Source organism: Cupressus sempervirens, chromosome 3, assembly GCF_028749045.1.
Source record: "Cupressus sempervirens isolate cs-2001-9-10 chromosome 3, ASM2874904v1, whole genome shotgun sequence".
Lineage (NCBI taxonomy): Eukaryota > Viridiplantae > Streptophyta > Pinopsida > Cupressales > Cupressaceae > Cupressus > Cupressus sempervirens.
In genome coordinates, this window is record NC_143120.1 from 537314721 (window position 1) to 537458899 (window position 144179).

At 35.0% G+C, this 144179-nt stretch overlaps 1 protein-coding gene across 1 annotated transcript; it reads right to left on the bottom strand.

Moving 5' to 3' along the window:
• Nucleotides 1-8473: 8473 nt before the first annotated feature.
• Nucleotides 8474-59009, bottom strand: LOC149567530 (peptidyl-prolyl cis-trans isomerase CYP38, chloroplastic-like). Its single transcript, XM_089820751.1, has 7 exons — nt 58627-59009; nt 58197-58481; nt 56540-56739; nt 10254-10489; nt 9417-9559; nt 9086-9157; nt 8474-8899 (listed from the first exon to the last, which is right to left on the bottom strand). Exons 1-7 carry the CDS (start codon nt 58852-58854, stop codon nt 8672-8674), a joined length of 1392 nt encoding a protein of 463 aa, XP_089676877.1. The 5' UTR covers nt 58855-59009; the 3' UTR covers nt 8474-8671.
• Nucleotides 59010-144179: the final 85170 nt, after the last annotated feature.

A 144179-nucleotide genomic window follows, 5' to 3' on the forward strand; every position in this document is an offset into this window, starting at 1 on the left:
GCTTCAGTTAATATATTTAATAAAAAATGTTTAAAATATAAATAAAGAACTTATTTTTTAACTATATTATCCTTTGAATAATCAAATATTTATTTTATTATAAATGAAAATTAATTTAATTATTTTAATTTAATTTTAACTTATTTAAATTTTTTAATTATTTTTTTAAATGAATAAAATCCACTTTCTTTACATAAATTTGATAAAATATAAGTATGCTAGTGAAAATGTCAATGTTCTTCTATAATATAATATAATTATAATGTATTTAAATTTTGATATTCCTATTTTCTTAAATAATTTATCAATTTAATTACAATTAAATATAAATTAAATAGATTAACATTGAAAAAAAAAATCTTATTTAAAATAAACTACTAATAAGAACCCACTAAACTCTAATAATTAAATATTAAACATTTGGAAACTACTACTTGTCTTTACTTTGCTTGTATTTTACTCAAAAATAAACTGTAAGTTAACAATGGTCGTGCACCCCTCATTTAACAAAGAGGAAACAAACTAGCAGGATTTGATTTGATGATATAGGTCTGGGATGAGCTATAAGGCCGGTGCAAATATTCGGCCAAATAACCAGTGCCCGTAGATAAATGGATTAAGACAGTTGAGCTTATGTTTAATGCCATTATTATTTTTGTTTTTTTATGTTGGTTTGGTAAATCTTGAGCTTGCTCTCTAATGTTGTACAATTATTTTGTTGAGAAGTAGCTATGCAATTAACAATCGATTTGGCCATTTTATAATATTCAATAATAAAATTATAAATAAAAAATAGTTCTCATATTATTTTTTATTTATTTAATAATTACCACTAAATGGTCAAATTATTTGTTGCATCGCAGTTGAGCAGTCAAAGTTTATTGATATAGTGCCTTATATTTTGTGTTAAATTTTATATACAAACACAATTACAATTTAAAAATATATTAAATTTTGATATTTATTTATAATTTTTTAATAATGTCATTATGATAATATATTAATATGTTGGTGAAAGAAAATTTAATAATTAATTTTTTGAGTAAATTATTTATTAATTGAGAAGAGAATTTGACAAAAAAAAATTATTTGTTTTCTATCTAGATAATTTATTAGGCCTCAAAATTCTTTTTTTGTATGCCATGAAAATTCTTGTAGTGTTTTGTTTTACTACATATATATAAATTTGTTTCCTCTGTTATTTTAGGACATATCATTTTTTTGTGTCTGATTTAATGTCTAATAAAATATAGTAATCGAAGTGTTTTGAAAGTTATTGTTTAATTCATTGAAATATATTATTTGGATATATGCCACATCCATATTTGCATATTCATATAAATGCTTAATTTTTCATACTTTGAGCTATTGATGGATGGGAATATCATCTATATTTTAAGTTTTGTCATTTAGACTCATAATATTTTGTGTAATTCTCCCTCCTTTGCTCTTGCTTCATTTTAATTTTTAGCATTGGATTGTTGGTTATAGGTTTCAACGCTGAGTTGTTGGGTAAGGATGAATGACTCCATTGGATTGTGAAAAAGCCATTAGCCATTAGTTTCCTATTTCTGAAACACCAACCTGAATTGAGAATTGCAACTGAAATGTATCATTGAGACCTCCAAGCAAGTTTAAATTTATTATAATGTTGGTCTTGGTCTCATTGTGACCTTAATATTGTCCAAATAGAGTACCCCACCTATGAAAATAGAAGAAATGTGAAAAAACACTTGATACCTATGATACAATTCCTTTTCAAAAATCCATTGAAAGATAGGTAGTCAGATGGTTCAATGTGTTATTAGCTTAAATTAAATTCTAAGTTTCTTAGAATACATAGTAATAAATGACAACAATCACATGTCTTGCATGTCTTCTAGCCCTTGCACAAGGCAGGGATTCAAGCTCTTCCAGATCTTTTGTTCAAATAGGAACATTCTTATTTTTCAAAGAATTTTTGCTTTCATTCATTTAAGAAGAAGCACTCCCCTTTTAGGCAAGAGCCTACAACACAATGGTAAATTGTGAGCCTCTTAATTGTAGGTTTGAATCTACTCAAGCTTAACTAATAATAAAAAATAATTAATCACAACAAACAGCCTTAGCTTCAACCTCTTACTAATAATAATAATAATAAAAGTACTCTCCTTTTTAATCTCTCAATGTAACATGAAGTAATAAAAGCCTCGTCCAGTAAAATAAATGGTCCTTATAATAACTTCATTAAATTAATTATATAACAATATAATTAAATTTTTAATTTAACTTTATTAACTCATAACTTAACCTTATTTAATAACTTTCCACTATATCAAATCCCGTAAAAAACATCAAATCCAACCCCACCAACATTACTAAAAGTAGCAATTGAATTTACCGTAACTCATTTAAAAAATAGAAAATGAATGTTTGAAATCTATCTCAGTTCCGATACAATACACTGATACCGCCCGCCTGGACAAACAGATCGTGAAATCATTCTACCAGTTATATCCATGAAATGTTTCTGTCACTTATATCCTTGAATACATGCTATCAATGCTTCAATATCTTAGAATTTGGAATGGAGGCGACCTTTTTATAAGTCCAATCCAGATTTGTCAAAAGGAAAAACAAAATCTCATTGTTTCAGCAGATTTTGGAGATTCGCATTAACGTTAATTGAACCGCGTGTGATAAGAAGTACTGAAGTATGCCATGGGTTCTGCCCAAAGATTACTTTTTAGAGAGATTTTTAAAAATAAAATAGCGAAAACAAATTGGAACATATGGCCTTTTTCTATATCACAGATTAGTATAATTGGAATAATTAAACATATTAACTTTGCTTCTAGATTTAGATTGTGTATATGGTTGGTGGAATATGATTTAGGAATTGGAACTATGATTCTGGAACTTGAAATCTATATTACGATTTCCAGAATTTATTTAGAGACTGTTTGATATTATTTCTTTTTAAACAATGCTCATTCTCTACAACATATTGTAAGTTTTCATCTCCTTACTGCTCTCTTACCTTGATGATGGTTTACGGAATGTGAGCCAAAACATTAGCTCAAAAAAGATATAATACACAATCTGAAATTAATATAAATTTTAAGTCGTCTCTAATATTTTTGCTTAAGCAAAAGTCTAGTCTACCGCCTCGGGCAGGATACTTGTGGAATCCTGTAGTGCCAATTTAGCAATCAATGAAAACAAAGAATTAAATTTTATTATTAGTATTAATATCATTTTAAAACTTGATTTTTCTTAATTCTCATTCGTAGAGGCAAACAGAAAAATAATTGATCCTTCAATAAAAATATGAAATTTGTGCTTTCGCGAAGCTTTTCATTTATCTAATTTGCGCTTTCATGAGGCTTCCATTTTTCCACACAGAAGCACCGGGCTCCTCCGCAAATTAAATTAGCTAATTTACTTTGTATTGCGATCCATTTTTCTAGTGCACAAGACGCGTGTAAGCTACTCTAAGACTTTCGTTCAAAGTAAATTGCAATATACATCGTTCTTCGAAAAAACAGAAAAAAATCCCAATATAGTTGCAGACTTTCGAAATTAATAAAAGATTAAAACATTTTCTAGAACATTAATATTCCTTGAACGGTTAGCTTCTATTGCAACCAGATCCGAGTCATACGAGAAAACTTCCTGGCATATTGTGTCGTAACTTCTGCAAACTACAGTAAATCCTATGTTACTGATGCTGGAGACATTGGTGTTACGTCTTTAGTGACGTAACAGCAGCGATGGAGATGGGGGTAGCATAAAAAATGGTTCATTTCAATGAAATCATTCATTTAATGCATTGGAAGAACAGTATGCCAATTTGTATACAGCATTTGTAATCTCCAATTTGATTGCAGTCTAAAATATTATTTGATCAGTACCTTCTGTTGTCAACAAAACCTAGTTTTAAGAGAATGGAAGGGTAACTAGAAAACCACAGTATCTATATACACTACATTAAAAAAGCTAATTTCAAAAGGAATGGAAGGCTAAGAAGAAAACCTCTCGCATCTTTTCCAGATTATTGATACTGTTTCACTTAATTATGGAGCAATTCCTTCCTACAGTCTCTGTAGATCTTTTCGAGGCTGATTTTTCATAATTTACCCCAATTGAATGGATTAGAACCGTACAAGCCCATTACCTTCCAACTGAAATGAAATGTTTTGGAGCTCTTCAAAATTTGCCAATTTACATTAGACTTTAACATTCATATTGAACAAGACCATTACCTTCCAACTGAAATGAAATTGTTTTGGAGCTCTTCAAAATCGCCAATTTGCATTAGACTTTTAACATTCATATTGAACAAGAAAAAAGAGTAAAATAAATCATAGACTGAAAAAAACTAATCAATCAATAGTATGTACGCAGTTCAATATCTATTATAGACGAATAGTAATCCAATTTTCCGGTAGAGTTGAGGATAGAAAGAGCAAGGCATTTGATCCAGTAGCACTAGAATACACATTGACACATCATGGAAATGCATCAGCTCTATAGGAATTGATAATGTCCTCAGATCGGCTCCCTTGTACCGAACGCCTATACCTAATGCCTATACCCAAACTTTGCATTTCGACTCAAAAGAAATTGAAGCACTCCAATAGAAGAAGAATCTAATCAAGGCCATTTGGTGGGAAAACAGAGAAATGACGAACTAAATGAACAAAGACGAAAATGACAGCCAAACAACGGTTGTTGAAGAGGAACTAAAATGACAGCCAAACAATGGTTGTTGAAGAGGAACTAAAGACATCTGTCTGTAACATGCCACAACTTTATAAAGGATTTAGAAAACACTTGTCACTAAATTTATGCACTGTACTTCATGCGTGCTCTAGCTAGCAAAGAAATAGAGAGAGAATCCATTTTTGACACACATCAAGAACCCTCAAACATTACAAATCTTTAAAAACATAAAGTATGGTCGTTGCTGAATACTGAAAGGTTAACAGTTAATCTATTAATTGATATTTGGACTTCAGAGATTTGAAAATATTATATTAAAATGCATATTCAAAAAATGTACTGTTGCTGGAATTTTATTGAATATTATTTATTTTTTACGCTTTTGCTCTTTAAAACATTTAATTAACCAAACTCATAGAGATTTTAAAACATTTAATTAACCAAACTCATAGAGATTTAGATTTTCAAACTCTTCATAACATTTAATTAACCAAACTTATAGAGATTTAGGTTTTCAAACTCTTCAAGTAATTGATATAAACATACTACAAAATATGTTGAAACATTAATATTGATTTCTTAAATTTCTCTTTATGAATATGAAAAATTATATATAATAAATATTCTTATTTACATAAATCAATATTATTATAGTTTTTCAGAAATTTAATATTATTATTTTTTTATGTGTTATTTATTTTAATTCATTCCAACAATAGAATATTAATGCTTATGAAATGAATGTTGTTTCTAAATAATATTTCAGATGATTTCTTCTCTCTTCCCATTTTAAATTATATATATCTAAGAGCAATTTATTTAGCTTAATTTATATATCTTCATATAGAATAACAATTAATTTAGTTCAATATAATAATAGTTATAGGTTAACAAATATTGAAAATATAAATCTTATAATTTGTGCTTCTGGATTTGATTGTGTCAAAAAATTTTAGCATCAACGTTTCGGATCACACTCTGTGATCCATCATCAGGATGAGAGAATGCCAGAATGAAAAAGTGAGCAGATCAAGCCAGTTCAGGGGTTAATAAAGGGAAAAAAAGAGGAGGGGTGCAGAAAGCGAGGTGGCTTGAGGAGAAAAAGAATAAAAATAAAAATGAAAAATGGGGGATAGGGGGGGGGGGGGGATTGGACCTAAGAAAGAGAAAAAAAGAAGAAAGAGAAAATAAGAAAAAGGAAAGGTAGACACTACCCCTAGGAATTACAGAACCCAAAAGAATAATTAATCAAAGAGAAAAAATTAAAAATTAAAATTAATAATTAATAATATAAAAGAACAAAGCAGGGAGAAAATGGGTGGGGGTCAAGACGCCCCAACCATTGGGAAAAAGGGGAGAATAAAAAGAAAGAAAGAAAGAATATAAAGGAGAAGCTAAAAAAAAATTTTAAAAAAAAAAAAAAAATCTTTAAACGAATCCTGGACAGAGTCTTTAAACGGGTCGCTCATTCCAAACTAGAATTAGGGAGCATAGTGCAGACATCAAACATGAAAGAGTCCAAAAATCTGCTCTAGCTGAGCACTCACCTGCCACCAAACACCATATCTGTCTGGAGAGCACCCAAATCCTTGTCAAGGAAGATAACTATTTCAAGAGGAAGTTAATGGAAGCCATCGAAATAAACCACCATCCCCTTAATCTCAATCAAGACGATGGGTGGTCCTTGAGCCAGTCTTGGCAACCATTATTATGTTCTTTGGAGAGTCGTCACCGTCCTTGAGCTTCCCCCTCCCCGTCCTTTTTTCCTCTCTCTCCTCTTCATCCTTGGTCTTGCTCGCTCCTAGGCCTCTCTTGTATCCTTTCCTTTCTTGGTTCCTTGGTTTCTTCTTCCTTTCTCGCTCTTTCTTCTTTTTTCTTCTTTGTTAGCTGTTTTCTTGATGAACAAACTTCTTTTTGCTTAGCTCTACTCCATTTTGTGTGTGTGTGTGTGTTATTTTAGTTTTTATTCTGGAGCGCTCTGTTTTTTAGTTTTTTAATTTTTAATTTTTTTAATTTTTTATTTTTTATTTATTTTTATAGCTAAGGACTATTATATATCTTTATGTATACAGACACACAGTTATATACATATATATGCCTCCGTTTTGTTTATAGAGTTCTATTTTCAAAAAATTTTACACACGCACAAATATATATATATATATATATATATATATATATATATATATATATATATATATATATATATATATATATATAACTTCGTATTCTTTCTTGGGTGTTCTTATTCTTTTTTTTTTTTTTTTTAGTGTTTTTTTTTTTTTTTTTTTCATTTTTATTATTTTTTTTTTTTTTTTTTTTTTTTTTTTTTTTAGCTTCTCCTTTATATTCTTTCTTTCTTTCTTTTTATTCTCCCCTTTTTCCCAATGGTTGGGGCGTCTTGACCCCCACCCATTTTCTCCCTGCTTTGTTCTTTTATATTATTAATTATTAATTTTCATTTTTAATTTTTTCTCCTTGATTAATTATTCTTTTGGGTTCTGTAATTCCTAAGGGTAGTGTCTACCTTTCCTTTTTCTTATTTTCTCTTTCTTCTTCTTTTTCTCTTTCTTAGGTCCAATCCCCCCCCCCCCCCCCCCATCCCCCATTTTTCATTTTTATTTTTCATTTTTATTTTTATTCTTTTTCTCCTCAAGCCACCTCGCTTTCTGCACCCCTCCTCTTTTTTTCCCTTTATTAACCCCTGAACTGGCTTGATCTGCTCACTTTTTCATTCTGGCATTCTCTCATCCTGATGATGGATCACAGAGTGTGATCCGAAACGTTGATGCTAAAAAAATTTGACACAATCAAATCCAGAAGCACAAATTATACTCCAATGGATTGTGGAAATCTAATAAGATTGATATAAATCTTAGATTATGTAAACTAAATTTAAAATAAAAGATTATTACCACTAAAATGTGTCTATGTCATGATTTCATGTAAAAAAATTCTACTTCAAAATTTTAAAGAGGATATTTTTTCACGGAAACAATTGAAACTTGAAAGCCTTTTTTTATTTTAAAGGCAACTTTGAGATTCAAGACAAACTAAGACCATTTTTCCTTATCTTGGTAGGATTGAATCTTTGGGATTGTACCTCTTGCAAATTCTCACTACACATTTATGTACCTGAGAACCAGATTTGGTTAAGCAGTACTAATCTCTTGCCAATTCTTCACAAATTAAAAGCTCTCCCCGTCATCTGACATTCCATTTCAAGTTTAAAGTTAAATGTACAACTTCACACATCTCTTATCCCAATAACCACCACACTAAAGGCAGGAACTTTGGCGCTTATGCCCCTTGATTAAATTTGTGCTTCCTTGGTACACATTATTTGTGCGTGAAGATAATTCCAGGGTTAAAGTTTGCCAGCAAGAACATTTCAAACCTAGATTCAAAAGCCTTATCCATTTTCTGAATGGAGCTCCTTCCCATGTGGTTATGAACGCTTCATATTTAATCCCTTTATAGTCAAATCTAGCCAATCTTGTGCAGAATTAATGTTACTTTCAATTATTAGAGTGCTTGCTTGCATGAAAAGTGTACGGAGACATTTTATGCTTCAAGAAAAGAAATGATAGGTAGACTCAAAGGCACTAGCTATGCCTGCCCATAAAGGCTTCTCTACCAAAACTAACCCATAAGACAAATGTTCTTCATGGTGGACTATATGATACATTTCATTTCTAGAAAGGAAATACAAGAAAATCCTGTGCATCTAGCTAGAAATACAATACACTTGAATGGCATTGGTATAATATTCTGGGGAAAAAATTTAAATCATTTGAAATTGTTATCCATATCGATCTCAACAGGAAATGTTTACCTGTTTCAGTCACCAGTCTCAATAAGACTGAACGAATAAAGTGGTGTGCATAGTTTGAGATGGGCGAGCAATTATGATATGAATCATTCAATATTCACCTAAATTTTGAAAACAAAATTGTCCCTTTTTTAATCAAACTGCAATTTTGTAGCTCGGATTAACAAGTTGATCAATGCCAGATACAACCCGTGCTGATTCGATCACATCTCCCACTTTTAGATCTGCAAGGTAATCCTGGTTCTCAGTCACGTATCCAAAGACTGCGTACCTTCCATCTAAGATATTTGCATCACTAGGTGTAAGTTCACTTTCTTTGAGAAGCCAAAATACTTGACTTGATGCAGAATCGTTATCAAATTCCTGTCTCAGAAAATTTGAGATAATTTGTCAATGCAAGGATTTTCTCCTCTGTGCAAAACAGAAAGAATATTCAGAGTGAAATATAGCCCAATTATGAAGCATTGGAATGCTTGTGTAAGGAATAATCATTAGGCAACAAGCACTCGGAGTGATAAGAAGCAATATATAAAGTTGAGGGATACATACATCTCGGGCCATTGCCATAGTACCAAAAGCATTGAAGGGAAGCTTTGTCCGAGCTTTGTACCGTCCAAGCTCCTGCCACACACGAGAAGGTAAAAGTAAATTAGCTCCATTGGGCCATTTTTAAAGCATCTTTCATATTTTGAACCTCCTCTGAGTTCTACCAGGACAGAAAACTAATACAAAATGATATTTTCCTTGCAACGGTAACACTGAAGTATAAGAAAAATGCAACCAAATTAACAAGATTAATCAAATTGAAGGATAATTCAAGAATCTTTGATAGACACTACACTTTCAGTGATTGTATTTATGAGGAAAACTTATAATCTACCTCTAATGTAGAACCATAAATTGGTGATTTGTCACCATCCACCATTATTTCTAGGGGTATTTTACGAACATTTCCTGTACTGGGATCCACAAAGCCTTCTGCAGGCCCTTCAGGATCACCCATTTGGACTACAAATCCATCAGCTGCAAGTTCAACAGTCATGAATTTATTCAGTCAAAAGAACTTTATATACTAAAACACAAATAAAAGACCGTAACTTGACCACCCAGTCTCTAAGTGAATTTTATTTCTGGAATTTTTATCTGTGATCAGAGATGCCAAATATAACCTATTAAAACTAGAGAGGGTAATGCACTGTATAGAAATTTCAATTGAGGATAAAAAAACTTCATACTAAGCTTACAAGTTAGTTTCTATCACAGGACAGGTATGTATAATGGAAGACGATTATTTGGCAGTTAAATAATTATCTATATAGTTGAATCAAGCAAATTCAAGCATAAAACGGAGAAATGTATTCCACTTCAAAGAACTAGTTGAAATACAATCAAGGTTTATGCAATGAATTCAAATTACATTCATGAGTGTCTTCTCACAAGTCCCAAGAATATAAAATTGAGCATGTGACTTTATAGCAATTTAAGAGATTAATGAAGTCTTCCTAGGCCGTAATTTTAACAAGAGAATGCATTGGATCACTCAATTTCAGAATAGTATGGGGCCTACAATTAATTCATGATCAATTTCAAGCATGTACCCCCATCTAGGGAGATACACACCAGGTGCGAGCACAGTTAGCTCTTCCCCCGGTTCTAATCTGTCATGAATTCAGACTTGTGAAAAACCATCAGAGAAAATAATTTAGGGCAATATTACCTCTTTGAATTTCCATGCCATCGTAGAAATGTCTCTCTACCAGGTCTGCAAAATTTCCTGCTGTAACTGGGGCATTGTATCCATCAAGAACCAACCGAAAAATAACATCTTCGAGATTGGGATTGTCTTTGACTTTTACTTTCATTTCCACAGTCGCCCTCCCCTTTAAAAGAGGCTTGCTGGAGTACTCATTGGGCACTTCAATCGGGAAGCCATCCACCATATCTTCTTCAACACTGCAGAAATCCAATGCCCCTCAACTGCAGTCAATAACAGAACTAAATTATTAATATGAGACTAATGCTTATTGATTATTCTATAAATTTATTGTAAGTCGAGAATAATTGGGTTATTTAAACGATCCAGGAATCCACCCATCCTCAAGTTTAAGAAAAGACAATCACCAGAATAATATGGATTTTATTTGTATGAACCAAAATTCAATCAAATTTTAACATGCTACAGGTTTTATCATACAACTAAGATCCAGATGCCAAGAGATATCTAGATGACAACCCTGAATTGTAAGAATCTAGATGTATTATATGCAGAAGTAATATTACTAATAAATCAGAATGATAAAATGAGAATATTCAAAACCACATGGTTATGGAGAAGGCGTCAAGAAGGCATCGAGGGTTTAGGCAGCATGCTGATCTGGGATACAATGGTAACGCAGGAAAATGCTGGCCGCACAGCAGGCATGCTGAGTTTATTCCCTGGCATGCCCAGAACAGGCAGTATCGAGGGTTTAAACAATTGGCTAACGACAAAATCCCTGCATTGTAGAGAACTCGAAGCCCTAAGTGGAAAGGTCAGGCGGCCAATAGAACAGCTCAAGCCCAGGTGAAAACGCGGGTTACAGCTGTTTAAACGTGGGTAATGGGTTTCAGTTTACGAATATAGCGAAGAAGTTCTGGAAACCCAAGCAAACAGCCCCACCCATTTCAGAAGTCACCGGTGAGTCCTCGTGTTGTTCACTCTACCTTTTCTTCAGTAGCTACTGAGAACAGGGAATGGATTGAACCAGTTAGATTTCTCTGTGATCATGCATTTGTCCTTAAATGGAGTGGCCTCTGGCCAACATATCCAACCCTGAAGGCTTGGTGCTCCAAAACCCTAGGACAGGAGGGCCAACTGAAACCATTGGCAAATGGTATCTTTTTGGTAATATGTGTGGCTGCCATCGATAAGGAATGGGCTTTGAAAAGTGGGCCTTTTTTGGTTGAAGGCTATTGCATAAGTGTCCTTGAGTGGACACACAACTTCAACCCGAAAATGACCAAAGTGGAAGAAATCCTGCAATGGGTAAAACTAATGGATCTTCCACAAGAACATATGGATCAGGCAAGGTAGACCTATCAGTTTATACAAAGATATTAATCAAATGTCAAAGTGTGCCCTCGATTCCACAATTTGTGGAACTGTGCTCAGGTGAAGCAAAATGGCAGCAGAGATTAGAAGTGATTAGCCAGGTAGAAACAGATGAGAGGGTGACGGGATGTGTAAACAATGGTAATGAACAGGAGAATGAGGCTGTGTTGGATCACGCATTGAGGCTTTCCACGGGGATTAGCAAAGACAGAATGACGGATATATCTGCGTCCCTCATTATCCCGGCTGAAAGCATGATGCCGAACAGAGCTGCTCTGGAGGATGGGCAACTCTCGTTTAAAGAAACCATAGATTCATCACTTTGTTCAGAAGGGATAAATCATTAGGCAGAAATTTTTGAAACCAGTGCTCACAAGCCTTTGGAGGCAAACAGAAAGGGAAGTTGTAAGAGAGACATAAGTCAAACACGGTCCTCAGAGGCACTACAGTGGAGTCCTGTAGCAGAGACTGGCTTAAAAGATTGACGAAATGAGGTAGTTGGAGCAGGTCCTGGGGGATGAGATTTTGCAAGGATTTCAAGACAGATCGGTTAACCCTACATTAGACTATGAGCAACTGTCGTTTAAAGAAACCATAGATTCATCGTTTGTTCAGAAGGGATAAATCATACAGGCAGAAATGTTTGAAACCAGTGCTCACAAGCCTTTGGAGGCAAACAGAAAGGGAAGCTGTAATAGACACATAAGTTAAACGTGGTCCTCAGAGGCACTGCAGTGGAGTCCTCTAGCAGACACTGGCTTAAAAGATGACACAATGAGGTAGTTGGTGCAGGCCCTGGGCGATGATATTCTGCAATGATTTCAAGACAGATCGAGTTAACCCTGCAACAGACTATGAGGCCTTTGATGGTAACATTCTAATGGAGAATGATGTGAACAACATGAACAGGGTTATCCTTGCAAAGGGTGGGGAGAGCTCTATAGTCCGACAATCTCTTTTAAATAGTTCACAGATTTTCAAAGACATTCCAAAATCTCCAATCTGCAATTTGGAAACTTCATTTGAAGGAGTGAGAGACAACAGCAAGGAACGGGAATCAGACAATGAGGAAGGTATATTGGAGAGTTTGGGGAACAGGACGTTCTTGGACTCTCAGAGATCCAGATATTCTTGAGGAAAGAACAATAGAACAGACCCCGGCCACAAATGTGAAACCAAATGGAGGGGAAAGGAAGAAAAGGGGACCTAAATCATCACAAGCCAAACTTGCCATGGCAGGAAGTGCTACCAATCAGGCAAAACTATTGAGATCAGGAAAGGGCTATACCCTTTCCCGGGGCCAATGAAGCTCCTGTCATAGAATGTCAGGGGCAGCAATGCCTCTGACAAAATCCACTTGATCAAGCATTATCTAGATCAAGCTAGGGTGGATGTGGTTTTATTGTAAGAAACTAAACTAAAAATGGAAGACTTGAAGGGATTTGCTGCAAGATTTCCAAGATGGCAATGTCATTTTCAAGAGGCTGTAGGGGCCTCAGGAGGACTTGGTATTCTTTGGAATGGTGGATCGGCTAACATTACTGTGTTGGGACAGGATGTCTCTTGGATATGGGTTCGCATTTCTTCTATGCAGCTACTGACAAACATCAATGCAATTAATGTGTATGGACTGACAAAGAACATGCAGAAACGTCAGTTGTGGCATAATCTTTCTTCTATCATCTCTGGGCATGAAGATGAACTCTTTATCCTTGGGGGTGACTTCAATGCTATCCTAAGTCCCGCTGAGAAAGCTAGTGGAAAGGGATGGAATAGCCAAAGCCAACAGGATTTTGTTGATTTCTGCTAGAGAAATGGCCTTGTGGAACCTACTCTTAGAAATGGACAATATACTTGGACCAATAGGCAACATGGGTTTTCCAATATTGCAGAGAAACTCAACAGGTTCCTGCTGGCTGGTGACTGAGATGCAACTGATTGGGTTTATAATGCTGAAATCCTACTCTTAACGGGCTCTGATCACTATCTGATTGGGCTCCATATTCAAGAAGATTAATCCCTGGAATCAGCCCCTTTAAGTTTGAAACAATGTGGCTAAGACATAAAGATATTGAGCATCTGATTGGTGAGTGGTGGAGGAACGCTCGAGTAAAACCTGGTAACAAAGCCTTCATGTTTTTCAAGAAGCTCCAGTTTGTCAAAGAATAGCGAAAGATTTGGAATAGGGAAACTTTCCATAACATCTTCTATGAAAAGTTCCACATTGAGGGGGAGCTGGCAGCCTTACACATTCTACAATCATCGCTTTTGGCATGGTAGAAAGCTGAGTTTCTTAAGGATGTAGCACTTAAGAAACAACATTCTGAGATTTTGACAAGGAAAGAGACTTATTGGCATCAAAAATCTTGAGAGACATGGCTGGAAGCAGGGGATAGGTACACCAAGTTTTTTCATAATTCGGTGAAGGTGAGAAGGACCTTCAATAAAATCTTTTCCATTTTCTCTCATAATGGGATGTGGCTTAGTATCCCAGATGATATTAATCAGCAAATAGCTAGACATTTTTTCAATATTTTCAATGGCTTTCCACAACCCACAGAAGAGGACCAAGAGGTGTGCAAATAATTCCAAAAGTCATTACTGACTTACAGAACAAGTTGCTATATGACCGGATCATGGAAGCTGAGGTGAAGAGTGCTGTTTTTAGCACGGGAGGGGAGAAAGCTCCTAGACCAGATGGGTTCCCTGCGATCTTTTTTCAGAAGTTTTGGAATTTATTAGGGAAATATATTGTGGAGGTGGTAGAAAAGTCAATGGCTGGTAGCTTTATCTTGCAAGATCTAAATAACACTTTCATTGCCCTCATTCCAAAAAATGATTAGAGATCTTCACTAGACCGATTTTTGCATGATCTCTCAATGCAACACTTTCTATAAAGTCATTTCGAAGGTGATTGCTAACAGGCTGAAGATGATCTTGGGGGCCATCATCTCCAAAGAGCAAAGTGGGTTTTCTCCTAATCGGTCCATTTATGAAGGGGTTATTGTTGCTCATGAAGCTATTGACACAGTTAAAACAGCAGAATTACAAAAGATGATCATCAAGCTGGACATTAGGAAAGTCTATGACAAAGTCAATAGGGGGTTTCTGATTAAGGTGCTTGAGAGGTTTGGTTTCTCGGAAGACTGGATCAGGCAGGTGAATGCTTGCATCTCTAACCCTAGTTTTTCTATTCTTGTTAATGGTTCTCCTAAGGATTTTTTTGAATCAACGAAGGGTCTTAGGCAGGGAGACCCTCTTTCTCCCTTTCTCTTCATCATCATGGCTGAAGTGTTGGGAAGACTCATTAAAAAATCTGGCTAGGATGGTAGATGGAAAGGTATTAAAATTGTTAATGGTGTAGAGGCTCTATCTCATCTGCAGTTTGCAAATGATACATATCTAGCCAGGAGGCTTCAATGCAGGAAGCAAGACATATCCGGGCTCTCCTAAACAAATAGAGTAGAGTTTCTGGACAGTGTGTGAATTGGAGGAAATCAAAAATATACTTAGCACCAGTTTACAGCTCCAACAGAACATCGGTCAAGTTTTTGGAATGAAGATTGGCCAGCTTCCTAATAAATATCTTGGGATCCCACTTTTTGATGGAGCATCAAAAACTCATCTTTGGAAAGATTTAATAGACAAATGAGTGAGAAGAATGGAAGGGTGGCAGTGTAAATGGTTAACATCTGCAGGTCTCAGCTATTCCGATGTTTTCTATGATGTGCATGAAGATTCCAAAAAAGGTTCTCAAAATAATGGAGCAAAGAATGCAGAAATCGTTTTAGATCGGGGGGAAGGATGAGAACAAGAGTCCATTGTTAGCTTGGGATCAAATTTGCAAATCAAAACAACAAGGCGAGGCTGGTCTTAGAGACTGGGATATTATGAATAAAGCTCTAGGAGCTAATTTGGGCTGGCAACTTTACAAAAATTGGGATCTGCTGTCGGTTCGAGTGCTGAGAGCTAAATATTTGGATAATCAAGCTGATAATAGGATCTTAACTATCAGGGATCCTCTGCAGGGCTATGCTAAATGGAATTTTATTTTAGAATGTAGGGAGGTTGTGACTAAGCACCTGACATGGCAGGTTGGGTGATGGACAGCAAGCTACATTTTGGGAGGATTCTTGGAATGGCTACAAAGCTGTTGGGGAGGAAAATGAATTTTTGGAGCTAAAACAGATTATGAAGACAATTTGGGGTGATTACATGGAAAAGGCGGTATCTCCCTTGGGTGAGGAGTCGAAATGGAAAGAGGTGCAAGATCTAGATATACTCAGCATAAGCAGACTTTGATCAATTTAATTAAGGCTAGACGGATGGTTAGATCAAACAAAGATGTCAAACTTATATGGTGTGTGGCTAAGAGTGGCATGTATTCAGTTAAGATAGGGTATCAAATTCAGTCTCGAGGCCTACAGGAGGAGAATTGGCCAGTAGGACGCTTTGGGGGAAGGAATGCCTACCCGAAGCAGGGTCTTTTGCGTGGCTGGCTATTGGGAGAAGGGTCCTAACTGATGATAGGAAAAGAAAAATTGGTTTTACTAGCCCGTCACAATGTCGTTTATGTGAACAGGGTGAAGAGACTGCTGATCATCTGCTATTGAATTGCAGATTTGCTATGGAGATTTGGAGGATGGTTCATGGAAAGCTGGGATGGCATGGGCCATTGCCTCACACCCTAAAAGACTTATTTTACTGTTGGCCTTCTAAAATGCCCCGATCTATATTCTCTTGCTTATGGAAAATTTTCTCTTACATTATAGTGTGGGAATTGTGGAAGGAGCAAATTGGCGTATTTTTTAAAATGCAAGGAATCTATGGAAAGAATTCAGGCTAGGGTCAATATGGCAATTGAAGAGGTGGTTAATGCTTCAACACGTTATTCATCAGCCGAGCGCCTTTCTCTAGGTGGGACCAATGGTGTCAATCACAATGGATGGGGCTGAGCTTCAGAAGGATGGATACTTGTTGCCATGGGATGCAAAAGATGGACAGATCTAGAGTGAAGTGGAAGGAACCAGCAGAAGGCTGGATCAAGGTTAATTTTGATGGGCATCTCTAAGAAATGGAGGGGCCTTGGGGTTAAGGGTTATTTTCAAAGATCATCGGGGCAACACTATGGCGATGGGAGCTATGAAACTTCCTAGAGGTTCAAACAATGTTGTGGAGGGGAGAGCAGCTCTGGTTGGGATTCAATTGCCTATCCAACTAGGCTTTAAATCCATTCATTTGGAGGGAGACTCTTTAATCATAATCAGGGCCATTCAAAAGTGGGGGATAGAAGCCTAGCACCTTCAACCGCATATAAATGATATTTCGAAGTCTTTGATGAGGTTGGATGACTACAAAATTTCTCACACATGTAGAGAAGGAAATCAAGAGGCCAAATTCTTTCCAGAATGCTAACGAATTTAAACTTGAAGATTTTTTATCAATAAAGACAGGTCATTTTTCAGGAGATCATTTAAAGATTGCATGGCGAATCTAGCATAGGAGGTTCATGTGATGATGCATTGTGACAAGTTTGTTGTGGGGTGTAGGTGTAATGTTTACAAGGAGAGAGAAAGCATGCTATGGAAGAAGCATTAAGATGACTATGAAAGCGTAATTAATCCACATTGATTATGTAGCAGATTTGGAGTTGGATTACAACTTTATCATCATTGATGCAGGGTGGGAGCTGTCTTTTTGATAGAGACAAGTGCATCATGTCAAGGATAAACCTTTAAGGCCTGAATGTTCCATGGCCTTCAAAATGTGAAGTGTGGCTATGAGCCTGCACATTCTAAACAGGTAGAAAATTCAGAAGGTGTAGATTAGGATTATGGAGGCAAATCTTTCGGTGCAGACCTGACAACAGTAAAAATGTCTTCCTAGCCTGATAAAGAGAAAGAGGTTGTGGACCCTCATCAAAACCAAGTTGCAGCAACTAGTCGACATTCTCTTGGGCCTATTGGATGAGAAATTTCAAAATCATTGGCATTGGCGGAAGCAGATTGATATTATTTCCATGATTATGTAGAGTGGAAATATCACTTAAGTTCACAAATACAGAATAACACAATTGAGATACACATTAGTACTAGTAATACCACAATACCAGTAGACAAGGAAATGATTTCTTTATTAATACCAGAAAACAATGTCAGTACATTGGCAATCATCCAAGTACTTATAGAAGGGTCGATTGGTTGGCAACCAACCGACGCATTCCCTCACCTCCTAACTACCTAACCCAACTAGCTTAAACGAGTGCTAAAAATAATAGTTACTTTATTCCAACTACATCTATCCCCCCCAAAAAAATAAGTCATCTTCCAGATGACTGTAGAACATGAAAACAACAAAAAAAACTTTGACTGCAAGAAGAGGGATGGGAGGACATCTCTGTGCTTGGCTCTGCATTCTCTATCTTCCAGGCTCCTCCATGGCCACCTTTTTTGCTTCCCATTGATGAGAGGTGGCAGCCATAACCTACCAATGCTTTCGCTGCCCTTTGCCATCTCACCCTTGCCCTTTATCATCTCCCTTATCTCTTCCTTTGCTTTCAGTGCCATCTCCCTTATCTCTTCTTCTTTAACTACTTGTATGTGCCACTTGTACCAACCATTCCTGTGACCTGTGATGTAACTGCTCGTAAGAGACTTCTTCCACATATGGCAATGTGGTACAGACTAGGTATGTATCTAGAAAGCCACTGTACGACCCTGAGCTTCCTCTTGTCTTGGAATTGATAAGTATGGTTGTTCTTCCTTTCAATGTCTCCTATACAGACGGTTGCTATTGTAGTATGCATACGCCTTGTTGTACTGACCTTTCCTCCTTTGCTGCTCATACAGATGTTTCATGCATTGTTGCTTGTCATACTGTTGCCTAGCATACTGCTTCCTGTCGTACCGTTGCCTACTGTACCCTTGCTTGCCATACGAATACCTATCATACGGTTGACTATCTTATAGGTGACTGTCGTACGGGATTGTTTCCCTACCGTACGGAACTGATCTCCAAGCACTCATGTCGTACGACCTCATGTATGAATGCCCCTACTAGTATGCTCTATAATTGTCGTACACTTGGTCTGTAGGGTGGTCCTCTCTGAGCTACTCGGCCATATGAGTTCCTTTTCTCAGATGACCGTACGAGTTTTTCTCCAATAATGAGTTTTGGTCCTCTCGGTACGGCTATTTTCCTAATTGCTCTATCCACCCTTCCCTTCTATACAGTTGTCCGTACGGCTATCACTTCCACTGCCTCTACACTTCCTTGTCTGTTACTTCCTTCTTTGGCAATTCCTTCTTTGTCACTCCGGCTAATGTTTTGTGACTCTGTCTCTTTATAAGGACTTGGTTCGATTTTTTCTATTTTTGTTTTTCATTTTTTTTCCCTCTTTTGCATTTATAAAATAGCTACTTGCCAATTTATTCCATCTCTCATACGTTTTTAACTTGGACCCATTTACGAGGTCTCAGATAGGTTTGTTATCCCTAGTAGATATCTTTACTGCCCCATTCTCTTTATACTTTGTGTACTCCTCCAGGTACCTTTCTTCTGACTGAGAGTCTTGTATTTGTAAAATATTACATTCAGCATGGAAAACTTCATAGTCTCCCATTTGCTAGTGGAATAATCCACTAAGGGAATTTGTGTCGTTGTCTGAGCATTCCCCTAGTCTAAGCACCCCTTCCTCATCTGATTCCATCCCTTCATAATTTTCTCCTTCAAAGTCTGATGCCAAGTCCTGACTTACTGACTGGTTCCTGAGATCTATGATGTACTTTCTTCCTTCAGTCTCAATAGATAGCGTGTTCCATTTCCAATTATGGGTAGCTTTTGCTGCAACCAACCATCCCCTGCCTAATAAAGCATCATACCTTTTCTTTTCTAAAGGGATAACCACAAAATCAATAAAGAATTGTTGTGCAAACGATGACTTTTTGTCCCATCAGCGTTCTGATACTCTTGATTTCATGTTGGTCTACGCCTACTAGTTGAAATGTCGGGGGCCAGAGTGTAAGTTTCCCTAATTCCTTCCATGTTTCCTCTGATAAGACATTTACACTAGAGCCTCCATCCACAATAGTATTTGAGAGTTTGTACCCTAGTATCTCCATCTCTACTACCGCTGGTGTTCTCCCCATTCCTATGGTGAACAATGTATTGTCTTTTGTGTGTACTTCTCCTTCCTTCTCTTTCTTTGAAGTTGTCTCTTCCAGTTTTGCCCTCTGTGTTAGTGCTACCTGCAATTGGGTAATGTTTCTAATAAATCAAATAACTTTACTGGGATAGCAGTTTCCAGTACTTGCCTCACAATATTTGCTACACCCCTACTGGAAGTAGGTTTTTCCAATGTTATCTTTCGTTCCTCCCCCGTGCTATCTTGAATGTCTTTCTTTGCCTCATGAAATCTTTCTATCTCCATACTAGCATCTGGGTAGGTTAATTTTTTGGCTTGCATCCTGGTGACCACACGAATTTTGTCTTCAATGTCTAGCATATTTACTCCCTTTTGTCTCGAGCAATTTACATCTTCATGATTGCCTGGCCCACACCATTTACAAAGCATCCCTCTGTTTTGTCCTCCTCCACTTTGGCAATCACATGTAAAGTGTCCCCATTCATTGCATCTCCTACACTGAATCATTGGTCTCCTTTTGGAATCATACTGAAGTGGACATCGAGACGTGTTGTTATTGCTATTGTCATTGCTATTATTGTTACTTCCTCTCCTGTTCTTTCTGTATACTCCTAGTGAGGCTTCCGTATTTGTATTCTTCTAAGGAGTGGAGGGTGGTGTGGATTGTTCCCCTTGGGTCAGGAATACTTGAGCGCTTTGCTTTTTAAATTGTAAGGACAATCTTTAATAGTGTGCCCCATTACCTGACAAATCTCGCAAAATGCTTTCTTTGGACAAGATCCTTTTGTATGGCCTGCCTTTTCACAGTCAGTACACCAGAGTTCTCTCCCTTCTTTCTTTCTTCTTTACTCCCTGCCACTTCCTTCATCAGTCATCTTAGATCTTTTCTTAAGTCTTGAATAGTTTTGGATTCTTCTTCGCTCTCTTCTGAACTTTTGTATGGCCTTCCTTTTCACAGTTAGTACACCAGAGTTCTCTCCCTTCTTTCTTTCTTCTTTACTCCCTGCCACTTCCTTCATCAATCATCTTAGATCTTTTCTTAAGGCTTGAATAGTTTTGGACTCTTCTTCACTCTCTTCCAAACTTTTGTATGGCCTTCCTTTTCACAATCAGTACACCAGAGTTCTCTCCCTTCTTTCTTTCTTCTTTACTCCCTGCCACTTCCTTCATCAATCGTCTTAGATCTTTTCTTAAGGCTTGAATAGTTTTGGATTCTTCTTTACTCTCTTCCAAACTTTTGTATGGCCTTCCTTTTCACAGTCAGTACACCAGAGTTCTCTCCCTTCTTTCTTTCTTCTTTACTCCCTGCCACTTCCTTTATCAGTCGTCTTAGATCTTTTTTTAAGGCTTGAATAGTTTTGGATTCTTCTTCGCTCTCTTCCGAACTTTCACTGGAGCTTCCATGCCTCCTCACCTTGGAGGTTTTACTCTCAATTTCTATGTCCATGTCACAAGTACTCACATCCCTAAAGGTTGATGGTGGTACTATCTTCATTTTTTTTCTAAGGGACGGTGTTAGTCCTTCAATGAACCATCGTTTCTTCAGTCCATTTGCCGACTTGCTGTCCAATTTCCCTATGAGCTCTTTCAGTCGTCTAGTATAGACTTTCACAGATTCACTCTTCCCTTGTCTTGTGTTATAAATCTCTGTTACAATTTCACCATCATCTCTCAGCAATCTAAATTCCTCTTCAAAAGCTGTGCAAATATTACTCTAGGTGTTTTTCTTTGCTACATCCAAGTCAGTATACCAATCAATGGCAATACCCCTTAGTGTGGCCGGAAAAGCTTTTAACCATTCCGCCAGGTCATTTTGTCCATTTGCTTGCCATATTGTTATACATGTTTTACAGTGGTGAGCAGGGTCCTCCAAGCCGTCCCCTGTGAACCTTGGTAATTTTTGTTTTTCTATTGCCATTATGTGAACAACTCCCGATGGAACACCTCCCGATGGAACACCTCCCAATGGAACACTTCCTCCCCCTGGAACACTTCCTCCTAATGGAACACTTCCAAATGAAACACTACTTTTCGATGGAACACTTCCCGATGGAACCCTACTTCCCAATGGAACACTACTTCCAGATGCAACACTTCCTAATGGAACACTTCCTCCCAATGGAACACTACTTCCCAATGGAATACTTCCAGATGGAACACCTCCTGATGGAACACCACTTCCCGATGGAACACCTCCCGATGGAACACCCCCTCCCAACTGCAAGTTCATTCTCAAGGAGAAACTGCTGAAAGTATCCCCTTCTTCTTGACTTTGCTCCTATTGGAAGTCTCTTCCTGCTGATGTCTCTAGATTTTTGTATCCCAACTTCCTGGTTGGTGTCTCTGAGATGACCAAATTTTCTATACCTTCAATTGTATGCTCAATCGGCCCTTCTTGGATTCTCGTGGAATCCCCTTGTCCTCCCTTCAAGTTGCGACATCTCTCTTGCTGCTACTGGAGACGTAGTACCCTCAAGGCGACTTCTTCCTCAGTTTCTTCTCCTTGTACCCGCCTGGGATATATATTTGGAATCAAGGGCATGAATCAATTTTATTGTCTTTCTCTTTTACTCGTAACAAATTGCTTGCCAATAGGCGAGGAAACTCTCCCTAGAGATCGTACACTGCTGGTGGCACTAGAAGTTCGTCGCATACCGTACCTTCAGGGACCGTTCTCTCGAGCTTCCCTTCGTACGTACTGACCGCAACTTCCCAGGTCAGCACCAGATCACGTGTCAACTAATCTTCCCTGGTTATTTCCTCCTCTTCCCGTCACCATTTGTTACTTAGTACAAAGGCCCTTCCCATTACTCCATCCTGTCGACCTCCAGGTTCAGACTTAGGCAATGGCATCAAAAATGTAGAGTGAAATATCACTCAAGTTCATAGATACAAAATAACACAATTGAGATACACAAGTAAAACATAGAATGTACCAGTAATACCACAATACCGGAAGGCAAGGAAATGATTTCTTTATTAATACCAGAAAACAACGTCAGTACATTGACAATCATCCAAGTACTTATAGAAGAGAACCAACCGACGCATTCCCTCACCTCCTAACTACCCAGCCCGACTAGCTTAAACAAGTGCTAAACATAATAGTTACTTTATTCCGACTACAGATTATAGCTTGGGGCCTAGAGTTAGGGGAAGAAACAGAGAGGGTGAGGTGGATGGCTGAATCTTTGTTCGAGAAAGAACAGATACTAGGTTTGGATTCAATCCTTGAATGGACATGGCTTGGAATAGGCACGAACATATCGAAGTGTTTCGCAGATGAGCAAGATGCTAGAACTTATGGCACCATCCCTTTCATCATGTTGTGGGGTAAGAATAATGATAAAGATGTTTATCCGGACAAATGCTGGAATGGTTGGTGGAGACTTAAAATTGAACTCTAGAAACAGGAAGAGGGTGTGGCAGAGCGTTTCTCAACTGTGGGTCCAAGAAGAGCTTGCTCAAGGCAGAACATGAGGGCTCAAAGGGCCTAAAATTCCTGAAGATGGAGCAAGTTTTTGAGTGTAGGATGGTTTTGGTGTTTTTTGGGGGTTTTGTGGTGATTAATCATGACCAACAGTAAACGAGTCCTGCTGGGTGACTGGATAGTTTTGAAAGGACTGCTTTTGATGCCTAAACCGCTATTGCATGGAAGAGCCAGAATTTGTGGTGCAGATTTTGTGATGATCGAAGAATGTTGGTGATTTTGTTGAATAGGTGAAGATGGCGCAGGTGTTACAAAGATAGTGTCTCCAAGCAACATGGGATCAGCTATGGACTGTGCGCAGATCAGGTTACACCATGGAGTTAACAGGATTCGATGTTTGGTGGAATCAATTGTATTTTGACATGTAATGTAAAGTCTTGTTGTTTTATCTGATGTAAATGGTCTTGCCTATGATAGTAAGAATATAATGAACATATTGTGGGGGATACTCTTAGTGTGTTGTAGATGGGAGGAATAGGGGATGGTGGAGTCTTTCTTATTAATGGAACTATGATGTAATCCTGCTCTTATATTAATAAAATTTCTATATTACCAACCGAAAAAAAATTCAGAGATAATAAGCAATGCACAAGAAAAATAATTGATTTCATACAAGAAAGCCTTATTATTCTGTGCATTCAGTACATGACAACCTTGAAATAGAGGTTTGGTCATCTATCTTGTACTAGCTAAAATAAAAGAACTAGAAGAGAAAATAGTTTAACTTGCTGCATTTTGTACATAGCAACAAACGGGCGCGCGCGCACGCGCACACACACAGATGTAAGGTTAGCTATCTTCTACCTATGCCTACTTATGTGCTTTCTATGGATACAAATATCTATACATGATGTTACAAAGCTGCCAGGGCTAAAGAATTTTTATGGAAGTTGAAATGGTTCAGTTTAAATGTCAAACTAATAAAAATTAAGAGGCTGTCCACAACTGTCAAGAAGAGATCCTTATCCTATGCTTTCTGGAGGAAATGTACTGACACATTCAAACATTTTTCTTTTGTAAACCAGTATTTTCAATGAGATAAGAGAAAATCTACGAGTGCTTAAATTTGTTGACATCATGTGAACTGGTATATATATTTTTAGGAGATACATGTAAATATTCATATTTTAATATCTCATTGTATTTTCATTCATCTAAATTATTTTTGATATTTAAATCTATTTGTATATTAAGAAAAAATTAATATAATTTTTTATATACATAATACCATTTTAATAACATCTCCCTACTGTCCCAAAAATCTAGACTAATATTTGCTTCTTCAAAACTTGGAGAAAAATGCTGCTTTTTTCTTTCCATGCATAATTGCATAATTGAAATCTTGACTTAAGACCTAACTCAACCCAAGATTGTATAATCCAACCTGCAACTTGAGCCATCACACTTGACAATTGCTAGGTCACTTTTTCATTAATTCAAAGTGGATTAATTTGAGTGGCAACAGCATGCTAGAACTCAACATTACTTTATTACTTTACTTGTACTCACTGCACAATTTGTCACCTTCCTAGCCTTTCACATGAGGTAAATAACATGGCAGATACTAAAGAAACAAGCACAAAAGAACCAAGTTATCAAACATTAATGGAGTAAACTGCATTGATAACAGTCTCACCTGAAGAGCACAAGAGAGCCAAGTACCCATCCAATTGCGTGACTAGAGCTAGTTGCAAGAATACTACTGATGGTAGCAAGCTTTATTGATAAATACGATATATTTTCCACAGCAAGTTAAATTGTGATATTGCTATCAGGATTTAACCATGTAATTTTTGAGTCAAGCTCATTGACCCATGTTTCATGAGTAGTGAATCACGCGAACCCACCTCGCTTGAGAATAGATGGAACACTTAGCACTCATTGGATCTAGGTGATGCTCACAGAGGTGAAGCACCGGGACTTCCCAAAAGGTCACCCATCCCAATACTACTCCACCTCAAGTGCGCGTAACTACGGAGTTTCATTGATGAAGTCAATCTAAAAAAAAACAGCAAGGGGGAAATGCACACAAAAACACATAGGAAGTTACCAATATGACATCAAACCTTCCCTGTTCAAATGGGAACAAAACACTTTCAAACAACTGACTAGATAAATCCCCTTGATTTGCCTTATATCTCCCACAATCCTCATGCTGACCTGCAAGTATAAGCGTGATACTATCAATTCCACACTCCACAATGATGAGTCTAAGTCCCTATTTGTAGGTCCACTACCAAGTGACACGCCATCTCATATCATCATTTATTCTTGTTTTGTCTTGTAGTGACACCCATCCTAGTCCACATGTATAAGTACATTACATCGAATTCCACTTTATATTATTTACATGCCAACTCTTTTTAATACATAAATATTCTATGCCAATAGACTCTCCCATCCATCAAATATATTAGTATAGTTTATTATTTTTCTACCACACCACAATTATAGGTCTCGGAACATTTATATCTTGTATTGATTAATCTATTCATGAGCTAAAAAGATATTTATGTTATACAATCCTATTACTAACTTAACAATGAGACAGATAAATGAGATATTGTTCCCTTGACACTGATTTGTATGTTAAAATCATAGTTCGCAGACTCAGACTCAAAGTACTCAACAGGCCCAAAAAAATTGATGAAAATTTGGAAAAAACTTGGCAGCTTAGAAAGTTCTACACTAAAACTTCTGTAAAAAAACATATACCTTTTGCAAAATTCATTTACAAATTCTATTAATTAAATTTCGATATCTCAAAAGAGAAATGCATAGTTTGATAGGCAAAAAAACATGTGTAGAACATGTTTTACCCAGGTTGGTGTTTCTATCCACATTTTTCCTGTGTTTCTAAGAACATGCAAATTAAACTAGTAAGAACTCATGGAGAAAAAAAATCCTGTACTTGGTGACTAGAAGACAAACCATGGTTAAATTTATGATCAATTCAATAATGAATCAATCAAGGGATGTAAATCCAAGACCCAAAACTTAACTATTTAAGATGGATTCCACATTACCCTCTGGGTCACAAAGTCACTACTAACACTACGATACCAATGTGTTACTCCATGACAATTTACATGGCATAATGTTACACCCAAGCCACACATGATAAACGGATTGACCTTCCATTATGGAGTGTCTAATGAACCTAAATGACTGATAAATCTTTGAAAATGCTGATCTCATCAATTATACATATCTTTCAGTTTGTGCCCTCAAACCCCATCCCTAGGTTTAGAATTGAAAATGATAATTACGAGACAACAAAGCCCCATTGCTCTAAAATGCAACAAAGGCTCTGGTATTCATATCAACAAAGATGGGGAATAACACTGCCTCTTTTTAATGACCATGTCACCTATGTCAAGTGTGGAAGAAGCTTAATAATCTTTAGTTGTGAACAAACTAATACAAGGTGTGCACCCTTGGTATCCTTGTGTTGTACAGTGAAGCACTCAAATTTGTGATATGGCTTAACCATCTCCTATGGATTCTATAAGTCTAGTGGTTTTATTGGGCATTGACAGGTTAATCTTCTGAGGCAAAAGCAACAACACTTGTAACAAGTGGTACTTGCACTTTGACACAGATTCAGACCCCTCGCTTGTATTATAGGGGAAGTTTGCTGCAAGGTGCGCACCCTTGGTCTCCTTGTGTTGTCTAGCGCAGTGCATGGGTTCATGACATGGCTTAACCACTTCCTATGGATTCTTTCACTCTGGCGGTTGTATCGAGCATTGACAAGTCAATCTTTTGGTGCAAAGGCAACCACACTTGTAACACAAACCTTCCAAGGAATGATTCTCATACACCTCTAAAAGATGATCATAAATATATCACCTCCTAATCTGCCCCAACTGACAAACAATTCACTTATCCCAACCATATGTCAATGAGAATGTGTTATTGAGAAAGATTGGATCCAAAATTTATGCCTAAAACACAATTATTTTGAATAATAATGTCCATGATAATTAGTTTTCCTCCATATCTGACAGCTATGAGGGATCTGAGTTTTATTACTGTAGAATCCTAGAGTTGGATCAACCATTTCCAAACAATCCTAAATTCCTAAGTCACAGGATGCGCTGAATTTCATCCATGAAGTTCAAATTCAAGCGAATCTTTACCCTCTCCGAATTTTATGATATTTAATATAATATTGTTATTCATAATATTATTATTTTATTTTAAAATAATATTGAGATTAGTTTAATTATTTAACAGTGTCAAACTATTTTGGCAATTTTGTGCATATAATACTTATATTTAAAAATAAATAAATTTATATAAGTTAAATTTAATGTCGAATTTTTTTCCAAATTTTTACCCTTGCTGATTTTCATCCGAATTTTATGATTTGACGAAATCGAATTTGAATTCAAACCTTGTGACTTAGGTCCTAACCATGAAAGAAAGATAGTTGGATTGGATCTAGTCAATTGATTATGAATGCATTCCTCTTCATTGTGGAGGATGTCATAACGAAACAATCACGTAGCCAGAAAATGCTGCCTATTGTCAAGCAGCACAAGAAGGCTTCCACAAACTCGAGAAAAGATGCATTGGTTGAACATAGGTGATAAGGAAAAACACAAGAAAAAAGTGGAGCAAAGCTCAAAACAAGTGAATTTTGTAGCTTAAGAGAAATCCATATATAAGGTGCTAAAAGCAGAATCAGGGAAAGAGCAAGAGATGAAATATGCTTATGAGATAAAGGAAGCCATAGAAAAAATATTGTTGGGTGCTAATGTTATTTTCATTCTTCACTTTCTTGCAAGAGATCAAACTCCTCACAAACGAGAGTTCCCAAATAAAGATTCCTGGATACTAAATGAGGAGAAAAGTACCACATGGAAAGAATTTTTGATTCAAAGAACAAATGCATTACAATCTTGAGGAAAGTTATCAAGCACCAAAATGGCTCCAAATGTTAGTCAAAGCAAAAAAAGTGAATCTACCAAAATCAAGATTCAGATATGGTAAGAAGCATGTTTGCCCTGAACATTTAAAAAGCTGATTCTAGTTGATGGAACCTGTGCTTTTCATTTCTCCCGAACATAATGGGATCCGTATGTGTTGTAGTATTCTCAAACAAATAGTATATAAAATGAAAATTGAGGACCGAATCCTTTAAACTAGATTTTCTTCTTACTTTATTTTATGGCTCCCATCTACAACAGCCAAGAAATTTTGCCTCCGAGATACATTAATATGGAGCTCTACAATTCAAAGAGAAATGGCTTATAGGAGAGAATTTCAATACCCCTCTTGAAGATAGGAAACATTGTAGAAGTATTTAAGATGCTGTAATTGATCCAATAGATCATCAATTTGAGGAAACAGATGCCAGTTCTTCACAGCTATCTTGTTCAGTCCTCGATAATATGGCACAATAACAATAGACAATCCACATGGAGAGATACTTGGTCTAACACACCTTCCAACAAGTTATTGACCCACAAGTGGACTTCGTGAGCTTCAAAAACATTTTGTCTATACAGCCCCTAGTGAGGGAAAGGACACTCAACTAGCTGAATCTTGTACTATATAGCTCTCTTTAGGGCCAGTCCATTAGGTTCTACAAATAATTTGGAAATTGTACTTGCCAGATCAGCCACAGCTTGCTACTCATGCTGAGCATATCTGACAGGTAGTCCTTTTGAGTCAGCCCCTATTTTGTTCCCCCGCTGCTCAACATTAACAGAGACAACTTGCATTGTTCATAAACCACCTGCCTTTTGCCATACTTAACATGGTAATTTATGTCTTCTTCTTAATTGTGCATAACCTGAATCTAAAACCAGCCTATATTAACTAATAATTAGGCCTCCTCCAATATGTGGCATCACTAAATACAAGTGTGGATTGCCAAATATCACACCACATATGTCCAAGGGAACCACATCTGCCAACAATTCATTTTTGAAACCAACACTTGCTAAAAATGTGACTCTGCATTTCTTCTTCACCTTGATTTCCACTCGATCTTCCAACAACCCACAGCATAAAGCTGTGAATGCTCCATTATGTGCAGATACAATTCATCTCCTAACATCTCAGATATTAAATTGGCCTTACCTTGTTGCTTCACTACTGTATACTCAATCCTTGATACTGCTAGAAGTAAAGTAATTGGATATCTTGGTCTTTCCAAAAAATCTTCAAGTCTTCCAGCTTCAAAATAATGGCAACTTTTCTACACATGATAGATAATGTGTAGCTCTCGTATCATTTGAGCACATGGATTGATAACTTGAATCTAAGAAGTGAAATCTGTTAGTGATGAGTAAGCTGATGAAGGCTGAAGTACACCTCCATCTAGGATATCCAATAATCTAGCTTCTCAACACTAGTCTTTTTGTCATATGGCTATATATCAATCTTTATTTGAGCCTTAAATACAATCCATGTGACTCTCCTTCTCATAGTTCAGTCTTCACTAGTTCCTCTTCTTCCTTGCATTAAACAATTCCTAACTTCTCAAGGCTTGCATAAGGTTTCAATCCACTATCTTTCCCATTGAATTAGAGATTCTAGCCACATCCTCTTTTCCTTCTTTAGCCATTGACTTACCATCATAGTCTAGTACCTTATTCCAATCTTGAGGTTGTAAGGAACTAAGCTCGTGCTGCCACTTGACCTTGTTGATAGCATAAACCATCAACAGCTCTAATAAAAAACCATAACTTCAAGCTTTGATACTGCTTGATCTATAAATCACTAGATTGTTAAACCCTTTGTCACAGGGTTCGCTGAATTTTTGGCTTCAGGTTTGAAATTCGGCAAACCCATAAAACATGAAAAAAGCTCACTTAAATTCAGTAAAAAGTTCGTATGGCAACAATGTGGTTATCGTTTTTCTGAAAACATATTTCATTAATGTGTTTTTTCAGATTTTCAGCAAAAAAAAATCTATAAATGAACCTCCATTTGCTGCGTCCATTTTCGGAAGGCATCTGGTATTTGAAATCATCTGCATCTCGCATCTTAAATGTCATTGTTCGCCATCTCTTGGTCGTCCGTGTGTTTTGGTGGCCGTTGGTCTGTCGGCTGTTGGTCATTACCAGTGGCAGTGTATCTCACCAAGTACCGATGATCTCCCAACAAGCGGCCATTACAAAGTCCCGATGACAATTTTTTCATTTCGGTTTTAGGTTTCTATAGTTTATGTTTATATTATATGTACTTACATAAAATATAAATAATAATAAGTATATTTATTATATTCAAGTTTTCTTATTATATAGTTTATGTTGGTCATTACCAATGGCAGCGTATCTCACCAAGTACCGATGATCTTGCAACAAGCGGCCATTACAAAGTCTCGATGACAATTTTTTCATTTCGGTTTTAGGTTTCTATAGTTTATGTTTATATTATATGTACTTACATAAAATATAAATAATAATAAGTATATTTATTATATTCAAGTTTTCTTAAAATATATTTGGTATGTTTATTTTTATTATTATTAATTTATTATTGATTATTATTTTAATTAAAATAATAAGTATAATAATTATTGCTCGTTCATGGGTTTGGGCGGGTTCATCCCCCCGTGTCGACCGAGATGTGGAAGTCAGTTGTGTGGAAATCTCTAGAAGTGGTATGGGTGAACGTTAACTTCGATGGGGCAATCCAGGACTATCTGGAGCAGGCTATGTTGCCAAGGACTCACAGGGAAACACATTGGCAATTGGGGCAAAGTCACTTCCTTAAGGAACAAACAATGAACGCATTAAAATTAGCAAAGCAACTTAATATTTCTAAGCTCTTCCTGGAGGGAGATTCTCAAGTTGTCATTAACGGCATCAAGAAAGGCAGTATGGAAGTGTGGTGACTCAATCGCATTATAAAGTTGATAACGAAGGAACTAGAGACATTTGAGGACTTCAAAATCGAGCACATATTTAGAGAGGTGAATAGAGAAGTTGAATCCCTATCCAAATTGGCTTCGGGAGCCATGGGCGACTCACCCATTCACTTGCTGGAGATTTACACTAATTTAGACTTAGAAGATTTCGGTTGGGGAGGAATTCACATTGATACTTGACCTTCACTTAAACACTCATCACTTATATCATAAGTGTTAGAAGGGGGCGAGGCTAGGAGTTGGATAATCTTTTTAGCCTTAACTAAACATGGTTTGTGCCCACCTTGGAAAGCTCCCTACATTGGGCGGGTGCTGCCATCATTAAGGTGAGTCGGGGTCCCCATAGGACAGGTGGGAGTATTGGGTGATGATGGCTTCATAGCAGCGAGGACTTCTCGAAAGTTCCAAAGTCTTTTAATGGAGGATAATTGAATGTTGTTTTGGATGCTCTCAACTATTTTGGGCGAGTGGAAGAGAAGCCGAGACTAAAGGAAGCCAATTTCTCCCCTTGCTCCACTTGCCAAATCCCGGGATTCACAGGACCCATCACTGAAAGAAGGTTGAAAAATGTTTTCAAGTTGGACTCCATTTGGTTTAGAGAGGCTGTGGCACTCCTTTTCGGTCATGGCTTCTACGGGGTGGAGGTGAGGCCAAGGATGAATCTAGATATCTAATCTTTGTTCCTCACTTGTGCTTTGCTAGTTGCAAAAAGCAAAGACGAGGTGTTAATGGTAGTAAAGGAGATGGTAAGGTCGGAATGGATAGTGGGCATGGAAGACATTGTTGAAAGGGCCGAGTTAAGCATTGGTATCCACATGGCAGATCACCCCTGCGGGCTAATTGGGGCAGGAAATAAGGAATTGCAACCCCTTATAATTTGGACATCTACCTGTCCAAAAGAGGCACACATGGGGCAGGCTCTGATGGGGTGGGCAAAGTTGCAAGAGCTAATGAAAGAAGGCAGGCTGAGAGCATCGACAGGAGGAAAGTGCAGAGGTAGGAGGTGGAAGAGAACACCTTACAAGTCGGGTTGGGTTGTTGCTGCTGAAGCTGGTATGGGAAGGCACCGACAATTGAAAACAAAAGGTGATTTAGAGAACATCAAAGGTGGGGAGATGCAGCCGATGATAGGATTCAACGCAGAGGCAAAGGATGGGTTCGAAGTGCATTCCTCTGGTCAGAGGGTGCCTAGTGCTCTACCTCGAGCTTGAAATCTCACAAGGTCGGAGGTGATTTGTGTTACTTAATGCATGAACAATGTAAATGATGTTTAAAGTGTTTAGGCTTTGGGTCTATTAGTAGGTTTGATACATAGTTAATTGTGTATCCTCTTTTTTTGTTCTGGTAATGTTTCTTTGAATGTATAGACCAAATGCATAAATGATGTAGTCAGTATATGGTTCAATGGGTCAAGTATGTAAATAGTATGCAAATGGTGATGAAGTCAGTATATGGTTCAATGGGTCAAATATGTGAATAGTATGTAGAAGGTAGCCAGAGGATGGGCCAAAGCAGTCATAGCCTCTAGATAACACAGAGGTTGCATTTTGTAATACTTTTGTAAAACCTTATTCTATATTAATAAAATATACTTATAATCGAGCAAAAAAAAAGTATAATAATTATGTTTATTTTTAGGAAATTTTAAATAATAACTATATTTTTTATTAGAAAAACTAGTCTTTTATGTATATTTTATTTATTATCTAGTAGTAAAATATTAATATTTGGTATGTTAATTTATAATTTTTTATTTTTTTTATTTTTTAAATTATATAAGGCAAATTTAATCGAATTTTTCCCGAATTTTTTGGACCTTGCCAAACTTCATAGGTGCCAAACTCAAACCTTGTGAATTAGGTTAAACCTATAGATACATGAGTAATGGATTTCCAATGTTACTTGTATCTACACTCTCATCAAACTACCCTATAGGCTTCTATATTACCCAAAGCTGTATTAATTTACATAAACAGCAACAAAAATAAGCTAAACAACTAATACACCCAGAGCCAAAAAAACAAGAAATGGTAACTTAACACAATACTGCATATAGAGAAAATCCAACAAGTAGAAAAACTCCACAAAGAGTATGCATGTGGCATCTCAATCACTATTTGATGCTATTACATGGAGATTCGGTTGTTAGAACTTAAAAAGGTCTTATAGGTCTTTTAAACAATAGTGTACCGTTGTGAGGTTTTCACACCATCGCCCCAAAATTTTTGGGGACCCCCTTTTAAGGTTGCCTTGACAATTTTCGCGGGTGTTGGGATTTTTTAGTTGCCTTGGCAAGATTTGGAGCTGTCCAAAGTTTTTTGAATTGGCGATTTTACACCTTGGCCGCCTTCGGGCCAGGAGGGGATTTGATTTGTTTTCACCTGGTGTGGAACTTGATTTTTCGAAACATGTAGTTTCGTCCTTGGGCCTAATAGGTTTCAACAACGACATTATTTTTAAGGTTAAAATAATATCTGGCAGGGCAAATTTGCAAATTTTGGACTTAAATGGATTTTTGAAATTTTGATATAATTGTATAAGCTTAAGCATTTTCAAAATGAATTTTTTAGATTTAGTTGCTTTGGAAAATCTTGAAAAAAATTTGGAAAACGAATTTTGATAGTGAAATTGAATTTAGAGTTTGAATTTCGACTGCAAGGAAAAAGAATTGTTTTGTTAAAAAGATTGGAAGTGTATTGCAAAGTTGAAATTGGATTAAATTGAAAAATCTCATTAATTTGGTTAAAATTTTGCCTAGAAGATTTTAGAAATGTTAAAGGAAATTGGTAATTTGGAATTGACAATTGATTTTTGGCTTGCTAGATTCAAATTTAATGATATTTTAATTGCCAAAATGTTATTAAATGAAAATTTTGACATCTCCTAGGCTTACCTTATTTCTATTTTGCAATTCTAGGTCAAACTGGCAATTAGAAGGGGCAATTTTGCCATGGGGCTTAGTTATTTTCATGTTTTATTTAAAATTGGGCCATTTTGGGGGGACTAACTTAAGTTTTTGTTTCCCTCCAGGCAGGTCAGCCCACTCTGGAGGTCAACAGGAGGATATAAGAAGGGGCTTCCCCCCTTTTATTTCCTCATTCATTTCCACTCCTCTTGCTTGGTTGAGAGATTTTTCCTCCAGCTGGGTGAATTTCTCCTTGGCAGCGGTTTTCGGGGTCTGATTTTTCTCCTAGGGCAGCGAATTTTTCCTCTAGGTATGGTGATTTTGTTAGGTGAAGAAGCAAGGTGATTTGAGGTTTGATTTTTTGCAATTGTGGGCGAATTTGGGAGGTCGAAATTCTAATTTGGAGCAGACTTTTCTGCCCTAGGGTAGCGATTTTCCTTCAAGTTGGGCAATTTTGGCAAGGGGGACTGAAATTTCTAAGATCAAATCTGAACTTGAAGAGATCTGATTGTTGGTAGAAGGCAGATTTAAGGTAAGATTCTCATTCATTTTTAGAGGTGAAGATTGTTTTTAAAGGTGGATTCTATTCCTTGTTCTTGCTTGGTTCATTTCCCTTACATTCTTCTTGCACTATTCATCCACCACTTCATCATTTCCATCAATTGGCTGAAGTTGGGAGATACTAAGTGTAGATTTCATGATAGGACATTTGGAGAGGTAGAAATAAGATAAACCACCCTAGGATTGAAGTTGGGAGATATAAGTCTAGGCCATCGTAAAATAACAAAGACGCAAAAATAAGTGGTAGTCCCCACCCGTAGGATTGAAGTTTGGAGATTGATAAATGTAGAGACCGGATTAGAGATGTAGAAATAAGCTAGATTCCATCGATAGAAAGAAGTTTGGAGATTGATAAGTGTAGTTCATATCATTTAGAACGAAGCGGTAGAAATAAGTATTTAGGATGGTGGATGTTAGTACAAGCAAGAACCCAAAAGGAACAAATACCAAAAAAAACAACGAAGATATGATGTCTAAGACCACCTTCTTCTCAAAAGTGAGGCGAATAAGTGACACCAATATTGGCATGGTGAACATGGTACAGTTAAGGGATAGATTGAAGGAAGGACAATCCCCCATGGCGAAGAAGATCTACAAGAGTGGAAATGTACATGCATCGGATTTCACTCTTACCTTGCCTTGTCTGGAATTGGTAATGGAGTGTGCATCCCGGTTTGATATTGTGACCAAGTCCATCATTTTTGATGAAGGGAAGAGAGTGTTGGCTAACATCAGCAGACAAGTGGTCGAAGAAGTATTCAATATCCCCCAGCATAAAGGCATGACAGTGGTAATGATGGATCAAACAACCAAGTTCTTTCAGAATAATCAGGAGGCCTACTTCATTCCTCTAAAGCATAATTGGTTACATGAAAGCAAGAGGGAGTTACCAAGTCGTCAAAGCTCACTCGGTTAGATTTCAAATCGAAATATGGCGATCTTATTGTGTTTCTCAGCCGAATCACGGGCATAGCTCAAGGTATGCAATTTGAGAATTGGATGTACTATTTTATTGATGAAATTGAAAATGGAAAGAGAAAATTTGATTGGGCTAGAATTATAAGTGAAAATTTAGAGTTGCAACTTAGGACAATGCAAAATCAAAAGCAATTCTACATGGGATCCTATCTTTTCTATCTAATTGCGAGACTATATGAAAATCCTAGACTTAAGGCCTTAGGAGTGATTGACAATGGGTCAGGGCAATGTTTGGTGCATGAGTGCTATTTACAGCTTCATTTGCACAACACCAAAGATTATACGATGTTTTATGATGCCTTTGCCATGAAGACAGTAAGGATATTACAAGGGACACCTACTAGGAGGCTCTCATCAGAAGCGGAAGCAAAAGTTAAGAAGTATGGGAGTTAGTTCATCCAATTTCTGCAATTCACATATATCAAAGTAGCAGGAAGTACAGTTTGTCCCAAGAGACTTCCAAGGTACCCGCCCAACAAAATAGTTTTGATGGAGTTGGCTAGGCAACTTGAGCATTATGACAAGATGATGAAACTTAAAGGTGAGACAGGGATTACCTTCTCATTTGGAATAGGCAATGATACTTGCGCCAATCTTCTCACCTTTGCAGCTGCGGAGAAGGAGTTAGAATGGTATCATCTAGGATGGTATAGAGCAAGACAAGGATTCAATCCTAATGGTCTTATCAAGGCATCTCACGAAAACACATTCAAACATATTCCTACTATAGAAGATTTTTGGGTCAATGCACAGGATGACTTTCATGTGAGGAAGCCAGTTTTCTCAAGATTGTCAATGAGCATGATGAGGACAATTAGATGGAGAGGCCTTGATATTCCCGATCAACTGGAAGATGATGAAAATGTGCTAAGGGAAGATTATGATACAGTGGATGGAACAAAATTGGGTCCAGTGGATTGGGATGATCATCAGGACCCTTCCTTAGAGGCAGTTACAAGGACCATTGATCTACACACTAAGTCATGGTACAATGAGAAGTTAAGGAAATTACAAAGTCGGAAGATACGCCTTACTTGTGACAAGATGAAACTGGAGGAAGAAGGTCTAACGGAGTCAGTGGGAGGGTAACCAGCAACAAAGAGCAGTTAAGAGCAAGAAGAGAAATTTGAAGGTTGAGAAAAGTAAATAACATCAGAAGCCTCTAGCAAAGAGACAAAATGCAGCACCGTTAAGGGAGAGCATAATTGAGGCTAGAAGCCATGGGGTTAATACAAGTGGACAAAGGGTCTCGATAAAGGTGAGCTCTGATTCGGAATCAAGTGGTTACAGTGACAATACCAAATACTCTCCTCTCTCGGAGAACCAAAATGGAGATGATATAACAATCACTAGTGAAGAGGAGGATAGGCCAATTGATATTGAGGAAGTAAGCCAGGCACCTGAGGCCGTTGGTGATGCTTTACTAGTCGCACCGAATCCAGATTTGGGGAGATGCACTGCACCACTATGGTTAAGGAAAACACTTATGCCAAGAGGTGAGGTGGTGACTGTCCGAAATAATAAATATATTCAAGGGTTAGTGGAAAAGGAAGATAGTGAGAAATAGAAACAATTTGCAAAAACGGTGCCAAAGGTAATCAGGAGTCATGATGAGGGTCACCGAAAAGTTCAGATTGCTATACCAAAGTGTAAGGCCCACCCTCATATCTTATTATAAATCTTAAGGAATGAATGTGATTAGGAGATAAATTGAGTCATGATTGACATTATCGCTATTAATAAGGATTTATGAGATTCTTTTGGAGATTGATCTAGATTTTAGATTATCATAATGTTGATACTCTATCTAATAACAATAGGTCAATACCACATGAAAATGAGATTCAAAATGTTCATCTACCAGGCAACTAGGAAAGATAAAATAACATTCATTCTACTAAGAACAACTTTGAGCATAGGTTATGATGACTATAAGACATATGGATATGGTTAGAAATTCGTTCTAACTTATTATGACATAATTATTAAAACATTCTATCAGTCTGAGGGTTAACCCTAGGAAATCACACAAATCGTTCATAAGGTGATAAAGGGATATTGCTAGGAACGTTACTATACCTAACTTGATTAAAGGGTACTAGTTACCTAGTCTGCACATGAGCAATTTTCACTTAGGACATATATGTTAAGATTCATTTTATATGTTTTCATGATTTACTAAAGAGGACCTAGAGTTTCATTGAAAGAGTTGGGAAATGATAATGAGTTATATTAAGAAAGACCATTGTTGATACACATATTTGATATTTCAATGTTTTGAATATTTTATGAGGATTATTAGATGGAAGTTGATTGTAAATGTTATGCAAATTATGTGATATTGGATTATTTTGCATTATTTGCATTTGTTGTATATTATTGAGCTACTGATGTTTAAGTTGAGTGTGCAGGAAGAGGAACCATGGAAAATTTAACGGGGAAACAAGGTATAAACACATGTTAAATGACTCTGCCAAGGTGAATCTTTGTAAGATTCGTGAACCTTGTTGTGATGTGCTTATTTCGTAAACGTGAGGTATGTGTGTGTGGTATGGTTTTCATGTATAGATTTGAATGTGTTATGGGTAACATTTTATTGCATTTTGTGTGTCGCTTGACACTTGTACTTGTTATGGGAAATGACATGTTGTTCGTCAATGGATCATGTGGCCACCTTGCTCCGTGTTATATGCCTCCATTGGGAAACTTGATTATTGCCTTAGTTAGAAGGGGACAAGGTTATTACCTTCGGAAAAGAAATTTGAAATTTGAATTGCCTAGCTTTAGGAGGGTCATAAAGTAACTCTAAGGCCAATTGTGATTAAAACTAACCTTACCCATGTTAGTACTACAGGTTAGGGGGTTATTAATGACCTCTATGGTGTCTAGTGGACCTAGGAGACCCCATGAAAATGACATTCTTCATTGAATTCGAAAATAAGAGGGTTATAAATAGAGGCATGGCAAAATTGAACCTCACTTGGCAACTCTCTACTTTTAGAGACTAATAGGGTTTGAAGAAAGAGGAGGGAGCTCTACTACAAGTACTCATTGCCTTGCTTGGAGGAAGGTTGGTAACATGATCCATGAAGCCTTTTTCATTTGCATGTAGGTTAGAAATGGTGTTCTCATTTCATGATGGGATTGTGGTGTCTTGTGGTGTGTTTGTGAATGGATCTTTGTGGTATGTTGCATGTGGGTAGAGTTGTGTGAGTCTTTCTAGATTTTGTTGTTCATGATCTATGTCTTGTGAATTGAGTGTGAGGCATCACTCACCCTTGGGAGGGAAGAGATGCCTGGGGTGAAGGGGTTAGTTGGGCTCACATATGGAGTTGAGGAACTCTCCCTTGTGTGGAGATGGTTGTATATGTTCTATGGAATGTGAATGATCTTGCTCACTTGCTTTTTGGGAGGTACAAGGAGGTATGTAGAAGGGAGAATGTTGATTGCCCCGAAAGGGCATTTTGAGAATGTTGATTGCCCCGAAAGGGCATTTTGATATTGAAAAGATGTGAATTTTGAAGGCTAAGCAATCCTCCTCATGATGAGAGCCCACCTTCACCCGTTTCTTGATTCATTTGTTGAATCTTTGTGCATAACCTTGGATGGGATGTGTTGTGATGCCTTGTGTTAAATCTGATTTTATTGTTGTGTAATTGCATGGCATGGGAATGTGAAGAATGCAACCGTTTATGTCTTGTTTTCCCGAGCTCGGTGGGTGGCCTCCTTGAGGCGTAGGTTGGGAGGTGAGCCTCCATGGTTCCCAATTTGTCTCTCTTTTGCAGGTATTCTTTTGAAGAGTTTTCGGAAGCTTGATGTTCATGAGATTCTTGTTTTGCATAGAAGAGGATCTTCATTGTTGTGTTGGAAAATAGAGAAAGGAACTTCATTTTATTATGAGTATTCATCATGTTGTAAAGTGATGCTATTGGTGCCATGTAATTGCTAAAAGAGTAACTATGAGATTCCTTGTTGGCAAGTTTTCTATCTTGTTATGTTTTGAGAAGAAACTGAACACAAACATTTGATATCCTTAATTCCTCTAGATCCAGGAAAATTGTTTAATTGTTTGATGATCAGTATTGAAATTAAACTTGTTGTAAACTGTGCATTTGATAATAATAGTTTTGGGTGATAACTTGAAGTAGGGCATTTGATGTTACTAGAAATTTACTAAATAGAGATGTTCTGATACTTTCCTTTTTAGTTGTTAATTGAGTTGCAATGGAATTCAATTTTGTATTCAATTAGTGATATTAGTCAGTAATTGGTCATGTGGATGATTAAATGATGTCATATGGAAGTTATGATGTATTTTAAATTTGATGTTCATGGGTTATGCTCATCTGGATTTCACAAAAGAACCATCTAAATTTTTGTTGAAATTGCAAAAGTAGAGGTCTATGTTGAATTTGATTAACTAGATAGTGCACATAAGAAAGTTTTTAAAAAAAAAACTACTATAATTGAAGCATTTAAATCCAAACAATCCTATGGTAGCTTCACAAAGAAAACTTAGATAATGGAATGAGTCCAAGGAAATTAAGCAATCCTGTAGGTGTAAATACACTCTCTGGAAAATGTATGCAAAATGATCAATTAGAGTTTCCAAGTTACAGACATTAAATAATACATAAATGGAATTAATCTTAGCTACCATTATGTCATCAAATATTATTTTAATAGTGATAAGATACGAATGCAAAAACATCAATTAAATTTCCTTGTTACATGGACGACCAAGACAGTAAAAAGTGTCAGGGGATATTATTGAAAAACATATTATAATAATAAAACTTAAGTGGGGATGGTCACATCCCCACCCACTCCCTATGTCGAATGGCAAAAAGCAATATTATGGTGCAGGAAGTCAACAAAGGAAAATAATTCCTTAAGTCTTTCACTCTATCTGAGCCATCTTACAACATACATATCACCTTTATTGTGATAGATAGCTGTCAAATCGACTCCATTCTCCCCTTGCATGTTATCAAGTCAAGGTAAGACCACGTGGGCAGCAAGAGTAGGGAAGAGGCGACCATGCCTAGGGGTGGGTGAAAACTTAATTCAAAAAAAAAAACAAAGTTTTTAACTTCTTTCAAAAACATGCTTCTTCCTCCCATAGGCACCTAGGTTTTGGCAAGGGAAATAATTACAAGTCTGAACTCTTTTCACTCATGCCTAGAAAAGAATGTTAGGCATGTGCAGCAAGGGAAGCATATTCAAAAAAAAATTGGGAACATAGCATAGTAAATGGGAACATAGGAAAGGTGAAAAGCATTGCAACATGTCACAATATTTGCATGGAAGAAAAACACTTGCCTAGCGCCACCACTTTCTACTCTTAGCGCATGAGCAAGTACACATGGGCTGACTTCCCCTAAAATCTTTGTGTGCTTAGGTGGTAAGGTACTAAAGGGCTAGTACTAGGATAGGACTTAGGAAACATATAGATGGTTAGATTTTAGTATTTAGATAAAGTTGGAAGAAAGAGATGCATTGTGAGTAGATTAGGATTTAAATTAACTTTAGAGTATGGCTTAATAGGCCACTTAAGGATATGACTATATACACATATATAGATATAATATTGTGCCTAATTTTAATAATTTTAAATAATCCAAAGGTAAACAAAATGGAATTGACTTAGATTGTTGTTAAAGCTTAATAGATAAGAGTCGTGCCATTAAAATGGGCTAGTCATTAGCTTTTTTTTTAAACAAATATTATGGAATAGCCATAGTTCATGATATAGATATTAATGAGTTCATACTTAAGACCCTAGTATAATTTATTTGTATAAAGGAAATTGATTATAATATAGTTCACTTGGTTACTACTTGCACAAAATAAATATAAAAATCAAGGGGAAGTAGTTAAATTTAATGTTTAGAGTATTGGTCAAGTTATAGTGATACTAACTTTAAGATTTATTTATGTTATAATGTATTTTGTTTTAGATACCTTAGGAACATTTTAGTTATATATACATATATAATTTTTTATTATTAATTGCTTAGACAGTATGGGAAGCATTGAACCTGACGATAGTATTTTAATGACAATCGAGGATTATTTACAATGTAATGACACTAGCTTATATTATGTAATAGTTAACTAATGAATTAAGAGTACATATTGAAAGTAAGTGAGGGTCGTTATTACTTTGCATATTAACAAGAATGACATTATAATAGTAACGGTATTGTAATAATCAGACGATGGGACTCTTATGCACTTCATCCTTTAAATCTTCACCTGTACCTTGATCCAAATTGGGATTACACGCGCACATCATAGTGCCTCATATTCGGGCCTATTCCCATGGCATCTCAACGTAGTAGTTTTCTAGGAGTAACAACCGTGTATTTCCTCTTGAGATCTTGAATTCATAACCCGGGGAAGACAGCTTCGTTCCTTCACCTCTCTTCATCAAATCTAAGTTACAGTAAACTAAGCCTTTATCTTACCTTGAGCCTTCGAAAAAAAAAATAGTTGTGTTTTTGCCTCGTAGTTTTGCCTCATAGAATTGTGGCATGACACAAAGGTTAGCAAGGTAGTGGATGAGATTGTAGCCCAGGAGTATGAGATAGTAGAGCATAATTTGGGAAAAATCACAAATGACATGGAGTGTGAGGAGATCAAAGAAGGCATGTTTTCAATTAGAGAAAGGTTGAGGAAGGCAAACAAGAGGATTGTAAAGTTGGAGGCCAAAAACAAGTACTGGAGAGATTGCAAGCCTATCCAACAGTTGCATTAGGGAGCCCTTCAACAAGACAGCAAGAGCAACATAGAAGAGATATCGGCTCATATACACGAAATCAAAGATTGGATTAGTAATATAATTCAAGATGGGCAAAATTTCTTGCCTTCCTTTATCTTGATATTCAAGTCATTAGTGGCTATTAGAGACAAATTCAAAACATTTGAAGGGAAGTGGAAGTATTTCCTTCTAGTCAAGGACTTAGCCATTCCCAAGATACGAGCATTTATTGGGCTACCGAAGAGATATTTGGACCAAGTTGGTGGATAAAGGAGGAATAAGTACAGTGGAGTCTTGGTATGTTGCCTTGACCATCAAAGTGAGGATACTTGAAGAGATTCAAAATGAGATTGCACAGCACAAGCCAAGCGTTGACACTTCCATTTCAACCATGATGAGAAATGTTGGGGTTGCACTTGATTTTGAAGATATCAAAGAGGAGAATGTCAATCAAACAGAGTTTGGATCAAGATTGGATGAGTTGGGGAAGGTTGCCAACAGGAAGAAGCATTTGGGCACCCTTGCCTTCCTCAATGCCTTTATCGAATATGCGAAAAAATATGAGAAAGATCATGAGAAGACACTACAAACAACGAGCAACATGATGAATTCAATTGAGCTCAAGATGAAGCACACGCCTTGCCCTCCCATGAAGGAAGTCAACGACAGACTAGCCAAGTTCATTGCCTTGGCTAAGAAAATGAAAGAAAATGGTAGAATTATATTAGAAGATCATTTGATGTAAAGCCCAAGTGGCAAATTCTCCTTCTTCTTGGGTAGGATAGGTGTTCGATTTTGATTGGCTACCATTTTGGTGCCATCTCATTGGTTGCCACTTTTCCTTTTTTTTCATTGGTCCATTGATGAGGTGGCATCTTCTCATTGGCCAATAGGGTGGCAACCCTAGTTAGGGTTTCTGGGATTTGATCTGGATCATTAATTTTGCCTCTTAGTCTCTACTGTTGGTTGTAATTTTGGCCCCTATATAAGGCCATTTGCTCTCATTTGTAAAGGGTTGAAGAAAATCATTGCTTAAGATAATACCAAAATTGCTTCTCTTATCATTGTTGTGACTTGCATGGTGATTAAGAACACTTGGTGTTATTGCATGGTTCCTACTTCCAATAGTTAGAGTTAAATTTCATTGAAGTTGTTAAACAAGAGTAAGAATAGATGGATAGTTGTATGGTGATATTAGTGGATGTTTGATAGAGATCTATAAACTAGGCCATTAGCATCCTAGCCGCTTGTTAGGAAGCCTTGAGTGGTAATCTAGTCTTTTTCCCTCAAATCATTGCATCTATGGAGGTAGAGCTGCTAGTAAGTTTTCATCAAATTTGATCCCCGTCCATTTGCTAATCTTTCCATTCATAGGAGTAGAAGTAAAGTAGCAAGTACTATAGTAGTTGGAATTTATTCAAGAAGAAAGTTAAAAAGTTTGAGCATTGCTGGTGGACATACCCTCCATCATCGCCATTAACATCATTTAGTGCTAGAAGATATGTCACAAAGCTAGATTTCATCACCATCACCAAAAAGTTCGACATCCTTGAAAGAACAAGGTAAGCACACCTACATGATTAACCAGCAAATCACATTAATATAACTGAGTTAGTATCCATAGGTGTAAGGAACCTTGGAGTTTTCATGTTCTTCATGAGTATTTAATTTCAAGAGAGGGTTGAGTGTTTGGTATTCTATATCAAGTATTCAATTGCTATATGTTATGTAGTGGTATAAAACTGACATCATGAAGTACAGCCTCCTCTGTCTCAAATCCTCCCTTTCAATCCACGAGACCCCTATTTCACACTATCTCCTTTGATAGAGCAATAAAAGTGCTTTTTGCAGCCAACTGAACCTTCACAATGGGTATTTGACTATATTTTATTCTACTATCCCTAGCATTGATTGAAATATGGATCAATTTTCCCAGAAAATGCAATGGTCATTCTTGCATAACTGCCCAATCGTCCAAATGACCCATACTCCAGGTCCAATGGCCTTGAGCAAAGAAAAAAAAAGAGTTTACCATCCAGCAACTTGACTTGAACCACCAGAGCTTCATGAAATCGAACTGTTGCAGCTGTGAAGGAATAACAGCCAGCCAAGATGATGTTTGCTACCGTAGAACTGTCAAATGCATGCATGTAAACAACAAGCTCAGCCTTTCAACAAAGTCAAAGAGCCACCAAACAAGAAAAAAATCATCTCTTTTGCATTCTTTTTCCCTAAAACAACTTTCAACAACAATAACCACCAAAAAAAGTCTGAATTTGATGAAGATATGGATAATTGGTGATATCCAAGCAATATTCCAAATCACTTATATCAATCTAGCATTCTCGTATCATTCTAGCATTCTCGATATTGCTAAAAGCAATGTTTAATGTAGTAAATTGTAACCCTCGCTCTATTTGGGCCCTTGCTTTAGTGTGTGCTCTTCTTGGTCATTTCAAGCCTGTTTGGGCCTTACCTTAGTTGTCATATCCCAAGATTGAGACTAGATCCTATCTCTTGGACTTTGATGCTCTGCCACTGCCCTTTCTAGTCCCTTTGTGAGTGGCCTAGCAACCTAGTCCTAGTGGAAGGGGCACAAATTCAAATGTTTGCAAGTGCTGATTCCCATCATTTGTGATCTGATCCAAGTATTTTCATTTGACTGTTGGGAGACAACCTAGCTTCACAAATACCTAGAGAACCCTGTATTAAGCAATGATTTATCATTCCTAAAATCTAATTCAACAAGTTATGATTCAATAACAAGTATTCCTAATCGATTTGAGAGCATATCTGAGTGCAAGAAGCAACAACAATGGCAAACTTTATTCAAGCATGATTTTGAGAGTGACCCTATTTAGACTGATCATGCTATTGCATGAACACTTTAAGGACTGGCCTAAAGAGAAATGCATCACTGCCATTATCAATCTTGAGGTATAGCATTGTTAATTCAGCATTTCAATTATGATTTAGCCTCTGCCCTACCAGAGGCAAGCTCTCTTTTTACATCATCATTGTTGTTGTGGAGATGGAAACACCAACACGAGGTTTGACTTAGGCAAGTCTCTATACATGATGACATTTTTTGCTCTTTTTGTGTGTGCATGTACAAATTTGATGACTGAGAGTTAGATAACTGCACAGAGTGGACAGCAACAAAGAGTCCCAGACATCAAACAGACAAAGCCCCTAAGACTATGCTGATTTGCACCAATTGTTTGACACTTTTTGGCATAGTGCATTTTAAACCTTTCTATCAATTTGGACACCCTCAGGACTAGGAAGCCTTTCTCGCTAGTGTGGCATTTTCAGCTCTAGATTGCAGTTACATCCTCTTGCATCGCACTTCCAGATCTGAGATTCTGCAATGTTTTACTGTTTTGGATCTTACTATTTACACTGAAAGTTATCAATTTTGAAGTTTCTATCATTTTACCTAGTTCAACTTCATTCACACACATTGCACAATCTCAAATCTGTAGCAATCAAACACTAGTCATAAACCCACTTAGTGTTCAAGTTTTCTATTAGGGCATTAGCAGAACCTCCTTTATGCTTCCAACGATATTCAATATAGATTTAAAATCTACATTTGCATTACTAGGCTAGGATCTCATTTCCTACATAGCCCAATGACAGTCACCCAATGATGATCCCAATAGCAAACCAATGTTCCAATAATCTACATGAGATTAAAAATAAAAATCATCACATGGCCTCATACCTTACAAGCGTAAAATGATGCTTAAAGGGACCTATAATCATCTGCATCAGCCTGCACTACCTCCTGTAGCAGCTTGCACAATTCCTGTAACGGCCTCAACAATGCCTATAGCAGCCTAAAAGCTGCTTGTGGCAACCTACATGTTACCCTGCAGTATAAAGTTTAAACCTTACTTTGAAACCTTCCCAGTTCAAACTACTCAACCAGTTTCAGATCAGATCATGTGCAATTCATTAAAGTTTTAAACTAACATTAAATATATAATGGTTAGTGGTTATGATCGCATTAGATAGCTAGCAATGAGCATTTACTAGCTCAATGATCCTATGCCAGCCAAATATCACAAGCACAGGAAGCAGCATTCCATGGGGACAAGTCCCAAGAGTACAATTGACATCATCCCAAGGACTTGAGAACTTGAAGGTGCCCTTCCCTTTTTTCAAGACTGTATACCCTGTTCCATTTGGTGGATGCAACTAGAAAATGTATCTTTTTAATAAATTAATCTAAAAACCCCTAAAAATACTTAAAAGAAGGGGAGTCCCCATGATTCAGGAAAAAAATTGTTATACCCAAAACTGTCCCCACACCACATCCCAGAAACTCGAGAAACATCAATAGGCACACAAAAGTTAATTGAGATTGTGCTAAATAGGGTTCTACTACAATTGTAGGAATGATAATACCAATTAGTAGTTAGTCAAGGTTGGACCATGGAGAAAAGGATGCTAGTGTGATGTCCCCTTTCTGCATGATCCTAAATCTGGCCCTAAATCGCAAGCCCAATTAAAATAAGAAGCAAGATATAGTTTAAATGATATCATTACCAAATAAAATGTTATCAAGATTATTCCTAGTTTAGATCTTCAATCATGTAAGGCAATATTTGAAAGATAATTCATAAGACCAATTATTTTTATTAGGGGTGGGGATCTAACAAGAAATATAAGTGCATATTTATCGATAATCATCGTAATCTATTTATAAAAATCATGCAATAGCTTTTGAACTTTAGAAAACAAGCCATCAAGAGTTTCATTTCCCATAATCAACCATGGTAGGCTTTGGAGAGAAAAATTCACAAAGGGTGCCCAGAGACTGTTTGGCCCAATTATGCCCAAGAGTGTACACCATCCAATCAAGAAAACTCACCCCTTGGCCCATAAATGGAAGGTATACCCAACTATGACAATTCCGTAACTTGGGGTGGCCTACTTAACTCAAGGGAACCTGGGTTGTGAGGAAGACTATTCAGCCCAATTATGCCCAAGAGTGGAGCATCGAATAGATACACAAATTGCAGGGACATCCAACAAAGATAATTTCATCCACTTGGAGTGGCCTGCTTAATTTGAAGAAACTAGTCAACTGCCTCTCCCTAACATATTTATACCATTTGGGTATGATTGCTCGTAGGAATAAAGAAAAGATAAACTTATTTATTGATAAAAGAAACACAATTAATTTGCAAAGTTTATTAACATCTTGATAAAAGGATATATTAAGGAATATAGATACATAATAACATTTCCCTAGTGCATACTGTCAATGTTTTATAGCTTTAGTTGGATAAATCTATGAATAATTATATATGAGATATAATGTGCTTATTACATATAAGGTTATATATATGCTTTAGATTTAGAGGGAGTATTGGAAATAACCTTAACAAGGAGGTCAAAAGATTAGTGTTTCTTTGTGAAGAAGAAGTTCCAAGTGAAATCCCTCATAATGCATTCTTCTCTATGAGAGATAAGTTTGAGGTGAAAACCTAATTCTCTGGTATGATCCATCGTGGATGTCATGACAACACCACATGATAGTATCCGTAGTGGCTTCATGTGTATGGGAACCCTCCTATGTACATCATGAGGAAGTGATGACTTCCAAATGATTATCACTTGTACTTGCAAAAGTTATTGGAAGGTGACGACCTTACAATAACTTATATCATGATATACATTTTGATGTAATGGGCACCCTAGAAATGGCCAAAAAAACAAACCAACTGCTGATAGTGATTTTAATGTCTTTGCATAGATTTGAAACCACATAACATGAACAAGAAGGAATTTATGCAAAACTGAAGATTGAACTACTTTTGAAATAATCTTAGTTTTCAAGCTAATAAAATCAAATACATAGCAAACTTTCCAACTCACTAATTACTCCAGCGTTATAACATGTTATTCTAGTCATGATTTCCCAACTTGCTGCAACAGTAATATGAATAGTGCCGCGCTACAGTGCTGGTACAATAAAAACTGCCTTCAATCAGTCCAAGACCCTCATAAAAACATTCCTCCACAATGGCATAAGTATTGGACAAGGAATGAGAAAGGTATGAGCAAACACCCAATCCGCCTGTAGCTGGAAATGCACCCAAGCTGCCTGTTATTTCAGATTTCATTTTTATGTTTGATCATTATCACCTTAGTCTATTATATTTGGCCCCTTAACAGAATCATTATTTTATTCCATTGCTCAAGTCTAAGAGTTGTCATTTGACTAGGATAAAGGATGCGATCCAATTGTTATATAGGTTGCTATCTACCTTGTAAGGTTCAGGACATGACTACCAGAATGTAATAATGTATGTTGTAAAACCATTTTATAAAGAGACATGTACAGAACCTTATAAAGTAGTAGGAACCAAGTCTAGAAAAGCCAGATTACATAAACACACTCTAATTGTTTGGGTGTAGTCAGTCCTCTTCTGTGTATCAGATCGAAAGTGATACCAAATATGAAATATCCTAAGCTACGAAATTTGCAGATTTCACACCCACACAAATTTCACAAACCAAAGTACAGCTCTTAGTTGAATTAGAAAGTTGCAGATAGAATATGGATATTAATTTCATGCTTGAAGAGAACTTTCCCTTACAGAGATTCACAGTAGAAAATGCCCTGCTATTTATAAGAGATTTATTACGGAAAGACAACTAAACAATAATAGCATGCGATGATCATACCAGAACCGGCCCCATCAGACAATAACAAATACCCTTGTGAAGATCATATCAATCAGATTTGTAGACTTGATGCGCTCAGAAGTTTAGATAAAATACGGCAGGTGCTGCTATTTTATTTAAAGTTGCTCCTAAACCCTTCAAACTGTTTCCTGAATAATTCTTTTGCCCTTATCTGCCTGAAATTCATTACCAGCAGTCTGCTCTGTATGTAATTCAAGGCACTTGATTGCTGTAATGAGATTGCTGAGTTTCCTAGGGTTTCGTCCAAAAGATTTTCCTTCCAAGGGTTTCGTCCTGAGAAGTTGCACACAAATTGCAGATTGTAAAATAATAATAACTTGGCCTAATGAATCCCCAAACCCATAGTCGAAGCCTTTAAATAAAATCTCCAGCCTATAGAAGATTCCTCATTGGCAACTTAGGCAAATATTATAAGTCGTATTAATTATTAAATGACCCCCACATTTAGTTGCCTAGGAGAAATGACTTAATAACTTGAAATGGCCCCAACTTAAGTTATATCTTTGAGTTATAATTTTCAATCTCCCAACATTAGCTTTTTGGGCTAAGTCATGAATTATTTAATTATCCCCTTTATTAATTGATTAATTCTAGCCTAGCGAATGAGGATGGCTAGAATTTGACTCTCAATGGCCTGTCAAAAGAATGGGGACATTACAGTCTTCCCTTCCCGGAATTGATGGTCCTCCAACAATTGCAAGCTAGGATGCTGCAATATCTCTTCTCCTTCCCAAGTAGCATCCTCAAGAGGTAGATTCTTCCACTTGATTAAATACTCTCGGACCATTTTATTTCTTAATCTCCTCTCTCTCCAGTCTACAATGCCTTCAGGGACTAAAACCAACTTCCCCTCTTCATCTAAAGGTGGCAACTCAGGAGAAACAACTGCATGTTGACCTAAAGCGTTCTTGAGGCAGGAAACATGAAATACATTATGTATTTTGCTGCCTTCTGGCAACTCCAACTCATATGCAACCTCTCCTACTCTCTTCAAAATCCTGTCGGGCCCATAAAAACGTGGCTTCAACTTTTCTGCCCCACTTATTTTCATTGTGGACTGTCTGTATGGCTGCAAGCGTAGAAAAACTAAGTCTCCCACTTCGAAAGTCCGCTCAACTCGGTGCCTATCAGCATACATCTTCTGCTGGTTTTGGGCATGTTGTATGTTATCTTTGAGTGCTTTGAGAATGTCTTGATAGCTCTGCATAGTCTTCTTAGCTCGTGGGACCTTACTGTCATCAAATGCTAAATCCATAAACGATAAAGCCTCATATCCATACAAAGCTCTGAAAGGTGACATGCCAATGGACATGTGATAGGTAGTATTGTAGCAATACTCACCAAGATAGAGCCACCTCACCCAAGTACGTTGTTGTCCTGACACATAGTTTCGCAAATACCCTTCGATCCACTTATTAACTATTTCTGTCTGCCCGTCCGTTTGAGGATGGTAGCTGGTGCTGGGTGTCAATTCAGTTCCTACCAATCTGAACAATTCTTGCCAAAACATACTCATAAATCTGCTATCTCTATCACTTACAATGGTTTTGGGTAATCCGTGCAATTTGAAGATCTCCCTGAAAAATAACTCTGCAATCTGAAATGCTGAGGAGTCAGTAGGGACAGCAAAGAAGTGTGCATACTTAGTGAGCCGGTCAACTACCACAAAGATACAATCTTTCCCTTGCACACGTGGTAGTCCTGCGATAAAATCCATTGATACGCCTTCCCATTTCTGCTCAGGAATCGGCAAGGGTTGTAGTAGACCTGTAGGAAATGTGTGTCCTGACTTATTTTGTTGGCAAATCAAGCATTCTCTAACATGTTGGAGTACATCATCCTTCAATCCTTTCCAGGTAAACCTCTCGCGAATCTGACGATAGGTTTTGAAGAAACCTAGGTGTCCTGCCATAGGTGAATCATGTAATGCCTCCAATATTTTCTTCTTCAATTTGGAACCAGGTACAAGATAGATTCTATTTTTAAAATAGATAATATCATCCATCACTGCACATCTGTCATCCTGCACCTTACCATCAACAAGTTCACAAGCAAAAGAATTCTTTGAATATTCAACCAATAACTGTGTCTTCCAGTCAGCTGCGATCTCTGTGAGGGAACAAAGGGCAGGTTTCCTAGAGAGAGCATTTGCAACAATATTTTTCTTTCCTTTTACATACTCCACATCATCATAGGCTTGAATCTTGCTTACCCATTTCTGTTGTCGCTCATTCAAATCCCTTTGTTCCAAGAAATACTTGAGACTGTTATCATCTGTACGCACTATGAAACGAGTCCCAACCAAGTACTGCCTAAACTTGGCCAGCGCATGCATGATCGCTAGCATTTCCTTATCATATGTGGAATAAAGTCTCTCATTGTTCCTCAATTTTCTGCTCTCATAAGCGATCGGATGTCGGTTCTGCATTAACACTGCACCAATTCCTTGCCCAGATGCATCACACTCTAAGACAAATGGCTGTGTGAAATCTGGTAAGGCCAACACTGGACATGAGCTCATAGCATCCTTAAGCTTATCAAAAGCTAACTGTGCACTTTTTGACCATGAGAACGCACCCTTCTTAGTCAAGTCAGTCAGTGGAGAAGCTAATTGAGAGAACCCACGCACAAACCTTCTATAATATGAGCATAGCCTCAAGTATCCTCTCAACTCAGATATGTTTTTAAGTGGCGGCCAATCTAAAATTGCTTGAATCTTCTCTTGATGCACTTTTACACCATCAGCGCCAATGATATGCCCCAGATATAAGATCTCTGTCATCCCAAATTCACACTTGGAGGCTTTTGCATAAAGTGACTGTACCTTCATAATTCCCAATACCATGTCCAAATGCTGCAAATGGTCACTCCAAGTTCTACTATAGATAAGGATATCATCAAAAAAAACCAAAACAAATTTCCTTAGTTGTTCTCGAAACACATGATTCATACAAGATTGAAATGTTGCCGGTCCATTTGTGAGTCCAAAGGGCATGACCAAGAACTCAAAATGCCCATAATGGCATCGGAAGGCAGTTTTGTGAATGTCCCCTTCTCTGACACGTATTTGATGATAACCAGAGCGTAGATCTATTTTGGAGAAGTACACGGCCCCGTGTAGTTCATCAATCAACTCATCGATCCTGGGTATAGGATACCTGTTTTTAATAGTTTTCTTATTCAATGCCCTGTAATCTATACACATGCACATCGTCCCATCTTTCTTCTTAACCAAAACTACCGATGAGGCAAATGGGCTTGAACTGGGCCTGATATGACCCATACTAAGAAGCTCTTTAATTGTCTTCTCAATCTCCTCCTTAAAGTGACGAGGGTGCCGATAAGGTGTGGTGATAATAGGTTTTGAACCTTCTTCCATCTCAATCACATGTTCAAATCCTCTGTCTGGTGGCCTACCAGGAGGTATGTCTCCAAAAACTGCACTATGTTTATCTAACACTGTTTGTATGTCCACATGGTAATCTGGCTTTCTGTTGGAGTCAAGATTAGAAGAAATGAAAAACTGTGCTGCCCAATCTACATCGCCATGCCTAAATAAGGCCTCCATCTTCCTAGCTGACACCACCCTAGGTCCACCATCTGCCATTGCCTTAAGTATTGTCTTTTTCCCATTTACCATAAACTCCAGTTGCATTTGTTTAAAGTCTTGAACATAACGTTCAAGTGATTCCAACCACTCCAATCCCAAAACAGCATCTAAATTACTGAGATTAATCACAAAGAAATCCGCTATCAAAGTGTAGTCACCAAATTGTATACTGAGCTGGGGAATTACCTTAGTGCAAGTCAACGGAAAACCATCAGCCACTATGACGTTGAATCCCAGAAACTCCTCAACCTGAAGCCCTCGCCTCATTACTAACCCTTCATCAGTGAAGTTATGTGTGGCTCCACTATCAACCAAACACACCATCCTTTGTCCCTTAAGAACCCCTTTTAGTCTAAAAGGTCTGGTACGAGGAACTCCAGACAGAGTAACAATGCGTGGAGTTTCCTTAGTTGTTGAGTCCTCCAAAACTATTTGAGGCTGATCTCCTTGACTAGAACACTCATCTGTGCTATGATCCTGTTCTTCTTGTTCTTCATCTTCAGAAATCACCTCAATCAGATGCACCTTGCCTTTACCAAGGCAACGATGACCAGGCTCCCATGGTTCTTTGCAATTAAAACATAACTTCTTCCTGCGGAGTTCATTCCTGGACTCCTGATCTGATTTTGGTGGGAAGTTCTTTTGTGGTCTGAAATTCTTTTGCTTTGACTGTGAACCGCTGAAGAATTTCCTTTGTGGTTGGAAGGGAGGTGCAGTCTCCAAATCCAATGCTAGACCTATGGCATCGTGCAATGTGCTAGGCTTGTGAGCCTTCACCAACCCACGCAATCTGTCACTCAAGCCTTCAACAAATAGCATTGTAACACGCCTTTCTGTCATGTCAGGGACCATAACAGCAATTTTCTGAAACTCATTGATGTATGTTTCAACATGACTAGTCTGCTTAAGCTGAGCCAGCTCCCTATAATAGACTTCCACATATTCTCTGTCAAACCGGGCAATCAATTTGTTAACAAATTCTTCATAAGAGTGAATCAGTGCATGATCTTGAGAGACTAGCCCATGATGCCACCAATCATACGCTACTCCTTCTAAATGCATTGTGGCAAATTGAATGGCTTTATCTTCTTCCATCGGTTTGAGAGACAAGAAGGTGTCAAGTTTGTGTATCCAAGATCTGGCACTCATTTGTCCACTACCATCAAAAGTAGGTAGAGGGATTTTGTTCAATGCATCCTTATATTCAGCTAGCTGAGTACCAAATCTACCCTATCCTCTAGGCCTTCCATCTTGTCTATTCATGTGGAATCTAGCTTTCTCCGTCCGCTGATCCATAAACTGATTCGGATTCATTAACGCTCTAACCTGTTCTGGAAGTACCATATAATCGGCATATGCAGCCAACACATCATCAGTTATATGGGTTTCTACCTCTGGTTGCTCTGGTATTGTCTCTTCTTCATTTTGTCTCGGCAAGAAGGTAGGGCGTAGGGGTCTGTCAGATCATGTAGTCATTGTTCTAACAGCATTAGACCCTGCTCTGTCCTGATTTTCATGTCTACTATTGGCCCGACTGGGTACACTACTCGATCTTCCAGACCTAGAACGACCCGTCCTCAATTGACCCATAGCAGTGATCATTCGATCTTGGAATTGTTGCATCATCTGTTGTTGCTGCTGAGCAAAGGCTGTCAAAAACTGATCCATTTGATTGTTTAAATTTCTAGGTGGTGATCCATCTCTTCTCTCACCCATTTCACCTTCAGCTGGTCTGATTTCTGATTCTTCTTGATGCCCAGATCTACTTCTAGTGTTATATCTGTGCATAGATTTCCTTTATTTTGACATGCAACCACCAAATTCACCAAGTACTAACATGCAAATGATTAGAAGTAACATACAACCATAAATTTTGACATGCAGCTGATTAGAAGCAACATGCAACCATAAATTATGACATGCAAGATTTGGGTAGTTGTCAAAATTGACATGCAAACTCACTAAACTGACATGCAGCGCTGAAATCTCAACAGGCTGGCAAGATCTCCAGCTCTGATACCACTGAAATATCCTAAGCTACGAAATTTGCAGATTTCACACCCACACAAATTTCACAAACCAAAATACAGCTCTTAGTTGAATTAGAAAGTTGCAGATAGAATATGGATATTAATTTCATGCTTGAAGAGAACTTTCCCTTACAGAGATTCACAGTAGAAAATGCCCTGCTATTTATAAGAGATTTATTACGGAAAGACAACTGAACAATAATAGCATGCGATGATCATACCAGAACCGGCCCCATCAGACAATAACAAATACCCTTGTGAAGATCGTATCAATCAGATTTGTAGACTTGATGCGCTCAGAAGTTTAGATAAAATACGGCAGGTGCTGCTATTTTATTTAAAGTTGCTCCTAAACCCTTCAAACTGTTTCCTGAATAATTCTTTTCCCCTTATCCGCCTGAAATTCATTACCAGTAGTCTGCTCTGTATGTAATTCAAGGCACTTGATTGCTGTAATGAGATTGCTGAGTCTCCTGGGGTTTCGTCCAAAAGATTTTCCTTCCAGGGGTTTCGTCCTGAGAAGTTGCACGCAAATTGCAGATTGTAAAATAATAATAACTTGGCCTAATGAATCCCCAAACCCATAGTCGAAGCCTTTAAATAAATTCTCCAGCCTATAAAAGATTCCTCATTGGCAACTTAGGCAAATATTATAAGTTGTATTAATTATTAAATGACCCCCACATTTAGTTGCCTAGGAGAAATGACTTAATAACTTGAAATGGCCCCAACTTAAGTTATATCTTTGAGTTATAATTTTCAATCTCCCAACATTAGCTTTTTGGGCTAAGTCATGCATTATTTAATTATCCCCTTTATTAATTGATTAATTCTAGCCTAGGGAATGAGGATGGCTAGAATTTGACTCTCAATGGCCTGTCAAAAGAATGGGGACATTACAAAATAAGGTTCTACTACAACTGTGAGATAGATAACTAGTGGTTTGTTAAGGTTGCAACATGGAAAAAGGATGACAGAGTGCAACGATTTATACTGTAATTGCCCACCCAATTCATATACACAGACATGAACAGACCTTTTGAAAGCAGTGAGATCCAAATCTAGGGAAGTCAGATTACTAAAGGTGATCCAATTAATTGGGTGCAGTCCGTCCCCTTCCATGTATGAGATAAAAAATGATAAATGGATACAACATAGTTTGGTTATCTGTAAATTTCAATGTAGCACTTTGAACTTTGCTTGTGGCATATTAAAGCCTTAGGGACAAAGTAATAATGGCATATAGGAGGAATCATTTTTTTTTTTTTAATCCAAACAAAACATCACAATGATGGCATGTTTTAATATAAGATAAATTGAATTTATTTAACTATGTTATAACAGGTACTTAAGGTTTGCATACCCTAATAAATTTAGATTGACCAAATGTTTCCTGGATGTTTTAATTGAAAAGCATGTTGAAGTATGTATGTGTGCTTTAACCTATAGGAATTCGAGAACATTTCTGCTCATAATAAAAGTTCCACACCAATTCAAGTTAAGGCCCAAGTTAACTTACTTTTTTTAAGAAATTTAAGGCCACTGGTCCTACTAGGTTTAGTTTCATTGAATTTTTCCTTAAGAGTTTGATTGCAAACCACAGTGCAGCATGAAAGCACGCTCCTACAAGTTTGAGAATGTCATATGCCAGTCCCAAGTGAATGTCCAAGCAAACTGACTACTTATATAGAAAGATGCATAAAAAAAACATTGAATGCAAAAGAAGAAAGCACAACCCTCTTATAAACATTATTAGTGTGATATTATGCATGTCTTCTGTTTTCTTCAGGGTCTTATGTAAGTAATTGCTTTGGACATTACCTTCCAACCAAATCAAGGAGCTCTTGCTGTTTTGGTGCAACACTATCTCTATCTCGTGCTTCCACAATCTTTTGAAAATCTTGTAAGCCAACAGTTATCTTGTCCAGCAACTCTTGTCCATGATCTTTCTTCGATTCTGCAATACCTGCTAGAATGGCCGGTTTACTTTGGTTGAAAATACGGGATGCTTGCCTTACATTCTGTTCATCATTCACACACAAAAAAGAAGTAACACAGTAAACTTGAGTTCAAAATCCTACTAGAAGAGTATTCCTAGAAAAATAATTATGTATAACAGTTACACATTTAAAAGGAATAAAATTCAGCTAAAGCTCCTCTAACCAAAAAGAGGCCAATTTCATTAAAGGCTCTGGCTCCTTTATTAGTGGATCTTCCCATTAGATGAGTTCGCAGTGTGTGTTTTAGTTTGTGCAGGAAATTATTAAAAGACATTTATGAGGATAAAACCACTCTTAGGGCGGGATGAAAATCTTAACAAGAAAACAAAAATCATTGATTTCACCTATAAAAAAGCACATTTAGGACAAATATTAAGATTAAATAGTTTAAATTAGTGAATCACTCCTAAAACTTAAAAATGATTCTCCCTTCATCGTTATACATTTTAGGCAAGAAGATGATTTGAATTTTGATATAAAGGAAAAATTCAACCAGTAGCTAGCCCTTGCATGGCAATGGTTTAAATCAAGACACCCACAAACCAAATCTATTGAAGGATATACACATTTGGTAAGAAGACTCTAAATGAACGTTGATGAATACCAGAATCCCATGAGATAGGACAGCAAAAACCATGCAGTGTACAATGAAGACCATAAATTTGAAACTTGAAATTGCCTGGCTTTCAACAATATAGCCATCAATTAAAAGAAATTCAATAAGAATTAGGCAATGCATTATTCAGTCATCGATTGCAATTGATAGATGACAAAAACCATAACAGAGAGCACCAATAATCCCATGAGATAGAAGGAAAGCAACAACCACGGTGTGCATGATGAAGACCATAAATTTGATCATTTCTAAATTACCTGGCTTCAAAAAATATAGCCATCAATTAAAGGAGATTCAGTAAGAATAAGACAAATCATTGTGCAGTCATTGATTGCAATACATAGCATGGACCCTTGTAATCTAATTATTGGAGAATGAGCCACACTCAAACCTTAAGAGGGCTGATAACATGGTGTTGGAGTGCCTTAACATGCATAAGAGAGGTCCTAGGTCTGAATCCTAGCAGGTCCATGGAAATTTCACATGATACAAGAGCCATATTAGGACCCTCAAAGCACAAAGTGTGTCTCAAAGGGGAGCATTGGAAATTGAGACTCGTTGGAACCATAAGAGGGCCAGCATCTCAATGGTAGAGCACCCTGGCGTTCATAAGCGAGGTCTTAGATTCAAATTTTAGCTAGTCTATGGAAAATTCACACTTAAAAAAAGACTTCATCATACACCAACACTGATGACAAAAACTATTACAATATGTTTCCACGAACCAAAACTGATCGCAGTGGAGAATGAAGAGATGAAAAACATAAAGTTCTTTTTTTCACTACGGGAAGAATTTCCATTTTAGGAAAAAATAATCAGTAAAGTTCTCCAAAGTTGTGTTGTGAAAATTATATTTCCTTACCCTCTCCACAGAATCCAATGCCCTAGCCCCTGGAACCTTGAGATTTTCTGTGATATCTTCAAGTGACTTCTGTACCTCTCTGATGGGTTTGTTGTCAATTGGCAGGGCATATCTCAGCAGAGCTTTTGGGTCTTTAATTGGAGGCCCGGAGATCAAAACGGCGAGATCTTGTATTACAGGTCCAGATTCAAATGAAGAGGCAGGCGTAACAGAGGGCTGCATTGTGGCAATTGTTGCTGCCAAGGCAATGCACAGGGCACAACTTTTCCAGGAGAACCCATTCCTCTGCTCCAAAAGAAAAAAAAGTCTTACTTTAAAAGTTACAATGCTTGCAAACTGATTCCAGTTAAATTTATGAATAAACAACAACACAAGAAGCAAACACATACATTTAAAAAGCAAAGTGGGAAAAGAAAACAGAAAAAAATACCTGAGGAATTGAAGGTGAAGTTCCAGAACACCTAACGGAGATGCCATGATAGAAAAAAGAGGAGACAGAACCTTTGGTACTGCCAGCGCAGTTAGAAAGCCTCAATTTGGATAAGCTGTTATTAAAATCATTTGCGAATAAATTCCCACGATTAAGCCTACAATTCGATGTGGCAGTCGAAGTCCATTTCGGTACTGCAATGGGGGGGCAGCAGATGGGCGCTGCCATTGCCAAATGGAGAAACGAATTTTAAAATGAAGGCCGAATGGATAGCGAACTCGTGGAATATTGAGATAATCTTCCCATCAACTTTCAAGCAATGAGTAAATATGGGTTTGTTGGGAATGATACCAAGTAGAGGCGATGAGATTGTGGATAAGCTTATTCTTCTCTTCGAACCGGTTTTATCTTCTTATTGGCTCGGGTAGGCCTAGGTTGCTCTTCTATTCAATCTGTCATTCATTCATTCATTCAACATCTTGGTTGTTTTAAATTTAGTAGCAATCTCATTGTGGTGTGGATGCTAAAGTAAATGTCAATTGGGAAAATTATAGTCTATTTTTTAGATATATGAGGTCAATTCATGTGTATTAAAGATGTTGTTTGTTTTGTGCATTAAAGATTCTAGAAGATAGTTCATAGTTTTAAATCAATTATGCATTCGGTTGATTCAAAAATGATTAAAATGATAAATTCTATGCCTAATAACAAGCTAATGTTATGTTTGCAATAGGCACCTGTGAGTAGTCTCTTGATCGATCATTGGGGAGTCATATGTGCCTCCTTTGGCATGGCATTAATTTATATCTTGTGAAGAGGGCTTCTTTTATGGGTGATGACCAAAATGATAGTTCTATTCAACTTTCTATCACCAAAGATCCCATCATTGAAGGTGTTAGAAAGAAGTCATTCAAAGAAGAAGTGGTGGATGGGATGAATATTCATGTGGACATTAAGTTCATGTACGGTCCCCCCTTCTTGCATAGAGCCTTCAAAGAAAAATGGAGCTAGAGGAGGTAAGAGTTCCCCTCCTCTTAATGTTAGGCTTAATCATCAAATTTCAAAAGTTATTGATGTGTTAAAAAGGATAGGCTTAGAGGCATTATCATCTTTTTGATGGCTCACTACTGGAAATTACCCTAGATTATAGTTACATGAATGATTAGATGCATAATGTTTGGAATAAAAATTAGGTTTTTAATATACTTACTACATACTAATTCAAAGAGGGCACTTTGTTATTTTTTTAAGAACCCTCTTTGACAAAAGGAATTGGTGAAGAGATAATTCTGTAACATAGATTCTTGCACTTTTAGGGCTATCTCATGATCATTAGATGTTAACGAGGGATTCCTAGCCCTCTTATTCCATCTATGGGTAACGATAAAGAATGTGCATCCTTACTAATAGAATCTTATTCCCAAAACCATTGAACCCATTCATGGGGTTGCTAGGATAGAACAATTGACTTCATTGATGCCTTATATGGGGCTCTTAGTTGATATCAATCTTGGCATAGATTTTCATGTGATGATGATAATAGAATTAGAGGAAATAATTACATGCACAATTAAATTTGTGGGTAGACTAAATGCTTGATTTTTGTGTTCTAATGAGGACCACCAAAGGAGGAATTATCTTGTGCTGAAAAATAAGTTGAACCTAAAAAAATCATGAGAGGAGAAATCATAGTGCTAACCCTATTGGAAATCATATTACAGACCCAAAGTTAGTAAGAGCACAAACCCTAAAGATGGTAATCTAGTTAATTCTAATGGTGGATCCCTTCTAACTCCATAAGAGATAATGAAATTGCCTCAATGGATAAGGGTATGGAAAATCTTGTCCCCCAAACAAGGTGCTTAACATAAACCCTAATGGTGGGGTAGAAAATGATCTCATGTTTGTAGATGAGAGCTATAGAGAATCTATGGCTAAAAATATTAATGAGCTCAAAGAGACTCTTAGAAAAACTCACTATCCATAGAAGGCCTCCAAAACCTTCTAGTTCTTTGGTAAATAAAAATGTGCCTCCAAAGGTGGCCCCCTCAAGAACAAAATTCTCAATGCCCAGTAGTTGATTATGGGTGTGGACCAGAGACTTAAATGAGGATGGAAAATTCCATCATGAAAGGGGGTGACCAAAGGTCAACCTCGGAAGATTTTAATAATCATGTTGATGAGTTAATTATAATTCTCCTTCCTTTATCGAGATGAATATGGTTGATGACAAGGTAAACCCTTTTATTCATAGAGAGAGGCAGAGCCTAATGTTGGGGGTTATTATGGGATTCCCCATGCTAATTTGATTGCTTCTTCTTCTCCAAATACACTATTGAAGGGGCAGATCTAGAGGCAATGAAAGATGTTGATGATTCAGATGATTGCTTATCTAATTTTCCCTTATTGTTGTCACCCCCCACATAAATACCTTCCATGTCACTGCCAATGAATTGGTCATGGTATCATTAGAGTTATGCCTCCCTTTAAATTTGGGGACCTTGATCATTTCACTAATAAGCGGGAGATCACATCCAACCCAGAGAAGGGAGATGATTTGTCATGTGATATTGTCCCCTTTTAAGGTAACCATTATGAGGATGTGATGGATGAGACATTAATAATTCTTAGAAACTAAGAAGAAAGAAAAAGGCAAAAGCCAAGAAAGATATATCTAAGAATAATACCATGGACATGTAGTGCCTAGAAAAACTACTTTTGGGGGATAAGAAAACCTGAACAAGTTTAATTTTAAAAGGAAAAAAGGTAGGACAATTAGTTCTATCAAGTCTAGGCTGGGCAAGAGGACCACTCAAAGTGCCTTGCCAAATTGCTAAAAGAGTTTTAAGAGACTAATGGATATTACCTCATAAAGTTGAAATGTGTCTCTTGGAATCTTAATGTGTTTAAAATCTCTAGATAAGAAATATATTGTTGAAAGAATACTAAATATTGCATCCAACTTGTGCTCATTTTAAGAACATGTTTTTCCTTCTCTAGTGTATTTATCATGATAGGACCTCATATTACACTGAAATTGCATACATAACTAAAAGATGGGTCCTCCTCCTCCAATCTTGCTTAATTTGAGGTTGGCTCTAACTTCTATACATAATTTCCCATTTTTTGTCCAATCCTATAAATCATTTTTCACCCAGGACCCATGCATTTATTTTCCGAATTTAGAGATCTTCCCTGATCTCTAGGAAACCTAAAATATTTCCCTTCATTATTTTTTTACATTCCCTAATATTCCCTAGAATTTTGAGCCATAAAATCCTAGGACAAGTTGATCTTTTAACTTCTCCTTGGGAACAAGTCATCTGGTTGACTTGGCCCTAGATTGTTGGACCCAATTTTTTCTTGGATCCTGATGGCGGGATTTTCATCCAAGATGGTTTTTAATTGTAGTCAACTTGGATTTTATTTGAGCCCCAAAATGTATATAAAGTTACATTCATTCCTCTCAATGTCATATGTACATATATAATTTATTACTATGCATTGAAGTTTATTCATATATTGTACTTCTAAGAGAAAACAAGCATCCATTAGTGAAGGCATCCTTTAGCAAGTGTTCAAGTAATCAAGCATTCAAGTGCAAGGAAGTTGTGAAGAGCCATTAATTGTTCCAATATTTCATCTCATCATTCAATCATGGAATTTTTTTCTATAGAACTAGCATATTTCCCCTATTGATGGCCAAGCAAAGGAGTTTGCAATCAAGGAAGGAGATCTACATCCATCCATCGTGTTCTCTTCTTCTCTATCTTCCCAATCAAATATTATGGTAGAATACACCATTTACTACATGATGTTTTATCTTACATGATCTCCTTTTTTCTTGTTAATTCAAATATATTGCATTTACATACTCGATCACATTCTAAGTGGTAATTGCATCTACATTGTACAATATACTTCATTGTTTAGTTCTAGCCTTTGTTGCATGACAACACATTTTTCATTTTATTTATTTTATCTAAAGGTTGATTCCTATGCGTAGGTTTGGCTAAGGTAAACCCCTCCCCTTAACCTTCTTCCCCTTCTTTTTTTGTGTAGGAATAGGTTTAAGAGTTGAGGATTTGGATTTGGAAGGTATAAACTATTAGCCCCAACTGATAAACTAATTGATAATATTGTAAACGAGTCATATTAGTTGTTATGTTTTCATTGATTTCAAGCCTTAGTTGGTTAGACATTAAGATAATTTAGTAGAGTACCATATGATTTGATTGATGAAGAGGATTTGACGAAAGTATGATGATAGAGTTGATAAGTATTGGTATTCAATGGGTACTTGAATGAATTGGACTATGATATTGTAATGTTGGTTTGATTGTTTTACAATTATGGAATATTGTGATGAATTTCATGTATTCACTGGGCTACAAAAGTTACACTGAGCAACTAGGTTAAAGAAGAGATATAGTATACACCAAGTGATTATAGTTATCCCTAAGCGACTAGAAAAGAAAAGTTAAAGTTTAGTATTAATCAAGTAATTCTAGTGTTAATCGAGTGATACATTGCCTGAGTAAGTTGCAATGTTCACCGAGTACGAATAGAAAGAAAAAGTTAAGTAATATTGAATCTAAGGCTGACTTATGGTGAAAATAAAGAATGCTCGAGAAGTTCAAAGGATAAAGTCAAAGTTGGTTACAAGATATATGAATAGAAAAATGTAATGAAGATCTAATGAAGGATATTTATGAAAGATGAAGATGAGCACAAAGTTCAAGAAATTTCTATTTTCCAAGTGACTAAATACAATGAAATTGATATCTACGATTGTGTTTAAGCAGAATAATATGGAAGGATTTGGAAGGCAGAAGTTAACTATTTAAGGAGATGGTTGAAATTGTTTTTGGTTTCTAATTGTTGTTGATATATGTTGATAAAGTGAGAACTATTGAAGGTGAAAATAATAAAGAATAACAAGGTGAATGAAGAAGAGAAGAAGAAGATAGATCAAGTAGATGATGTGCAAAGTGAAAGAAAAAGAGTGTGAATCAACTAGGTAGAGATTTGAAAGAAGATAGTGAGAAGTAGAGATCTAAATAAGCAAGGTAGTGCTAAACCTAGCAGATCATTTGATTGGTACTTTCTTACTATTATAGTAGATAAAATCTCTTAGTCGAGTGGACCTAACAAGCATTTGGAATCTTATATGGTAACATCGACTAGTGATTTTTGTAAATCCTTTAGAGGAGACCACTCTTTAGTAATTATGATGGGTGATAAGGTTTGGATGATTTTTGGTTAAAATCCCCTAATCAGGTCACACTAAAAATGTGCATGCAACCTTTGACAAGGTTGGCTACTAACAAAGTTCACTTCAAAAAAGTGATTTTTTTGGTTTTTTGGTTCCTAGGTGGTTTTGTCCTTTTAAGGGCTTTCACACTAAAATATTTGTGTCAAATGTGCGATTGATTATGTGTTGCAAGTTGATTTAAATGTTATTTAATTATTGTTACAAATCAATATAATCTAAGTTATATCTCTAAGACTCACTAAAGTAATGGACAGTAAGAAGTTTGATTTGAGAAATTGAATGTGATAACTGAGTTATTATTTTGATAGTTTATAAAGTTTGAATTGATACTGGATCATTTTAAAGGCCTGTAGGGTAACTAGACATAATTTATTCACCCCCTTCCCCCTTCATTTATCTAACATAAACATAGTTACAACTCCTCAAACAATTTTATTAGATTTAGAACTAGTGGGAACAAGATGACTAATTGACTTGTTCTTGGAAGCTCAAGTTGTACTTACACTTTTTGGCTGAAAATTGTGCAGTAGATAGTTTTAGGTCTCATATTCCTAGATATCAAGTTACTAGAGATTCTATGTCCATCTAGTGAAAGTTCAAGGTGAGTTCTTCCTTTCTATGTAAGTTCAACTTTACTTTGATGTCTTGATTTGCCTAAGGAAGGGTTCTTCTTGCAATGGTGGGTCTAGTACAGGAATTTCATCTACAATATCCACTAACTTGCCTTTATCTCACCATCTTTCAACTTCTCTTTCACTTTATCAATTATCTCTACTACTTCATCTAATATGGTTTTCATAGCCTCTAAGGCCTCCTTTAGGAGCCTATTCTCCTCCTTTTGTTCTAACACTTCTTTAGCCAATCCTACATTTGTCACTATGATTGACTCACCTATTGATTCACCCACCGAGTCTGACATATAATATGTCTAGCCTAAATCATTTTTTAGGGCTCTAATACCAATTTGATGGGGAGCTTCAAGAAAACTCAACTAGTAGGGTTCTCAATTGGACCCTCTCTTCTAGGTCTACTCTAGGACCACTTCTCCAGTCCTTAAGGGTCACTCTTGACACCCTCTTCCTTAGGAGATTCAATCTTGTCTCCTATTCACAAGAAACTCAACAACAAGGTTGATTCCTTTAGAAATTTCTATTGGCTTTTTTTCTCAAAGCCACTCCAAGTTCAACATTCCCATGGATGGATGGGTCTTATACTTCTTCATTTCAACAATCTTGGGTAGGTTTTTCTATCCTTACTCTTTTTCTTCTACTCAATCTCTTCAAACCCCTAGAAAATAGGGCTACAAAACCTACTAGCCAATTAGGTCTCAAAATCTAGTTTTGGCTTGTTTTCTCCAAAATTTACTTAAGGACCCCTCTAAAAAACCACCATTCCAAATACCCTTTTGGACAAGATTTGAGATTTTTTGGGTTCCAGGGGCCTTATGTGTCTATATAGTCCTAACACTAATTTGACCTAATTCATTAAGGATAAAAAGTAGGGTGTTTCACTCTTGTATTTGATTAGTATGGGGGTGACTCCATAGATTAATCTACCCAAAGTGTCTAACAATATCATTCAAAACTTCCACATCAAGATTTCAAACTTATCAATCCATCCATCCACATTCAACCTAGTCGTTTTGTGTCTTGCTCCTCGTCAAGTGCTCTTGATCACCTAGGAAAAGATGTTAAAAATAGAAAACCATACCTTCAAGACTCTAAAATAAGTATTTAAAATGTACATAGAGTTCTCTTCAATGTCCCAATAGTCCATGATAGTCCCACGATGAGATTTTATGGAAGAGGCATTTTTGTCTTCCTCACTCTAAACAAACTAGTGAATTGGCCAAAGAAGAAATATTTTTTCAAAACCCATGCAAGTGGAAAAAAATGAACCTAATTAATCACACAAAATAATAATGTGAAATGCTCTAACCATCTATCTTCTACAGTGTTACAAGTCAATGCATTAAAGATAAGATGTTCAACTTGCAAGCTAGACTATGGTAAAATATGCACAAAATTTTATTGTTCCACTATTCAAAATTACCAAAATGAATGACCAACCCTTGGAATAGGCCATGGATGTCCTTATATCCTTTGATTCCATAAGCTCCAACTACTTAAACTATTCCATAACTACCCGAGGCTATTTTGATTTGCAATTTTTCAAGAAATGTTGTCAATGACAACTTTGACAACATTTTGCATTTTTGCTTCAAACTTGTCATAGACTTTCAAAATCAATGCCTTGCGGTCAAATTAGATCCATTAGCACCTTTCTACATTTTTTGTGACTTATCCTACCATTTAGAGGATCCAAGACCCAAGTTGCATACTTAGTTGCAACTTAGCAACTTTTTGACAACTTTGTCCAAAAAGTTGACAACTTGTGTCCAACTCACCTATTTGACATCTCAACACCTAAACATACCACTAGGAGCCTAAAATTATCTATCATTCACTAGTGGCTTGGATAGAGCCACTACAAGCCAAAATTAACCTATGAGACTTATTGTTTCCTCTAGCCTACCCTAGGTGCTCCTGCACTAGATCTACCTCTTAGTATTTCTCACCATTTAATATTATATAAGAGTGAATAGAAAGATACATTAATTCTATAGGAGATTAAAATAGTCCAACTGAATATAGATATCAACTTCAAATGCAACTAGATAGATTATTTTTTCTATACTATCAAGCGTAGTAGAGGTTGTAGGAGTAGACTAGACATATTATGCTATAAGAACTAACATGGTTAAATATGCTACAGGAACAAACAAGGATGAAACTATACTTCTAAATTGCATGACAGGAAAACATAACAAAGATGATGTTATAGGAAGTGCATAAACTATGAAGAAAGTTGATGTCATGTTTTAAGTGTGTATTAAATTTTGATGTTTGTAATAAAGTCCTACGATGTGGTGACATAAATGGAATATTGATTTTATAAGCTCTCCAATTATAGCCACTTAGAACAAAGTTAGTTTTCATTTTTAGTTTTAGTTAGCTTTCTTTTAGTGTGTTTGTGTGTGTTTTGAAATAACTAAGCCAACTAGGAAATTGAATGCTATAGGAAACCTTAAATAGCTAGAAAAAGTTGGTGGCAGATTCTAATGCCTGACTAATCCTTCATGATTTGAAAATGGTTTTTGATTTTCTTGTTTTTTTTGACGATTCATCTTCCAACATCAAAGAGGGGAGAGTATTGAAAAGGCAGATTATGTAACTAAATGGGAATCATATACAATAAAGGAAAATAGAAAGCTTTTCATTTATTTTTTCTGATTTTGTGAGCTTGCGTTTTGAATGTATATTTTTATTCTCCTTATTTTCTTTCCTTAATCAAAACACTAAATTCTGAGAGTACGTCAATGACATATTCATAGGTTAATGAAGTACTTGTTTGGTTTTAAATCCAAATTAAAACTTTCTAGTTTGGAATTTGTTAAGGGAAACATGGTTTCCTGACTCATTGAATGTAAATATTTGTTGTTTTGAGGGTCACAACAGCAGATGGGGGTCTTTTAGACTCTCTATGATCTATTTTATGGGATCATGGAGTAGTTATGTATCATATTATTTTATTTTCATTTTTTTTTACGGTATTAGTTATTTCTACTTGTACCCACATGGAATGCAACCTGTGAGTACGGTGAATATCTTCATGTATTCACTAATGTGTTGAAATCACATACTTGATATGTGATGGAGGGGAGAGTTGGTTTGTATATAGAATTGGAAGGTGTTGTAATTGACCAAGAATTTCATGGATGGCGGTTAGTCTATTATCGAGCTCTAAACCCACACATGCAAAAAGGTGGTGTAGATTCAAACATGGATTAATGTTGCTTGGTAGTGAATTTGTTTTCGATTTGGTTCCCAGTTTTAGATTCAAAGTTGATTAATGCTATCGATGTATTTCAATTGCAATAAGGAAGAGTCTGGTTGGTTTACATTAAAATTTCATAGGAAAATCTAATATTGCTACAGGAGGTTGAAGAAGTTTCTATTGCATGCCAATCTATTAGTTGGTACTAAGAGAATCAGTTGGATATCAATCTGAGTTAAGTGTCGTAATCAATCCTGAAGGTCTATGACCCCCTTGATGCAGACTTAGTCGAGTGATTTATTTCCTCCTAAGTTTTCCAAGGTGAGGATCTAGATCATTTTTGGTATTAGAGCAAGAGTCCTCAGATTGTATGAAGTTACATGTTGTATATACCTAATCAAGAGTCCTTAGTAGGGTCAATCAAGATGGTGACCAATGTAGAACTAGCTAAAAAGGTTGAGGAGCAAGAAGATCTCTATCGAAAAGAGAAAAGATAAGTGAAGGGATATTAACAGAATTAGCAAATAAGTTGGAAAACATGAAAAATGTGGTTGAGAAGAAAGAAATGAAAGAAGAAGAGGAAGAAGAAGTCCTAGATGATGACGAGTATGAGTCATCTAAAATTGAGAAGCCATTCATTAAAGCTTTCAAGGATTTGGGAGGAAAATCCACCGAGTTACCTATATTTATGAGAAAGATGGATATTGAAGCAGTTTTGGAATGGATTGACGCTTTAGAGAATTACTTTGAATGTGAGAAGATTTTAAAATCACAGCAAGTCAACTTGGCTAAGTCTAGGATGAAGGGAGCTACCCTTACATGGTGGAATTTTCTACAAGAAGAAAGAGTAAAGGAAGAAAAGAAGAAGACTTGTTCATGGAATAAGATGGTGTCTTATGTTGAAAGAAACTTATCTCATTGAAGACTACGAAGTACAAGTACACCAGAAGAGGTAGAATCTTAGACAAAGAGATATGGATATTTGCACTTACATAGAGGAATTTCAAAATTTGAGTCTAAGATTAAATTGGCAGGAACATGAGAGTGTCAAGGTAGCAAGATACCTAAATGGTCTAAGAATGAACATACAAGAGGAGTTGCAGTTGTTGATTCCCAACACAGTAGCTAAGTGTTACCAATTAGCTTTGAAAGTGGAGGAGAAAATCAATAGAAGACAAGAGAATAAAAATAGAAGTAGAGGAAGACAATCATTCAGAGGAAGAGGCACATTCAGAGGAAGAAGTCCAAATTTTTAGTTGCAAACTGAGACATATAATGAAGTAACTGGGTTTGATAATTTCAGAGGAAGTTTTAGAGGTAGAATATCAAATTTTAGAGGAAGATCACCAGGAAAAGAAAATGGAAAAATAAGATTTTATGATTGTAACCAACAAGGTCACATGGCATACAAATGTCTAGCGAAGGGAACCTCTAGTACTCATGGAGAAAGAAGAATACACCTTGCACAAGAAGCTGATTCAAAAAATGATTTAGACACTTATGGTTAACCAGGGAGAGGAGAAGCCCTTACGAGGAGAAGAACACTTTTGAAGATGCCTATAAAAGAAGAACCACTATAGAGGAAATCTATTTTTAGAACTACTTGTAAGTCTAGAGGAAAAGTTTGCAAGGTATTGGTAGACTTTGGTTCCACACAAAAATTTGTAGCCCTTGAAATGGTGGAGAAGTTAAAATTACCAAGAACACCTCATCCATATCCTCACAAAGTGTCTTGGTTGAATAAAGGACAAAAAACTATGGTGGAAGAACAAGCTTGGGTGGAATTTCAGATTGGAGATTACAAAGATAGATTTTTGTTTGACATTGTTCATATGGATGCATGTCACTTACTTTTTGGTAGGACATGGCAATACGATCTCAAGCACAACATGATGGAGTAAAGAACACATATACCATTACAAATAATGGAAAGGCGGTTGAACTAATACCTCTAACCAAATCAAGTCAAGAAGAAACAAAAGCTACTGAAGCTATGATCATGGTAATGGGTAAGAAATAATTCCTAAGGAAGTTAAAGGAAAGAAGTGCCCACTCTTTGCATTGATTCCCGTACTCAAAGATAAATTACAAAAGGATGCTGAAAATTAGATTGAGGAAGAAAAATCATAAATGGAAATTTCAAACTTGAAGGTGAAAGTGATAGACAAGAAGACGCACATGGCAATGGAAGAAGTTAAACCAATTCTGGATAGGTACAAGGAAATCATAGCTAATGGAATACTGAGAAGTCTCCCACCTATGCAAGAAATAAGTCATTAAATTGATCTTATACCAGGTTCAACATTACCCAACAAGGTTGCATACAAGCTAACACCACAACAAAATGAAGAAATGGCAAAGCAAATTGAAGAATTATTGAAGCTGGTTTGATTGGAAAGAGTCTAAGTCCATTTGTAGTACCTGCAATCCTAGCACCTAAGAAAGAGGGAACATGGAGGCTTTGCACACATTTGAGAATATTGAACAAAATCACCATAAGTTATAGATTTCCAATGCCTAGGATAGAAGATTTACTTGATTGTTTGGGTAAAGAAAGATACTTTTCAAAAATTGATTTAAAAAGTGGATATCATCAAATAAGAATTAGGCCAGGAGATGAATGGAAAACAACATTGAAAAAAAATGAGAGATTGTATGAATGGAAGGTAATGCCATTTGGATTGTCTAATGCTCCTAGTACATTTATGAGACTCATGAATGAAGTTCTCAAAGATTTTGTAGGAAAGTTTGCGAGAGTCTATCTAGATGACAATTTAGTATTCAACAACACAAAAGATGAGCATTTGAAACATCTAGACTTGGTGTTAAGGTGGCTACAAGAAGAAAAATGATGATTAATTTGGAGAAATGTAGTTTCATGCAAGAAGAGTTGACGTACCTTGGATTTGTAATCTCAAAAGGAACACTCAAGATGGATCAAGATAAGGTAAGTGCAATTCTTTCTTGGATAATTCCTAAGACTATTGCAATAGTTAGAGGTTTTCATGGTTTAGCCACTTTCTACAAAAAAGTTTATTAGGAATTTCAACTTGATTTGAGCACCAATTCTAAATACTATAAAAGGAGGACAAAAATGTAAATTTGTTTGGATAGCAGAAGCTAGTGAAGCCTTTAAACTTCTTAAGAAGAAAGTAGCTCTACAACCAATCCTCACATTTCTTGATTTTTGTAAAGTCTTTCAAATAGAATGTGATGTAAGCAACATAGCAATATGAGGTGTAATTATTCAAGAGGGTAGACCTATAGTGTTCTTTAGTGAGAAACTCAATGAAGCTAAACATAAATATTTTTCATATGATTTGGAAATGTATGCCCTTGTCCAATCCCTTAAGAAATGGAGACACTATTTGCTACCCAAAGAATTCATTGTATACACAGATAACCAAACCCTTAGTTTCATAAATATTCAAGAGAAACTAAATCATGGAAATATGAAATGGGTGGAGACATTACAAGATTTTATTTTTTCTATAAAAACATAAAAAGGGAGTGAAAAATAAAGTTGTTGATGCTTTAAGCAGAAGAACTTTGACCACATCACAAATTCAATTGGAAACTACAAGAGTTTTGAATTTGAAAGATATGTATGATAATGATGCTAATTTTAAAGAGATTTATCAAGCATGTACTAATTTGGATGATAGGTACAATAATGAGTATGTGGATTTTCTTATTCAAGAAGCGTTACTATTCAAAGGAGGACAACATTGCCTACCAAAATGCTCAATGAGAGATAACATCATACAAGAGAAACATAGTGGAACATTATCCGATCACTTTGGACTAGATAAGACTTAAGAGTTGGTTTGTAGACATTACTTTTGGCCAAAGTTATAGAAATATGTGAGAAAATTTGTAAAAGAATGCACCATTTATCATAAAAGCAAAGGAAAGAGTACTAATTTTGGATTATATCAGCCCCTACCTATTCCTTCAAGACCATGAGAAAGTATCAATATGGATTTTTTTATGGGATTACCAAGAACTCAAAAAGGGTATGATAGTTTTTAAGTTGTTGTAGACAAATTTAGCAAAATGACACATTTCCTACCATGAAAATCTACTAAAGATGCTTCATACATAGCAAATCTCTTCTTCAAAGAGATAGTTTGAATTCATGGATTACCATTGAATGTTGTATCAGATAGAGATGGTAGATTTCTAGGTCATTTTTGGAGGACCCTTTGGAAGAAACTTGGCACAAACTTATCTTTCTCATTTGCATATGATCCATAAACGGATGGCCAAATGATAGTTGTTAACAAATCTTTGGGAAACTTATTAAGATGTCTTACAAAACAACATGGAGAAAAATGGGATTCTATACTTTCTCAAGCTGAATTCTCATACAATGACATAGTGGATAGAAGTACATGAAAATCTCTATTTTAGATTGTGTATGGCATACACCCAAGAGGAATCCTTGAGCTTAAAGAACTTCCAAACACTTTTCCTTTTAGTTCACAAGGTGAAGAATTTGTTGAAGCTATTAAGGAGGTCCAAGATCAAGTCAAGTTGCAACTTCACAATTTAAATCAGAAATACAAAGAATTTTCTTATCAAAAAAGAAGAGAATTATAGTTCAATGTTGGTAATTTAGTGTGGACTTACTTGAAGAAAGAGAGGCTACCTCAAAAAAAGCATACTAAATTATTACCTAAGAAGGTTGGCCCTTGTCAAATCTTAGAAAACTATGGACATAATGCATACAAGATTCAGTTACCTCTAGAAATTGGCATCTTACCCATATTTAATGTTTGTGATCTCACATCATACAAAGGTTCAAAAATACAACCAACACGTGAAGATTTAGTAACAATAGATTTGTAGCAAATACCCAAACCAACACCACCTCAACTGGAAAAGATACTAGATACAAAAATAAAGAAGACTAGAAGAAGGCAATACAGTCAATATTTAGTCAAATGTAAGAACAAACCTACAACAAAAGCTATTTGGATGGATGAGAAACAAATCAACAAGCTTGGTTCATCACTACGACACCTCATCTCAAGTGGACTTGAGATTCATTCTACAGGGGAGTATGCAACATGAGTAGACCAAACATATTATGCTATAGGAACTAACATGGTTAAATATGCTATAGGAATAGACAAGGATGAAACTACACTTTTAAATTGCACGACAGGAAAATATAACAAAGATGATGCTAGAGGAAGTGTAGAAACTATGAAGAAAATTGATGTCATGTTTTAAGTGAGTTTTAAATTTTGATGTTTGTAATAAAGCCTTATGATGTGGTGGCATAAATGGAATAACAATCTTATAAGCTCTCCGAATATAGCCACATAGGACAAAGTTAGTTTTCATTTTTAGTTTCAGTTTCATTTTTAGTTTCACTTAGCTTTCTTTTAGTGTGTTTGTGTGTGTTTTGAAATAATTAAGCCAACTAGGAAATCAATGACTATAGGAAACTTTAAACAACTAGAAAAAGTTGGCAGTAGATTATGATGCCTGACTGATCCTTCATGATTCGAAACTGGTTTTTGATTTTCTTGTTTTTGTTGACAATTCATCTTCCAATATCAGAGAGGGGAAAGTATTGAAAAAGCAGATTATGTAACTAAATGGGAATCAGATGCAATAGAGAAGAATAAAAAACATTTCAGTTTTGTTTATTTATTTACTTTTATTTTGTGAGCCTATGTTTTGAATTTATGTTTTTTTTTCCCTTTATTTTCTTTCCTAAATTGAAACTGAATTCTAAGAGTACATCAATGACATATTCATAGTTTAATGAAGTACTTTTTTGGTTTCAAATCCAAATTAAAACTTTCTAGTTTGGAATTTGTCAAGGAAAATCTAATTTTCTGAGTCATTTAATGTAAATATATGTTGTTTTGAGGGTTGCGACAATAGATGGTAGTCTTTTAGACTCTCTACAATCTATTTTCTAAGATTGTGGAGGAGTTATGTGTCATATTATTTTATTTTCATTTGTTTTTACTATGTTAGTTATTTTTGCTTGTACATGCGCGGAATGCAACCTATGAGTATGATGAATATCTTCATGTATTCACCACTGTGCTGAAATCATATAGTTGATATGTGATGGAGGGGAAAGTTGGTTTGTATATGGAATTTGTAGGTGGTATAAGTGATTGAGAATTTCATGGGTGGTGGTTAGTCTGTTATCAAGCTCTAAACCCATACATGCAGAAAGGTGGTGTAGATTCAAACATGGATTAATGTTGCTTGGTAGTGAATTTGTATGCAGCTTGGTTCCTAAATTTAGATTCAAATTTGATTAATGTTATCAATGTACTTCAATTACAATAAGGAAGAGTCTGGTCGATTTAGATTAAGATTTCATAGGAATATCTAATATTTCCATAGGAGGTCGAAGAATTTCCTATCACATGTCAGTCGATTAGTTGGTACTAAGAGAATCAATTGGATATCAATCTGAGTTAAGTGGAATAATCGATCCTGAAGGTGTATGAACCCCTTGATGCAAACTTAGTCAAGTGATTTATTTCCTCCTAAGATTTCCAAGGTGAGGCTTTGCATTAGAGATAAAGGGGGTGGGGGGGTGCTTACCATTTTGGTGGGAGTCATATGGAAGAATGTTTTGTTTCTAAGTGGGGAGCATCTCCTTGTACTAGGTTGGTGTGGGTTATTCTAAATGATAAGGACATGGAGGTTGGTATTTTATATTTGGTTTATTCTTTGGAGGTTGATATTTAATATTCATTTGATGGAGGTTGGTATTTCATATTTGGTTTATGCTTTGGAGGTTGGTATTTAATATATTTGATAATCTCTTGGCTTTGGCCAAAAGAATCTATTAGATCATCAAATCTAGAATATGATTCCCTTAAAGAAACTTTCCAAATATCCAAGGACCTTTTAGTGGTGAGTTTCTATATTTCTCTCACCATAGTAATGGATATTCTCTTTATGATTGTGTTGAGTTTAGACAATCTGATCAAGATTTGGTCTATATACACCTTATTCATTTATTGTTAGATATTTTACATTTTCTCAATATCAAAGAAATACATTAGTATATTATTTTCCTATTATGGTTCACTCCATTATGTAAAGCTCTTTGTGTAATATGCATTGAGGACATCATAATAAGAAATCTTTTTTGCTCTCATAAGTAGGGGAAATGTTTCATTATCTTCTATTCTTCCTTTCTTGCAAAGGATCCATTATCTCTTTGTTGAACATCTCTTTTTTATTATAATGTCCTCTCATGTATGAACTTATTGTTTATGATATTTATCCTTCACAAGATTAGTAGTGTAATCACCCAAAATTGGTCATCTAGACTATGAGCTCCTTTCTAGCATGTTTGCTTAATTGGTCTATCACTTATCTTTGATCAAATCATCACTTGACTATTTATTTGATTATAGCCTATGGTTTGGCCACTTTATCCCAAGTCTTTTATTTAATTTAAAGAACTCATTCCCTTTTAATTAAATAAAATCCCCAAGGTTTCTTTATTCCTAAAAATAAAATCCCCAAAGTTCCTTTATTCCTTAAAGTGTACATAAAAAGCATTATTCTTATTTATTTTTTAAATGAAAGAAAAGGCATTTTGTCTATGAGGTGCACACTTTCCAAGGTGGGTAGAATCTTCTACCTCTTAAACACCACCATTGATCTTTCTTAGGTGAGATTCTTGTGCACATGGATTACTAAAGACTCATTCTCCACCCTTGATTTTGCCTTGTATTCTCTACTGTCCATTTCTCTTTAAAAGGAGGCTCTCTCCTCACTCTCTCAATCTTAGATCACTTACACACTTATGCTATTGTTATGATGCAAGTTTTCTTATAGATTTTGAAGTGCTTGGAGCACTTGGAGCACTCGCTTTAATTTTGAATTCACATTCTCTTGCTTGCATGTAGCTTAGTTTCCTTTTATGCATAGTTTAGCTTGCATAAGTTAACTAGGTGGTTCTTGTAATTATTTATTATCCTGCATCTTATTCTAGTTTAGCTTCCATTTTCATTGCAATTATCTAGATTCTTGGATATTGGCATTATTGTCTCTACTCTTTGAATCTTCTATTCTATGGTGCACCTTGCAAGGGTTGCTTAATCTAGGTTCATTTCAGAGCCAAAATATCATAGATCTTGCACGTCATAGATAGGAAGCTATAAGCCGCCTCTTAAGATGCTCTTCATCATGGGTATTCTTGAGTATAATAGTCTTTAGAAGTGTGTACACATTTTATGCACACATTTTTGGTGCCCACCATGGGGCTTGAATCAAGTTTCCAACTACATTTTCTTGCATTTTTTGAGTTTAATAGTTTAAATTTCTTGCATTTTAGTTGTATTTCTCACTTTTTATTTTTTACAACCACTTATTGGACCCAATCATGTGGTTTTGCAGGGTTCTCACTTTGGTTTTTAAGGTCAACCCTTGTACAGATTGACTTGAAGGAAAAAACCCTAGGTTTTGAAAGATTTGGTCATATCTTCCAAACGGCTTGGTGTTTAGATCTAATTTTGTATTTTATAGGTTACAGATGGATCAGAGATGACTAAGTCCAAAATTTATATTTTTCAGATCAGATTTGCATGAGTTATAATGTTTTCGTTATTTTTCATGAAAAATCATTTCTAGTTGTAAATCAACAAGTTTTTCAGAAAAATTTACATTGTCATAAATGCCTTGGAATTGTAAAGGGCATTTCTTCTTTGTGTTTTTTAATTTAGATGCAATATCATGACTCAAAAATGTGATTTATGAAAACTGGTTTGTTTTGGTAAAATGGGTCCCTAGGGCATAAATTAAGAGATATTTCTAAAATTCTTGCATTTTGGAAAGCTCTTTTATTTTCACTATAGGTATCTTCTTTGAATTTTCATTTTTAGGGCCAAAATCATAGTATCAAGATCTACTCTTGTTGTTTAGGTAAAAAACAAAAACAAAAAAAAAAAGTATTGGTGATTAGCTTGTGCTTTATTTGCACATGGTTCAATGCATGATATGAGATGTAATTTTGTGTGGAATAAACTAATTCAATGTATTTTATATTAATTATCCTATTTTTCATGATTTCATTCTCTTGATTGAAGTTTGTGAAGGCAACTTGGAGATCAAAGAAGGGAAAAGGGGGAAAAAAAGTGGAAAGTTTGAAATCAAGGTGCACACATTCCAAACCTTCTTATTTCATTGTTAATAATGATCATATTCCTCTTTTTCATCATCAAATAATTTCTTTCCTTTGGTCAACCTGTTTTGTGTGTCTTCTCAACCTTGAAAAAAGGGCTTAAAATCAATCATTCACACTTGGATTTAGGCTTAAAAATGAAATGCTTTGTCTTTTAATCCCCAACATTTTATTGTTTTTCTTCTTCTTACATCCTTGTTAAGGATTTTTAAGGGAACACAAATAAGTGGTCTTGCTTTTTATTTTCAAGGGGGCTACCTAGAGAAGTGATCACTCTAGGGGACAACCTCAAATTTTGTGTTCTGATGGAGTATAAATAGCAAGACTTGAATCTAAAGATAGTCATTTTGAAAGTAGAAATATTGTCAATCTTGGTTGAGCCCCAAAGAACTTTGTACCTTTGGGAAGTGAATGTGGAGATAGGTTATCATTTCCTCCCAATTGTTTGGCAGTACACTCTTTCATCTATGGATTTGGGTCTAACATACTTTGTGTATATCGAGGGAATCCCCTAATTGATCTTGTACATCCTAGTAGAAACATTAATAGGTTTTTGGTGTGTTTGATGTGCTCGAATGTTTAAAACCTTCCCCACTTGGAACAAAACAAGACACATCCATCAAATTGAGCCTTAACAATTTTTTTCTTTTTGCATGCTTTCATTGTGTGTATTTTTTCAAAAAAATCCCCCCAAAAACATAAAACTTCAAAAATACAAAAAATATTAAAAAATACTCAGAAAAAAGTCAAACATTTTCCTCCAAGTCTAAACAACAAGTCTAAACATTTTTCTTGTCTTGCTTGCTAGGGGGAGTTTCCTCATTTGACTTTTCTTTGCTATGTCTCTAGTTTTTAACTAGCTTAAAATGGCTCTTCAGTCTTAGTAGCTTAGTCTTTTCCATCTTCATGGTCTATGTTAGCATACTAGGACCTTCTTTATGTTGAAATGTTACCTTGATCTCTTGACTACACTACTTGATTGGGAGATTTGTTTACTTGTCTATCTATCATTGGCTATCTATATATGACTTTGATAATATCTCTTAACTCAAGTCACAAGTGTTGTAAATTACTTGGACACTTTTCTTGACAAGTCATTTTGATCTATCTCTACTATCTCTATCTTAGCAAGTGAATATTTCAGCTCTATAGTTTGGACATCTAGTTATCTTGTGTCACCTTATTAGCTTCTTCCAGTGTCCTTCATGCTTGACCTTCTATCTACCACTATGACATTCAAACCTTGTACTATAGAGCTCCTAATTAGGCATACCTTTGAAAAAACTTTCACTCCCTTAGGAGATTCTTATGATGTCATTTTGGAAATACTTTAGAATAAAAAGATCATCATTGTTGGAATAATTTAGAATAATTGAGAGGGGGTGAATTAGTTATCCAAGGTCAAACTACACAGATAAAACTTTTCAGCACTCAACAAAGACATGTGCATGCATTGATTAGATCATGCAATATCTTCAATCCTTTGCATGTTACTGTCCTGGGTCAAATGAACTTTGGAAAAATGTAAACATGAAATATCACAAATTCAATCACACAATTTGACACAAGGATTTAATGTAGAAACCCAATTTGGTAAAAACCACCAGTAACATGCTACCAATTTTCACTCTTCTAAAGTGATCCCTACGAGGAGCTAATCCTGTTAAAGGTTACAATGCACACTGTTAAATGTGAACTTGATTAAAGGATTTCAATCACCCTATTAAAAGTGAGCCTTGTTAGAGGACTTTAGAACATTCCATTAGAATGTCATCAGATTAAAGGATTTACACATGACTGTTAGGTCAATCTTAATCCAAAGGATATGTCCAAACTGATACAATTTCTAGAAAGTAACAATAGGACTTGATCTGATAACAAAACAACTCACTTCCATATTATAGATCTCTCATTCAACTCTCCATTATGCTTGGCATTCATTCCTCTTTGTGTATGATTGTTTGTTCACCCTTCAAGCCTTCACCTCCTTAAGCTTTCATGCCTAGTATTCCAACTGTAGGTTCCTTCCTTTGGCTACCATATGAATTAATACCTCCATATTTCATCTACCTCACTCACACACTTTACACTTTGCTTCTGGCCTTATATCTCCTTATATAGAGAGTTTTGATCTTTTGTTGCTTAATCTTGATTACTCATCTTAGGTTTAGGTTAGATTCATCAAATCCTCCCTTCTTTCCATTATGTTCCCTCTAGAAACTCCTCTTACAATCCTCTTCAAATTCATCTTCAAATAGTTTATCCTAAATTTTATGCCACCAACTCATCATACTTATCTTCAACATGCTTCACGTAATTCAAGAAAACAACTTCGTTAGCTCAAATTCATCAAATCTTTGTCAAAATCTTTATACTATTACTCGACAATAACATGTTTAATCAGAAATAACTATCTTTTGATGCTCGATCAACACTAGGTTGTTTGGCATGAACTAAGTCTTCACTCGGTCAATATTGTCATCTCTGACACTCGACACATACTAATTTTTATTGGTGCTCGACACATACTTAATTTTCTCCATCATAACCATCTTTCTACTTTACCTGAACTAAATGCTCATCTTGTATTGTTTGTTCGGTCAGGCTTAGCAAACACATTCTTTTTGCTTAGTCTTCTTCTTATCTTTGCTCAAGTATCCTTTCATTGTAGCCTTAAGTAGATAAAAAATACACTATATCATCAAAGTCTTATTTGGTCTTAGTGCTCCTTTTATACACCATATAAATCAACCTTTCTCTAGGTACTCTTGTTATCCTTTCATTTCAAATCCTCTTCATCAATCAATCAAATGATAACGTTTAGACCAAAGTTAGCAATTGTTTTACTAGCAAGTAGCAGGTTTGAAATCAGTGACAAAATAACGATTGTTCCATGATAGCTTTCTACAATCTCCTTCATTTCTATACTTCAACAATCTTCTTCTTTTCAACAATCTCCCTCTTTGGCATTAATGGTTAACCAATACCAACAATAATACCAAAAAGAAACTTAGTACCTTTTATGAAATCTCTCCCTCTATCAGTACCTTTCCTTCTTCTATATAGGCTACAATCTCTCTTCTTCTTCATATATTTAGTGTAAACTCTTCCTCTTTAACTCTTTCTCCTTGTATACTCTCCCTCTTTGACAATAATTTCAAAGACTCGTTATCTTCTCATGTAAATATCAACAATTCAGGTTCTCCCTCTATCACCTTGCACATGACTATAAATATTTTGTTTTGGCTCCTTCCCTACTTTAGGCAGTTCCTAAAGTAATAACCACTTCATCAATTTGCAAACTGTGTCATTCAACGTGGTTGATGCAAGGCACTACTATTGCTTCTTAAGTAGCTTTAAATAGGGGTATCACCTCTAGCTTACCTCTAAGATATTCATGTGCATTCTTAGGTAAATAAAGCCTTTGTGAATATATCAGCTATTTGTATGCACCCTAAAATGATTGCCTAGACTATGGGCCCCCATTATTCAACTTATCAATTTATCAATTTTCTGAATCAATAGTTTGCAATATTTTATTAAATCAATTTCCTTGATCAAATTCGATTATTTATTTTTCTAAGGTTGATTATTTTATCCTAAGTCTTATTTAATTAAAAGAAAATCTCTCTTTTAATTAAATAAAATGAGTCCCTTTTGAATTAAAAGAAAACCTCTCTTTTAATTAAATTCATCCACATTTGATTAATTAAGAGAAAAAAACCCTCTTTTAATTTAATTAAATATTTCCTATTTAATTAAAAGAACTTGATCCCTTTTAATTAAATAAAGTTCTCGCTTAAATATCTCTTTGTGATGAAAAAAGAAATTTAATAAATAAAAATTAAACCCACTTGAAAAAGGAAAAAAAAATAAATAAATAAATTTAAAAAAATTTCTCTACACTTAAATACACACATCTCTAAGTGGGATTCCTCTTTTTCCTCTTTCCACTTTCTTCTCAAACACTCATCTTTTCTTATTGGTGAAATTTTGTCTCACATGGATCGAACTCTATTATCCCATATTGGTTGTGAGAAGCCTCTCACCTCCATATTTTTCTTTATAAGGGAGAGCCCTCTCCTCATTTTGAACATCCATGATTATACATCCATTATTATGCTATTGTTATGTTGTAGGTTTGAAAAGTATTTTTGAAGGAGTTTGAATACTAAAGCTTTTTGTGGAGAACTTTTATCTTCTTATCTTCTTCTCTCATGCATCCATGGCTTCCATCATGAGGTTTCATCCTTACACTTTCATATGAGCTTAGATCTTACATTGATAGATTAGATCTTGCTATCATAGATTAGATCTTGCATTGTTTTGCATTGTTATCATATAGATTAGTTTGCATTTTCATTCACATGCATATTTTGGATCCTTGAATCTCTTGTTTCATGGTGTACTTGCATGGGCACAAACTAGGTCAAATTGAGGGCCTCCATTACAAACCCTTGCACTTTATGAATAGAGAGCTATGAGTCGCCATTCGAGACCTCATTCTTGAGAAATCTTGGATATAATGACTCACAGAAGTACGATCACATTTTAGGCATACATTTTTGGTACCCACCATGGGGCAACCCACCTTTACTTGTTGGTTTTGGATATTTTTGGAGTTAACCCCTTTGTACAGATTTGTTTGGAGACAAAAAATCCTAAATCTAAAAGATTTGATCATATCTCCCAAATGGCTAAGTATTTTGATCTAATTTTTTTTTTTTTACAAGGTGATGACATCAGAAAAGCTTTAGTCCAATTTTTAAATTTTTCTGAGGTATATTTGATTTTTTATAATTTTTTCTTTATTTTTAATGAAAAATCATTTTAAGGTGAAAATTAGCAATTTTTTTGGAAAAGTCTACATTTTTGAAAAGCTCTCTAAATTCTAAATAGAGTTGGTTCTTTGTGTTTTGATTTTAGAGATCATATTAGGGCTCAATAATTTGATTTGTAAAAACCAGTCCATTTTGACAAAATGGCTCCCTAGGGCACAAATGAAAAGATATTTTCAAAATTTTGACATTTTTGGAAAGCTCTTTGATATTTGACAGGTGTCACTTTTTTTGCATTTAGGGTTTTCAATTTGAATTCATATCATATAGGTCCAATCTTGATGACTAGGTCAAGAAAATTAATTTAAAAAGAGCATTTAATGAATAACTTGCATTTAATTTTTATAATGGATCAATGTATGATGTGAGGTTTCATTTAGATTATTGGATGATTATTATCACTCTTAAAAATCATATTTTTTAGATCTAACCCTAGTTTTGCATAAGTTGGATATATATTGTATATCTTGTGTTTGCTTATTTTACTTGTTGCTTTGTTGGTTGCGAGCGAGTGTTCAAGCGTAAATGAAAGGTGCAACAGAGAAAAGATGTGTTGCAAGGATTATCAGGTATTTTGTTAGATCTCTATAATATTTGGATTTGAAAGTAAAATAAACTCTCTCATGTGTTTGGCTTGAGTACTTTTACATGCTTTCATAGATTCACACTTCATTTGGTGCTCTAGAATTGGATCTAGATTTTCTTTCACGCATCAATGTTCCACATAGTAATTAAGCCCTATGAACACTATTTGAGAGATCTTGAGAGACTGAGCTTTATTTGCTTGCTTTACATGTGAAGCTCCTCTTGACGACATATCCCCTTGTAGGTAGGGAAGGATATTTGTTATTATCTCACTATTCTACTTGGATTTTTCCTCAACATCCATTAGTATTTTCTCTTTTGAGATTGGTGGTGTTTATTGTTGAATTTTTCAAAAAGTTGGTGAGGTGATTTCAAATTAGCATCTCAAAGTATCTTGTTTACTTTGGGTAAGGTGAAGAGGCTAGAGAAGTATGCTCTATTCCCTTTTGGGCACATCAGAAACTTGGAACCCTTGAATCCAAACCAAGTCCCCATGTGGTACAACTTTGTGAGTCTTCTTTGATTAGAAAGGGTTAAACCATAGTGGACGTTCCCTTTATTAGGTCAACTACGTGGATGGTACCTTGAGCTATAATAACCATTTTTGACGTAGTAGTAGCAACTGCTATATATATTTCCTTGTAGGGGAAATCCTCATGGATGTAGTCTTTTTTTGGGCTGTTAAATCTCCTTAGTATCTCCAATTGATTAAATTCTTAGAATATGTCAAAACCTTGGTGCGCCAAGATTGGATTTCACCCACTCTAGATTGCAAAAGTTGTAGAGTCGAACATTACTAAGAACCATAGTGCTGTCAAATTTTTTTTTTAGGACTATGTGCATGATCGAAAAACATTTTGAGAACATACGCAATAGTGGTTTTAGGGATTAGATTGATACTATGACACTATTCTTGTTCATGTGCAAGGTTGCTTTGTCCCTTGCTCATTATTTGAAGACATTTGCTTGAAATCCCTAATTGATGTCTTGCATGCTTGGTTTATGATTAAAAATCTATTGATACACCTAGTTGGACATTTAAAATGAACAAAATCTAAGTTTTTGAGTCAAGACTTTATGATCAAATTGCTTTGTTATCTTATTATTTCTAATCTCCTTAGGTGGATCCAGTTTAGATTAGGCTACTTACCCCATTGTTAGAAGCTTTTTTGCACCTTGGGTTATTGTGCCTTGACCTCTTGAATTAGTAACCATTGATTTCAGAAGAGACCTTGTTTGGAGTTGGTGAGTTAGAGACCATCCTTGTTGAGAAAGATATACCTTGAATTCTTTGATATTATGCTTGGAGAGTCTTAGTAATCTCTTGTCCATCCACTTTCAACAAAATTCAATTTTAATTATTTATAATTTGGTTAAATCATCCTCCTGGTTCATATGTGCTAGGGTACTCACTCAAAGTTGTGGGCACCTCTTACACCTATTGCAATATTTTACCTTATCATTTCTCTTTTGGACAAGTGAGTGCTTTTTCTATCATAGTTTGGTACCAATGTTTCTTAGAGTTATCCTATCAACTAGTACCTTTTCTTTCATGTTAGTTACAAGTGCTATTATATGTTGCTCAACATTCAAATGAACTCAAATAATATCAAATTTCACAAAATAACTCTTGGTCTTCTTTCTTCTTCATCTTTCATGTCTTTCTAATCTCCTAATTCCATTTTTCTTCTTCTTCTTCATGTCTTCTTATTTTTTCCCTCCCATTATCATATAGTCTACCTTCTTCTATTCATCCTTTCTCTTCTTCCATGCTTGATTCTTCTTCTTCTAGAATCATGGATCTTGAATATCTTGTTAGGGTTCCTCATTTAAGCTCAGATGAACTCAACCTCCTTAAATTTGAAAAGTGTTGTTACTACAATAGATATATGGATGCTAACCTTGTGACAAAAATGATTGAAAAAGGGAAGAAATCAGACGTTCTTGCTAGGATCATACGTAAGATCAGATCACAATATCCCTTTTTCAAATATTCCTTATCTTCCAAGTCTTATCATGATTCTTCTAAATATCATTCAGATTCTTTATCTTCTAAGTCTTATCATGATTCTTATAAATATCATTCAGATTCTTTGTCTTCTAAGTCTTATCACAATTCTTCTAAATATCATTCACATTCTTCATATTCCAAGTCTCACCATGATTCTTCTAAATATCATTCACATTCTTCATCTTCTAAGTCTTATCATGATTCTTCTAAATATCATTTACATTCTTCATCTTCTAAGTCTTATAATGATTCTTCTAAATATCATTCACATTCTTCATATTCCAAGTCTTACCATGATTCTTCTAAATATCATTCGTCTAGGTCTTCACCTACCTCTTCTTCACGATATCATTCTTCTTCTACTTCTACCAAGAGTCTTATTCCTCTTATTGAGATATACCATAATGAAAAACATGAAAAATCTTGTGATATGCCTTTCTATAATGCCTATAGTAATAATGATTATGATGATGATGACTATTATATTCCTATGAGTCCTAAAAGTCCTCCTAGTCCTATGCTTGCACTTAAAGGGGATGAGTCACAGATAAATATTCATGGTAATCCATATGATTCAAATTTTGAAAAGAACATTGATAAATTTTGTGAACAATACCTAAATGATAAATTTGCATTTTTTGAGGAAGAGAAAGCATTTTTTTGCACTAAAATAGAACATCAATGGCATAAGAGTTCCTTTTCTAAGAACCATCATGCTAAAAATAAAGATTACACTCTTGAGCAAGATCATGTTAATGTTGAAACTTTTGTCTTCTTATGCTCCCCTTCCATATTCTACTTCCTCCATTATCCATACATTTGCACCTCTTCCATGAATAATTTTTTTTATAAAAAGTCATGATTTTTTTTTTTAAAGGACCTTGGTGAAAACCTGGAAATAGGCACCTTGGTAGTAAAAATACAAAAAAAAAAATTTATAAATTAAAAAAAAAAAAAAAAATCCAAGTGGTGAAACCCTGGAAACAGTTGCTACTTGAGGCCTTTGCACCCCTGTTTCTTGGCGTGCATCCTCGACACTTAGCCTTTCTCCATCATGCCTTGCCCTTGTTGTCTTGGTTTGGAATTGGTCTTTGTCTAAGTGGCATCACTATGTAGCTTCGGTCTCTTGGATGCGTTAGTCTTTAGGACACCTTGCAACCAGTGTTTTTCAACACCATCTCAATTGTATTTTTCAATATGACCCTTGACATTGAGTGTTTTTCAACATTTATTAGTTTGGTCTTACCAAGTTTCATCATGTGATCTTCCCTGCTTGCAAGCATTTGATCCTTATCCTCGAAACTCAGTATTAGTTAACACAATTGCATTTTTAAATGCAACACTTAATGCTTGACTTATGTCATTATCTTTTCTTTGTGTGCTGCCTGTTATTGATTTTTGTTAAGTGTCCTTGTCTGGTAACTCTAGTCTCTCTCCGAAATGCATAGCTAGAGGACTTCGGGCATGGGGCATATTTTTACTTGTTTTCTGCTTGTGGGTGTGGTCTTGAAACTCTAGAGTGTCTCTTGTTGTCCCCTTGACACACTTAGGAGATTTGAGGCATCATCCTTGACTACTTTTCCATAATCATTCTTATGGTCATCTTGGCATCTATGCCTTGATGCAAGCATGGTTTTGCGACATTAAATTGGGTAAGCTAACATCGCAGTCATCTTGACCTTTATGCCTTTGATGCTTATGTTAGAATCTTTCCACATTCGGATCTGATATAAATCACATTCATACCTTCATAGTTGCGCTTGTGACTAGTGATGATTGTGTGATTTTTTGATGTTCATTAATAATGGTCCAATGATGAAAATAAGTTCCTTTACATTCTATAATGAATGATGAACACAAAATCCTATGTTATAGTTTCTCTTTTGCAAGTACACCATTGCATTTTCATGTAGCTTGCATTATTAGACTTCATGTTAGTTTGCATTTTTAGGTTGCATTATGAGTTTGAGAGGGTTTTCCCTTCATCTTTCTTGTGTACTTTTAATCAATTTTGGTCACATTTTGATCTTCATTTCCTTATCTTCTTTCGTAATCTCAATCAAAATTTCTATCTTAAATAGTTGACTAATTTTGGAGCATTCTATTTCTTATGACAAATTTTCTTTTCTTCTTTCTATTTCTTTCCATATCTTCCAAATTTCTATCTTCCATTTGCTTTTACTCCACTTCTTTTTTTCTAATTCAACTTTGGGGCATCATATTTCATGCTTGATGATCTACCTTGGTTCTGTGATTTTTATATCTTTCATCTTACATCAAGAACCTTATCTTTAGTTTGATTTGATCAAATTTATCAATTTGTTTTTTCTCCTCTATCTCATTTCAGTTTCAATCACGAGGGGGTAGTATCTATCAATTTCAATCCTTGATTCACTTTTATCAATTTTATCCTCAACCTTTTAAAGTCAAAATTTATTTGTATTATTTATCTTGATGTGTTTCCGAATCAACCACACATCTAGGTTATTTTGTGATCCCAAATCGATCTCACACTTCAATTTCTTTCTTTGACTACATGTGTTCCCAAATCAATCACACATTAGCCAAAGAGGGGCAAATGTATGCACCCTAAAATGGTCGCCTAGACTATGGGCCCCCATTATTTAGTTTATCAATTTATCAATTTCCTTAATCAATGGTTTGCAATATTTTATTAAATCAATTTCCTTGATCAAATTCGATTATTTATTTTTCAAAGATTGATCATTTTATCCTAATTCTTATTTAATTAAAAGAAGATCTCTCTTTTAATTAAATAAAATAAGTCCCCATTTAATTAAAAGAAAACTTCTCTTTTAATTAAATTCATCCACATTTAATTAATTAAGAGAAAAATCTCTCTTTTAATTTAATTAAATATTTTCTATTTAATTAAAAGAACCTGCTCCCTTTTAATTAAATAAAATCCTCACTTAAATATCTCTTTATGATGAAAAAGGAAATTGAATAAATAAAAATTAAACCCACTTGAAAAAGGAAATAAAATATAATAAAAAATTAAATAAATCTTTTTTTATTTTTTCTACACTTAAATGCACATATTTCTAAGTGGGATTCCTCTTTTCCCTCTTTCCACTTTTTTCTCAAGCACTCCTCTTTTCTTATTGGTAAAATTTTGTCTCACATGGATTAAACTCTATTATCTCATATTGGTTATGAGAAGCCTCTCACCTCCATATTTTTCTTTATAAGGGAGAACCCTCTCCTCATTTTGAAAATCCACAATTATACATCCATTATTATGCTATTGTTATGTTGTAGGTTTGGAGAGTGATTTTTGAAAGAGGATTTTAAATACTAAAGCTTTTTCTGGAGAACTTCTATCTTCTTATCCTTCTTCTCTCATGCATCCATGGCTTCCATCATGAGGTTTCATCCTTGCATTTTCATATGAGCTTAGATCTTGCATTGATAAATTAGATCTTGCTTTCATAGATTAGATCTTGCATTGTTATCATATAGATTAGTTTGCATTTTTATTTGCATGCATATTTTGGATCCTTGAATCTCTTGTTTCATGGTGTACTTGGTTGGGCACAAACTAGGTCAAACTAAGGGCCTCCATTACAAACCCTTGCACTCCATGAATAAAGAGCTATGAGTCACCATTCGAGACCTCATTCTTGAGCAATTTTGGATATAATGACTCATAGAAGTGTGCTCACATTTTAGGCATACACTATCTATTCCTTCGTATTCACATATTCCATTCTCACTTCTTTGTCTTAAACCAATTCTCTCAAATAATGATATTCGATTGCAATGTGCTTTGTCTTTGTGTACATCATAGGATTCTTAGATATGTGTATAACACTTATATTGTCATAGTAGATTACCATAGCTTCAATGATTTCTTCCTTCAATCCTTTAAGCAACTGTTTGATCCATACCACATTTGTACAATTCACTACAACAACTACATATTCAGCTCCAATAGTAGATTATGAAATACAATTTTGTTTCTTGCTAGTCTAGGAAACCAATCTTTTTCCTAAGAAAAATGCTCCACCACTTGTACTTTTCATGTCATCAATTTTTCTAGCCCAATCAACATCTGTATAGGCTCTCAATTCAAAATTTTTATTCTTCTTGTAGTATAGACCATAGTTTTTTGTACCTTTCAAGTATCTCATAATCCTTTTAACACCTATTAAGTGATTCTCTTTATGATTTTTAGAAAATCTAGCAACAATCCCAACAACTAGTGCAATATTAGGTCTACTATGAACTACATATTGTAATTTTTCAATCATAGACCTGTACAATGCTTGATTTACTTTAGCAGAATTATCAGTTTTAGATAGTTTATTTCATGTCACCATGGGAGTACTAACTGGTCAACATAGACATCTCAAATTCTTTCATCATTTCATTTGCAAATGTCTTACATAATGCATTTTCCCCTCCAAATATGATATCATTAACAAATATTTTAGCTAGTATAATTCCTTTACCTCCTCCTATCTTCAAGTATAGATTGTTGTTGTCATTAATCTTCTCAAAACTAATCTTCACAAGATAATTATGCAATCTTTCATACCATGCTCTAGGAGCTTTCTTTAAAACCATATAAAGCTTTGTGCAATCTACACACCATATTTTTATTATTTGGATCAACAAATCCTTTAGGTTGTTCAATGTAAACCTCTTCTTCAAGTATAGCATTCAGAAATGTTGATTTAACATCCATTTGATAATCTTTGAATCCTTTATAAGCAAAATAAGCAAGAAAATTTCTTACTCCTTCCAATCTTGCAACCGGGGTAAAATTTAATTCCCTCTTCTTGTACATAACCTTTGTAGACTAACTTTCCTTATTCCTTGTTACTTCACCATTCTCATCCAAAATTTTTTTGTAAACCCACTTTGTTCCGATAAAATTCTTTTCCTATGGTCTTGGCACTAGTGCCTAGGTTTTGTTCTTCTCAATCTGATTAATTTCTTCTTTCATGGCTTGAATCTAGTCTACATTCTCTAATGCAACCTTCACTAATTTAGGTTCAAGTATGCTTAACAAATATGTTTCATTCCTTAATCTATTCCTTGTCATTGGTCCATCTTCTTTTTCTCCAATGATTTGTTTAGCAGGATGATGTCTTCTGGCATATTTTGGTAATCTTGGCTATGTTCTTCTTTCTTCAACAACAGGTCATTCATTAAGTTCAATCTTAGGTTCACTGTGTACTTCTCTGTCAAGTAACTCAACATTCATTTCCTTTAAATTGATCTCAACATTAGAATGTACCTCAACTTCTAATTGTAACTTAACTCCTAAATGCAACTCGACATCCATTGTATGTGACTCAATAGTCACTAATTTTTGTTGATTAGAATCTTGGCTACTATTTTTGGCATTAGCAGAAATGCCTTCATAGTAGTACATAAAGTTTTTGTAATTTTTATGTTCCTTCTTTGGTTCATCTTTAGGTATTTCTGTATATTCATCAATTTTTAAATATACACTTTCTACAAATTTGTTGGTGTCAGTATCTAAACACTTATAAGCTTTACTTCTTGTGGAATATCCTAGGAATATACCATCTTCACTTTTTGCATCAAGTTTTCCATTTCTATTGTCCTTAAGAATGTAACATTTTCTTCCAAATACTTTAAAATATTTTACATTCGGTGTGTATTCATACCATTATTCAAAAGGTGTGAAATTTGTAGCTTTCTTGATTTGTACTTGGTTCAAGGTATATACAGTTGTACTGACAACTTCTCTAGTATTTCAAAGCAACATTCTTCTCCATTATCAGTGTTCTAGCAAAATTCATCACACATTTGTTTCTCCTTTCAGCTATCCCATTTCGTGGAGGGGTCCTAGGTGCAGAAGTTTGTGTTTTGATTCCTCTGTCATTGCAGAAATTGTTGAATTCATTTAATGTAAACTTTTCACCTTTATCAAATCTCAGATATTTCAAGATTTTACCAGTTTCCTTTTCAAAATTTTCCAAATACCACTTAAATATTTGAAAAGTGTCAGATTTTTCTCTCAAAAAAATCATTATCATCATTGTAGAGTAATCATCAACAAATAGAATAAAATACTTGTCACCTTTGTAGCTTTGCACATCAATTGGTCCACATAGATTAGTGTGAACCAATTCCAAAATTTCTTTTGAAGTATGAGTCTTACTCTTAAAACTAGATTTTTTCATCTTGCTTAACTGGCATAGTTTACAAATCATATTATCAGGTTTCTTTAGTTTTGCAAATCTCTTACTCTTTTCATCTTACTGATACTAACCAAGTTGTCAAAATTTACATGACATAATCTTTTGTGCAATAGCCACACATAATCATATTGTACAACAAGATAGGTTACTTTAGTCATGTCAAGATAAAACAGATTACCTCTTGTTTGATCCCCACTTCCAATGAGTTCTTCATCAACATCATAGATCTTAGCCTTCTTATTTTTAAATTCAACTTTGCATCCTGAACTATTCAATTGTGACACACCCAATAGATTATAGTCAAGTTCTTCCACATAGTAAGCATTGTCATACATGATCTTGTTTATCAATCTAATTGATCTTTTACCTTTAATTAGATAGAGTACATCATTACCAAATCTAACATTATTTCCATTATAATGCTCAAGGATAATGAACTCACTTTTGTCATCAAACATATGATGAGAACATCCATTGTCAATGATCCATCTATCACTTTTGTTCACATAAGATACTAATGTAGTTGCCTCATCTTCATTAGAATCATCTTTCATAGTAACATAAATAGCTTATTCATCATGATCATCTGATTTATCATTATTATTCTTCAACAATATAGTGAGCCTTCTTTCCCTTGTCTTTATAGTCTTTTTTACTCTCATCTCTTTTACTTATATATTTATCTCATTTATGTTGTTTGTCTTCTTAGAACATCTTGCTGCAATATGACCAACTTCATTACAATTAAAACATATGATGGGTAACTTACCTTTGTATTTTCCTTTGCCTCTATGAAATCTCCTAGACAACAGTGCTTCCAATTCTCCTAGATCTTCATCATTTGTTTCACTGTCACTACAAACATGCTTGACCTTTTTCTTTCCTTTAGGTTCTTTGAGTGTTAGTTTAGCTTTGAAATTAGAATCAATATTCTCAGATTTGAAATTATCAAAATTTGAAAATTCAAAAGTAGCGAGTCTACCAATCGGTCCTTCAAGGGTTAGATCACCATTAGGAGTACACCATAGTTCTTGTATAGTAGAGACTCTAATAACATAGATAGGCTGTAGGATTTTTAACACTTTGTTGATCATAGTCTCATCTTCAATAATTTCATTTTCTCCTTTGATTGCATTTACAACATCTTTGATTCTTGCACAATATTGGACTCAAGTTTCACCTTCTTGCATTCTCATTTCATTAAATTTTCCTCTTAGACTTTCTGCTTTGGCTCTCAGCACATTCTTGTCTCCTCCATAGATCTTCTATAAGGAATCCCACATTGCTTTAGAAGTAGTACATGTTTTGATGTCTTGAAGCTTTAAATAGCTTAGGGCAGATGCAATCTCTAACATTGCCTGATTGTGTTCTTTCTTCTATTTTAGTTGTTTAGAAGTAGGGGCTCCAACTACTTCAACATATTTAGTGATGATAGTTGACTATGCATAATCTCCAATTCCTCCTAGATGCAACTTCATCAAACTTTTCTATACAGGAAAATTTTCCTTGTTTAACTTGGGCACCTCCTTTCTATATATCTTGATCTTTAGCTTCAAGTGTCTTCAAACTATTTCCTTTACAAGCACCTAGCTCTCTGATACCAATTGTTAGAATAATTTAGAATAACTGAGAGGAGGGGTGAATAGGTTATCTAATGTCCAAATGTACGGATAAAACTTTTCAGTACTCAACAAATACATGTGCATGCAATATCTTCAATCCTTTGTATATTATTGTCCTAGGTCAAATGAACCTTTTAGAAATTTAAACATGAAATACCACAAATTCAATCACACAATTTGACACAAGGATTTAATGTGGAAACCCAATTTCAGAAAAACCACCAATAACATGCTACTAATTCTCACTCTTTTGAAGTGAGCCTTGTGAGGAGCCAACCCTGTTAAAGGTTATAATACACACTGTTAAATGTGACCTTGATTAAAGGATTTCAATCACCCTATTAAAAGTAATCCTTGTTAAAGGACTTTATAACATTCCATTAGAATGTCACCCATTTAAAGGATTTACACATGACTATTAGGTCAACCTTAATCCAAAGGATTTATCTAGACTAATACAATTGCTAGAAAGTAACAACAAGACTTGATCTGATAACAAAATAACTCTCTTATAGATTACAAATTTCTCATTCAGCTCTCCTTTCTACTTGGCATTCATTCCTCTTTGTCTCTAATGGCTTGTTCACCATTCAAGCCTTCACCTACTTAAGCCTTCATGCTTAGTATGCCAACAACAGGTTCCTTCCTTCGGCCACCATATGAAGCAATACCTCCAGATTTCTTCTATCTCGCTCACACACTTCACACTTTTCTTCTGGCCTTATATCTCCTTATATAGAGAATTTTTATCTTTTGTCACTTAATCTTGATTGTTCATCTTAGGGTTAGGTCATATTCATTGAATCCTCCCTTCTTTCCATTATGTTCCATCTAGAAACTTCTCTTACAATCGTCTTCAAATTCATCTTCAAACGATTTATCTTGAATTCTGTACCACCAACTCATGATACTTATCTTCAACACGCTTCACATAATTCAAGAAAATAACTTTATCATCTTAGATTTGTCAAAACTTCATCAAACTCTTTCTACTATCATTTAGCAATAACATGATGTTTACTTGATAATAACTATCTTCTAATGCTCGGTCAACACTAGGTTGCTTAGCATGAACTAAGTCTTCGCTCGATCAATACTGTCATCTCTAACACTCGACACACACTAAGTTTTATTTTTGCTCAACACATACTAATTTTTTTTGGTCATAACCATCTTTCTACTTAGCTTGAACTATATGTTTAGCTTGTACTATTTTCTTGGTTAGGCTTGGTAGACACATTCCTTTTTCTTAGTCTTTTTCTTGTCTTTGCTCAAGTGTCCTTTTATTGTAGCCTTAAGTAGATAAACAATACACTATATCATTAAAATCTTATTTGATCCTAATGTTCTTTTTATGCACCATATAACTCAACCTTACTATAGGTAGTTTTGTTATCCTTTCATTTCAAATCCTCTTGATCAATCAATAACCTAATAGAATTCAGACCAAAGTTAGCAATTGTCTTACCAGCAAGTAGTAGGTTTGACATTAGTGAAAAAATAATGTCTGTTCCATGATAGGTTTCTACAATCTCCTTCATTTCTATATTTCAACAATCTTCTTTTTTTCAACACATCACATTACCTAAATCTACCTCATATGCAGTGACATGCTTTGGACCCTATTGTTCCTATCATCAATGCAATAAGCATAGTACTTTAGATTGCATAGCATTGAAACATAAATTCCAAGATGTTATTGATGATGGGATTGTTGGTGTTGCAACCTCTAAGGACTTATGTGATGAATATGATACTATAGACTCATGTGATGAGGATACTTATCTTAAGGAAGATCATGTTGATAAACCTATGTTTGATGATGGTTTCCATGACACCTTTTCTTATTCCAACACCCAAGTGTACCTTTTCTATAAAGACTAAAGATCCTCAGCTTGCATGTGATACTATGCTCACTATGCCTACTTTAACTAGTCCTTCACTATCTCTTCAAGATCCTACCATGCAAACCTTGCATTATCCCTTGTCCTTACAAGTGGCTCCATGTCAAGATGACTCTAAAAAAGATGAAGATATAAATTTCAAGAAAGATAAAGATCAGGCACCATTTCATATCCTTCAAGATGTCACCTTTCCATATCCCATGTCTTATCTATCTCCTAAGTATGATGAGGATACCAATTCCACTATCTCCATTGAGCTTATTGAAAATTGTGAGAAAATCACTATGCTCAAAATAAAATTGTCAAGATCAAAGTATTCCCTCATCCTCTTGTTCTACTTCTTCATATCCACTTCAAAACTATGCTCAAGCTTCAAATGTTCCTATTAAAGTTACTTGTAAGTCTATAAATGGCCTTGGCCATGTTTCTCACTCTAAATATATTGATATCCCTACTAACTACCCCTTTGAATCTTCCAAAGCTATCCTTGGTCCTTAACCATCAAAGCTAAATCCCTTAAACCTTCCTTCCATATTGGGGCCTTATTCTCCTACATCTCCTACTTCCACTCCTCGCACATCACTTACTTCTCCATTATACCTTAAGATCAATAAAGACACTCACCCTTGAAAAATCTTCATTCATCTATCCATATGAACCCACCATATAAACCTTATTCATCCACAAATCCCAAGTCTTTTGGAAAATATTTGGATGTATAGCATAAGAATAAAAATAAGAATCCATTTACAAATGAAGATAATAGTATCCTATCTAATCGACATGTGAATGCAAAGAGAGGAAAAACATTTGAGAGACCACACAAGTCCACTAACCAAAGAGAAAAACTAAAGAAAATATTGGTTTCTAAAACCATTATTGAAGAAATGCTTTCTAAAGTTTCCAAAGGAAAAAAAACTTAAAATATATATGGATTCTCAAGTATCTCTTGAAAGACTTGAATATTGAAAGAAAATCAAAGTTTACATTCAAGCTTACAAAGGCTTCCACTTCATCTTATTCCAAACATATTCCTCAAAAGTTTCCAAGGCCTTCCCCTCCATCTTCTCTCAAAATTCTTCTACCATCTCATAAATCAAAACCTCAATCTATTTCATCCATTATTCCTCCATCATCTCACCACCCTTCAAGATGTGTTTTAATGTTGATATTGCCCACTTTCTTACCTACACTTATGCAATCCTTTCAAGCCTACACTTACCTACTACCCATACTCCTTCTAGCCTTCCAAAGCATAAAACCTTATCCTCCATATATATTTTCTACCATCTCCTTTCCATTACCCTATCAACACCTTTGAGCATACCTTTCTTTGGTCTTGGCTTATCATTATATATCCTTCCAATAGGAGAATTATCCAAAGAGAAAAAAGCTTGAACTCTTTCCAAAAATCTAGATAGAAAAAAAGATAAAAGAAAAAGAAAAAGACAAGAATGCCTTAGCAAGAACTTAGTAATCAGGCACCTTGGTAGCAAAAGTAAAGAGAAATAAACACATCCCATGGTGAAAACCACTTCTTGTGGCACCTTGGATAAGTATCATGATGGAAACCTAAAAAATAGGCATCATGTGTAATTCTTCCATAATCCATCCATTCCATCTTTTAGCTTTGATCTTCACAATGTTGTTCTATTCATTAGCATTGCCTATCTTATGCATCAGCTTATGCTTTCACGACCTTTCTCATTCACTCATAGCCTTCATATCCTATCACTATCCTATCTAATTTATCACTTGGTCTTTATCAAAAGAAGGAAAAAACATGGTTCCCATATTCCTCTTGATATGTCCAATCTTTTGGACTATATGCTTTGATGACATCATGTCATTATCATATATGTTATCTCACTCATTAGCTTCCACTACTTCCTCAAAACTTGCTTCATATGACTATTTTAATCTTTCCCTAGCTTGGGTAACTCTTGAAGAGTTAGTCCTTGAGGATCACTTTCACTTGCTTCATACACCCTTGCTTATCCATCTTACCCTCCTTGCAAATCTAGCATGTCCTACACCTTGCTAAAAATTGGAACAAAATGATGTGATCTTGCTAAAGAGCTAGTAATCCTTCCAAGTGATGAAAAATTGAAAGCATGCCCTACTTAAGACCCCTACACTGATGTCTATCAACATATCTCTTTATGCTCTAAATCTAATTCATCTCATATTGCTTTGCCTTTCCTAGCTTGGAATTGATCCTTGTCTAATTCTAGGGGCATGAACTGTATAGCTTATCAGGGTCTCTTAGTTACATTGGTGTTTTTTTGGTAGCTCTCTAAATAGTATATTTTCAATAATTCCCTTGAAATCAAGTGTTTCTCAACAATTATCAAATACTTTGGCTACGGTCTAGGATGTTACAATATTTCTCATTGGCAGACTTGAGTCTAAGAAGACAGTCATGTAACTTTCATGCATGCACATAAACTAAAAGTGGTCAAGACTTCTTCACTTATTTTTATTTTTGTGTTGTCTACTATTTTTTCTTTGTTGAGTGTTCCTTCCCTAATGGTCTCTCAAGGATTTCGTGAACTAGAGGACTAGGGGCATGGGATATATTTTCCTTTGATTTGTATATGTGGGTACTTTTTAGATCTTAGGTGTCTTGAGCATCTTGGTTGACCCACTTGACACTTAGGATCTTCAATGTTACATCCTTATTTGTTTCTGCAAGTGCATGCTTATGGCCATCTTGAAATTTTGTGTCTTGATACAAGCATAATCTTGCTATACTAAAACCTAGGTAATCTAATTGCACTATCATCTTGGCCTTTATGTCATTGATGCATAGGTTGGTTCCCTATAACTCTATCCACTAGTGATGATTGTATGATATTTTGATGTCCCTAATAAGGCTCAAGGATAAAAACTTGGACCGACTTATATAACCCTTGCAATTACACTTTGCATTTACATACTAGCTTGCATTCTAGGGTTCATTCTAGCTTAGCTTGCATTTGAGTGTCAAGAGAGTCTCTTTTATCTTTCATGGATGTTTCAGTCAGCTATGTTCATCCTCTTGGTTCTTCTCAATCATGGCTTCATCTTCTTTGGATCTTTTCATCTCATCACTCTCCTCTTTTTCTGTCATCAAAAGGGTTAATCTTATCATCACATCTATCTACCCTTTTGAATCCTTTATATAGGATTTTGACGTAATGTTTCAATATCTCATATTTTTGCAAAAATTGCAGCCTTACCTAATTATGATGTCCAAGATCCATTTTTGGGATCAAAATCAAAATCCAAGTTCATCTTGATGGTCAAAATTGTGTTTTAAAATTATACCTTCTTCTGCATAGTTGGTTGACCTATTGAGGCTTAATCTTTGAATCTTTCGGAAGTAATCTTCATCTTCATTAGCTTCTTCATAATTTCTACTCTCTTCCACTCTTCTTATTAATTTCATTTCATTTCATCTTTCTTCATATTTGACTTAATGTTTATCCTTTATCTTTCTAGTCAAACTTAATCAAATTGGGGCATATTTTCATTGCTTGGTGGTCATTCTTTGGTCTTAATCTCTTATAATTAACTCTACTATAGCTATTTCTTAGAAGAATATGCTTGAACTTTCCATTTTCTCTTGATCTACCTACCTTTCTAGGGCATATTGTTGACCTTTCCATTTGCTTTGGATCTCTCTCTCTCTCTCTCTCTCTCTCCCCCCCCCCCCCCCAGTGTTCAGTCTCACTACTTATTGACTGTGTATTCAGGATCAACTATCTCTTTGTGTTTTGTTCTTCAGAGTCATATTTTTCTATCAACTTGACTTCTTTATTATTTGACTTAATGAGTTTCCATATTGATCACACATTAGTCAAAGAGGGGTGAATATGATCACCCAAAAATGGTCATCTAGACTATGAGCCCCCTTTCTAGCATTTTTGCTTAATTTATCTATCACTTATCATTGATCAAATCACCCCTTTACTATTTATTTTATTATAACCTATGGTTTGGCCATGTTATCCTAAGTTTTTTATTGAATTGAAATAACTTTCCCCCTTTTAATTAAAATAAAATCCCCAAAGTCCCTTTATTCCTGAGTGTGCACATAAAATATTTTATTCCTATTTTAAAAAAATAAAATAAAAGACATTTTGTCTCACACGAGTTTCACACTTTCCAAGGTGGGTGAAATATTTATTCTCCTCCAAACATCTTTTTCCTCTTAAAAACCACCATTGATCTTTCTTAGGTGAGATTATTGTGCACACAAATTTCTCAAGACTCACTCTTTGCCCTTGATTTTGCCCCTTATTCTCTATCTTAGATCGCTTATGTACTTATTATATTATTATACTACAAGTTTTCTTATAAATTTTGGAGTACTCGGAGCACTCACTTTGCACTCATTTTTCATTTACATTCTTTTTCTTGCATTTAACTTAGTTTCCTTTTATGAATAACTTAGCTCACCTAGTTTAACTATGTGGTTCTTGGAACTCATTGTTAGCTTTCACCTCATTTTAGTCTACTAGCATTTGCATTGCATTTCATTCTTGATTCTTTGATACCAACATTATTGCCTCTACTCTTTGAATCTTTCATTCTATGGTTTACCTTGCAAGGGTATCTTAATCTAGGTTCATTTGAGAGACACAACCTCATAGCTCTTCCATGTCATATATAGGAAGATTTAGGCCTCCTTTTGAGATGCTCTTCATAATGGGTATTCTTGAGTATAATGGTCTATAGAACTGTGTCCACGATGGGTGCCAAAAATGTATACTAAAAATAGGGTACACTTCTATAAACCATTACACTTGAGAGAACCCATGGAAGAGGGAGTCTCAAGAAGTGGCTTATAGATTCCAATATATGATGTGCAAGAGCTATGAGATTGTGGCTCTCAAATGAACCTAAGCAATCCTTGCAAGGTATACCATAGAATAAAAGATTCAAAGAGTAGAGACAAGAATGCCAATATCAAAGAATCAAGAATGAAATGAAATGTAAATGAAAGTAGACTAAAATGAGATGAAAGATGCAAGAGCTAAGATAATAAAGAGTTACAAGATTTCTTAATTAGACTAGGTGAGGTATGCTATGCATAATGGGAAACTAAGCTAAATGCAAGGGCAAGATGAATGCAAAGTGACTGCTCCAAGTGCTCCAAAATCACCAAGAAAACTTGTAACATAACAATAACATGAAAGTGTAATATATCTAAGATTGAGAGAGTATGGATAGAACCTCCTTTTAAAGAGAAATAGATAGTTTAGAATAAGAGGCAAAATCAAGGGTGGATAATGAGTCTTGAGTGGTCCATATAAACAAGAATCTCACCTAAGAAAGATCAATGGATATTTTTAAGAGGAAAAAGATGCATGGATGAGAATTAAAGTTATTTTGAAAATAAAGATTCCTCTCACATAGAAAAGTGTGCCCTTCATATGAGATAACAATGCCTTTTATTTTATTTTAAAATAGGACACTTAGGATAAGTGGGACTTTGGGGATATTATATAATTAAAAGAGAGTACATTCTTTCAATTAAATAAAAGACTAAGGATAAAGTGGTCAAACCATAGGTTATAGTTGAATAAATAGAAAAGTGATGATTTGATCAAGAATAAGCATTGAATAAATTAAGCAAAAATGCTAGAAAGGGGAAACCTCATGGGAAAAAACCTCCTCCAAAAGGAGTGATGAAAAAAAACAAGATTCATACATTAATAAAGTAACTAAGACCCCCATTATGACATACATCATGTATAAATAATCAAGAATCTCTATGTAGGAGAGAAGAATTGGAAGAGATACAAAGTAGTCCCCTCTCAATGTAGAATGTACACACGAGATAGATTCTCTAGAATTGATTATAGAAAATGTACTCCATGAGTGTAGAAAAATGTTCCTCCCCTTAGAAAGAAACAAAATCAAAGGTACATGTATGAATCCCCCCCAATATATAGGAATAAATCCCAAAATGTATGGAATATCTTAAACTTTCTTAAGTGTCCCCATGTCAATACTGAAAAGTGCCTACTCCAAATCATGTGTACTATACCACTTTGTTGAAAAAGACAAGTCAAGATTAAACTAAAGACAAATGTATAACATGTGTCAAAGAATCAAATATCTCCTCTAAAGATAAAGTGACATCCTCCATGACGAGGAGGAAGAATTGATTTTTTTTTTTTTTTAAAGCAATACATGATTACTCTCCAAATAAAACTTTCACATTCTGTAAACTTCCTAACCATTTAAGATATAGGGTGGGGTCGGGAACTTTCAACCAATCATTCATAACTTTCACAAATGGATTAATAAATAAAATCTCTTTGGTGACATTCAATAAGAATTAATTACAAACTTTTTCTCCAAGTTATAGCCAAATCCAATAAGTTAAACAATAGTTATTAAATTTTTGTCAAAATTGTTGACCCTAAGCTAGATTCAAACTTGTCTTTACCAAAATAGAATCTAATTGAAATTATCCCAAATCCAAAACAAAATAAATTTAAATCATATATATTTCTAGAAATATAAGTTTCATATCTATATAATTTAACATGTGATTACACCAACACAAACATCAAATAATTTGTAGAAAAAATGATTCTAAAAACTAGAAAAAAATGCTCGAAATCAAGATTTCTTCCATTCCATTTCTTCTTCAAACTCCTTCCCTCCTCCAATTCATATTTTGAAGATAAAACTTATACAAATTTTCATCATATTAAACCAATGAACCAACCTACAACTACCCACAAACAACTTTTAACAACCTTTTAAAAAGTTGTCATTAAGTTGCAAAAGTTGTCATGACAATTTTGACAACTTTTGAACAAATTTTACATTTTTCATCCAAAAAAACCTAAAGATTTCAAATAGGATATAAATGACTTACATAATCAAATTAAATAGTTTACATTGTATTTAAATACATTTGAGTGGTTTTACCATGTTTGACTTAACAAGGACCTTATAGATCACTATAAGTTTGATGGCTTTAATAGCCTAAAAAGTACCTCACCTGATTGAAATAAATGTCTAAATGATCCCAAAAAATATTATTAATTTTATTAATAATTCCCAAGCCCCTCTTGTAACCTTGGGTAAAATTTGGGTGCTCTACATCATACTCCTAAGGATAAAAGAATTCACGTTCCCTTGAAAAGCTTACGAAGGATCTCAACTATGGAAGGGTATGCCAAGACATGTTGACATAGAGAGTATATGTTCAAACCAACAATAAAATAAAATAAATAAATTCTAATGTTTTTGTTGTAGGTGTTTCTAAGGGACTAGATTTTTTTAAAGGTTGGGAGTATGGTGTACAAGAATCTAGGACACAAGGGTCACCATGAGGCCGTAATAAAGAATCTATCGAGGAAATGATTCTATAAGGTCTATAATAACCATTTGATGATGTAACTAAGGCTATAAAAGCCATATTTTCTCATAATGAGTCATTTGTAGTCAAAATGGTCTAATGAAATTCCATATTGGGCATATAAGCCAATTGGGTCATGAATTGATTTTTTTTTTTTTAAAGCAAGACTTGATTACTCTCCAAATAAAACTTTCATGTTTTGTAAACTTCCTAACCATTTAACATCTAGGGCAGAATTGGGAACTTTCAACCAATCATTCATAACTTTCAAAAATGGATTAATAAATAAAATCCCTTTGGTGACATTGAATAAAAATTAATTACAAACTTTTTCTCCAAGTTATAGCCAAATCCAATAAGTTAAACAATAGGTATTAAATTTTTATCAAAATTGTTGACACTAAGCTAGATTCAAACCTGTCTTCACCAAATAGAATCTCAATGAAAATTTCCAAAATCCAAACCAAAATAAATTTAAATCATATATATTTCCAGAAATATAAGTTTCATATCTATATAATTTAACATGTGATCACAACAACACAAACATCAAACAATTTATAGAAAAATATGATTCTAAAAAACTAGAAAAAAAATGCTTGAAACCAAGATTTCTTCCATTCCATTTCTTCTTCAAACTCCTTCCCTCCTCTAATTCATGCTTTGGAGATAAAATTTATACAAATTTTCATCATATTAAACCAATGAACCAACCTACAACTACCCAAAAACAACTTTTAACAACCTTTTAAAATGTTGTCATTAAGTTGCAAAAGTTGTCATGACAATTTTGACAACTTTTGAACAACTTTTACATTTTTCATCCAAAAAAACTAAAGATTCCAAATAGGATATAAATTATTTACATACTCAAATTAAATAATTTCCATTGTATTTAAATACATTTGAGTGGTTTTACCATGTTTGACTTAATAAGGACCTTATAGATTAGTATGAGTTTGATGACTTTAATAGCCTTAAAATTATTTCACATGATTGAAATAAATGTCTAAATGATCCCAAAAAATCTTATTAGTTTTTTTAATAATTCCCAAACCTCTCTTGTATCCTTGGGTAAAATTTGGGTGCTCTACACCATACTCTTGAGGATAAAAGAATTCAAGTCCCCTTGAAAAGCTTACGAAGGATCCCAATAATGGAAGGGTAAGCCAAGACATGTTGACATAGAGAGGATATGTTTAAACCAACAATTAAAATGAAATTTTTGTTTCTAATGTTTTTTGTTTTTTTTGTTTCAAAGGGATTGGATTTTGTTTAAGGTTGGGAGTATGGTGCACAAGAACCTAAGACACAAGGGTCACCATGAGGTTGTAATGAAGAATCTATCAAGGAAATGATTCTATAAGGTCTATAATAACCATTTGATGATGTAATTAAGGCTATTAAAACCATATTTTCTCATAATGAGTCTTTTGTAGTCAAAATGGTCTAATGAAATTCCATATTGGGCATATAAGCCTATTGGGTCATGTATAGCCTAAAGGGGGTAGATTGATCATTTAAGTTAGTGGTGTCTTTCATAAGGTCTCGTAAGACCACATTGATGTAAAAAGATGTTGAAATGAAGGTAGTATAAGAGAGACAAAAGTTGTTAAAATTAACAATCTATGTAATAGCCTAATGAAGGATAACCATAGACCAACCAACCAAAAAGTGGCATTTGAGAGAGTTTGAGTCATTCCTTAAGGACTAAAAAAGCATTTAACGACAAAAAAAGAGCAACATTGGTGTTTGTAAGAAGTTGAGGTTAATAAAAGTGGTTTCTACATAAATTTTCTTATTGTTTGCATAATAGTCCCATTAAAAACATTATTTGGTATCATATACTTAGTTCATGGTTATGAAAACTATTGTATTAGAGGAAGGGGCGAATCTAATTTACTTTGGCTTTTGAATCACTTGATTCCATTAAGTATTGAGCAATATATTCCAATTTTGGTGAAGGGTTGTAAAAACCCTCATTAGGTTAACCTATGAGACATTAAAATATAAAATATTTCATGTTCACATGAATCTAAGCCCCAAAATAGGTTGGGAGATGGGGGAGACAATTTATTTTATTTATTTGATGCTTTAGATCACCATGCAATAAGTGTTGATCTCAGATTGGTTTTGACAAGTGAGTGTCAACACACTTAAGCCATTTACTCAATTCATACCAAACTAGTAATACATGACGAGCACAACATGTAAATATTAGACCATTCTGAGTTGCAATGAGTGTCGAGTTACTCAAGTGCTAAGAAGATAAACTACGTCGAGTGATTCAGGAGCTGACTAAATAGTGGATGCCGAGTAATGTAGGTGTTGAGTCACAGTATACAGAACAACATGTCGAGCATCAAAGACTTCATATGCAGAGTGATATAGTTTTGACATATTTGTTTATAATGACACAAACAACTATGTAAACCATTTTTGAGCCAACTTAAGAATAGATTATGATCTTTTGGAGATAAGGACGAATCTATATTTGGATTCCCTATGTAATTACATGTAGCCAATCAAAAAATGGGAAGGTTTAAGCAGTAAAATGGATGAATCTCAGCCATAGATTCATACCTAACCCTAAGCCACCTAATTCCTCTTAAGGAGGATGAAGCCCTAAAATCTTTATGGGTGAGTGATTGAATTGGAGGAGCAAACAAGATAGTTTGCGTGCAAAGCATTCAAGGTGACCTAGAAGTAAGAGTGAATTGTAGAATCAGTTAGGGCCCGTTTGGTTGCTGGAATACAACCGGAATAGGAATAGGAAAGTAGAATATGATTTGTATTCTTTTTTTGGTGTGTGGAATAGGAATAGGGAATAGGAATACGTATTCTCATTTTAGCCCCAAAATGAGCTTTTGTCCATTCCAAAAAATACCTGTAATTGGAATTGCTATTCTTGCATTCATTTTAACTTTCTCAAATTTGATTAAATTTTCAAATCCGCTTTGACTTGGTGTGAGCGTTGGAGCTTTTTTTTCAATATTTTCAAATATTTCAGCGATTTTCCAATGGCGCCGATTGCATCTTCAGAAATATTTTCAAATGGCACCGATTGCAAGTTAACCCTATTCCAATTTAAGCTTGCATAACCAAACAAGGGATAAACAATATTGGATTGCATTTTTCCATTCCTATTCTTCATTCTCCATTCTCATTCAAATTTTCTATTCTAATTCTCAATTCCTACGCTTGCAACCAAATGGGCCCTTAGAGAAGAACAATGGATAGAGAGAAGGATACAACATTGAGACATCTAATCATGAAGGATGATTTGTCATCAGGTAAGCAAGTGCCAATCATAGGATCTATGCTGAGACATTTTAATAGGTGATTTCAGTTAAATCTCTTAACATAGTAGTCCTAACAGGCTATATGAAATCCTTTAATAGGGTGCTTACTTAGTTGTAAGTTGAAGTCTTCTAAAAAGGCACACTTCTAACAAGGTGTTGAAATTCTCTAAAAAGGTGAGACCTAATAGTCTTTGTAAGCCTTTAATAGGGTAGACCTTTCATAGGGTAGACAATGATTCATAGTCAAAACATTGTAACCTTAATTGGATACACTTTACAACTACAGTAGTGAAGATTTTTGGGTGTCATCCCCACCCCAGTTTTACCTTTTCACTTGGAGTGTTTTTGGGTAATCATATCTAGTGTTATGTGGGTGATTGCTTACATGTTTACATGATTTAGATGCATATTATTTACATGTTATTTTAGTTTATATATTGAATGCATATGATGAATGAATGGTGAAATTTTTATGGGTCCAAGTTTCATCTACTGATTCACCCCCCACAAGTTTACTCTTTTCACTTGTAATTTCAACAATTGATATTAGAGCTTTGTTCTCTAAAAGTGAAGCTTTAAAAATTTGAGGAAAGATCTTGAAATGGAAGTGTACAAGTTGGGAAAGACTATTGAAAATTAGGAGATTGAAATACATCTCATGCTATACCAATTGAAAGAGGCAAGAGAGGAACTAAAGAAATCATTGAAGAGAAGGAAAGAAATTGCTATTGCAAAGAATGACACACAATACAAAGAGATAGACATTGCTAAGCTAATTGTAGATGGAGACTCAAATGAATTGATACAATAGTTGTAGATCTAATGGAAAAGAACAAAATCCAAGCTGAGGAAATCATAAATCTCAAGTTAGAACAAGAATCACAAGCCATACTGGTATGTGAAGTGGTTGAATAGAAGAAGAAATCCATTGAAGAAAAAGCCATGATTGAAGAAGATAAAAGAGTTTTGGTAAATAGACTGGGAGATATGTCAATAGAACTAACCAAGATTTCCACCATGCAATTGGATACTCTAAGTCAAATGATGAATGCCAACTATGAATTGAATGTCAAGGACATTGAGATAACTATATTGAAGTTGTAGAACGAACAATTGTAGAGTGATTTGAAAAGAGAAAAGGAATTTTTTGAAAGTTTCAACAAGCCAAATGAAGCCATCAAATACTTTGAGAAATTATTGAGATCCCCTAGATCCAACAATGATACATCAGGATTGGGTTACACAAGCATTGAAGAAGGAGAATCATCAAAAGTCACTAAAGAAAGGAACATCAAAGGAAGAACTCCAAACCTGCTTTTCATAATTATGGTAAGAAAGGAAATACTACTAATATGTGCAAGAGCAAGAATACAAATCATAATGTCAAGCCTAAGAACATAACTCATTTTCATAAGTGCAACAAGCAAGGCCATTAGGCACATAAATGTAGAACTAGGACCATGCATAAACAAAGATTTGAAGGATATTACTACAATTGTTAGAAGTATGGACATCGAGCTTTTGAATGTAGATCCAAATGGATATTACTACAACTGTTAGAAGTATGGACATCGAGCTTTTGAATGTAGATCCAAATCAATGTGGTCATCAAATAAGCCAACAGAGGTAAGAAACAATGGTAAATTTTATAATTGGGATTATAATACAAGATATAGTTATCATTATTGTCGAGAATATGGACATATTCTTGAGAATTATATTAGGACACACTTTAGTGGTAACTACAAAAGGTGGTTGAGTCAATACACATGTTTAGCTGTTTGAAAGCTGGTCACATTAGTAAGCATTGTCCAACTAGGTTAAAGGCACTAAGTTGTGAATTTGATAAAGGAAAAGACAAGAAAGATGTTGAACACATTAGAGATGAGATGAACAAGACATAGAAAAAGAAGGATGATTGCAACACATCAAATGGAGAAGGGATCACTTCACCTAATGGGTTAGGTGATCACACCTCATCAAACTAGGCAATCAAGAGGTATGTGGGACTGATATTCAAATGTTATATCATACATTAGTTCCAAAAGGATATAGTACTAAAAAGACTAAATTAGCATGAATAAAGATGCAAGATGTTAGAAATTCAAGACAAATCTTTAAATTTTCATGTTGTTTCAGAGTATGAAAAGTTTCCTGTGTGTACTGAGTGGAATGTTAGTTGATGTCAAGCTGCCATATTATCTAGTTGATGTTGAGCTTGTAGTAGTTTTTGAGTGGTGGAAACATCTAATGTATGCTGAGTAAACTCAAAAATGGTTATTGCCGAGCTTACAACTATGTAAGCACACAACATTAAATGCAAGTTTTTCAAAGGGTATATGATCAATTTTTACTCATTATTCATCATTTCAAATTTGAGCAAGAGAAAGTAGAGTAGAAGGCAATTCAAAAACCTTTTCAAACCATTTGTAGAGATTTTAGCAACAATCTCACACTAGTTTATCAGATTTCACAAGGTATTTATCACAAGCTGAGTTACATAGTTAAATTTTGCATAAACCCTAGTTTAACAAAATGGCATCTAGTTCAACAAATGTTGAAGGGAAGGAGGTTTTGAATGTTCAGCTTGTTAGTAATGAAGTTAAGAAACCCATATTTAAAGCCATTCCTGACATTACTTATAAACAAGATCCTTTTGGCGCATTGTCAATGATCTCGCCAAATGTAATTATGGTGCAAGATGTGATGAAGTGCTACAATTGCAAGATAGGTAGTATAAGAGACATGGAGATAAGAGATGCATATAATAGATTGTGTGAAAATGGTGTTTTGAAACAGGAATACAAAATTATTGAGAAAAAGGGTTTAATATGAGCCCTAGATTTTTCTAATGTGTTTAAAACTGAGTGGATACAAATTTTTCTATGCAAAATTCACAATGGTTCTTTATGGCTAGAAGGAGGACCTATCAAGATTACCAGGAGAATAATTCATAGGGTTATTGGCTACCCAACCCTAGATAAACCAAAGACACTTAGAAGTGATTCCAAGGAAGTAATTGAGAAGAACACTGGAGCAAAATGGAATAAGAGAGGCATGACAATAGATACTATTGCTGATCCATTATTGAACTTTGTTGTAAGGTTAATCTCACATAAATTCTATAAATATAGTAAATTGAATAGTGTACCCTGTATAGCTGTGGATGTTGGCTACAAGATTATAAAGAAAGATCATACATATGATCTAGCAGAGCTACAATTACAATAATTGATGGAGAATCTTGGAGGTATCAGGAAAACTAAGAGTGCACAATGCAAGTTTGGTTCAATACTAGTTTGTATATTCTGTTATGTATATAATACATTCTCCTCTTTTGGTACTGTAGGGTGGTAAACAAATAGATCAATTGTAGTGCAGATCAATGAGTTCATTGAGTAGATGGGAGAAAACTTTGAAACCTTGATGACAAGTTACTTTGGAGATTTCAAGAAATTATTGAAGGAAAGAATGAGGATACCGGTCTCTTTGGTTGAACAACACTATAATGACATATGTTTTCTTGTTGATGTTGATTATACTTTTGTGTAAGCTACCATACCAAGGGTAAGATGGTTAAGGCCACTTGGGTATGAAATTAATGTTGATGAAGCCTTATAACCCATCACTACACTACTAGCAGAGGAAATAGATAAAAGTGCAAAGAAATTTGGGAACTATGAGATGGTAAAATCAAAGATTACCATGGAGTTGAAAATTGCATCAGCCATTAAGAAGAAAGATAAGATAGTGAAGAAACTAAAAGCCAAATTTGGAGGTGGTGTCGAGGAGGAAGAAGAAGAAGAGGAGGATGAAGAGGAAGAAGAAACACAAACTAAACCAGCTCTTGCATTGACCAAAAGTATGGGAGAAGACAAGGAAGAGGAGGAAACTTAAGGTACCAAGTGAGAAGAAGTCGAGGAAGCACCTACTCCTGCCGAGCCAAAGAAGAAGAAGGCTAAGGCACAACCAATAGCAAGGGCAAAGAAGATTCCACTGCTCCTACCACTAGAGCTAGCACATGTGCAACTACCCAAAAGGCCAAAGAAAAGACCAAGAAAATAGAGCAAGGTAGCCAAGAGAAGAAAAGACAGAGAAGAAAATATGTGGCATAACTAGATTTTGATGAAGAAAGGATAGAATCAGATGAAAATAACCAATTTAAAGTGGTAAGTCACAATCCTCTATCTGATCTTGAAAACTTATGTGAAAATATCAAAAGTAATGTAGATTTATCTGGTTTGAAACATTTTAATTTTTACAAACTATGAAAAGAAGAGAAAAACTAAGTGGAAGAGGCATTATATGCCATGATGTCAAAGTTTAAGAACACTCCACTAGAATTTTCCAATTCAATACCAAAAGGTTTATATGATATTGTTGAGCAAAAATGACATTATTTTTTGAATTTGGAAAAATAGATTAGGGAAACAATATTAGCTCAAGTGATGCCAGAGTTGACAAAGGGACAGATTGCTAAGGCTATCAAGAGATATGTAGTTAGGTTCACACCTAAATATAGAGTCTTCGAAATTCTTCAAAATAACTTTGAAGATGTGGTCAAGAAGTCAACTCAAATATGGAAACTTATCTATGGGTTGACCACTGTGAAGTAAGGAGAAGTTGACCCTTTAGAGGGTAAAGATGATGATAAAAATGATGACAAGGAAGATGATAAGGAAGATAATAAAGTTGGGGAAGAGATATAAAAGCAAGATGGTGACAAGGCAATAGCTAAGGAGCAGTAAGATGAACAGAGTGTGCAGGACACACAACTGTCAAGTGTTAGTCCTTCCCATGACACAACCAAGACCACTGAAACTATAACTGTAAAAGATGTTTCTGATGCTTCAACATAGAACATCAATCCACTTACTGTAGGAGACTTGAAGAAGATTCTAGACCAATCTACACTCCAAGCTAAACTCTATGAAAATCTAGTTTTGGTTAGTGTAGAAGAATTACAGAAGGCAGTGACTGAGGTCACAAGGGAAAAGGTGAATCCAAAAGAACCATCTTCTGTCATCCCTTTAGTGACCATTGTGCAAACTTTAATTCAAACAATAGTAGATTTGTCTACTAAGGTTGATACAAGTGTTAAAGTTAATACTATTGTGAAGAAGCAAGCATAAGAGAAAGATATTATAGGACAACATAAAATAGGATAGATAGATTCATTTGTACCTAAATCACAAGAACAAGGTGCTACTCAAGTCATAGTGATAGACCAGAGCAAGCCTAAAGAGCATAAGTTAACACCTAAGGTGAAGGAATAGGAAGCCATTCAAGCACTGGTAGCCTTATCAACATCTGTCACTCCTTCTACATAAGCTCTTTAGAAGTTGGGCATAGGAGCCATTGCATTGCAAATTTTAGTACTAATCCCCAGCTCATCAAAGGTAGAAAAGGTAATTCATTATGGAGACATAAGCCTTGTCGAAGAAATCATGATTCCAAACTATGAATATGACACTATGAAATTGGAGCAAATAGGCATTTTACAACAAGCCTTAGAGAGGAAAAAGCATCAAGAAATGCTTAGGAGAGAACATAGGCAGAAGTAAGCACTCCAAGATATCAAAGACATCTTTTTAGATGCATTTAGCTTGCCAAATCCTAAAGAGACCAAGCCACTGATAGAAGAATTGACAGATATAATGGAAAAGGTCACAAATGAAGACCTTGATACAAATGCAAAACTCTTAGAATGGTCTAAGAAGAAGTTTCAAGGAAAGGTAAATGAGAAAATATCCAGTGAGATAGCACTACAACAAGTTGCATTGGCAACAAAAGTTGAGGATGTGAAGAAGGTACTTGAGAATATATTCTCACTATACACAAAACTATGCAATTCTACACTCTTCATCCAAGAGAACCAAAGTCACATTTTGAGTCTGGAAAGTCAAATATCTGCATTAGGTGCAAGACTACCATCAAATCTAGCTCAAATTGAGAAGCATTTTAGAACATTGCTTCACACACTAATCCAAGGGATAAAAAATTAGTGAAAAGTAAAATGTCCCCAATGCTCCAAGAATCAACATCATTACAAAGTGTTCACAAATTTGACTCCAACATAACTCGAACGAGCAAAATCGGAGTCCAAGTGCAAAAAGTATGACTAGTCAAAGTTTGGTCAAACTGGGACTAGAGGCCATAAAAGGGTGAAAAAATAATCATCTCAAAAGTATTTGACAATGGATTCCAAATGAAAGAGCTCGTCAAAAGCTTTCCAATGGCATTCATTTCATCAAGAACGGAGATCGGATATAAAAGTTATGATGGTTTCAAATTCAAGCAAAAGTATGGATTTTGATGATGTCAGCATGACATCACAAAATCATAAAGAGAGGGAAAACATTCAAATTCGAATTAAAATAGCTATTTAATTCGAATTAAAGGAATGAGATAATGGGAGTTGAACTCCTAACCATTGGCCTCCTAAAATTAAGACCAAATATTAAGGGAAGAGTTGTTATCTATTCATAACAAATCCGCCCAAGCTTATTTAATTAAGGGTATTTGTTGAAAACAAACCCTTAATTTTGGTGTCAAATCATAACAAAATAATGGTAAAAAGGGTAAATTCAAAATATGTAACCAAAATGGGGGATTATGTTGGTTAATTGTTTTAGCCCATTTTTGGCTAAATTTGATGTATAAAATGGGGGTAGTAGGCTTTGGAAAGGCATCTAGGTGGTGAGAAGGAGATTATGATCTTGGAGACTTGATGATTATTCCTGCACATTGGAGAGTAATGCTGCAATTGTGCTTGAAGGGAAGATCTTGAACACTTGTAATTGATTTTGGAGCAAATCGGATCGGTCCCCCTATTGGAGCTGGACCCGAAGATGTAGTCCTTCTCAGACGAACTCCGTTATCAATTGTGTTTTGTCTTATGTCTCTCTACTCTCTTTCTTTTAGTCATTACCTTTTTATGCTTTGTTCATTTAAGCATTTAAGTTGTGTTAATTTGCTAATTAACGCTTTGAAATTTTACTTTATGAAATAATGTTAAGCATTCCTCTGTAATAGTCCTAGATCCTAATCAGATCAAATTTGGTATCAGAGCCAGGTTGACTATTATTGCAGTTGTTTTTTTTTGAATGCTAACAAGATCCAAGATTCAGAAGGGTGAAGGCAAGCTTGAAGAATTTAATCCTGAGATCGGGAAGCGAAGAACATTTTCGAGGATGCCTATTTTTGGAATGGAGGTTCCTGATGATATCAGTGAGCAGGAATTTCAAAGAGCATTCCTCGAGATGAAGGCTAAGGTGGACATTCTTTTTCGAGAGAGAAAAGAGCGGAAAGAACGTGAAGACAAGAAAGGGAAACATCATGGAGATGGTGACAAGAAACCAGATCCACCCTCTTCTTCTTCTCCTCCCTCTTCTCCTTCTTCTCCATCTTCTCCTCATTCTACTTCTTCTAATCCTTTCAAGAGTGGGTATAAGCCTAAGATCAAACTGGATGTAAAATTTGACTTGCCTAAGTATTGTGGTGAACTTAATGCTGAAAAATTGGATGATTGGATTCAACAAGTAGAAGTGTACTGTAGAGTCCAGAACCTATTAGATGATGTTGATAGGATTCAATTAGCTACTCTTCAGTTAGGAGGTACAACTTTAACCTGGTGGGAGAGTAAGACTAAGGCAGAAGTTTCAGAACATGGTAGAGTCAGTTTAACTTGGGCAGAGTTTGTTAATGCTCTTAAGAAGCAGTTTTATCCCCTAGGACATATGCAACAGTTAATGATGGACTGGCAAATGTTTAGGCAAGGGAAAGGTCAAACTGTCCAAGAGTACACCCATGAATTTAAGAAAAGGGCTATTGCTTTGAATGTTCCTTTGTACACCCAGGATAATTTGTTGAAGTACATAGGAGGTCTTCATTCCTACCTTAAGCATTCTATTTTGGTATTAAACCCTTGTAATTTGGATGAAGTGTCTATTCAAGCTACACACTTAGAGTCAAGGGGTAAAGGATCTTTTATCGATAAGTTTGATAATGATGTAAAGAAATCTTCTAAGAATGCAGAGATAGAGAAAGGAAAGAAGGCAAATACAATCAAGAAGGATGAGAAACTTTCTTGCACTCATTGTGACAGGAAGGGTCATGATGAAGAGCATTGTTGGAAATTGCATCCCAAATTGAAGCCTAAGTGGGCTCAAAGACAGAATCAGAAACAAAAAGGTAAGGAGAAAGCCACAAATGTTGTTATGGATCTTGGTTCAGATTCAGATGATGAGACTAAGATAACAGTTATGGGTGTAAAAGGTAAAGCTCCTACCTCTGGTGTTTCTATTCATAGTTGTGCTTTTTCATCTAAAGTTAATGATTTCCCTGAAGATAAGAAAAGGAATGAGTTGTTTCATTTAAGGGTTGTTGCTAAGAACACTAAAATTGATGCACTCATAGATAGTGGTTCTCAAGTGAACTTGATTTCTAAAAATAGTGTAAGAAACTTGGGATTGAAAACTACATTACATAAGAAACCTTATCCACTAGGTTGGATTTGTGAAAATGATAAGTTGCAAGTAACAAGACAATGCACCTTAAGATTCACAATCACTAGTAAGTTTGTGGATGAAGTACAGTTTGATGTTGTTCCACTAGATATCTGTGGGATAGTGCTTGGTAGCCCTTATCTTTATGATTGAAAAGCAATTTTCTACAGGGAAAAGAATCATTATCACTTGTTTAAATATGGCATTCAGTATATTGTACGTTCTCATAGGATTAAGACTGGTCGTTCTTTTGCAAATACAGGGCAGTTAAAGAGGGTAATTAATGCAAGTAAAGAGTTAACTCTTATGTCTATTAGTATAGGTGGTTCTACACTTGAACTTGGAGTAGCTAACCAGGGTCAGATGTTGCAAGATGCACTTGCAGTACAACATGAGGGAATGATGATTGAAAGCACTGATGGTTCCTTGGGTAAAAATTTTCCTGTTATGAAGGATCGATATGTTGTTGATTTATTCTATTTCATTTTTGCATTATTGTTTAGCTTGATGCTAGCCAATGTTTGTTGGTTAGTGGCTATGACAATTGATGTAGATGCTTATGAAAGTGATAGAATAATGTTTATGATCAACAATGTTGTTGCAGTCTTCATTGTGCTTGTGAGCCAGGTATTCAGATGTATAGATGATACAAGACAAGTGGGGAGGCCAAATCCTCACTTTATGTCAGAGTAAATGTCCCTTTCGGAGGTCTGAAAGCTCTTCAGTGGGGAGGTTTGATCCAAGGGATAAAAAATTACTAAAAAGTAAAATGTCGCCAATGCTCCCAAAATCAACATCATTACAAAGTGTTCACAATTTTGACTCCAACATAACTCAAATGAGCAGAATTGGAGTTCAAGTGCAAAAAGTATGACTAGTCAAAGTTTAGTCAAACTGTGACTAGAGGCCATAAAAGGGTGAAAAAATAATCATCTCAAAAGTATTTGACAATGGATCCAAATGAAAGAGCTCGTCAAAAGCTTTCCAATGGCATTCGTTTCATCAAGAACGAAGATCAGATATAAAAGTTATGATGATTTCAAATTCAAGCAAAAGTATGGATTTTGATGATGTCAGCATGATGTCACAAAATCATAAAGAGAGGGAAAACATTCAAATTCGAATTAAAATAGCTATTTAATTCGAATTAAAGGAATGAGATAATGGGAGTTGAACTCCTAACCATTGGCCTCCTAAAATTAAGACCAACCAATGGGCTATTTATGGCATATATAATATTAAGGGAAGAGTTGTTATCTATTCATAACAAATCTGCCCAAGCTTATTTAATTAAGGGTATTTGTTGAAAACAAACCCTTAATTTTGGTGTCAAATCATAACAAAATAATGGTAAAAGGGGTAAATTCGAAATATGTAACCAAAATGGGGGATTATGTTGGTTAATTGTTTTAGCCCATTTTTTGCTAAATTTGATGTATAAAATGGGGGTAGTAGGCTTTGGAAAGGCATCTAGGTGGTGAGAAGGAGATTATGATCTTGGAGACTTGATGATTATTCCTGCACATTGGAGAGTAATGCTGCAATTGTGCTTGAAGGGAAGATCTTGAACACTTGTAATTGATTTTGGAGCAAATCAAATCGGTCCACCTATTGGAGCTAGACCCAGAGACGTAGTCCTTTCCGGATGAACTCCGTTATCAATTGTGTTTTGTCTTATGTCTCCCTACTCTCTTTCTTTCAGTAATTACCTTTTTATGCTTTGTTCATTTAAGCATTTAAGTTGTGTTAATTTGCTAATTAATGCTTTGAAATTTTACTTTATGAAATAATGTTAAGCATTCCTCTGTAATAGTCCTAGATCCTAATCAGATCACACACATAGTCATTAGCTATCTTAACAATAGATGAGGCTAATATTAGAGCCAAACTAACAATTATTCAAGCTACCCTTACCCCTCATATGGAGATAATGTACAAGGAGCTAGGCTATGCCAAGACATCACTGAAGAAAGACCCCAATCTTTCTACTCTAGATGGTCTAGTGTACCTTGCTACCAAACTTGCAATCCAAATTAAGTTATTGGATGTTGCATGTGATAACTAGGATGCAACTCTAAGGATAATAATGGATGTCCACAAATCATTTTTGGACAAATAGACCATAGGTGTATAACCCATTTGACATAAGTGTAAAAAAGGGGGAGATGTAATAAAGGGAGAGATATAATATGAGAAACATATTTGGGAGAGTATGAACAAAAGGGAGAGAAATAACAAAGGAAGAGCATAGTAGCAGAATTATATCATTGGGGTGATATGCATTTCTGAGAGAAAGCAACAAACAGATATAGATATTAGCTAAGATAGAGCATATTAGATGAAAGAGTATCAGATACAGTGCATTGAAATCAATGAGAGAATAAATTTTGGATACAAAACATACATATTAACTCAGGGGGAGTTATCAATTTTGAGGTATATAGGTTATTGCAAAATTTTGAAAATTTGAAGTTTTGTATATAAGCCGAGTCATGGATATGTTATGCTCAAGGGATTAAGGTTGATCATGAATATTCAAGTTTTTTTGACACTCATGTCAAAGGGGGAGATTGTTGATCTCAGATTGGTTTTGACAAATGAGTGTCAATACACTTTAGCTATTTACTCAATTCATGCCAAACTAGTAATACATGTTGAGCACAACATGGAAATATTAGACCATGCCAAGTTGCAATGAGTGTTGAGTCACTCATGTGCTATGTCACTCAGGTGCTAAGTAGATAGACCATGCTGAGTGATTCAAGAGCCGAGTAAACAGTGGATGCCGAGTAATGTAGGTGCCAAGTCACAGTATATAGAATAGTGCATGCCAAGCATCAGAGACTTCATATGTTGAGTGACATAGTTTTGACATATTTGTTTGTAGTGGCACAAACAACTATGTAAACCATTTTTGAGTTGACTTAAGGATAGATTATGATCTTTTGGAGATAAGGACAAATCTATATTTGGATTCTCTATGCAATTTCATGTAGCCAATTAGAAAATGGGAAGCTTTAAGTGGAAAAATGGATAAATCTCACCCATAGATTCATAACCCCTAAATTATTTATGGGTGAGTGATCGAATTGGAGGAGCAAACAAGATATTTTGCATGCAGAGCATAGGTGACTTAGAAGTAAGAGTGAATTGCAAAATTAGTTAGAGTAGAATAGAGGATAGAGAGAAGGATACAACATTGAGACATCTGATCATGAAGGATCAATTAGACATTGTGTAGAGGTGATCTATCATCAGACAAGCAAGTTCCAATCATGGGATCTATGTTGAGACATTTTAATAGGTGATTTTAGTTAAATCTCTTAACAAAGTAGTCCTAACAGGTTGTATGAAATCCTTTAACAGGGTGCTTACTTAGTTGTAAGTTGAAGTCATCTAACAAGGCACACTTCTAACAGGGTGTTGAAGTCCTCTAACAAGGTGAGACCTAACAGTCTTTGTAAGCCTTTAACATGGCATACCTTTCACAAGGTAGACCATGATTCATGATCAAAACATTGTAACCTTAACTGAATACACTTTACAACTACAGAAGTGAAGATTTGTGGGTGTCATCCCCACCCCAATTTTACCTTCTCACTTGAAGAGTTTTTGGGTAATCATATCTAGTCTTATGTGTGTGATTGCTTACATGTTTACATGATTTAGATGCATGTGTGTTACATGTTATTTCAGTTTACATATTGAATGGTGAAAGTTTTATGGGTCCAAGTCTAAACTACTGATTCACCCATCACACCCATCCTCCCCTCTCTCAAGTTTTCTCTTTTCACTTGTAATTCCAACAATAAGTAGCACATGTTTTGGGTTGGAAGAAAGTATGAAAGTGTTGTTACAGTTTGTAATAGAAAAACTTATAGATTTTGATGATAGATATAAGCTTGGGAATGGGTTCTAAGGAAGAAAATTATTTAGATGAGTGTGATGGAAAGTATTAAATGCATTTAAATGCATGGAAGACAATAAACACACAAGTTATGATGATTTAGTGGTTGTCTTAGTAATATAGTATATGATTGTCTATATTGATAGTATACAAATGAGAATGTTATAGTGAGTGAATTTATGGTTGGGTAAATTGCATAGAATGGTGAAAAATTTGAGACAAGAGTCCGTTAAATATTTTAAGGGTAAGAAGTCTAAATTTCAAGGGTTGATCCAAGTTAAGGGTCCTTTGAAGAGATTCAGAAGGGGGTAATCACATATTATCTATAATCATTGATTTAGGGAAGTTTCTTTTTTTTTTTGAATTGTTTGAAGGCCATGGTTAGTACATTAAAGTTTATAAGGAATGATTTTGTGTAAGAATATGAGGAGTATCTTTCATTGTAATGAGGTGGGTTTTTTTATTGAGATGTAAAGGGATTTCATAGGCAATGTGTGAAGCATGTGATCAATAAAATTATATGTAATCAGACTTAGTTTTGGGATGTAATTAGAATTGTTACAATGAGTGAGTATATTTAAGGCCATTGTCAAAGGTTGAAGTTAGTTTAGATAACCTTTTGTGTTAATCCTATTAGAAATTGTATCTACCATGAAGGAATGAGGATTTTTCTTGAAGGATATTGCTTTATTGAATGGAAAGGAGGGAGAATGAAGAGTCTTGTGATGATTTTGGATGGGTCCATTTCTCTCTACATCCTTCCAACTTTTATATCACAATATCCACCATCATGTCAATCTCAAAAGAATGATCAAGTAGAGAATGAATATGAGGATCAACATGTTCCCTTACAACAATTAAAGAAATATCATCTTCACCAAAGAGAAGATGAATTTAATCAATAATGTCTCCAACATCTAAAAATTAGGACTCCACAAATAAATATACAATGTCTCTCAACTAGTTGTCCCATGGAACTAAACCTAGAATACAATAAATATCCAGCTACATTGAATTATTTGAACCCATGGTTGTGTGAATGTAAGCATCATCAAGAACAAAAGTAGATGCAATATTAATAGGGAAAGAATAAATGTATGGATCAATAACTTTCTCACATATGAGAATACCCAAATTTAGGCAGTCAAATTCCTTCTCAAAGTCTAAATTAATCCTAGAATTATGCTCAAATCTTCTAAAGGATCACTATCATCATCACAAGAAATGTCTACTAGGTAGTATAACTAATATTTATTCTCAACCACCTGTATATAAATTATCTCTCTAACTCCATGTCTCTAATAAAAAAATATTTAGGAGTAAATTCCATAATCCTCCTTGTTGTCCCATTAGTGAGTTAATCTATGGAAAGAATATAATGACCTAGGTGAGGTACACACAACACATCTTTGAAGTATCCCTCACCCTCATCTATAGTTCCTTTTCCAACCACGTTAATACAAGTATGATTTTCCATAAAAATAGGTGAAGTATGACAAGGCTCAGTTTAAGAATACATAAAATGTGAAATACCATGTGATTAGAAGCCCATGAATCTAGATCCATCTCCATGAATCATGAATTCAAGAAGCAATTAAACCTTGACATTTTCCATTCTCCTTTTTGTGATCCTTTGATTAATCAAAATCAGAATGTAAAGAAGAGGATGAAGCAATCATTCTTTAAGGTAGACTTATTTGATTCTTCCTAAGAAAAGTCTTTATTTCATCTATTTCCTTCTTGTAGAAATAATGTTCTTCATGTCCATTCTTCTTGAAATATGTATAAGTAAGAAAATCTTTCTTTTTTATTTCCACTTATTTTTTCCTTGGGGTGAGGATATGGATTCCTATTTCTCTTTTTGTGTCTTGTGTTGCTAGCTTTTTGCTTCTTTTTTCCTTCCCTTGATTAGCCACCAATACCTTGACCTTTGAAGACTTAAGAATCCTTATGCTTGTCAAGTTTATTTTTTCTACCATCAACATATCTATGAAGGAATATAGAAACAAATTTTGTGTACTCTAGTGGAAGTTTCCTCATCAAATCGTGGATCAATTTTTCATCCTATATGTTAATTCCATAATCCATAACTATTGTCCTTAGCTTATGTACCTTAGTGGTATAGTCTTGGATTGTGTCAAAATACATAGAATATAATTTCATAAGATCTTCATCAAGTTCAAAACCCCTAGCTTTGTCAATTTTAGCATATGAGCTGACAAACTTATCCCATGCTTCTTTCACTATTTTACAATTTTCAATATGCAAGACAAGATGATCATGCACATACTTCCTCAAAGTACTAATAGAAACTTTTTTTTAAATCCATTATTTATGATAGTTAGGATCATATGGTGAAACCATGGTTCTATCAACATAGCTAATTATACATGTTTACATTAGTTTACTGCAATATTTAATTTTTTATGTAGCATAAATACATAAAATTAAATTTGGAAATCTAGGTGAACACATGATACAAAATGAAAAAATATGAGAGAGAGAGAAGGAAAGTCAGTGAAGACACCCCTTCCAAATTCAAACAATAAAAAATCCCTCCCTCCTAGAAAAGAGAGATGACTTTGGCACTTTATATTTAACGGTTGTACAATTTCCACTTGTCAAAATGGACTAAAAAGGATGTCTAATTATGACAATTAGAAATAAAAATATGAAGCTATAATGTACTCAACAAATAAGGCACAAAATCTCTCAAGGATATAATAAATTATAAGTCCCAAAATAGGATAACATAGAAAAAATATTGAAAGTACTATGTCCACTTAAAATTGCTCCAAAATTATATTAGATCTAGAAAGTGGACAAAAAAAATTGTGCACTTTAAAATATAATTACACTTGAAAATGTGTTTGTATGAGCCCAAATGAAGCCTCTAAAGTTTCAAAATCAAGGATTGGATATGCACAATCATCAAAATCTAAAAATTCATTAGAATTCATCCATAAAAAATGAAAAATCACTATACTAGTGCAAGATTAAGGAGATTCTAGCCAAAATAAAAAGTAGTTGCACTAAAATTTGGAGCTTGGATGATCAAGTCATGGTTTCTCAAACTTGGATTGACAAATCAAAATTACATATGGAAAGGGGTCCAAATATTCACAAACACTTGACATCAATAAATATAGTATCCTAAAATTGATGGTCACACAATCATCAAGTTAAAACGAAATTGCCCAAGTATGATAGTCAAAAGGCCATCAAATTTAATATACTTAACTAATGGTGCATGTTATGGATTAAAATTTAAGGCTTGATGCTTGTACTATCAAAAGAAAAATACCTCTAAATGATGACTATGTGAATGTTAAATTGAAGATATGAAAAACTACACAAAATATAAATCTTTTTGAAAAAATATTAGGTTTGAGTTGTAAAATATTGTTAAATTAAAGTCTATAAAGATTGTTATCCTAGCAAGCATGTCACATAGATAATCACCATAAATGTAGGTAGGTCTAAGAGAGTCAAAGTCAAATCACACATTTGACCAATCAAACAATTATAAAATCCATATAAGAGTGTAAATATGATGAAATTTGACCATATTGTTGAATAATCACAATTTAATTTCATAACATCTCAATACAATAATCAAGTACAATGATGCTGACATTCTTGTCAATGATCTCCATACATCATAGTAAATCAAAATACATAAAGTCAACATACATCATAAAGAACAATACATAAAATTACATGAATACAATAGTGCCTTTGGACGATGGTCCATCTACAAATTAAGGTCTCATAGCCCTTGAACATATGTCCATTTGCATCTCGAGATGGGAGTTTGGACCATATGATTTTACCACCCAAATGTAGAGTGGTTAGCTCTCCCAAGTCTCATCATGGAACAAGGAGCTCCCTAACCCTACTTCTAGAGGGTTAAATGGATCTAGTATAACCGTTAAACTACCTACAAAAGCACATATGCCTAACATGTATAACATAATCATGTATGTGGAAGGGAGATGAAACAAATAACCATGCATATAACATATGCTAAAATAGATTCGACCAAAGCAATTTAAAAATCACATTTAAACTAGAAAATGCAAAGAAAAGTACAACATTTTCATTTCTACCATCCATAATCAGAACCCCTCCCATAATAGTCAAGAAAATTTGTTTTTTGAAAAAATAGCTATGCATCAAGACAACACTTGCACAATAATGTTCATTTCTAGAAGCAAGGAGAAATAATATCCTAAATATATTTTAAGTTAAATTTTGATCACACCTCTAACACTATCTCTTCTATACATTATTCAAAAAATTATCCTTAGTTTGAAATTGAGAACAATTAATCCACTTTTATCATTCCTAACATTCAACAAAATTGTATCTATTCAAAATATTAACCAATTTTCTAACTAGCAGAAACTAACTAGGAATTGAAGATTTCAATAGTCACATACTACTAATAATACTTTCTAGCTATTAGGGGTTTCTTCTTCTTGCAATACTCTTTAGACATTCTTAGTCCCTACCTATATATAGGCAAGGAACTAATATTTTTAGTAGACCTTACCTATTAATTTGTGCAATTCAAAAAAATTGCATCTATAAAGTTTGGAAAGATTTTATTTTGAAATTAATTAATTTTCATTGATTTCTATTTTTTGATTGACCTTACAATTGTCCTAGGGTCTAAATTATTTTTCCAATCCAAAAAATGACAAAAAAAAAACTAACATTAATGAATTTCATTTACTATATTGTTAGCCAACCAACTTAATTTAAAATATTTTTTAAGCACCGATTATGCTCATGTTGATAGATACAACTGCACCCTTGCCAGACTTGACTGTTGTATGTGCATTTTTTTTTCAATTACAGTAGTAAAACATTGATCATGGTGGAACCCTTTTAACCATAAGTTAAAAACTCAATCTAAAATATTTTTTTAGAAAAACCCCACATTTACTTCTCTGCAGACACAATCAACCAGCTTCTCAACATGCCACATCAAAATACCTGACGATGTTCAGGTGGATCATGAAATGTATTTGGAAGCATATCCTATCTCATGTGGTTTTGGTTCTTGTTTGTTTCAATCGCAAGAAAAAAATAACAAGAAATTCTACGTACATTAGAATTAATAGGTACCTTTAAAAAAATGTAAGTATTAAAAAATTAAATAAAAAGTTTAAAGTTTTTTTAAAAAAGGTTTTATTTATTAGAGAAATATCTAACTAAAGAGAAAATCAAAATGTATATGTTAGAAAGAGAGCACTTGCTATATTTTTGAAATTATATATTAGAATATTTAAAATACATCATATAATATGTATATGTATAACTTATTAAGCAAAAATAATAATCAAATTCTAATCTTTAAAGTTTTTAAATTTAATCTTTTTTATACTTATAATTTTAAAAATACTAATTATGTTATAATATAATAATGATTAATATAATGAAAAATTAAACATATAAATATTATTACAATTTAAAATTTATTGATATATTGGGATAGATGATGAGGATGGATCTCAGGCGAACGGTCTGCATATCGACCTAGGGCACTTGTGCCCTAGCTCTGTTTGGTTTTCTGAGAGCTATGTTGGTGGGCAATAAGTGTTGTAGGGGTTAGTTTTGGGTGGCTTGTCTTGTCGGGGCTTGGATTGGGCCGTGCTTCCAGAGGGGGAGATTTGTGCTGAGGCAGGTAATAATGCATGCATCCTGTATAGTTGTGTTTAAGTGTGGGAATGACTACTGTTACTGGTGGCTTTGCTAGCATACAAATTTGGTCCACTTGATTTTGTGGAGGATGGGGGGATCAAAGGTGCATATTTGAAGTTAGGAGGGAATTCAATAAAGGGTGGGGGAGGTCTCTCTTTCCCTTTCCCTAGTTCATGCAAATGGAGGATGCTAGGGGGGAGACAGCTGTGAGCAACCCTCATTTGAATTTTTGGGTGGCATTAGGCCCTAAGTTTTCAAATCAAGGAATGAAGACTTTTGACAACAATCTATTTGCTTCGATCACTAAGACTGATGATGTGGGATTATCTAATGGCTCAAGGATTTCGAAGACCAATGGATGTCTTAAGAGGTGCAAGGAGAGGCCAAAACTAGTTATACCAGTTGAGATGATTGTTGAGGATGTGGAATATTATTCACATCACTCTTTATTTTGTAAGTTTTTGGGGATGATGGTTTCCTTGCAATTTTTGGAGGTTTGGACCCAAAGGACTTGGGATTTGGAGGGGGAAATGGAGATAATGTTGCTGGCAAATAGTTATTTCATAATTACTTTTAATTGCACTGCTGATCACAATTAGGTGTTCAAGGGAGGTCCTTATTTCCACAATAAGTTTAGGTTGTTTATCAAGCCATGACATGCTGGCTTCAACCCCATAGAGGAGCTACCAAATTGGGTCCCAGTGTGGGTTATTTTATCGAGGTTCCTAGTGGAATACTGTCGAGAGGATGTGTTGCATCTTTTGGCCTCAATGCTTGGAAAACCTATAGGAACTTCATCGAAAACCTTGGGTAAAAAGGTAATGACTTTTGCACGTATTTTTGTTGAAATTGATCTAAGTAGACCTTTATTTGATGCAATAGAGATGTGTGTGAGTTCTTATTCTTGGGTGCATCAATTGGACTATGAAACTCTTCCTTTTCATTGTTGTCTTTGTCGAGAATATGGTCATTTATAGTGGAGATGCCCAAGGAACAAGCCTTGGGAATCCCAACCTTCCCAGCTTGTGAGAAATCCTCCTAGGGCAGATAAAGGGAAGAGCATTTCTCCTGATGAGGTAGGTGCTTCTGATGGTTTTTCTCTGGTCAGGGCTTGAAATCAGAACATTGCTCAAAAGAGGCCTTTTAAAGAAAGGCATGATGATGGTACCTTCAACATATTTGAGGTTTTGGATGAGCTTAGCTAATAGGAGGTGAATCTAGGTTTGATCAACTTGGATCATGGGCTTTTGGGCTTAGCTCAAGAGGATCCTAGTATTGATTCTTCTATGGAGCCACTTGGGGATGAGTGTTAGCAATTGGAAGAGGATCAACAAAAGGGGATTTTCAAGGTGCAAGAACCCTTAGCCATTGTTACAACAACAGGAGTGGATTCTTTATCTATTGGGCAACACATTGGTTCAAGCTTGGCAGTGAAGATTAAGCCTCCTCCCAAACTGGGTAATCTCCAGAAGGATATCAAGAAGGGTGGGGGCTCTGGATTCTATTTTTTTAGGCTGCTTGAAATGATTGTTCTATCATGGGATGTACGGGGCTCGAACAATAGCCCCAGACAAAAAGCGGTTCATGAGTTAGTCAGAAGGTAAGGTTCTGATGTTGTCTTTTTGCATGAAGCTAAGTTATCTATTGAGAGTATGTAAGGTTTGAAGCCTAGGTTGTGGAGAAATGAGGGGTGCCAATGCATTGGAGCTCATGGTGCTTTAGCGGGTCTGGCTTGTTTATGGAATCCTCTAATAATCTAGCCTCTTTGGTGGATTTCCTCTAAATCCTCTATGTCTATGATTGCTACTTGCCCAGAGACAGGGGACGTCATATTATTTTCCAATATTTATGCTCCTACTAATTTTTAGGGTAAACAAGCTTTGTGGGCTCACATCAAGTTGATTTGTAGCATGTTTCCTTTTCATCCTTGGATCTTGGCTAGAGATTTCAATGCTAATTGTGAGTTGGCTAAGAAACGGGGTGGAACTGGAAGATTGGAGCCTTCTACACTGCTACTTCAAGACAATATCAATGCCTTGAATCTTGTGGATATCAAACCTAGTTCACTTGGAACAACCATCAAAGAGGAGAGTTTTGTATTGTAGGAAGGTTAGATCAGTTTATGGTTTCTTGTTATTAGGTTGGAGGGATGTGGTTATCTTGCTCTGAGATCTTGGATTGGAGAGGATCGGACCATTGGTCTATTAAACTTTCTACTGAGTCAACTCAGGTGCTTCGAAAGCCCTCTTTTAGGTTCCAACTTATGTGGCTATGAGAGTCATCTTTGTATGATTTGGTCTTGATTTGGTGGAGGTAATGTAGACTAGTCTATGGCACCTCAATGTATATCTTCACTAAGCTTCTTCAATATGTTAAATTTGGGCTCAAACAGTGGAATCATTTGCACTATGGGAATGTCTTCCATGAAAAGGTAGTGGCCCAGGTAGATTTGGATGGTATCACAAGAAGGATAAGGGAGGAGGGGGTAACAAATGAATTGCTTCAGGATGAGGCTTGGGCTATAAATTTTTTGGAAGAATGGGAATTGCGAGAGGAAATGTTTTGGAAACAAAAGGCACGTATTGAGTGGCTTTAGGAAGGGAAAAAAAATACAACTTTTTTCTTTAATTTTGTGAAAGCTAGGAGACATGGTAATTCTATCTTTGGGTTGGTGGATGATAGGGGAGAGCATCTTTCTTCCTTCCCAAAAATGTTTAGGGAGGCAATGTAGTACTTTGAATCTCTTTTTAGAGAGGACTCACAAGAGGGGTCTCTTGAGGAAGCACATTCTTTCATCTATTCCCTCTCTTGTGACCGAAGAGATGAATCAATAGCTCATGAGGAATATCTCACTTGAAGAGCTTGAAGGGGTTGTTTTTAATTTGAAGAAAGGAAAAGCACCAGGTCCTGATGGCTTCCCAATTGAGTTTTTTCAAGAATTCTGGGATATCATCAAACTTGATCTTCTGGCTATGGTTCATGAGTCTCAACACAATAAGTAGATGTTAAGGGCTCTAAATGCTACATTTCTTGCTCTTATTCCCAAGAATGAGGGAGCTGATAGGTTAAGACAATTTTGGCCTATCTCCTTATGCAATGTAATTTATAAAATTATTGCTGACAGGTTGAAGAAGGGGCTTGTTGATCTGATCTCTGAAGAGCAAGGTGGTTTTGTAGTGGGTAGGAAAATTCTAGATGGGATTGTAATTGCAACTAAGGTCATCCATTCTATGGCTAGCTCAAAGGAAAAATCGATGTTTATCAAGCTAGACATGGCTAAGGCTTATGAAAGAGTGAGTTGGTCCTTCCTTTTGCAGGTTCTTAGTGCTTTTGGCTTTGTGGGAGAATGGATCCAATGGGTTTAGAGTTGTGTAACTTCAGTTTCCTTCTTGGTACTTATTAATGGGAGTCATTCTAAGCTATTTGGGGCTTCTAGGGGGCTTCGTCAAGGAGATCCTATTTCCCCTTACTTGTTTATTCTTTTAGCTGAAGGCCTGGGGAGATGGATTAAATGGAATGTGGAGGGTGGCTTTATTCAAGGTTGGATATGGGGTGGTACCTTACATCTATAGACTCATTTTCAATTTGTGGATGATACTACTGTGATGGAGATGGCTACAATGAGGGAGGCCTCTAATATTTGAAGGGTCTTGGATGCTTACCTGGTTGCTTCTGGTCAACAGATTAATTAAGGAAAATCTTCCATTTTTTTTTAATACTCTAGGTTCCATTCAACAAAGGATTGTTCATACTCTAAGATTTTAGATTGGGAATTTCCCATTGATTTATCTTGGAATTCCCATCTTGGTGAGGAGACTTCCCAGGGAGTCTTGGTAGAATATTTTGGATAAATTTCGGGTGAAGGTTAATCATTGGACTCATTGGTGGTTATCCTTTGCTGGTCATGTCTAGTTGATTAAGTTTGTTGTATAGGCTTTTCTTATTTATAGATGCATGATCTAGGTTGCTCCTACGAGCTTTCTAAAGGATCTTGATTCTATGGTGAGACAATTTTTGTGGGCTGGCTTCTTGGAGTCCTCCAAATGGAGTTTGGTTAGATGGGATGTGGTTTATAGTTTGAAATAGTAGGATGGATTAGGTTTGAGGTAGTCAACTGTGACAGGGGAGGCTCTGGCTTCTAAATTATACTAGAGGTGGTATAATGAGTAGGATAAGAGTTGGGCCAAGGTTCTCTCCCAAAAGTGTCTCCTAGGGATTTCTCAGTTTGAAGTTTCTAGGTACCCCCTTATTGGTAAGGGATCTGTGATATGGGATACTCTTAAGAAAGGGGCCTTGCTTATTAAGGATGGATTATTTTGGATCTGCAATAGGGGGACAGAGGCTCAATTCTAGTTTGATTCTTGGGATGATTTTCCTCCCATTATTTCTTAGTATCCAAACTTAGTGGTTCTTAGTCAGAGATTCCTGGAGGCAAGATGGTCACATATGAGTGACTTTAAGTCCTTTTTCCCTTGTGGTCAAATGATGATGGGCAATTGGAAGTCCCCAGATGAGTGGCTCATTGTAGGTTTGTAGGAGGAATGTGTTGTGTTGCAAAGTATCCTCTCCAATAGAAGATGTTTCTTTCTTTGGGAAGATGACATGCTTGCTTGGTCACCCAATCCTATGGGGATCTATACTGTAGCTTCTAGCTATAATAAGTTATTGTCTTATAAGTTGGTTGGGCCTAAAATTCAGTGGTGGAAGAATGTATGGAACAAGATTTCTTGGCCAAAGTGTAACTATTTTGTTTGGATGTTAGCTTGGAATAAGTGTTTGACATGGGATAATATTCAAAAGAGAGGTTTCCTTGGTCCTTCTATTTGTGTTATGTGTGGGGCTAGTGAGGAGGATTCTACCTATCTATTCTTTCATTGCTCTTTTACTCTACAACTTTGGCATTTCTAGTGGGATGTTTGGACAACTCCTTGTGTTCATGCTTCCTCCTTGATTGAGTTTTGGTAGGGGATAGGTCGGCCCCCTTCTATGGCAACCTTTCTATAGGAGATGTGGTTTGTGGGGCCTATTTTCTTATTGTGGCAAATCTGGCTGGAACACAACCGAAGGATTTTTTAGGGAGACCAGAGATTAGTGCAGCAAGTTTGGCAGAGGATATTGGGCATGATTCAAGAGTTAGTGGAAGCCAGGTGTGAAGTGGAATTCCCTTTGGGGAAAAGGGATATAGAGTTGGTGGAGAGAATGGGGATTATAGGGTCTCCCTTGGCCCTGATTAGGGCTAAGAGAAGGTGTCGTGAGAAGAAAAAGATTGATAGGAATGGCAAATGGCAACCTCCCCCTTATGGTGTTTTAAAGATCAATACCGATGGATCTTCAAAAATAAATCTTGGTTCGGCTAGCACGGGTGGGATAGGTAGGGATTCTCTAGGCTCAGTGATATTCCTCTTTTCAATATGTGAAGGAATATAGACTATCAACGTGGTGGAAGGGTTGGCTATTTTGGTAGCTCTTGAGAGAGCTCATGCGTTAGGGTGGCAAAGGATAGTTTGTGAGTCTAATTCTTAGGTTTTGATCAATTTGCTTATTAAATAGAGAGTGGATGATGTTAGCTGGTAGTTGGCTAGGGTTGTGCAACAAATTTTATGGGTTAGTGCTTTGATGAAAATGGTGAATTTTGTCCATATTCCAAGGGAATGGAATAGGGTAGCCAATTGTTTGGTGAAATGGGCTTCAGAGCATGCTGAGGGATGGAGAATTGAGGAATGGGAGTTGGTTCCATAGGAGATCCATCTTGACTTAATGAATATTCTTGATGAGGATAGGGTTGAGGATGGTGACTGATGATGGTAATGGTTTGATGCTTTTGTTTTTCCTTGGGACCTGAGTCCCTTGCTTTCTCTGTAAAGTTGTTTTCTGATCTTCAATAAAGTTTTTACCCCCTTTTCCCAAATTTATTGATATATTAATTTATTATTTGACCAAATTGGTAATTTAAAAAAATTGTATTAACAATTTAGCAAGAATATTATTTAACTAATATATTTACAATATTATAGAATTTATATATATATATATATATATAGACAAATTAATTTAATAAGATCTTTTTTACAAAATCACAATAGCTAATAGTAACATATAACACATAATTAATTGTTAGTTTAAATAATTGTACCAAGCTATTAAATTATAATCTAAAAGATAATCAAAAGGAAAAATAACATTTTCCTACAATTCATTCAACAATCAATTCCTTCTTTACATAATGATACAACTATTTACATAGAATCAAATAATATCATCACACTTTTTGTGATTAAGTGCATCGAACTCATAATTTCACAAAAGTAAGTAAACTTAGTTTAGTTTTCCTGTATAGTTCTCACACACTGTTATACCTTCACTAGTAAATAAAAGTGATTAAGTGAATATTATTAGTAGAAATAAATTGATTTAAACATTTAAATTGGAATAATAAGGTTATCTATAAAATATTTGATTTCATGGTTGGAACAAGTGTTCATGAATCCGATTCATATATATGAACTAAAAAATCTATTCCAACAAATATGTTGTAGACTTCTATTTTTACTATATTTTGTTGTCCATATCTATGTAAGTGTTTGTGATTAGATATTGCACCTAGTCTCTGAGATTAGTCATTCTAATAATCTATTTCCTTTTGTTTGTTGCAATAGGCAAGGACTCATATGTCTTGTTTTAAATATGAATTCTAGTTTTAGTTAATTGATAATATAAAGTAGTTTTAAAGATAATATTGTTTGCAACTGATAGCTTGACATAAGCCACTTAAATTCCTAGGAGGAGTGTTGTTAGGAAAATAACACAGATTTAATAATTTTAACCATAACTAAATGGAATAATTACTCAAATTCATAAAAAAAAAGAATCAATTTGGTATGTTTAGCATAAAGCTATGACAAAAGAATGGAAATATTTATTGCAAACACTGGGAATCACTTTCCTTATTCATCCTAATTTCATAGGACACACTACTAGTAAATTTGTTAGGAGAAATAATTGAAGAGGAGTAAGAAACATGTGAGTGCATACAACTACCAAATGGGATTAAGGTCTTCTAGAGCCCAATAAGAGGTAGAGGAAAATAATTATAATAGGTCTATAATGACGCTACCTAGGTGAGAAGGTATAGTGGTATGGAGATGCCTATGTAGGTTATCAAACTATGTTGGTACCCAATGACATTCGTATAGGCTATGTTAGACATTGCATGTTCATATATGAGGACTTTCACATTAGGACCTTAAAAGTTATCTTCTTTAAAAGATTTGATTGACAATCTAAAGAAATAAAATAAACACTTAAAGGAGACAATGACATCTACAATGTTATAGTTTGACATATTCTGGTTTTTTGCGCAAGTAGTTCCACATATAAGAAAAAAAATAAACAAAAAAATCTATCCCATTTTGGTTGGCGTGAAACACTGGGGGAATTAACAAGGAGGGAATACAAATCAAAAGACCATTCCAAATATGCATGCCCCAACTATAGATTGCAGATTATTCAATTTAAATTGAAGAAAATGACACTATTTGTCCTTTAATTAGCATTGATCAAAAAATGTGCAAGATATAAATTATTTTCAATCGCCACAATTATGGAATTACATGTGTTAGTAAACAATATTTTCCAATATTTTAACACTTTTGAATAGGAAAATGTTTGTAAACTAAAAAATTGAATTCCTACTTATAGATAAGGAATTCTCCGCTTGAAATTTGCTTTATGTTATATAAGGTGTAGCTAAAATTTTATGAAAAGATAATCATTAAGTTCTCTATTGAGGGAAAATCTTCCCAATGAGCATTTTACTGAAAATACTGAAAAGCTTAAGTCATCTCATGAATATAGGATGAATGTGAATACTGAAAAACCACTTAATTTTAACAATCAAAATCATCCACATGATTGAATGTTAAAAATGGATAAGTAGATGAATAATATGAATTTCACCTCCCACAACCTTCCAACTTCAAAGCAAATAATTCCAGAATACACAACAAATATAACTTAACTTTCACACATAACTGACATTCTCAAGAACACAAATTATTGTAAAGTAGATAATAGTATCTACTTCAGAAAGATTCAACACATAAAACTACAAAAATTTATTTAAGTTTGTTGATAATTCAGAAAAGACTCTTCAAAATTCAAAATGCAGAACCTTAAAAAAAAGTATTTTTGTCTTAGTATCTATGGAGAGATGAACCCTATTAGATAATAGCTATCAACTATTTATATGACATAGGGTTGGATAACTATCCAAAATTACCCTACCAGGAGTAAATTGTCTTTTAGTTAACACAACTGTGTTAATTGAAATGCATAAAGGAAATAAATAGGAGAAAACAAAATGCAACTGTCCAATGATCATGTGCCATATTAGGAAGAACTATCCATACCAATTGCAATTTTTGTGGCCTTCCATGTCTCATAAGTAGTGGTAAATGTAGAAGTAACTAACTGATGAGGTAAATCGATGTAGGCAATTCTCTACTTCTAGACTTCTTTTTCCCTATTCAACTCTGTTACTTTCTCTTTGTGCATTTCCAAATGCTTCTAATTATTATCAACATGGCCTCAATATGAGCGATGTTTGAAAAATCCTACCTAGATGGTGTTTTCCTCTCCTAAATTTCTTGGAACTTCTTATGTAATTCACTTATTATTTCCTCCACCTAGGCTATAGAGTCATTTTCCTTACTTGTGCAATGCTTGCTACACCACTTTAGATCCCCTTGAATTATCTCATCCACAAGTTTTATACCATCTAAAATTTCTTTGATCTCAGTTACCCCCTGAACTAGTACCTCATTCCACCATTCAATACAATCTTTAATCACATACATAGTCTTGTCATCAAGTCCAGCTACAGGGCATTCAACTTGGAACCTTTGCAACCCAAATCCTTGAATCTCTTCTATCTAGAGCATTACTTTTACCCAATTGTTCTTTTCTTTCTCATAGCCTTCATTATTTGATTCCACTTTTTGATGATGGCAGTGGTTTCTTTCAAAGATTTGTCCAAAATATTTATCTATTTCATAGTTTCATTCAGGACATATTGTAACTACTCTTCAGAGGTCTTCGTAATAGCTTTACATTTTTTATAAATTATCAAGGAATTTCTAATTGGCTAAAAATGTTACATCTATAATTGTAGACATCTCACTCAAATGCTTAAGTTTTGGGTGTAGGATAGTGTTGATGTATTGTGTCATGCTCCTCATTGCTTCCTTCATATCTTGTTTATCCTAAGCATCTTTCCTGACTCTGTTCATAATATTTTTCTTTGAAGCTTCAAAGATCTTCATATCCACTAAACAAATTCCCTTCCCGAGGTCAATCTTTGACACTTGATAATCTTGAGGAGTTAGATCCTCATGTAGGGCTACCTTTTGGCGGCTTGGCAATTTTGACTAATCAATGCCTTGAACATTTATCAAACTTTATTCTAGATTTAGTTCTGGCCTTTTTGGTCTTCAAAGATTTTCCCAAACATTTGCTATACAAATCATCAATATGCATAGACAGTGGTACCATACTTTATTTCTTTTCAATGGAAGTCTCCAACCACTTAGGTGTGACAGGGTCTTTTCCAATCATGGAAGAAACATTAGTCAAAGCGAGGGTACCCAATTGAGTATCAATGCTCTCAAGAAACTTTTGAGGATTTGATACACTAGGTACCATTGGAGAACTTGGGAGTTGATCTGAATTTGTCTTTGCCTCTAAAAGATCTAGATCAACAATCACACTATCTTTTCCTTTGCTTGGTGTTACTTTCCTATTAATTGAGTGGGTTATCCTTCTGACCTTTAGAACCTCTTTAGGAACTTGAAGTTGAAGTGGTTGTGAAGTTAATTCAGCTTCAACTTTAGGTGAACTTGCAACAAGATCATTAACACTGGGTTTAGTGATGACCTCTGGCTTTGGGTGTATCTTTTTATGTTTGGCTCTTGGGTATTTCTCTGGGGCACTAGGGGTAGTTGATTTAACAGTCTTTGATTTCAACCAATTTTTAGTTCCTTTCAAAACTTCTGAGGTACATGAAAGCAAATTGTCTTCTTCCCTTCTACTCTAATCAATTTCAAGAATTGTCATACATTAAATTTGATTAACATAAAATGGGTCAATCACTTCTTTAGCTTCATCTTCTCTTACCCCATTGGTGCTGAGGTTAACTTCAAACATATTAATTTGGCTTATTGTCAACCTTGACCACAACCTTTTTCTAACTTCAAATTCATTTGAGAAATTAGCCCACTAATCCTCCAGATGTGGAACATGGACTAGTGAAGCTACAAATTTAAAATTATCTCTGGCAAAACCCGTGTAATCAAAATCTTCTCTGGGAGAGTAGGGTTTGAGGCATAGGTGTGACAATGTTGTTTTTGTTAATACAACTTGCTTAAAATTTGAGCATCTATAATGATCAATCTCTATGGGAAATATGAAAGAAGATGACTTTTTGGAGTTTTTTAGGAGACTCTATCACATAAACAAACTGTTTGCATACCTTAGATAAGATAATGTTGTTTAACTAATAATGTGGTAACCTGAGTGGTTCATCGAAAAACCTCCAACCTTGAGATACATGAATTTGGGAAACTGAATGTAGAAGCAACCATAAATCTTGATGGCTTGCATTGATTCTTTGGATAACCTATGATTTTCATGCCCTGGAGTTCAAACACTAACATTTTAAGGAATACATCATTTACCATCCTAAATTCTTTGCAAAATTCACTTTCTTGGAGGTCCTTGTAGTACTGATAAATAGTCATTTCCTTAGTCTAGGGCAAGTGTGGCAGACCTTCCCACTCTATAGATGCTGCTAAAATATAGATTAAGAAAGAGGATAGAAAGAATGAGCCAAAACTACTCACAACTATCAGACCCTTATGTAAATTTTTGGCAACCAAATCAGCCTAATTAATGAACTTTTCACCCTTGACAATCTTCTGGATAAAGAAGTACATCCAGCTCTCCCAGTGAAAGGTGTGGTCATTACCCTTAAATCTATTTAAGAGAAACACAATGCCTACAATTTCCCTAATGAAATGCTCAATAGTCAAGGGCTTGGGAAATCTAGAGCCTCCTTTGACTATTTTTAAAAGCCAATTTTAAGCTAGAATAGAATCATAGTCTTTCCTTCTATCACCATACAAACATTTTGCTTCCTCAAACCTTTAGGGATCATAAGGTACTTTGTGAGGAATTTTTAGATCCAAACTGATACTAGCCCTATTTATCCTAACCAACACTTCTCTTGAAACTTTCTTGATGCACCTGGTGCTGGGGTCATAATGATTTGCACATTCAACAATTAGTTTCAAACACCTAATGGCTGATGGAAAGGTGGCATCTTTGAGCAACCCACTACTAGCCAACTTATGGCATATGGGTCCAAACTGAGCATTTTTTGCTCACTCTAATATATTGGCTAGGTTTTTATTTACTAGAAAAGTATCTCAAATTTCTAGGAGGGAGCTTAATAGGCATGGATTTCCTAGTTTAGGCACTTAGGATGGAAAATTATCATGGTTTGGTTTGAAAAAGGAGGATTTATAGAGATAAACCAAAACACTTTAAACTAAAACTAGGCACAATAAAAATTATAGAGGAAACTAGTATAATGTACTTACAGTTCTTAACAGAGCTTAACCCTCTGCCTCTTTTGCTTACCAGTTGACACCGAGAGCTCAAAATGATCAAATGAGAAATTATACTAGCCGGAAAGGTAATTTAAAAAAAAAGATTTCTTGGAAATCTCAGGACAAATATGAGTGGGTGAAAGCATTTATAACAAGAGTGTAGCTTGTACCTGACAAGAATTGCAAGGTCATTTGTAGTTAATACCCATCAAATTCACACATGGATCTACATCTCATGATATCATAAAATCTCAACTCTACCTTTTTCCATAAAACCAACTGTACTTTGGCACAAATTTTCTTAACTGTCACACTTATTACTTTTCATGTCTTCAAGATTGTCACCGGGTGGGACCAATTTTCTACTTTAGGAATTGCATTCATCATTTCTAGTACATCACTTGTGAGAAAATGAGAAATCATTAGAAAAACATGAAGTCAGGGTTGAAGTTGAAGTTTCTTTGAATCAACCTCGACTTCAACTTTAACTTTACAAGACTTGGCTCGGGCTGACAGGTAAAGAATTTGCCAAGTAATGGAGAGCGGGAAGACCTAAACTTGAGCTTGAAGTATGTTAAGAGTTCAAGTTCAACTTCAAGTTTCAAAAAGGACTCTTGGCTGACAACACTACATATTGCATGAAAAGTGGGGTAACCACACACATGAAAACATTGATGAAGTGGATCTCTCAAATTATAGATATAAGAAAAAAAAGGGTTAAAAGAAATTGACAAAAAATAATGCCTTCACTAAAATCTGGTTGGAATCCTCTCCCCCAAATTGGGTGTCTTCTAGAAAATGTTTTCTACTAATTTCTTTTTTCTTCCCCTAAAACTCCCTTTTTGATTTTGAAGGAGATCCTCTAAATTTCTCTGAATTCTAGAAGAAGCGTTGCTACTTTCAGCCTACTACATGTGATCATTGTTAACTCCCTTGGTGTATATCTCTTCTCCTTTTAATGACTCGCATGTAGTCCAAAACTAGAACAAGAGAGCACTCTCTTGATTTTTGTCATATTTCCTTTAGAAAAATGTTTGTATTAAACTTAATTTAATTCATTGTAACCATTACTCCCTCCATCTAGATTTTTTTTAGTTGTTTCTATTTTTTAATATTGAAAATTTTGAAATGGAGGGTTTTAATGATGATTTGAAAAGAATGTTTATGTTTATGATGATTTTCTTATAAATAAAAGGTTTTCAAACAAAATTACTAATTACAATGCATCAATGTCATAACATGTGTATATTAACAAATCATAATTTACTCTTTATCTTTCCATGTTGATCATGAGAGAGAAAGAAGAGATAAATATTCAAACATATTTGTTAAGAATATTCGCAAAAAATTACCTTTCTAAAATAACAAAGTACAAGTTAACAATGATGGTTACATTGGATTTTACTATTCCACATTTGATCACATGAGATAAAAGAAGAAATTAAAGCTCAAACATATCATGAAATACATAGTACAACCATGTGGTGTGTGCAGGCTAGACTAGTCAATCCATAACAACCATTGCCAAGGAGGTAGACTCTTCTACCTCAACCATGCTCTTGCCTTCTTCCTACAACTAGTTTGACACACTCAAAACCACATCAGTAGGTCAGAGCCCAAATAAGAATTAATCATATAAATGAAATCATATAATTTGATAAAATAATTTATTTAAAGATTTCAACATCATCATATACATCCTTAACATCAAATGACATAATATCTAAGTGACATCAACATGAAGTAAAAATTATTTTTAAAAAGAAATTTACATGACTATACAACATGAATTATTATCTAATAGTAAAATTTTCAAATTTATTATCGAATATTATGACAAAAATAATATCCAGAATCATATCAACCTAAGTTGAGGTCCTACTAACCTAGTCAAAAAGTCAGTGAATGCTCCCATAAAATAGGGGTCTCAAGGGTCATGTAATGACATCCCTTGCCACTAGAAAGAGACATTGACTTGATGTCATAAGAAAACATAAAAAGATGATCACACTACACACCAAAATGTCTAAAATGATGAAACCCACACAAAATATCCATGTAGAATACATATGCAAAAGGGTCCATGCATATCCTTTACGTGGCTTCATCGACCAAAAATTGGTCCTATTGGACCTAGTACAATAAAACATCATAGTTATGTACCCAATAATCATGATGATCAACGAGTTGAGGGTAATCCATGAGCACCACCCCCATACCCCTAACTAACCAACTAAATAGGAGTGACTTGAAATAATCCTACCTATGATCAACAATTGAATAATATGATGTGGTTCTTTTGGGGCTTTCTCATCTCTATGGTTCATACATTATGGATGAGAGCTAGCATAATGTTCTCTCCCACATACAAAGCAACAATATTGGGGTCCTTGTCTACCCCATATTTATATCTCTTATTATAATTATAGTTATTACCTTCATTCTCATTTTGAGAATCCAAAGCAAAATTCCTTCCAAAAGTTTCTTTCCCTTTCATGTTTTGAATCTATTGATGAACATCATTTTCTTTTTTTTCATCCTAAAATTTTCTTGGAAATCCTTAGGATTTTTTTTTAATTTTTAAAGAGGGGTAAATGCTTTGACCTGGAGCTATGAACTAGTGAGGCCACAAGTGGGGGGCCTCATCCCCATTAGATTTGAACCTTGATGGCAAGAATAACAACTCAACAACTTAACCATCACAACATGCCACTATTGGCAATCCTTAGGAATTATTGGGTCTCATTGTAGTCATCTATTTTATTTTATTTTTCTTGTCTAAGGGCCTTCTTAGGAGCAAGATCCATTATTTATAGTTTGTATATTTCAAATTATGAACATAACTTAGGATAGAGCTCTCAAAGGAATTTACAAGTTTTGAATAGCTTATCCTCCTGGTATTGAGGAACACATTTCATCAAATGGGAAATTGCTCTTGATATTGAGTAACTATCATAGCACCCTAAATTAACTTGTAGAACTAAATTTCCTTCTTGTCTTAGTAAAATTGAGGCAACCACCTCTTATGAAATGACTACAAGAATTCCTTCCATGATATTTCTCAAGGTTATAGCTTCTTTTTAGGCATTTCATTTTCCCAACATGCAGTGGCTTCTCCAACCAACTAAAAAGTGGCCCACATTGCCCTAGATTTCCTCGAGAATTCTTTGATATGGAAGTATTTTTCCATAGAAATAATCCAAGCCTCATCATCTTCTCCATTGGTCTTACTATTAATGGTAGGAGGAACAACCTTCTCGAGGTCTTTACTGAGCTCTTTTGCAACCATGATCTTGTCATTTACCATCTTTATAGGTCTACAATTAGCTTCTATTTTTCATCTTTCCTCCTATCCTTCTCAAGTTTTCTTAAATATTACACCCTCTAATCCTCTTCTCTCTACTTTTTCTCTTCCTCAAGTTTCCTCACCTCTTTGGTCTCTTTATCCCTCAACCCGTTCTCTAAATCATCCATTCGTTGACCCTATTATTGCAAGAGATCCCTTTGTTGAGTCAAATGGCCTAAGATATGATTCAACCTCTAGTTTGACTCATCATTTTAACCATTTATCGATCTGACTTGGTTTTGTTTCTAGTATTCATGGTGATTTAAACAAATTGCACACTTTATAAAAAGAGAACAAAACCCTAGAGTTCAAACTTGGATTTGATACCACATGTAAAGACTGTTATTCTACCAGGCATACCATATCAGCAATCACCATAAATTTTAATAGGTCTAAGAGATTCAGATTCAAATCACACATTTGACCAATCAAAAAATTATAAAATCTAGATAAGAGCATAAATATGATGAAATTTGACCACATTGTTGAATAACTATAATTTCATTTCATAACATCTCAATACAATAATAAAGTACAATGCTGCTGACATACTCATCAAGCATCTCCATGCATTGTAATAAATTGAAATACATAAAGTTAGGATATATCATGAAGATCGATACATCAAAATAAATGCATACAATGGTGGCCTTAGATGATGATCCATCTGTAAGTCCCCATCTCATAGCTCTCAAATATATGTACATCTACATCTCAAGATGGGAATGTAGCTAAAGGACTTTTACCATCCAACTATGAAGTGGTTAGCTCCCCTGGGACCTATCATGCCATGAAGAGCTCCCTTACATTTCCTGAGAAATATAGCAATTTAGGATCAGGTGGATGTAGTGTAGCTATAAAACTAACTACAAAAGCACATATTCATAACATGTAGAACATAGTCATGGATGTGGTAGGGAGATGCGACAAATAATCATGCATATAACATATGCCAAAAGATCTTTGGTCAAAGTAATTAAAAACCCATATTTAAATTGGAAAATAGAAAGAAGAGCACAACATTTTCATTTCTACCCTTCCCAAATGATTGACATTCAGTACCCCTCCCATAGCTGACAAGCATAATTTTTTTGGGGGAAAATAGTTACACATCAAGAAAATAGTTGCACAACAATGTTAAATTCTAGAAGAAAGGGAAAACAACATCCTAAATATATTTTTAGTTAGATTCTAATCACACCTCTAACACTATATCTTCCATATGTTATTAATATATTTATCCTTAGTCGACAATTATGAGAAACTAATACACTCCTACCATTCTCAAAATTCAACAGAATCATATCTATTCAAAATATTACTAGTTTTCTAACTAACAAAAAGCAACAAGGAATTGAAGAGTTCAACAATCACATAGACCTAATTATACTTTTTAACTAGTAGGGGTTTCTTTTTCTCACAATACTCTTTAGACATTACTTTAAATATAAATTCTAGTTTTAGAGAATTGATAGTAGAAAGTAGTTTTAAACAAAACATTATTGGCAAGTAAGAGGTTGACATAAGACACTTAAATTCGTAGGAGGAATAATTTTAAAAAATAACAAATATTTAATAATTTTGACCATAACTAAATGTAATAGTTTCTCAATTTTGTAATAAAAGGGCAAAAAAATTTATATTTAGCATGAGGACTTGACAAAAGTATGGAAATATTTCTTGCAAATGTTGGAAATCACTTTCCTTATCTATCCTAATTTCATAGGACACACTACTTGTTAGGATTAACCTCAGACAAAAATAATAGTTACATGCAAATATAACCAATACCAAAAAATAGTAGATCACATGAAAGAGAGGACGAGACATGAATATTTAATGTGGTTCACCCAATCCTTGGGCTACGTCCATCAACAACAAGTCCAATATTATTATGATCTAGTGATTACAACCTAATTACAATCTATAATCCCTAACAGCTCAATATTGTCACAAGAACCAACTTTTGCATCACAAATTATGAAATCCCTAACCCTAAGCCCTTTTATACAAGCTTTTTGTCACTTTCGAAATTAGGATTAGAATAATAGAAAAATATTAGCTGACATCTTTTACAATATAAGGTCATTTTTGCCTTTGGGGGCTCTACCCATGAAAACCCTGTAGGGGCATTGTCCCTCAACCCCACCCTGTACTACAACAGGAAGCACACTTGGGACATTTCCCCTTGACCCTATCTTGGGGGTGTTGCCCCCAAACCCTTGTAGAAATGATCTAGAGGGAAACTAGACCGAATAAACCTCTAAGTTTGATTAGGCTCCACATCACAACACTACTTTTAAATCTTCTTGGAGAAACAATTAAAGAGGAGTAAGGAATAAGGGAGTACATATAACTGCCAAATGGGATTAAGGTATTCTAGCACCCAAAAAGATGTAGAGAAAATAATTACACTAGGTCTGAAATAACACTATCAAAGTGAGAAGGAAGAGCGACGTGGAGATGCATGTGCAGGTTATTAAACTATACTAGTCACATTATTGGAAACATCCATATAGGATATGTTAGACATCACATGTTCATATATGAGGAGTTTGGCATATCTAGTGACCTTGAAATTTATCACTCCTCACAAGATTTCATTGACACTTGAAGAAAGTAATGATATCTACAATATTTTAGTTTGATGGAATCTAACTTTGTGCACAAGCAGTTCCACATGTAAGAAGAAATCAATAACAAAACATATCCCATTTTGTTCATTTCCAAATATAGGGGAGATTGGCAAGGAGGGAAGCCAAATCAGAAGACCATTCCAAACATGCATGCCTAAGCTATAAATTGTAGATAATTCAATTTAAATTGAAGAAAATGACACTATTTGTCCTTAAATTAGCATTGATCAATAAATGTCTAAGATGTAAATTCTTTTCTATCAAAATAATGTTGGAATCATAGGCAAGCAACCACTAATGAAGTGGATTTTTCAAATTATAGATATAAGAAAAAAAATAAGAAGAATTAAAAAAACCTACCTGAAAAGAATGCCTTCACCGAGTTCTACTTGGAATACTCTCCCCCAAATTAGGTGCCTCCTAGAAAACATTTTCTATTGGGTTTTTTTTTTCTCCCCTAAAATTTATTTTTTAGTTTAGAAGGAGATCGATCCTCTAAATTTCTCCAACTCCTAGTAGAAGTGGTGCTTCTTTTAGCTTGCTACCTATGGTCATTGTTGACTCCTAGCATATATCACTTCTCCTTTTCAGTGGCTCGCATGCAGTCCCAAAAATAGAATAAGAGAGTGATCTCTTAGTTTTTTGTTAGATTTCCTTTAGAATAATGTTTGCATTATTTTAAAAAAAAATTAAGTATAATAATTTAACAAGATTACATCTCTACAATTATCGTAGTCAAAATGCCATCTTTTTAGAGCTTTTGTCAACTTTGATCATAAGTTCAAACGAGAGATTATTGGCTCTCTAAGTACATAGTAAAAAAATCTCAATCCATTCATTGTAATCACCACATAACATAAAACCTTAGTCTTAAACAACATCCCTAGATACTACTACAAACCATCCCTCAGGGCTCGGATAAACAATTGTGATAAGAATAGGTGGCATGATTAAAACTAGGACTACAACAACAAGAGGTCTATGATTATTCTACATGTGTCTTCCAGTAGCCTCTTTAGCTTTTTTAGATGTGGTTTGTACTATAAGATCAACTTATGTGATTTATCCAAATTTTACTTCTTTCTTTAACATCATGGAAAATCCATCTTACAACAAATCCTTGAATATTTAAACTCAACTTTGAGCATTAGTGTAACCTACATTGATATGTTAGAGTATACAAATCTCCTGAAAGACTTAGTAAGATTTCTAGAAACACTAGAAAACATGTTATCATTTTTTTCCCATATTAACCATAGAATCTTGGTAGAAATAATAGACCACAATGTATTATAATGATTTTTGGTACTCAAGATCTTTGCTGTAATGATATTATGAATATTAAAAATTAAATAAAAATTAAAATCAAACAATCCATAAATTTCCTTTTCAAATATGCAGTCAAAGAATATATGGAACAAGGATTCAAGTTTCCAACAACATGAATTTATGTTAATCTCCCCATTTGGCTTAACAATTTTTAATTTTTGCAAGAGAAATCTCCAGAAAAAGCATTGATTTCTTAGTTATTTTAGTCTATGCCACAGGTCTAGGAGAATAGTTTCTCATTCTTTGGGTTCACTAGATAATTTCTAGAAAATGTCAAGATGTTCAAAGATATTTGTGTTGGAGGACATGAATTTATACACAAGTTTGTCTTTAGTGCATGATAAGGGAACACCATCCTTCCAAGACAGGGCTTATCACCTATCATCTATGATAGAAATATTCCTACTAAGGAGCAAGGATTCACATGTTTTTTCAATCATTATATATGTTCTCTTCTGGGTAGTAGGTAAATATATTTGGAGGATAATATTTACCAACTAATAAATGAACCTTCCTTAAGGATATATTTGAATGAGTGTACTCCTAGGGAATCCCATTTCTTAGTTGAACACCCTTGCATTAACGCTAGGGGTTTTCCCCCATGTTTTAGGTTCCACCAGATGGACTTTTCTATGCATATTGTATTATCTTTACTAATTACTCCATTATCCTCAATATTTGTCTTCATCATCTCTTAATATTTCCATTAAAAAAAAAAATATTAGATCAATTAATTTTAACTGGAAATTTTTCTAATAAAAGGTTGTTATGTTCAGGTTTTTTCAATAAGTAACTTTGATGGGTGTCCTCTTAAAATATTATTCCTGACCAAAAATTTCTAGGGTTTATTTCCTTTTGTACCTTTGGAAATCCACCTAACTATTAATGAAATACCTTGAAGCCTTGGGTCTTTTAGACCCAACCCTCCTATTGCTTTATCCATGGTGTACCATTGGCATCTACTTGCATGTGGTTTCTTAGTTCCTTTCCATCTAACTACAAGAAACATTTTATTAAATTTTGGAAGTAGTTGATTTGTCTCTATTAAAAATCTATGATGAGGTATGGTATATAGTGTATGAGGATAGGATATTTTGGCACACCTAAACTCTCCTAGATAGGGATATGTATCTAAAATTCTATTTATTAATTTTTTTATCCAATTTATTCTTAAACTAGTTCTACATTTCTCCTAGGTTTGGGTATACTGAGAAGGGGATCCCTAGGTACCTTGCAATGTGATTAGGTTCTCCCCAAGAATATTGATTGTACCATACTAGGGGTTCTTCCTGCCATCCTACCATAATTGATTTTGGAAGTGAAATCTTATTTCCAAAGGTTGTACAAAATAACTCCAATTTCATCACCAAGTTTTGAATATTCTCTTATTCCATTATTAGGATAATGATTGTATCATTAGAAAATTGGACATTGGAGAATCAATCTCCATTAGGGAGGGTAATTCCTTTCACTCTTGGAGATAAAGTCTTATCATTGAGGATGTATCCAAGAGCATAACATGCTATAACAAACATGGTGGGTGTTAATGGGAAACCTTTCCTAATAGATCTAGTCAACACAAAAGGTTAAGATATATTTCCATTGATTTCTACCCTAACATTTGTATCTTTCAATAGGTTTTGAACCATTGAGAAAAAAGTAACACTGGAATCCAAGTTGATCTATCATCATTTTAATGAAGCCCCACTCTATTATGTCATAAGACTTTTCATAGTCTAGTAGCATCATACACGCTTGTTGGTTAGACTCCTTAGCCTAGTCTAGTACTTACCAAAAAATAATAAAATTCTCCATGATATACCTCCCTTTAATAAATTTGGTTTGGTTCTTGCTAATAATTTTTAGTAATACATCTTCTAGTCTAGATGCTAAGACTTTGGCTAGGATTTTGTAGGAGATATTTAGAAGGGTTATTTGTATCCATTTCTTAATATTTATTTTGTCTCCTTCTTTTGGAATTAATTTGGTCACTCCAAAATTTATATTTTCTCCTAGTAACCCTCTTGAAAATTCCCCATTATATATTCTTAGGAGTTCCTTTCCAATTAAACCACTATTATGTTTATAGAACTCTATAGGTAGGTTGTAAGGGTTAGGAGCTTTGCAACTATTTATGTTCTGAATAGCTCTTAGTATTTCTATTTCTAAGGTAGCCTTATCCATCTTTAGGATATCATATTGATTTAATTTTTTTGGGATCAAACCAAAAAGTACAATTCAAGTGTTCTCCATATTATCTCCAATATCCTCTGAGGTGAATAGATCTTCATAAAAGTTTGCAAAAGCTTAAATTATATCCTCTTACTTATTCAAGCCA

What these genes read in the sequence shown, in the direction of transcription:
- LOC149567530 (XM_089820751.1), bottom strand. Translation starts at nt 58,854, where the DNA reads ATGGCAGCGCCCATCTGCTGCCCCCCCATTGCAGTACCGAAATGGACT. An exon ending in CTTCACCTTCAATTCCTCAG is followed by an intron (nt 58,482 to 58,626) that starts GTATTTTTTTCT and finishes CTTTTGGAGCAG; the next exon opens with AGGAATGGGTTCTCCTGGAA. An exon ending in TGGCATGGAAATTCAAAGAG is followed by an intron (nt 9,560 to 10,253) that starts GTAATATTGCCC and finishes TTGAACTTGCAG; the next exon opens with CTGATGGATTTGTAGTCCAA.